We start from the raw sequence: 124,391 nt of genomic DNA, 5'->3' as shown, positions 1-124,391 counted from the left end.
AAGGTGGGAGGCAAGCCCCGCCCACTGTACTAGAACACGGGGAAAGGGGAGAGGATGTGTGGATGCAGGTGTTTGCAGGTGTGGAGCCAGGATGTGGGAGAAGTGCTCATCTGATGGCACCTGTTCCCTCTATCGGGGACAAGGTCATCTGCCCACAGTAAATGAGAGTGGAGTGGAAGTCTGAGCTTCTCAGGTGTGTGCACCATACAAGTCATGGTAAGTGAGTGGGGCAAGGGGCAGATGAAATGAGAAAGGGAACTTGTTATATAAAAACTGTTGGGCCGGGTGTGGCGGCTCATGCCTGTAATCCCAGCACTTTGGGAGGCCCAGGCAGGTGAATCACCTGAGCTCAGGAGTTTGAGACCAGCCTGACCAACATGGTGAAACCCTGTCTCTACTAAAAATACAAAAATTAGCCAGGCATAGTGGCACGTGCCTGTAATCCCAGCTACTCAGGAGGCTGAGGCACGAGAATCGTTTGAACCCAGAAGGCAGAGGTTGCAGTGAGCCGAGATCGCACCACTGCACTCCAGCCTGGGTGACAGGCGAGACTCTGTCTCCAAAACCAAAACAAATATCTAAAAAAACAAGCGGTTGAAGCTGAGAGCTACTTGGAGTTCAGTGATCACTGTGACACACACACATATTTTTGAGAACAAGTTTCACTTTTGTTGCCCAGGCTGGAGCGCAATGGCGAGATCTTGGCTTATCGCAACCTCCGCCTCCTGGGTTCAAGCGATTCTCCTCCCTCAGCCTCCCCAGTAGCTGGGATTACAGGCATGTGCCACCACGCCCAGCTAATTTTCGTATTTTTAGTAGAGACGGAGTTTCTCCATGTTGGTCAGGATGGTCTTGAACTCCCAACCTCAGGTGATCTGCCCACCTCGGCCTCCCAAAGTGCTGGGATTACAGGCGTAAGCCACCGCACCCGGCCGACATATATTTTTAAATTTATTTAGTAAAAAGAAAAAATAAATCCTCCAGAGCCCCTATTACTCCAATGACACCCAAACTTGCAGAGCACAGCCATTCCTGGTCACATCAAGCTACTTGCCCTCCCCCTCCAGGGGCCAACTACTTGCTGTGGGGGTGTGAGTCTGTACGGATGCATGCTCCTCCGTCAGCCTTGGGGACACCCCCCATCACCCCAATCATCACAGCTGTTGGTTGCCTTGTGCTTGCCCCTCCTCCCGGAGGACAGGAGCACACCCCTGGAAGCCTTCCTGTCTGGGCACCCACATTAATCACAGCCAACCCACCATGCCTTGAATGTAGCTTCCATCCCCCTGGGTGTCCTCTCCTCTGGCCGACCCTTCTGTAATGCTCCCCAGTGTGGCTACCTCACCTGCCTGAAGCCGCCTGACTCAAGCTGGACAGGTGCAGCCTTGTCCTGGCACTTCCCAGGCCTCTCATCTCTCGTGAGCCTGCAGTTCTGCTCAGCCCTGGAACTGCACCATCCTGCTGAGGGTCTCCGCATGTCTGAGGGGCTTGGGAAACTATGCTGCATAATTTGAGTGTAGTCCAACAGGCTGCCTTCGCCTCACATTTAGCTGCTGTCTTGATTTTTTCCTTTTTGTTCCCTGCTTCTGGAGATTCCAGTTGAGCAAACCAAGCCAGGGTTTAGAGTGAGAAAGTTGGGGGATGAAAGCGAGGACCCCTCCACCGCCGGGTCAGAGGCTCTTCTTTCCAGGAACCCAGGGCAGAGGCCACCTGGGTCCCCTGTAGGCCGTGAGCACACATCTTCATGTGCACCCAGCCACTGTGAAAATCAAATTTCATCTCAGCTCTGGGCGTTTCTCTGTAGTGGTTCTCAACACAAGACCAATAAACCTGACACTTGCTGGGAGTGAAATCCAGTAGGAGAGAAGTGGTCTAAGACATAAGCCCGTTAAGTCAACCTCGTATTACTAAACTTCCTAATTTAGGAACTGCACTCTGGGCCCTAACACCACTTTTTGGAGGCAGGGTCGCTGTTTATGTTTCTCTCAAACCCAGGCTATTAGTGCAGAGGTCCCCCTAGGCCTGCCTGCTCCAGCCGCCCCCGTCCTGGTGTCACTGCCTGGGAATGAGCGGTGCCACCATCCAGCCCAGTCCTGAGGGACGCCCAGACAGGGCAGCAGACCCCTCCATGTGGTGATGCCTCAGGGGGCAGAAGGAGGTGCACCACCTGCTGTAAGCTGAGGAGGGAGGAAGTGGATCTGGAGCCTCGGAAGGAAGTCGGGGGGCAGGGGAGTGGGGGTGCTGGCTGTGCAGAAATGAACAGGGTGGGCCGCTGTGCTCAAGGGCATCCTTGCTCTGGACAGTGATATGTCTAGGAGATACTATGGTAGCAATCTCTACTTATGTGGCAAAATATGTTAGGAAAATGACCCAAATGCCAAAGGGGAGAAAGAAACCATGCCGGGGCCAACCTTTTGTTTGTGAGGGAAAACACTATTTTAATTAAGACTAGCTTTAAGGCCTTCCATTCATATACAGATCCAGTTAGATTCCAAACAGCAAAGAGGTCATCAATCAGCTCATTTGATCTGAAACTGTAACAAGACTTTGCTAAATATTGTAGAAAAATAACCCAGCATGGTGTCCTCGGCACTGTGCGTCCATGGCGGCTGAAAGCTGGGCCTCCTGTGGTCTGCCTGCCCTAAGCAGCCGTGCACGCACGCACACCTGCCTACCCCCCCTGGCTGGGGCACGTGTGGCCACAGGCGCCCTTCCCAGAACCGCAGCTCATGTCGGGTTTGGCACATACATTTTATTTTACTTTCACATTGACACATTCAGGAAACCATTCTGAGAAAAGGTAGAGGCCTCCTTGAAGCAAAGCCTGACTCCCTCCTCTACCCCGGGCTCGGCAGCACCATGCAGGCTCAGGCTGGCACTCACCCCAGGAAACTGTCCCAGGTCACGGCGGCCCTGGCTGTGGATGGTATCTGAGATGGTCGCCGTGGCTTGCCCTGCACCAGGGCCTACCTCGCTGCCAGGAAGTCACGCTGCTGGAGGCTACCTGGGCCATGGGTTTTATTGCTGGTGAACTTGGTTACCCACCTTCCAGTCACATGGTCCAGGATGGTGGCATGATGAGAAATGGCTCTGGCGGTGCCCATTTTGCTGAGATGAAAGGAATCGAAATATGTAAACAACACTGAATCCTGTGATGCTGGCACGTGGCCCCTGCTAGTCTTCAGCTCCAAGGTGGGAGCTCCCTGGAGGAGACAGGTGGAGATGGACCCCCACACACCCACCACACCACCCTCTGGCCATCGCTGACCACGGGAACAAAACAGTCACAGAAAGAATGCTTTGCCTCCACAATCGTAGCAGCACCCAGATGAAGGCCAGAGGTGCCGTTTTATTCCTCAGATCTGATGCTGCAAGAGCCTCTGTGGTTTCAGCAGTCCCCTTGCTTCTCTGTCCCTCCTCAGAGTGCTGGGTGCTGTTCCTGCAACCAACCAGTGACCCAGTGATGGGTGAGGCCACCCCAACTAGCCAGGAGAACCTCAGGGCCATCCCCTTCCTTGACACCTGAGGGAAATGGCTCCTAATGCTGTGTGATGTGTCCTCCCTGCTGGGCTGTCAAACTGCAAATCTTAAGTCTTCTCTCCCGTCTGAGGTAAGCAAAGGCCAGCGACATCCTAACGACAATGGCAGGGGTGGGGGCAGGGTCCTCAGAGCATCTTACATCTGAACTAAGTTGTAATAGCCGGGGTCCTGAGTCATATGTTGAGGCAACTCACAGCCCTGTGGGAGACCCCAGGCATCCTAAAAGGAGGGGTGTGGTGGAGAAAGGGTCATTTCTGGGCTCCGACCTCCACCTGGTTAGCCCCAGGTCTAACAAAGATATTTGAATTCATAGGTCCTATGCATTAGTTTAGCAAAAAATCTGGTTTCTGGTACCCAAAGAGCTTAAAGTCCCCTTCGAAACGTGCATACAGGCGTCGGATGTCTCGTTTGCTGATGCCCAGGAAATAGTGCTCCACCTTGGTTCTGTTATACACGGTGATGCCCGGAGGGATGGTCGGGTATGACACCAGGTGGTCAATGCCAGCCTCTTTTAAGATGTAGGGGGCATCGTCCTCCAGGGTCTCGTGGTGTCCAATCACACTGTACATTATCTCACAGGGCGCACAGAGCTCCACATACGTCACCCAGTGAATGATGTGGTCCCCAAACTGAAGGTCTAGCCATCTGTGGTTCGGATCGCCCAGGTAGCGCACGAAATCTTCAAACTGGATCCCCCGGGTCTCCGTCCGGTTCCTCCTGTATTTTCTGATGATGCCAGGGGCAATCTCATGCCTGTACCAAGGCTCAAACCGGGGATTGTGCACAAATTTATCCTTAAATGCAGAAATAAGTCTTTCGAAGGGATCTCTTACAATAAAAAACTTGAAGTATGTTTTCAATCTAAGGAAAAAAATGAACAAGAGGTTAACTTGACACCCCAGGAGGTCACAGCCGAGGGGGCGGGAGAGGGAGGAGTGAGCAGAGCGCAGCACTGTGCATGGGACCCTCACCTGCCGAGGCTGCCGTGAACGCATTCCACACGTCTCTTACTTAATCTACTCCAAGATCCTGTGGATTAATCCTGTTATTACCCCACTTGGCAGGTGAGGAAACGGAGGCTTGGAAAACCTCACCTGTCCAAGACCACGGCACTCATCGTAGGCAGTCACTGTGAAGACATCTATTTAATCTACATTCTGTTTTACCTGAATGATTCAAAATCATTGATTCAATGATTCAAGAATGTTTACAAATGTTGTTCCTGGGCAGAAAATCCTAAGGGCAGGAACTATGAGTGAGTCAGGAATAGATGAGGCCAGGGAAAGTTACTTTAAGGGCATATTTTAAAAAATTCAATTCCAATTGCCAGGGGAAGGGGGGCAAGAGAAAATGGAGAGTCAGGCTTCACACTCCAGCGGGCAGAAGCGGGTCTGGGTGAGCTGCCAGCAGGCGGCAGCAGAGCAGGGCCCTGGGGAGGAGGGCCGGCAGCAGTGACGATGACAACAGTGACACCACGGAACACGGCGTGCTTACGACGGGCCAGAAACTGCTCTCTGTGCTTTGCACGCCTTCACTCACTGAGTCTCACAAAAGCCCCACGAGTGCTCAAGGCGACAGCAGCACAGTCCTCACCAGGAGCATTTCTGGTAAGGGTTGTAAGGGTGGACGGGCGCCATGCAAGGCAGGTGGCTGCAGACCCAGGAGGCAAAATCCAGCTGGTGACCTGACGTGAGCTGCTGCTTCTGTATCCTCACTCCTTTTCAGCTTTGCTGTCCCGGGCCACCTGAGAGCTACTGCATGAGAACTTTCTCACTTATTAGCTAAGGACTCCATCTTTTTTTTTTTTTTTTTTTTTTGAGACGGTCTTGCTCTGTCACCCAGGCTAGAGTGAAGTGGCCAGATCTCGGCTCACTGCAACCTTTGCCTCCAAGGTTTAAGCAATTCTCCTGTCTTAGCCTCCCAAGTAGCTGGGACTACATGTGTGTGCCACCATGGCTTTTTTTTTTTTTTTTTTTTTTTTTAAGTAGAGACGGGGTTTCTGTCAGTCACACTCGTCTTGAATTCCTGACTTCAAATGATCCGCCCACCTTGGCCTCCCAAAGTGCTGGTATTACAGGCGTGAGCCACTGTGCCCAGCCTGGACTCCATCCCTGCCGCGATCAGGGGTTCTGTCTCTCTACCCTGCCCATGCTGGATGTAGCCCACACAACCACTCCAGGGGCAGCTCCCACAGCAGTGGGCACAATGCCTCCGGGAGAATCAAATACTCAGTGAGGTCTCTGCAATCCAAATCCCTTTGTTGTAAAGAAAAGATCATATTCAGCAAGCAATCTATAAAACTTTACCAAAGGAGAACAAAGTTGTCTGCTCATTTCTATCAATAAAATTATGTAACCTTCATGTTAATGGACTGTGTGAACGTGAGGCTGGAAATTCTCAGAAGGAACTGAGAGTTGAGAGGAGCTGAATGGGGGGTGAAGTTAGCTGCCTCTCACTGATGCAAACCGACAGCCCTCTGTGGTCCTCCAATCAACCTGGCAAGTACAGAACTGAGCCTGGGGTTTTTCCCAAATTTCTTTCCAGGTTTACAAAAACTCCCCCCTCCCCTTTGAGGAAGCTGCTCTCACCGCTTCTGAATTTCTGCATCACTGAAGGAAGAGAGCCGAGGAAGGCCGTTCTTCTCGTGGTCGTGCACCACGTTTTCGGGGATCTCCTCAATGGAAGGAAAGGCTCCTGGGAAGTAAACAGAAGGGAAGGCGGGTTGGCTGCTCCAGTGCGCCCCTTAGAGAAGGGCATGTCCTTACCTCGGGCCCCATGTTCCCCACGTGTGCATGACACGCCCACCCCCAATATCCAAGTTTAGGTCTTTGAATTCCAACTGCTTGTGCCAGCAGGATGAGAGAGTGAAGAAAAGCTTCTGGTGAATCCATAAGCCAACTAGAGGAAACTGACGCTTTCAGGGAGGAGGGGGAGGGAGCAGGAGTGGAAATGCTGGCAGTGCCTACCCCTGGCAATGGACCTAACTGGGCTAAATCTGCCATTAGAGGAAGATCGCTGCATGCAAACAGAATTCCTAACACCAGCAACACTTACTCTACTCTGAGACTGGGGGAAAATGCCGGAGAAGCAGGACTTTGGAACGTCGTGCTAACAGATGCCGGCGGCAGCTTCACAGCCCTATCCCATAGACAGGCTAAGCTCTCCAAGCACCACATGCCGCCCGGCCCACAGTGGCGCTCAGGTACCCCGGAGCATCCCAGGCTGGCAAGGAGCAAGGACCTTTTGATGCTGGAAAAATCTGACTAAGCTATGGGATACATTTGAGACAGGAGTCAAAAGAGGACAAGGCGTGTCGAGTAGGCAGGGCCGTGCCAACAGCCAGGGTCTGTCATCAGGGACCAGTGCAGGTCCAGGCTGCTGAATGGAACTTGGGCAGGGGCCATCCTCGGCCTGGGGGCCGAGCAGGTTTTTCACTCTTTTCTCAATGCAGACAAATGGAAATATACGTCAGTATGCTGAGGTTTTCTCCAAGCCTCTGCAAACCTTAATATCCATCTCTGTGTTAATCCTGTAGGGTTAAGATTGGAGACCTGGCAGGGAAGACTCTCCCTTGGCCATCTGAGCAGCGGACACAGTCTTGTCTGTTTTATTCATTCCTCCCCCGAGTGTTTAAAGCCTAGTCCAGAACTCTGCAGTATGTGCTATGGATGGTTGCAAATTAGGCGTGGGGAGCACTGCTCTCAAGGGCACAATGGCAGAACCAGCTCTGTGGGTCCATGTATGGACCCATTCACGTACCTGTCCCCATCCAGGTACACCAGTGGTCACCGAAGACAGCCACAAGGACCACCCGCTTCTGTATTACATGACACAGCAAGCCCACTCCGATTTCTACACTGCCCTTGTAAGTGGGTGTTTACTTCTTAAAGTATGCTGCTTCACACTGTGGTGGCTGATTTGTGAGTCTTTTGTATAGTTCTTGTTTTCAATTTGATTTGCAGCCTCCTTCTGCTTCTGAAAACCCAACATGCTATCCAATGACTACAGAAGCACATTAACTATATGTGACAACCAGAAGATGAGATGCCACCATTCGCTCTCCCAGCCAACCCGTGTGAAGGCCAAACAGCGGCCAGGAGTGACCACGGACTCTGTGGGCAGCATCAGGAGTGGCAAGCAGGACATGGAGCCCCAGGACCACCCACCCATGGTGCCCCAAAATCTGATTCCTGATCCAGGAGTCCCACTGCTGCTGACAGGAACTAACTTCTGTCTGAAGCTAAATTTCATAAGCAGAGCCCATAATTATGAGGATAGGTTTAGACTAATTGCAATTAAAATAAACAAACATCTCTTTTTAAAAAGAGTAGTGAGTAATCAAAACTGCCGTGTATGAGGTCACTTTGTGATGATCTAATCTGTTCCTTAGCAAACATCAGGTTTCCTGAAGCAAGCTGACTCAATCCTCTGAACGCAGATGCTTAGTGTGAAATGGGGTACAATTTCTTCCTGCTCGCTGACAAAGAACACTTGGTCTGCAGGTAAAGAGGCCCCAGGCCCCGGGCCAGGCCTCCCCTCCCAGGATCTATGGTGTGAGCCCTTCTCATTGCAGAGAGGGTAACCGTGAGGCTACCTGGCGGCTCAGCGAGTGTGGGGCTCTGGGGACGTGGGACACAGTGGGTGACCATAACCATCAGTGCAGGGAACCTGAAGAGACAAAGGAGGGGGGCCTGGGGGTGGGCGAGCCACCAAAAGTGAGGATCCGCTGTGACAGGTGAGGAGAGCCGGACTGTGGCTGTGCCCCTTTGAAAAGAATCGGTGTCTAAACGAGCCCCCCTAACTTTTAAGGCACAACACTAACAGGAAACAACAAAAGCAGGCCTGACTGGAAGGCCACCAGTCCTTTCAGGAGAAACCAGCCCCTGTGTGACTCCTCCTGGCCGTCCTCCCCAGCCTCCTCAGCCACGGCCGCCGAGACCCTTCCCAGAGGGACACTCCGCGAACCCACACACACCGTTCAGAACAATCAGTACTTTCTTCCACTGGGTGTTCCCCACTTTGGGAGTCTGGCAGAAAAGAATCCTGTGCTTGTCACAGACAAATATTCGGTCCAGGACAAACTTGGAGACGGGAGTGTGCGAGAGATTCTTCAGGGCGTCATCCCTGCAGACGTTTCTGATGAGTTCCAGGCGCTCCATGTAGACCAGGGGTTGAACGAGCCGGCTGTCTGGAAGCTCCTTCCCAGTTGGCTGCAGGTGACACGGAGCAGAAGAGGCCCAGCGACCATTAAAAGAGGCAGGACCGGGTCAAGCAGAGCTGCTCCTGCTGGCCTATCCCCTCCTTTCCATCTGGGGCCCTCTTTTCTTCCCTTCCTTGCCTTTCTACAGAGTGACACCCACTACCCCCAGCCCCCTCCCGAGGCCTTCCTCAGAGCCTCTCCACCAGTCCGATCGGCAGGCTGGGCAAGGAAAATGCATGTGAGCTTGGTTCCTTGGACGTCTTTGGAGAGAAGTTTGACTTTAAGAAACAAAATAAGGCCGGGCACAGTGGCTCATGTCTGTAATCCCAGCACTTTGGGAGGCCAAGGTGGGCAGATCCCAAGGTCAGGAGTTCAAGATCAGCCTGGCCAACATACTGAAACCCCATCTCTACTAAAAATACAAAAATTAGCTGGGTGTGGTGGTGCATGCCTGTAATCCCAGCTACCTGGGAGGCTCAAGCAGGAGAATCACCTGAACCTGCGAGGTGGAGGTTACAGCGAGCCTGAGATCGCACCACTGCACTCCAGTGTGGGCATCAGAGCAAGACTCCGTCTTGGGGGAAAAAAAAAAAGAAAATTAAAAACCAAAGTAAGAGGTTTGGAATCCTCTGGCTAGGGGGAAAGAAAATGGAAAAGCTCAAATTCTACATGCTGGTCCTTTCTTTTCAGGGCTGTTTTAGAACCTAAGAGAATACCTGTAACGTGAGAGGCCTTGTGTGTGCGTGGGTTGGAGGGGGCACAGGGAGATGTACCAGTACACACAGAAGTTGCTCAGAGGCCCCCTGTCCTCGGTGAGTTGAAGTCCCCTTGCTGCTCACACCTCCTTGTCCCCCGGGGGTATCCCGAGGGCACTCCTGAATAGCAGGGCTGCTTCCGCCAACACCACTCCGTCCGCCTCCTCTAGCTGTGGCCCTGTTTCTCAGCATTTTGAAGGCTTCTGCTGCTACATCTATCTCTTAAAGCTACACAGAACTTCCCAAGATTTCAAAGCAGGCGATCCTTCCAAATAATTGTATTGAATGGACCCAAATGTCCTTGTTATATCTTTTAAAATGCGCTAGGCTTGCCAGGAAATCCATTTATAGGGTAGTTTTAACAACCTGTCCTCCCAGGGGACAATGTCAGTTAGAAAATGGGAAGGATGTAAGCCTTCTAGAACACACTAGAATGCAGACGCTGGAACTATCAGGATGACAGAGGGCGCCCCTCAATGCCCCCTACCCAGCTCTTCCTTTGTGGATCTACTGTAACCAAACTCCCTTACACTCATGACCTCTGGCCAGGATGCTTTCTCCCTCGTGTGTTTAAGTGAATTTCCTGGGACTCCCTGGTGGTGGGAAGGGCGTCCTGGGGGCTCCTGACTGCCTGCTTTCCGAGATGAAGACACTGGAAGCGAGAGGCTCCTTTGCAGAGTGGCCTCCGTTCCTCCCCACAGGGCATCAGCGGCTGCCCGGGGCCCTCCGCCCACCACAGAAAATTAGGAGCCACGCCAGGCACTCTCCTTGCTCTTCGAAGAACGGGTCTCATTTAACCGCACTTCCTCATCCATCCCGCCTCTTGCTCACTTATCCCAAAAACGCCTCTGTCTTCTCCTCCCTCTGTTCCAAACCTAACCCCGATCACGGATGGCACTCAAGAGCAGCGCGTCAGGGGAGAGCACGTCCCAGCAAGTTCCCTTTAGAAAATGCAGAAAACGCTGCCCTTTTAAATACTGCTTTCCTTTGAACAACAAGAAAAAAGATATTAGATACTGCTTTTCTTTGAGCAAAACATTAAAGACAAAGACAAAAATTCTTCTCTTAAGGGACGAGGTCTCGTTCTGTCACCCAGGCTGGAGTGCAGTGGCACAATCATGGCTCACTATAGCCTCCAACTCCTGGGCTCAAGTGATTCTCCCACCTCAGCCTCCCAAGTAGCTGGGGTTATAGACACACACCACCATAACCACCTAATTTTTGTATCTTTTGTAGAGATGAGGTGTTAGTATATTGCCCAGGCTGGTCTCGAACTCCTGGGTTCAATCGATTCTTCTGCCTTAGCCTCCCAAAGTGCTGGGATTACAGGCATAATAAGCCACCATGCCCAGCTAAAGAAAAAAGATTTCCTGTTCAATTGTGTCTACAAATGTGTGCTGTTTTCTTTTTTCCTTTTGGAAATATACAAAACCAATTTAAAGATAGATATCATTTTCTATTTTCCATTCAAACATTTGGCTACATCATGCACAAAATAAAGTTTTTTTTTCTTTTGAGACCAAGTTTTGCTCTTGTTGCCCAAATGGGAGTGCAATGGCACGATCTCAGCTCACTGCAACCTCTGCTTCCTGGGTTCAAGTGATTCTCCTACCTCAGCCTCCCAAGTAGCTGGGATTACAGGCGCATGGCACCACACCTGGCTAATTGTTTTGTATTTTTAGTAGAAATGGGGTTTCACCATGTTAGCCAGGCTGGTCTCGAACCCCTGACCTCAGGTGATCTGCCCGCCTCGGCCTCCCAAAGTGCTGGGATCACAGGAGTGAGCCACTGCGCCCGGCCAAAATAAACTTTTAAAGGCGAGCTACGGAACCCGATCACGTTGATAAATCCCCTTCTTTGTGAGAAGACCCATGCTGGGTCAAGGAAACGTGGCCTCAGCAGACATCACCCCTGACATCCCCCACTTCCCTCACCTCCCATCTGAGTCTCACGAGAATGAATGCAGCAAGGGGTAAGAGAAGGACACAGAGGACACTGAGTTCAAAGCCCAGGCTCACAACTGGCTGTCCAGGGGATACTGACCCAGTGAGCACAGTTCCTTGAGCCTCATGTTTCCCAAATGCAAACTGAGAATAAAAATATACCTCAGAGGGCGGCTCAGAAGACCAATGAGATTGAAACCCAGTAAAGTACACTGCAAACTGTGAAGCACATTCAGGCGCAGTCTTTTTATTTGCAACGACTCCTGCAGGCTGGCAATCTCTCCGGGAGCACCCTCCACCCGGAGAGAGGGAGAGGGAGCACCAACATGACCGCCCTCTTCCTCACAGGATGTGGCATCCTCGAGGGAACCTTGTTGTGACACTTTGCTGAAGGCTTACCCTGCATTTGTTTTCACCCATGTAACTGATTTCCTTTTAAATCCATCCTATTAAAGTCACTCTCCTATTTTCCATAGGATTTTCTGGTCTTGTTTCTGTAGCCCATCCAAATTATTTTCTTACCCTGGGATGCCTCAACCTAAAAGCAACACCTAGGCTGTCTCAGAGTTCTGTAGACTTGACTTCCATTCCCTCAATGTCGTACGAGAAGTAACCTCCAGCAGCACTCTACTCTGACTGGTGTGTGTGTTCTATGTTTACAGAGTTCTAATTTATTGTCCTTACACTGTGAACCATGGCTAGGAGCTGTCCCCATCTCTATGGCTTGATTCTGGGCTTAAAAATATTTTCAGAGGCCGGGCGCGGTGGCTCAAGCCTGTAATCCCAGCACTTTGGGAGGCCGAGGCGGGCGGATCACAAGGTCAGGAGATCGAGACCACAGTGAAACCCCGTCTCTACTAAAAATACAAAAAATTAGCCGGGCGCGGTGGCGGGCGCCTGTAGTCCCAGCTACTCAGGAGGCTGAGGCAGGAGAATGGCGGGAACCCGGGAGGCGGAGCTTGCAGTGAGCCGAGATCGCGCCACTGCACTCCAGCCTGGGCAACAACGTGAGACTCTGTCTCAAAAAAAAAAAAAAAAAAAAAAAAAATATTTTCAGGGCTTGCTGTACCCATTTCATCCCTTCTGGCACAATTGCAACTTCGACCCTCTAGCTCCAGAATGGGGGTTAGGAAGTGAGAGGCCTTCCAGAGTGCACCCCTCATCCCAGCCAGGGAATGATTAGGAATTTAGGTGCACAGGAAGCCTGCAGAGAAAGACACGGAGCCAGAACGTCAAGCCAGGCAAGGGCTGGGTGGAAGTCAGCAGCCTTGAGCTCCGCCAGGAACTCCATGAGACTGTGGAGGATCTGCCTTTTTCCTAGGCTCAGTTCTCTCATCCACAGAATTTGGAGGCTGAATTAGTTGCTCTACTGTCCAGGGCCCCCTTTTGCTCTAAAATCCCATGACTTGGTGAGACAACGTCTTCTTCCACTCCTGGTTTCCTCCTGACCCTGCCCAATACTCTCGGCTACCCGGGCGAGGCTCATGTTCACCTGGTCAGGAATGCCACCCAACCAACAGTGACAGAGCAGCCCTGATGCACCGAGCTCTGTGAGGAGCACAAAAATAGACCTGACCTCTGCCTCCCCCAAATGGAAATTAACACAGTGAACTAAACATGGAGAAGTAACACAGGAAAAGGCTCTAACGCAGATGTGATGACAAGTGGAACCGGCCACAGGGGAAGGCCAGCTCCCCGCAACAGGGGTGCCGTGTTCGAGGGGACAAGGACCACGGCCTGGCTGTGCCCACCTTCAGTTCCTCAGGAATGTGCTTCTCTTCTGGCAACTTCCTCACTTCCGGCATGGTTGTCAGGAACAGAAACTCCTGTCTGGCACTGTACACTGGAAGACAGAGAAGTTGAATGTCTTCTCTAAAAGGAAAAGGCGCACAGGTGGATGGCACAGAACAGAGGCCCCAGAAATAGAAGCTCTCAAAGACGCTGGAATGCCTTTTGACAAAGCCACAAAAGCCATTCGGCGGAGGAGGGCGGTCTGTTCAACAAATGGTGCTGGAGCACCTGGACATCACACATGGAACAAACCTCGATCCAAACCTCACCCCTTATTCAACAGTGAACTCAAAGTGGATCACAGACCTGAATGTGAAACATAAAACCAACAATCTTTTTAAAAAAACAACCAAGGAGAAAATCTGCACTGTGAAAGCCCATTTGAAGAGGAGGAAAAGACAAGCTCCAGACAGGGAAAAAATATTTACGAACTACTTATCTGACCAAGGACTCCTAACTAAAATATATAAAGAACCCTCAAAACTCAACAATTAAAAAACCAACCAATCCAATTAGAAAACAGGTACGACACACCCAGACATCTCACTGGGGAGTATCCACAGATGGCAAATAAACACATGCAAAGATGGTCAAGGCTGCAGAGACCTTCACATCACAGGCTCTGCCCTCCAGAGGCTCAGAACGGATGAGGAGGTCAACCAGGAGAGAGGAAAAGCCAGCGCCTACACACACAAACCAGGTCCACAAGGGCGTCATTTTGAGTCTCACCATATGATTCCATCACATTCCCTTCACTGAGAGGGATTTATTTTCCTACGAGAAAATCTAGTTACAACACCTGATCCTAGTTCAATACGATACTGAAATTTGCTAACGGAGGATAAATCATTGCCACAAATATCACTGGCTCCACTGCTGAGCTGAACAGAAACTGTAACACTAAAAAAAGTGTTGCTTTAAACAGCAACTCAAGACAGCCATGCTCTTCCTAGGGGCTCCAGTGGCAGGAGAAACCGGGAAAGGCAGGTAGGTGAGAAGAACACGCACACCACTGACCAGGGTTCTGAGGCCGGCCCTGTCCCAGAGGACAGGGCAGCCCGGGAGCACTGAGGCCAAGGCTTCTCCACGCACTTTCCAGGAAATGGAACTCCCCGCTGAGGACACTGCTGCGTCTGTTATTTCCTTGTCGTGACACTTCACAATGGGCTTCCGGTTCATAACCAAAAACACCGTGAACGTGTGTGAAATAAACTCCAACACGTGAAAAACCCTTTATGGCCACAAGTTTACAAACCCTTTGGGTTTGGGTTTGGGTTACACAACCCTTTGGGTTTCCTGTGCCGCCCAAGATCCAGGCTCCGGGGCACACTCTCTAAACACAGTGCTGGAGGGGCGGGCTCCAGGGAAGAGGCCTACACCACCCCAGCCCAGGGCCTCTCTGACGCCTGTAGGGCAGGCTCTAAGTGTAAATGCTCTTGATGCTTCAGCCCAGCGTCCTTGTGCACTGGCAAGATGCTGCATGTCAGCTCGCATCCTGCATTCAGAACTCGGCCAGCGGACATCCGCCTTCAGGATCCTAACCAGGTACTTTGGGACAATTAGGTAACATCCCACGTGAGTGACGCAGGATGGGTAGTGCCGTGGCGGCCACCCCGCAACTGGAGTGAGCCCACGACAGGATTCTCGCTGAGTTCACTGGACACTGTGCAGCCAACAGCATCCTCAGCACCAGCACCCCCTGCCTCGGGGTCCGGGGCAGCTCTCCCATCTCAGTGACCCAGCACCCACACACCACACCCCAGATCTCACAGGGCAGGGGAAACACCCCCTTCCACTCGCCTTCAGGCAGCCGGCTGGAAGGATCTCATGGGCAGGATTAAGGACCGCTGGCTGCGGTGCCCCTCTCCAGGTAAAAAATCCGAAAGCCCTTCATCTTTCTTCATAGGTTTTATCTTCTAACACGCCCTACCACTCCTTTTCTCCTCTTCACAAAACCCTGCTCCACGCCTACACTTGCTTTTTTTCTAACGGGCCCACCCCTGCTTAGCTTCCAGGATCAGTGTCTACACTGAAAACACTCAGCACGAAACTCGATACATCAAAGGAGAATGAGACCTCATCTACCAGACGCCACTGGGAAGCACGGCATTCTTTTTTTTTTTTTTTTGAGACGGAGTCTGGCTCTGTCGCCCAGGCTGGGGTGCAGTGGCCGGATCTCAGCTCACTGCAAGCTCCGCCTCCCGGGTTTACGCCATTCTCCTGCCTCAGCCTCCCGAGTAGCTGGGCCCGCCAACCCGCCCCGCTAGTTTTTTTGCATTTTTTAGTAGAGACGGGGTTTCACTGTGTTAGCCAGGATGGTCTCGATCTCCTGACCTTGTGATCCACCCGTCTCGGCCTCCGAAAGTGCTGGGATTACAGGCTTGAGCCACCGCGCACGGCATTCTTTAGAGGCCATTCTGCCAGGTAACAGTAACACACAAAGGCACATGTCTTATTTAACTATTACCGATAGAAGTATCACTAAAATGTATCACATCTACTCCTACTTTTTTAAGCAAAATAAACCATAAACAATTTAACCTCATGACCTGGCTTTTGAGTGCCTTCCACACCAGGAGGCGACATTTAGGAGCATCCCGAGTAACACCTATTTCTTATTCTCAGAGCTCTGCTTCTCTTCCGTGCTCCAGCTAGCATCTCCACTTGTGCTTCTCAACTGGCCGCACCCCTGGAGATTCTCCTCCACTGGGTCTCACGCACAGCAGGTTTGTAAAATCCCACAGGTGACTCTGAAGTGCTGCGGGGATGAGAACCACGGTGCTAGGGCTTCAGGAGGGATCTCTCAGTGGCATGTCACTGGGCTGAAGCTGCCATGGAAATGTCCAAACTGTCAAACTGAGATCATCGTCTCACATTCCAGCAACCTTCCAAGCATCCACCCTTGCTCTGCTGACGGAAACCCGAGTCCTGGGTGTGAGCTGTCATGCTCCGTGACACCTGCCCAGATACTTGTAGGTGTAATACCACCTCCCGAGGCTGTGCACACCTCACAGGTTTCTCTCGAGGGCTCCTGGGGGATGAGGTGGGACATGCAATGACAGCCAATCAGGGCCCAACAACTGTCACGGGGAGAACCACCATGTGGGCTAATTTCAGGGTGTCCCTCTTTTCCCTGCAGACCTCCTTTCTGACCTTGCTGTCCCTCTGCAGACAGGGTGGGGCAGAGAGAGGATGGGGCAGGAGGTGTAGGACATTGGGCAGCCCTTGACACAGCCAGGGACGTGCCTGGGAGCTCTGTGGGGTGGAGCAGGGGCCGTTCCCCACAGTCACACAGACAACACAGGTCAGTGCAGCCTCCAGGAAAAACTGCTGGCATGGAGGCATTCCTAGCTGCCACTTCCCAAGGCCACCATCGGCAGGAGGACACACAAAGCGCAGTGCAGAGGAAAGATGCTGTGCTCACCTACGTTCCCCAGTATCTCCCCATCAGCCTGAAGGAATGGGCCAATCCACGGCGAGAATGAGGACTTCAATGACTACATGTGTGTCTGGCCTCCTCGTGCTCGCCTGCTTGGCCACTGAATGAAGTGGCCTCGGGGCTGGAGAGCACCTCACACACCTCTTTGGACATATCCAGCACTCCACAGACCACAGAGCGCCTCACCCTGCTCAGGGCAATCACGGGCGGTGCCGGAGCAGGCAGGGTGTCCATGCGGTGGGAGAAACACTGTGATGCAGACAAGCCGATGACAAGAGCACGAAGTAGAATCAGCAATTCTGAGACCCAGTTTGGCGCTCTTTATCCGTCCTCATCTGAATGCCTATGTTCAGTAGAGCTAAAAAAGCCTCCGAGACAACCTGAAGACATACATTTAAATGACCCCCCTCCACTGCACGGAGGGTGACCTTCACTCATGTGGCCACGCCGAGCAGTTGAGGCTGCACCTCTCATGATGACATGAGGCAGAGAGAATTTCTAACTGCGAGCCTGAGAGGCACCCGGCTGCAAGGCATATGGCCACTGCGCTGCTGGGAGGAGGCCCTGCTCCTTGCTCCTCAGGCACCACCCAGGCCTCAGCCACAGAGAGCACCTTCCTTCCTCCAGAGGAGATGCTTGAAAAAACCCTCCAGCCCCTCCCTCTCACCTCCCCTCGCACCTCTGTAACATGACGGAACGGAGGCCATGACCTCCAAGGTCCCTGCTGGCATGAGAGTCCTCTGACTCTGTGACAGACGTCATCTGTACATGTACCTAGGAACAGTGTTGCAGCAAGGTCTGAATTAGCCAAAATTCATTCCGCCACGAGGCATACCTACCATCTGGGTCTTTAAAGGTCAACGTGATGAACTTGCTAGCCACCATGAACATGAAGATCACCCAAAAGCACGCGGCCAGCAGCAGCCACTGGTGGTGCATGTTGTCACACTGCAGCCATTCACTGACTCTTCCTGGAAAACACAAGCGAGACGCCCCTGCTGCTTACAAATGCATCAGGTCAACAAAGAGGAGTGAAGATGGCAGGTGATTTCCGTCAGTAAGTGTCAGCACAAATATTTCCGTTTTTTCCCACTGCTACAATAAGGTAGCTTCACTTGGCATTTAACTTAACATTCCACATTGAATTAATGATATAAATGATGGATTCAATAATAAAATCAAATTTAGAACACCCTAATGGAGAGACATGATCATCAGAGAAGACCATCTCTGTGTGTTTTTGGAACACAGAATAAGACTCATTTGCCCCCGACTCCTGTTGGGCCCAGGCTAAGGTCCCAGTGAGCTCCCACGACGGCCTGGAAGCAGGTGGCAGGAAGAGGCCTGCCAAGGACTAGGCCGTAGCTGAGGGTTGTTCACAGTGGGCAGAAGCCATGCTGGGGCAATTATGAGCTGGCTGTGTTTAAAATTCTGACTGGCTGACAAGATGTAGCCACACCTAGAGAAGCTCTAAAAAAGCAAAGGAATGAACACTGATGCTTCTCGCCTCTGCCCACTCGCCAGCAACGGACTGGGTAGAACACTGAGGTGGGTGTTTTTCATGCTGTCACAGCCAGGGAGCAACACGGGGCATGTTGGTCCTCAGCCTGGCACAGAAGCCACACTCTGCTGCAGGAGGCACATAAAGAACTGGAAAGTCACTGTCAGTTCTTGGCAGGTGACACAAGAAAGTGTGTTTCATTACACCTTTAACGCAGTGCTTCTTCAAGCCAAAGCTCTCCACATACAGATATGACCCTGGGCTGAGCTGGCTTCCACCAACTGACTGAGGCCATCCATCACTTCTGCATGGCAAGGAGAAGCGGTCCCCTCAACACGGTGCTGACGGCAAGTAATTTCAGAGAGAGCTTCCTAACCCTGCGTGGCTCAGAGCTCCAGGAAGACCCAGGTACATCACTCTCCTCCTGGTCTCAACATATACATCCTAGAATCTCACTGGAACCAGGCATCTGGAATGCAAATACGCTCCGTGACACACCCACCACGTGTTTATCCGGCCACACCTGAATACAGCCTGCAGTGGGGAGCTCACCACCCACCAAGCTGCCTGGGTTTTCTCCGAATGGCTCATGAGCCATGCTCAGGTGCCCGTGTATAAGGCTTTGTGTGTCTCCTGGGGTCACCAATAGGGTTGCCTGATTAGACAAATAAAAATACAGGACACCACCCCCCCAAGTTAAGATTAAATTTCAGATAAACAACATAAAATTTTAGTGTAAGTATAACCTAAATATTGCATGAGACACACTTATACCCCCCGCTCCCAAACCAGTATTTTTTGTGCCCAGATATTAGGCCCAGCATCCTTCCTGGGTTCCCCAAGTCGGGTTGAACAAATAAAAACACAGGATACCCAGTTAGGTTTAATTTCAGGGTTTTTTCTAGTATAAAGTCCTAAATATTGCATATACTTATACTAAAAAAAAAAAAAAAAAAAAAAAAAAAACCTATGTGTTGTTTTCTGAACTTCGGATTTAACTGAGCATACTGTAGTTTATCAGCAACACCACCCAGCAGGGGACATGCCAAATTCCTTGGAAGCCAGCTGTCCTGTCTCCTGTCTCCATCCCATAATCCCCTCCTCCTTCCACCACTCTTTGTCAGAGGCGGTGAGGCACAAAGTGAAGAGCCCCAGACTTGGTTCAAATCCCTGCTCACACGTGTGAGCTCTGTGACTCCGTAAGTCACTCAACCTCTCTAAGCCTCAACGTCCCATTTCTAACAGAAGGCCCTCCTCCTCCCAGAGTGGCCATGAGGATTAAATGAGACAATGAAGACAAAAAACCAGCACCCACCTGGCCTGGTGCAGACCCCCAGTAAAAACTGACCAATCCCTTGGCACTCTTCATGATTTTCCAGCTTAATCTACAACCTTCTCAGTGTGGTTGCCAGAAATTAATGCCACAGTATGGTCTGCCCCAGGAAGAGAGAAAAAACAACACACACTCTTATTCCAGCAACTTCCCTTCTAGAAACTGAGGCTTAGACCGTGGCCAGAGGATGCAGGGCCCAGCAGTACCGAGTCCACTGAGCTCATCCCTGTAAGACAGTGCACTCAGGGGGATCCACCCTCATCGGTCACAGTGAGAGCACCCCCTGAAAAATGCCAGCTGCAGACTGTTTCTAACCGGGCAGCAGAGGCACCAGAGTGGGTTCAGGAGGGAGTAAAAAGAACAGGATGTACCAAGCAGGTTGCATGCAATTCTGAACAGAGAGGTCCTGGCTCTGAGTATCCTGGGACTTACAACCCACCCTCTCCTAGGCTCAGGGCTATGAAAGAGGGAAGAGTGATAAGAGGCACTGCCTCCGTCCTGCACATGATGCCTGACTGCAGAGTACGTGGTGGGAGGACCCGGGAACTGCGCACTCCATTGCCTGCCCTGTTCATTGCCTCTGGGCTTCCAACCCCCAGCACCCTTGCCCTGCCTTGGGGCAGCACTTGGGAGATTTTCATAGTTTAAGAATCAAATCTTTCCAATGGGAACTAGTCTTCTGAGGGGATCTAATACGATTTCGCCCACTGAGCTCATATCTGCAGGTAAAGTGGGAAGATGATGAGGCCTCACCTGAAAACGAAGAGCCCCTCTGCTGCTCTCCAGGAAGCCGGCTGGCCTAGGGATAGGATTTCACCACCTATGCGAGCTGAAAACGGAGAGGCGCGCTATCCTGAAGCCATGTTTGCCTTCCTAAGTACTGGATTTTCATTTAAAGTCAGGAGCTCTTAGCTTCTTTCACCCAGGCTGGGGGCCAGGGACTGGTCTGCACTCACCCTCTCCCTAGCTAGATGGCTGTGGGTGTGTCACCGAAGAGCTCTTCGGGCTCCCATTTTTCATCCATGAGAATAAACAGCTACCTGCACACCCATTAGTCAGGAGACCTTCTCAACAATCATGCGACTTACAACGTATCATCCAATGTGTTCTTTCAGATGGGTATTTCATTTTCAAAAAATCCATTTTTAACTTGACTTCTGCAAACTCTTACCAAACTAAGATATACAGAGAGTCTCCCCTTCCCTGGCCACTCCATTAGGACAGGAGAAGGGTGGACTGCAGGGTTCCCACCTCCTTCCCCTGCTTATTCCCTGCTTCTTGTCCCCGGGATGGTGCCAGGACATGTGGAGACTCCAGTGGGGGCTGTGGATTTGCAAAGCTTCAGGAGCAAAACCCTAGCCCTGCCAAAGCCACTCTCTTGAGAAGAGCATTACACCCCAGACCCCTATCAGCATTTCAAGCACATCTGCCTGCCAGCATTCCCATATCGGGCTGTAGGGCCCCTTGCAGGCCATAGAGCCTGTGGGCAGTCACTGTGGAGTCCAGGAGGGAGCTCTTTGAGGAGCCGCTCTCAGTCACTGGGCTTCTTGTACACTCGGGGTGAGCAGGGCCTGCTCCCTTTCCCGTGGGCAGCAGAGGAAGAGTCAGCTCTGCCTCATCACCACCCAGGTGGCACCCCCAGCACTGCTCTGCGCCGCCTGACCTGGCTCCACTTCCTCCACTGCACCTAGCACAGCCCACATGCTCTCGCTGTGTGCCATTTGCTCTCCTTGCAAAACGTGGGCTCATGTTGGTACGGACAGCAGTGCCTGGCATACCACGAGCCAACAATCACTATTTGCTAAATGACTGTGTCAACTGAGCAACTTGCTAGAATTCAGGAACGTGGAAAGGTACTTCAGAAGGCAGCCGGCCCAACCCTCTCCCTGAGGGTCTCCGGGCTTTTCCAAGAATGAGGCCCCCTTTCAACCTCAAAATATTTCTCCAGTCTCCACAGAGCAGTTCCATGTTTAATATCCATTAACCGAGACTAGAAAACAACCAAATGCTATGAGGACTTCAGTATTACTTGGAAAGAAAATGATCTAAGCCACAGCATGTATATGCATTCAAATACACTTACTACTTAAAACACATTGGTTGGGGGGGTTAGGAAATCATGCCAAAGTCCAAAAATGTTTTCATTTTAAATAAAACTCTATGCTGAAAGGCAAGCCAATGACATAGATCCATATCTAAAGTGTCAAGATATACCAGTAAACAAAAAAGACAAGTTGCAGGATGGAATGTATGATCCCACTTGTTAAAAAAAATCATGTGGCCGGGCGCAGGGGCTCAAGCCTGTAATCCCAGCACTTGGGGAGGCCGAGACGGGCGGATCACGAGGTCAGGAGATCGAGACCATCCTGGCTAACACAGTGAAACCCCGTCTCTACCAAAAAAATACAAAAAACTAGCCCGGCGAGGTGGCAGGCGCCTGTAGTCCCAGCTACTCGGGAGGCTGAGGCAGGAGAATGGTGTAAGCCCGGGAGGCGGAGCTTGCAGTGAGCTGAGATCTGGCCCCTGCACTCCAGCCTGGGCGACAGACCAAGACTCCGTCTCAAGAAAAAAAAAAAAAATCACGTGTGAGATACGATTACACACATATACAAACATACATACATATACGTAATACATAGAATAAAATCATGAGAGGACAGTAAGAGGTCTTTTTGTACTTTATACAATTCATACTTAAAATATTTGTAATAAGTTTTTTTTTTGTTTCTTGTTTTTTGTTTTGAGGCCGGGTGTCTCTCTGTTGCCCCGGCTGGGGTGCAGTGGGGCGATCTTGGCTCACTGCATCCTCCACATCCTGGGTTCAAGCGATTCTCCTGCCTCAGCCTCCTGAGTGGCTGTGATTACAATCATGCCACGCTAGGCAAGTTTTTGTATTTTCAGTAGAGATGGGGTTTCACCATGTTGGCCAGGCTGGTCTTGAACTCCTGACTTCAAGTGATGCACCTGCCTTGGTCTCTTAAAGCGCTGGGATTATAGGTGTGAGCCACTGCACACGGACTAGTTAAAAATTTAGAAAACTGGGACTTGTTCTACAAGTCACATGCCACATGAGCCAATCAGAACCAGTGAGACTACAGCCCGGTCCTCTCTCAAAATACCTCAGGTCCAGTATCTCTACAGTTTACAAAATCCAGTGCTCAAACATGAACAGGTATGTATGTGCATACAAGTTTAAGGACAAAATAGCCTAAAACTAATGACTTCAAGCCATTATTCATTATCCAGTATCCAGTTTATTCATTCATCCAGTAAAACAGCTGCCAAGGATATGACCCTGAGTCCCTAACCAAACACACACACAGGTCTTGTCCTTATGGAGCCTGTCATCTAACAGGCCCACACGAAGGAAAGAATCTATCTGAGGAGTGGTACTTGATGGTGTGAGAGGCACATGGTGCTGTGGGGAGAAAATACAAGGGGATGTGCCTTGGGCAGAGTGGTTGGGGCCAGCACAGTCACCTAAGGTGAAGGGCAGGGTTCCAGGCCAAGGGAAGGGGCCTCTGAGTAACTAAAAGCAGGCCCATGTGGCTGGAGTTCCGGGGCACAGGCTGAGGCAGATGCAGGCCAGACAACATGGGGCCTTCCAGAGCTATTACGGTGTTTTCCTTGCAAGCAATGGGAGCCCCTGAAGAGAGTTTTACCTGAAAAGAGGGGTGGTGATGTCATGATCTGATTTAAATTTTGAAACAATTTCTTCGGCAGCACAATGAAAGGTGCAAAAAGCAAATGTCCACTCAGCAACGGCCCGGTCTCAAGGTCATTTCCATTCATGGAGGAGGGAGAATTATAACGGGACACGAGCAACCCCGGCTGGGTGCTCCACATCCCATCATCTCTGGCTGTGGCTCTGGAAGCCAGCGGATGAGCTAGGAGGATCCACATTATCTGACGTGGTGGGTTTTGATCAATCCTAAAGAGCGGTGTGTCCAGCTAAGCGTGGTGTCATTTGCTTCGGGATTATGTGCCTTCCGAATCTCGACATCTGAAGGTGTCTGGCTTTATGTCTGGGGTGGTGGATCACAGCCCTGGCTGGACACCTGGGAAACTTTCAAGAAACACAGTGACACCCCGGGCCCCCAGAATACCCCAGCCAAGACAACACAGATCTCTGGAGGCAGTACCTAGGCATTCTTTTAAAGCTCTGTTCGTGACTCTAATGAGCAGCTGGGGCTGAGAATTGCTGGTCCAGGACCTCAGCCCTTCTTAAATTTTAATGCCGACATGAATGCCCCTGGGGATCTTGTTAAAATGCAGACTCTAGGCATTCTGGCATAAATGCCATTCTCCCACCACCTCCTTCCATCTTAAGAAGGAAAATTGGCAGCAAAAAAGCGTCTCGTCAACGAGAGTCTATTGATGCTCTGAATTACAAACGTTCCAAATACACAGCTAAAAGAGGTTTAATTAGAATCTAAGACCTTCCACCACTGCCTTCATCTTACTCTCCTTTCCAGCCCTCCCATCTATGGGTAACTAGACTCTGTAGAATTAGGCTTTGTCTGACTTTGGAAAACAACACAAAACTCTGCCCCATTTTTTTTTTTTAGAAGAGAGGCATTCCAAATTCACTTCACCCCAGCTCCTCTAAGGCCGTCCTATTCTCTCTGCATTGTTTCCTTGAATAAAGAATTGCATCATGGGGTTTGCATCCTACCTGGGGATGACACCACCAAGGCTCATTATTTCGTCTACAAGGGGCCTGGGGCCTGCCATGAGGAGTCCTTCCTCAGGGCTCTGCCCAGGGCTGCTGCTCTCCCTACAGCCAGGTGACAAATGGCCTTTAAAAAGCCTGGCATTTTCTGTAATTAACTCCCCTTTGTTCAAGGAGCCAAGACAACTCCCAAAGTGCCTCTGGAGCTAATGGTGGGAGCAGAAGCTGAGCCCCTGCACGCCCTCCAGTCATGGTAACTGTGCAGGCCCTGAAGAGAGCCTCCCTGATCCCTAGAATCTGCATATCCATCTTCAGAGCTTTCCTACTTCCAGTCATTAAATGGGATCTTCACTAGTAAAGATGTCAGGATCTGAAACGCAGCCAGAGGATTTGGTTCCTCAATTCATCCCACAAGGCTGAACTGGCAGCTGAGGAACTTAAGGCCTTATGGGCAAAGCAGGGTCAGGGAAGGAAGAATCCATAAGAAGCCCTCATCTTCCCCCTTCCTCACCTTAAAGAAAAGAAAAACAGCACACATTGTACATGTTTGTAATTACTAACAATGGAAATGTTACTATTACCATCTCTTGATGCAAATCCTTCCTCCCCTGCATTTCGAAAAGGAAACTTGTAAATTCATTTTGCTCAGCTGCCAATACCATTCCTGCCAGCAGCTTTTCCCCACGTCTGAGTTGTCATGAAGAAGCACAGTGGCTTTCTTACTCCGCTGATGAGTTTGCCTCCCACCTGCCAGGCCCCACTTCTAATCTGCGCGTTCACTTAGTAAAGGTTCTGAAAAGTCCCATGGTAAATAAGCCCACTTCACTCTGCTTAACCAGCCTTTTTCCAGACATTCTTTCATTCAGCAATATTTACCAAAGCCCTCCTCTGAGCTGGGGCTGTGCTAGGCTCTGGGGATACAGCCACACACATTCCCTGGTCTCACAGTGCTTCCTTCTAACAGACATAGACGGGCCATAGACAAATCAAGTGATCCATGTATATGATCAAGCCAGGTGGCAGGTGCAGTGGCTAATAAACAAGGGCATGGGCAGGACATGTTGAGAAAAGGCAGGACAGAGTGTGGGAGCAAGCCACGCAGACCCCGGGGCAAAGACTGTGGTCTGGGTCCCAGAATTCCAAAAGTGGCAAGGCAGCCAGTGTTCCTCAGGCAGAGTGGGCAAGCAGGGACGGGGTGGGTCAGATGAGGAGGCCCTTGACTGACAACCTCACCTCATACACACACCAGGGATCACATATCCAGGGCTCAACTTTTAAAACACAGCTAGACTCTAAAAGGAACTTCACACACACACACACACACACACACACACACACACACACAAAAAAAAAAAACCCTGGTAATGTACAAGGAGCTGGTAACCCCAGGAGGATGACGGGAGATGAGAACTAGACAGACCAGGGCTGCAGAAATGGGGACATTTCACCGTCAACCCTGGGCATGTTCTGAACTACAATGCATCACCCTATCATTAGAATCATTAAATTACAACTTCATAATGAAAACTGTGGCATATGAGTTTATACTATAAAGTTCTATTGCATGTCACTGAAACTTTCAAATTCACAGTAAAGGTTTCTCTCAATCTGCGTTCAGAAATTTCCTTTGTCTTCTCTGTTGTCATCCTTACAATTTACCGCCTTGGAACGATTAACTACCCTTAGGAGAATGAAAACATATTCTTAACTGTCGAATGAGAAATATACCTGTAGTTAAGACAGGCTTTCATGAACAATAATAACAATATACAGTAAACACCTGTACGGGGTTCACTCCGTGCCAGGCACAGGTCTCAGCAGGTACTAACTCACATAATCCCAGACTCAGAGCACACTCCTATTATTACATTTAAGGAAACATTTCTAAGCATACATTTAAATACTCCTAATCAAAAGTTTAAAATCTGCACAGGCAAGAAAAAAGGCAGTAACAATACTGAACAGCATGCTCAAATAACTGATGAGCTCACATTCTCCTTCGCATACCTTCTGCAGCCTGGGGCTCACATTTCCTTGCTGTGTTTCCCCTGAACTGAGGTTCTTGGTTCCTCTTGTCACTGGATAGGAAAATTTAAAAAAAAAAAAAAAAAAAAAAAAAGCATCATTAAAAGTTACAAGATCAACTTACTTAATACAACTTGGTTTATACTTAGGAAGGAAATAGTTAACCATTTTGATGATTCAAATATATTTGGCAGAATGGGTCTCTTACAAAGGCAGGCTATATTTGGATTTCTTGGTAAATGAATATTCTAAATGTACCAAAACCACTAGCTTTTTAAAAGACTCTTCCATGTAACTCAGGTTGAAAAATGAAACATTTTTTTGTAGCAAAAATAATCAAATCCAATTATGCCCATTTCACATGTTTGAACTAGGTAAAGGATTCCTATACAAGATGATCAATTCTTCCAATGCAAAATGTTCTCTGGATTTTTATACTCCTTACACCTTTAGCACCTGGAAAATTCTAGCCAAATGTCATATCATAAATAACCAGAAACAAGCCAAATTCATGGAATTAGAGAGACCAAAGATTTAGGTGATCTACCAAAATAAACATACAACTCATTTAACATACAATAAAGCCCAAGCTGACTGGGACACATGCAGCATGGTCTCTCTCTGCCTCCCTTTACTCTAAGAACTCAACGCTAAAATTAAAAGCAATTTCCTATTACGCCGATTGAAAGATCAAGCTTTATATACAGTCATTCATCACTTAACAATAGGGATACGTTCACGTGTCGGTAGGCGATGTTCTTCTGCAAACATCAGAGTGTTCTTACACAAACCTAGATCGCACAGCTGATCACAAAGCTAGGTTATATGGAATCATCTATTGCTCCCGGGCTACTAACCTGTACTGCTGTTACTGTACTGAATACTGTAAGCATCTGTAATACAATGGTAAGTATTCGTGTATCTAAAATTGGAACAGGTAGAGTAGCAATAAGGTAGTATAGTCTTATGGGACCACTGTTGTATATGTAGACCATCATTGTCAGAAACAACATGTACGGCATTTGCTGGTCCTCACATCCACGTTATCCAGACGTGTATGAAAAGAAAATGAACTCCTGGGCTTCTGCAGTCTCTAAGGTCCTGCAATCACCTCTCCCCCCTGTTTCCATTCCTGGCTCTCTCCCACCTTTTTATTGTATGAACTCCTCAAACACTGAAAAATGATCCGAATATAACTGCAAGTTGCCTGTGATGTTTACAAATTCTTTCCTTTCTTTGTTCAGTTTTGCAAACACCCCAATTTTCATTTCAGCGAAGGAAAGAATTTTCCGCTCAGGTATTTCTTTGAGATTCTATTCTTCAGGGTCAAGAGCAATTCTGAATTCTGAATTCCAATTCTGAGCCAAGATGGAATAAGCTCTAATTATAACGGGGAGGGAAGGGGAAAGACCACTTCTCCTTTTGTGTCTTTTCTTTTTAACCCAGTCACTGAAAAGAGTGAAGGAGGAGGTGGTTGGTGATCAGAGAGCCAGAGCTAAACTGAGCTGCCTAATTTTAACAGCGTCTGAGACATGTCTCACTCTGGCACTCCAAGCAATGCAATAACCCAACTCCTCATGGCCCAAAGCCCCAGACTCCGGTTTTCAGACCAAAAAAAAAAAAAACAAAAAAACAAAAAAAACCACAAATCTTTATGACAGTCCTGCCGCTGAGCTAACCAGAACCTGGCCGCACTGCTTTCCATTCACTGCCCAACCCTTTCCTGCCTTGCAGACTTGGAAAGCAAAAATGACAGTTTTTGGAAAACCTGGTTCACCTTCCCAGCCAGAAGTGCAGAACTGCATGCCTCAACCTCCAACTTGGGACAGGCCTCCTGACAGCGAAGATCAGAGGCTCTGGGCACCCCGAGGCCCGTCATGCAGGGAACGTGCATCCCCACCCCTGCCTCCCCTCGCACTGAGGCTGCACATGCTCCTTCTTCCCTGCCCTCCTCAGCATGCTCCTTGGACCCGAGCGGAACCCTTTCTTCCTCTCTCCATCGACAATTACAAACGCAAATTCTCAGCCAAGGATGAAAGAAGTAAATCGTAGGCTCGCACAAGTATCAATAATTCCGCGGGTCACAGTATCCCGTACAAGGACGCCTTCTTATTGCATAATTAACGCAAGGAAGGCTCTTCCCGCTACTCCCGCGAACTAGGGAGGTCTTCAAGTCGCCAAAACACACCAGGATGTGGCTCGCCAGGACAAAACCCGCAGGTTCTCCGGTTTTTCCGTGCGCCCCGCGGCGGGGCCAGGGGCCCGGGCGCTGAAACCCACCCGCCTGCGCGTCCCCGGGCTCACCCTACTGGAGCGGCGCTCGTCCGGGTCCTTAGGCTCCTCCCCCGGCCCTGGGGGCGCAGCGCGGGTCGGGCCTCGCCGGGCCTGTGGGCGAAGCGCGCGGGGTCCCGGGAGCGCGGGAGACCCGCCCCACCCTGCCCCGAGGCCTCTGCGCCGCCACTGGCGGCCTCCGCGCCGCGGCCCGTAGGGTCCCGGGATGTGGCGGCGGCGGCGGCGGCGGAAGGAAGACTCCCAGCGCGCGAGACCGGCTCTGGGGGCCAGGACGCCGCCACCCCACGCGGCCCCCGCGCGCCTACCCGGCCGTGCGCGCCGCCTGCCTCGCGCGCGTACCCGCCACCGTCCCCGGCCGTGCGCGTTCCAGCGGGCCGCGGGGAGTGGGGAGGGGCGCGGCCGCGGAACCCCAGGCCCGGATCCCGAGCCTCCCTTCCTGCCGCTGCAGAAGCGTTCCTTCTGACCGAGACGTGCGGCCGGAACAAGTTCCGCTGGGCCTCCATCCAGAAAACAGGTTTGCTTTATGAGAGAAAAAAAAAAAAAAAAGAAATCCCAAACTTGGAAAAAGGCAAAAACCCAAACCAAAACAACAACAACGACAACAACAAACCCACACGCACACGAAAAAAAAAAAAAAACCACCTTGGAAAAATGCAAAAAATAGGTAAGTAAATTTCTTAAATCCCCGGACTTGGAAAAAGGCCACTTGCTTGCGTTAAGGGTAACTTCTAGCATTTTCTAATAAGCCTGCTTAATAAAAGGGGGACGTTCTGTTCGTTAAAGAACCCCCTTGGCTGCCTGTCTTAGAGATGTCACTGTTGTCCAGGTATAGTGGACTAACGAAGGACAATGATAACGGCCTCAACAGTTTACAGACCTGAAGACTTGTAACTTCTTAACCTGCAGAAATGGGTAAGGCCTGAGTCAATCTCAAAGGTATTGGGATTCTATTGCCCAAAAGAAGGTAAACTAGTTTTATTTTTATACAACCTACATGTTTGTTAACTACCCGAGTATATCTGTGTCTATTTAGCAAACAAGTAAAATAGATACGTGTATGTATACAGACACACCACACACACACACACACACACACACACACAATTTTCATCAAAGTTTTTAAGGAACAAGCCTTTTTTTTATTTTCTGTTGGTTCCCTCCTTAATGAGTTAATAATATTGAAGAGCTGGCTGTTTGAGTATTTCACTTCTAGCACCATTACTAATCGTGGTTTAAATGTTCTGTCCCTCATGGCGAAGATGTTTACTGAGCCCTTTTTTTGGGCCCTGTGGTTGAGATGAGACATTAGGTTTCCCTTTGAGGATTTGAACCAATGCACATGCATGGCAGAAAAGAAGTAAGTAAATGTGAAGCTTAGATGTGATGCAGCATATTATGCAGGATTTAGGGATCGAGGCTCTGAGAATCAGACCACATGGATTCAGAGCCTTAATCACCACATATGGCTGTGACCTTGTCACACTCTCATCTCTCTATGTCCCAGTCTTCTCATCTATAAAGGGTGTGGTACTAGGCTGGGCGTGGTGGCCCATGCCTGTAATCCCAGCATTTTGAGACGCGGAGGTAGGTGGATCACCTGAGGTTGGGAGTTCGAGACCAGCCTGACCAACATGGAGAAACCCTGTCTCTACTAAAACTACAAAAAAAATTAGCCAGGCATGGTGGCACGTGCCTATGATCCCAGCTACTCAGGAGACTGAGGCAGGAGAATCGCTTGAACCCGGGAAGTGGAGGTTGCAATGAGTTGAGATCTCACTGCTGCATTCCAGCCTGGGCAACAAGAGCAAAACTCCAAAAAAAGACAACAACAACAACAAAAAAGTGTGGTACTAAAGAATATTGGAGAGGATGCATTTAAAGTACAAAGTACAGTTGTCCCCCAGTAGTAAACATTGCAACAAACACACACTATTGTCACCGTTGTTACTGCATTCCTAAGATACTGTTCAAAACTTTAAAAGATGGAGTCTGTTCTAGAAGCTTACACATTGACAACTAAGGTAACTGAGGGTTTTTTGGGGGAGTTTTTCCAAATTATTCTAGTTCCTCTTTTTTTCCTATAAATGAACTTCTAGGAAAATATTAGTATTTAGTCTTTTTTTTTTTTTTTTTGAGACAGAATCTCACTCTGTCTCCCAGGTTGGAGTGCAATGATGCCATCCTAGCTCTCTGCAACCTCTGCCTCCTGGGTTCAAGTGATTCTCCTGTCTCAGTCTCTCAAGCAGCTGGAATTACAGGTGCATGCCACCACGCCTGGCTAATTTTTGTATTTTTAGTAGAGACGGGGTTTCACCGTGTCAGCCAAGCTGGTCTCAAACTCCTGACCTCAAGTGATCTGCCCACCTTGGCCTCCCAAAGTGCTGGGATTACACGTGTGAGCCAAATATTTAGTCTTTATAGCAGGAGGATTGTTTCTAAAATAGCAGTTCTCAAAGAGTGATCTCCAAAAAGTGGATCTTTAGGCGTCTCCAACATCCTTTTGGAGGATCTGCAGTGACAAAACTGTTTTCATGGTTGTATTGGGACATTATTTGTCCTCTTTACAATGTAGACATTTGCTCTGATTGTTCAAAAGTAAGCACAAATCCCAGCAGCGGAACACCACCAAATCAGTTGTAACTGCATCCTTCAGCACCGTGCTGTTGCAATAAAAGCAAACACAAAGTGTCAGTGAAGAATGTCCCCCGTGAAGCAGTCATGCCCCTCGGGACAGGGTGGGAAATGCACAGAAACACTTCTGCTGCATTCCAAGGATGATGGTTGCTGAAGGCCATGCCCTTGTGCAATGGCCTGCAATGCACAAGCTACAGCTCTTTTTTATGGACCACCATTTTTACTTGAAAGCAGAACTGACAGACAAACTGCAGTGAGTCAGATTTGGGCATTTGGCAGACATGTCCTCCAAAATGAATGACATGAGCTTGTCACTTCAAGAAAAACATTGCCAGTGATAACATTCAAGCTTTCAAGTGAGCTTTCAGATTTTGCAAAACCCAGATCCATCACTGTAAGTTTGACAGCTTCCCAATATTTAAAGATTTTTCTGATGAGATCAGAAGTAGTACTAACAACTAGTTGTAAAAGAATATTGTATAGTGATCAGCCAATTGTAGTGTAATAAGAAATACATATTTGGCCTTTGATCCTGGTTCCTGACTGATATAGTTTGGCTGTGTCCCCACCTAAATCTCAACTGTAGTTCCCATCATCCCCACGTGTCATGGGAGGGACCCCGTGGGAGGTAATTGGATCCTAGGGGCAGTTACCTCCGTGCTGCTGTTCTCCTGATAGTGAGTGAGTTCTCATAAGATCTGATGGTTTTATAAAGGGCTTCCCCCTTGGCTCAGCACTCATTCTCTCTCCTGCCGCCCTGTGAGGAGGTGCCTTCCACAAGATTGTAAGTTTCCTGAGACCTCCCCAGCCATGCAGCACTGTGAGTCAATTAAACCTTTTTTCTTTATGAATTACCCAGTCTTGGGCATTTTTTCATAGCAGTGTGAGAACAGACTAATACACTGACATAAAGCACCTAAATCCCTTGGGAGTTTCCTGAGTGATAGGAATGTCTTTTGTTCTAATGAAGCAACTCTTGCTGGGCCCCTAAATATTTTCAGATGGGGACTGGTCATTGGAAAAACCAGGCCTTGTATAGAAGCCTGCAATTTTCAGCCCTATACCCGGTCCTCTGGAGAAACGAGAGGGGCTGGAGATGAAGTCAATAATGGATCATGTCTGCGTGATACAGCCTCCACGGAAACCCCTAGACCACAGAATTCAGGGAGTTTCCAGATTGGCGAACACATTCAGGTGCTGGGAGAATGGTGTGCCCAGTGAGAGCATGGAAGCTCTGCACCCTTTCTACTTACTTTGCCCCATGCATCTCTGCCATCTGACTGTACCTGAATTGTATCCTTTATAACAGGACATAAACCGGACATAGTAGGACATAAACTGCCTTCCCAAATTCTGTGAGCTGTTCTATCAAATTACCAAACAAGAGGGAGGGAGTCATGGAACCCCCGATTGATAGCCAGGCTGGAAAGAAGTGGGGTAATCTGGGGACCCACTTCTTGCAACTTTCATCTGAAGTGAGGGAAGTCTGTGAGACTGAGCCCTGAACCTGTGAGGTCTGACTGTAACTCCAGGTAGTTAGTGTCAGGATTAAACTGAATTGTAGGACAGCCAACTGGTGTGTAGAGAATCAGAGAAAGGGTTGTTGGTGTTGGAAAACATGCCAAACTGATGAATTTTAATGTCACCGAATATAAAATATTCACTGATAGGGTTTTGGATTCTACATTGTACTAACCTTTAAACATACCACTTGTTGAGTTTGGGTGTAGAAACTCAAAATACCCCCAAATTATCTTAAAAGATGAAAATATTTCTTCCTTTTTCTACTTATCTGTGTGAGGAAGGAGTTTCTTCATATTCTTTGACCAAAATATTGCAACAGATTGAGTGCAGAGAGAAGTGTATGATTCCAGCTGTCTTCTATTAAGCCAGACATTAAAGAGATTTGCAAAAAGGTAAACAATGCCATATTTTTGTTTTGAAAAATATAGCTATTTTTCCTTAAAGTATGCTATCTAAAGTAACATATAATGGGAATATTCATTTTCTAAAATGGATTAATAAAGGTTTTTAATTTTGCAGTTTTAATTCTCATGTTATAAGTATAGATGGATGTAGCCCAGATTAACAAAAGCTCTTTGGGTTCCTTGATAATTTTTAAGAGTGTAAATGGGGTCTCAGGCCAAAATGATTGAGAACTTCTGTTCTCAAAGAAACCCAAATTCTTAATAATAAAAGGAAAATATACTAGGTTCTTTAAGAACCCCCTACTCCTATCCCACCTACTACGAACTGAATATTTCTGTTTTGAACCAAACCAAGGCCCTTCCTGAAAGTGGAATAATAGAACAGATGCATCTAGAAAAACCAAAATATCTCTTACAGGGATTGGGTCATGTGGAGAACCATCTCCTACACAGGTAGGGATTTGCCAGTTCCCCTCAGCATTCTATGACAATTTGATAAATTTCTCCCCTATTCTTCATTTTGGGTTCAACATGTATGAACTCAGGGTCCTATAGTGCTGGGTGCTAGAATCTGACATTGTTTTCCCTCCGGCCTCTTCCCCAGCTCCTAGCTGTGCCACAGAGAAGCTCCTGCAGTTTCCGTGTCAGCTAGAGGAGGGGACAATTCCTAGAATCCTGGCCCTCTTAGTCCTGAACTCTCCTCTCAGTATACAGAGTGGCTACCAGTCACTCAGGCTTTCTTGGGGTTCCTTTAAGAAATGGGTTTGGAAATGACTTCTTGGCCACTCTTGGCAGTAAATGTAATCGAAAATTGCGGAGAATACATATCTCGGTTCCTTTCTCTGAGCACACTGAAAAGTTCCATTTGGCTCCCTTGGTGGGTATATGAGAAGCTTACCAGAGTTGAAATGAGACTCTGTCCAGGGTAAAGTTGCAGGAGAACTGTAGTGTCCACAGCCAGGCATCTCTGTGTTATACCATAACTGAGAAATGTTCAGCCAGAGGGCCCTTTTCAGTAGACGTAGAGTTGGAGGCAGGGATTACAAACCCACACAAGCTGATTTCCCCTTCCTATTTATAGATGGCAATGCAGTTCAAAGACTTTTTGTTTTTAAGTAGGAGATGGCTGAATGAAACAAGTTCGATTCTGTACTCTAGCCCTTGGAAACCTTTGGTGTGTTTATTACAGTCTTAATGGGGAGCAGTTTTGCCTTGTTAAGAACTTCTAAATTATCTAAAACATAATAGGGCTGCACATTTGGAAAAAATCAACAAGAGAAATTATTTCATATTTTAAGCCCAAGAGACATTTTCAATATCTACATTTAATTTTTATTTTCACTAGAGGTGATGTTTTGCTATGCTGCCCAGGCTAACCTTGAACTCCTGGCCTCCAGCCATCCTCCTGCCTCGGCCTCCCAAGGGCTTAGATTACAGGAGTGAGCCACCATGCCCTGCTAAGGCCTGCATTTTGAATTCCTGAAAATATATTTTAAAACTTAACCAAAATGGGAAAATTTTTAAAAGTGCTGAATTCTTGAGGTGAGATCACAGACACCTCCCACTGTCAAGTCAGACTGCATTTCCAATGGAATTGGCTAAGGATATAAAATTATGCTGTAAGTGACGTGACCCCACAGAGTTGGTTTGGGCCCCATGACTAGGTTCTGGCTAATGAGATGTGCGTGGATGTGATCTAAGCCACCCCTAGGGCTCACACTTAAGGACATGCCTGTGATCCTGAAGTTTTCTTCCCCTGATGTGTGCCACGTGTTCTAGAAGGCGGACACACAAGATGAAAGCAGGTGTGATCCCTGCATCACCATTTGGAGGAAAGTTGCATTATCCTCATGGAATGTGATGAGCAAGTAGTTGATACCTATTGTTTTAAGCCAAGGATAGTTCAGGACATATGATTTACACAGCACAGCCTGCCCTAATACAGGATACCAGTTCAGTGATGAAAACACTGGACTCAAAGTCAGGAGGCGTGGATTCTTTGATGTTGAACTATAAGAATTTGTTGGTTTTTAACAGTTTTTGATACTCAAGTGGCAGTTTCACATGATTCACCACAGTAATTCATGTGACCCCTGACCAGCTTGATATGTGACATTGAATTAGTCCATTACTCCCATCTGGATCTCACTTTTCTCATCCGTAAAAATCAGATCTAATAAACATCTATAGAACACTCCACCCAGTAACAGTAGGATATACATTCTTCTCAAGGACACATAGAACATTTATCCTGATATTTATGCTATAGGCTAATCTGTAAAATAAGCCCCAGTACATTCTTAAAAATTAAAATCATACAAAGTATGTTCTTTAACCACAATGGAATTAAACTTGTTAATAAATTAACAACAGCAAGAAATCTAGGAAATTTACAAATAATGTGGAAATCAAATAACACACTTAAATAACCAATGGGTCAAATAAATCACAAGTAAAATAAGATGTATTAGTTCGTTTTCATGCTGCCGATAGAGACATACCTGAGACTGGGCAGTTTAACAAAAGAAAGAGGTTTAATGGACTTACAGTTCCACATGGCTGGGGAGGCCTCACAATCAAGGTGGAAGGCAAGGAGGAGCAAGTCACGTCATCAATGGATGGCAGCAGGCAAAGAGAAAATTATGCAGGGGAACTCCTCTTTGTAAAACCATGAGATAGGCAGAAGGTGGCTCCAGTGGCTGTGGTGGCAGCATGAGCATGAGGAGGTGGTGGCTGTGGCCGGGCACAGGCGTAATGGATAGGTAACAGAGAAGACCTCGTCCCTTCCTAGTCAGGACATCGCATGACCAAGTGCTTCCTGCCCCCCACCAGCAACCCCAGTGAACACCACGGGTTGGAGCATGGCAGTGGGCTTACCCAGACCCCCAGCTCTGAAGAGATCAGCCTTACTAAGTTTCCTGGATCGTACTGCACTGGCGAGCCCTCGCCTCCCCATGACATCCTCCACAAGCCTCCTGATACAGTGTCCGATGAAGAGAAAGACCATGGGAAGAAAAAAGGAGATTTTAAGAAAAAGGAAAAAGGAAAAGGAAAACAGGAGTGAAGGCTGTGCAGCCTTTCATGAAGATAGCTCTGGAGATGAGGCAGAAAGTCCTTCTAAAATGAAGAGGCCCAAGGGAATCCATGTGTTCAAGAATCCCAGCTTTTCTAAAAAGAAGGAGAAGGATTTTAAAATAAAAGAGAGACCCAAAGAAGAAAAGCATAAAGAAGAAAAGCACAAAGAAGAAAAACATAAAGAGAAGAAGTAAAAAAAAAAAAAAAAAAAGTCAAAAACTTGACAGCAACTGATGTTGTTAAAACAGTGGAAAGAAGGCCGGGCGCGGTGGCTCAAGCCTGTAATCCCAGCACTTTGGGAGGCCGAGACGGGCGGATCACGAGGTCAGGAGATCGAGACCATCCTGGCTAACACGGTGAAACCCCGTCTCTACTAAAAAATACAAAAAACTAGCCGGGCGAGGTGGCGGGCACCTGTAGTCCCAGCTACTCGGGAGGCTGAGGCAGGAGAATGGCGTGAACCCGGGAGGTGGAGCTTGCAGTGAGCTGAGATCCGGCCACTGCACTCCAGCCTGGGTGACAGAGTGAGACTCCGTCTCAAAAAAAAAAAAAAAAAAAAAAAAACAGTGGAAAGAAAAGAAAAAGAAAAAGCCAATTTAGGAGCCAGAGGTGCCTCAGATTGATGTTCCAAATCTCAAGCCCATTTTTGGAATTCCTTTGGCTGATGCAGTAGAGAGGACCATGGTACATGATGGCATTTGGCTGCCGGCCATTTTCCATGAATTACGTAGAGAAGTATGGCATGAAGTGCGAAGGCATCTATAGGGTATCAGGAATTAAATCAAAGGTGGATGAGCTAAAAGCAGCCTATGACCAGGAGGAGTCTACAAACTGGGAAGAATATGAGCCTCACACTGTAGCCAGTTTGCAGAGGCAGTATTTGCGAGACCTTCCAGAGAATTAGCTTACCAAAGAGCTTATGCCCAGATTTGAAGAGGCTTGTGGGAGGACCACGGAGACTGAGAAAGTGCAGGAATTCCAGCGTTTACTCAAAGAACTGCCAGAAGGTAACTGTCTTCTGATTTCTTGGCTCATTGTGCACAAGGGCCATCTCATCGCAAAGGAACTGGAAACAAAAATGAATATGCAGAACATTTCTGTAGTGCTCAGCCGAACTGTGCAGATCAGCAATCTAGTCCTGTATGTGTTTTTCACACATGTGCAAGAACTCTTTGGAAATGTGGTACTAAACAAGTGACAAAACCTTGGCAATGGTCTAACATGGCCATGATGCCCACACTGCCAGAGACCCAGACAGGCAACGAGGAGGAGATCAGGAGACAGGAGTTGCTTTTGAATTGTTTACATCAAGATCTGCAGGGTGGGATAAAGGATTTGTCTAAAGAAGAAAGATTATGGGAAGTACAAAGAATTTTGACAGCTCTCAAAAGACAACTGAGAGAAGCTGAAAGACAGGAGTGTGAAACCAAGATTGCACAAGAGATAGCCAGTCTTTCAAAAGAGGCTGTTTCCAAAAAAGAAATGAATGAAAATGAAGAAGTTATAAATATTCTCCTTGTTCAGGAGAAAGAGATCCTGACTGAACAGGAGGAGGTCCTGGCCATGGAGCAGTTTCTGTGCCAGCAGATTGCCTCAGAAAAAGAAGAGATTGCAGAAATTCAGAGTCGCCAGCAGCAGGGCTTAAGCAAGACTGAGGAGTACTCCTCCAAGAGCGACAGTGAGGATGAGGAGGAGCCGCAGATCACTCTGGAAGATTTACAGAGACAGAACGAAGAGGTGGAAATAAAGAACGATCATTTGAATCAAGCAATTCACAAGGAGCGTGAGGCCATCATCGAGCAGTTCCAGCTGCTCCAGATGCAGCCAGCCACGGCCGAGCAGCAGGCGCAGGAGGACGAGGAGCCCGAGTGGCGCACAGGTGCTGTCGAGCCGCCCAGAGACGGCGTCCTCGAGCCGATAGCAGCTAAAGAGTAGCCAAAGGCAGGCAAGGAGCCTGTGAAGCCATTGCCCAGCAGGGACAGTAAGGAGACGTCCGTCTGAGCAGCCTGTGCCACCGTCCAGAGTCCGCGAGACTGAAAGGACCCGTGCATCTTATTGTAACCCGGGGGCCAGGCCGGCTCTCTCGCTGTACATTCTGTAAAGGTGTCTTCTCTTCTCACACTCTTCCTCTGTCACACGTCTGACTCCTTCGCATCAGGCTTAAGTTCCATGGGAGGACAAAGCAGTGGATGCATTGTGGGCTTTAGGGACAGATGAGTTTTCCAGATAGTGTCAGCGTATTTATTTTCTTCCTTAACTTGAAATAACCATTTTAACCCTTGAGCGGCTTCTTTTTAAACCAAAAATCGTCTTTCTTTGCTTTTTTTATCGCAGCAGAATCAGGATCTCCTTTTCATTCAAAGGGGAACCACACCAGGTCAATGCTGCGCCCTCCGTGATCTCTGGTACCTTCACTCTTGCTTGTGCCTTCAACACCTTCTTGGTGCAGATCCCTATGGGGGAGCTGCCTCAGGTTCTCTGACTGGTCAGAGCGGCACCTGGTGGGTGTTCCCTGGCCCGCCCTCCTAACTCTCTCCTTCTGCAGTTCAGTTCTAAACCACAATCCATAAGCCCGAGTCACCAGGACGGCCTATCTGGCCACAGACGGGCTGCCTGTGGAGTCCGCCCACCTACCCCAGGCAGCGCAGGCCAGCCGAGAGGCCACCCATTCCCACTGGTTCCTCACTGGGGGGACCAGAAAAGGCCTTCCCACTGGGTTGGTCGAAGGTAGTCACCTTGGCCTGGTGCATCCACAGAGGATGTTGCTCAAACCAGAAATCTTTTAAACGACTGACCTTCCTTAAAAACAGAATGACTCCGATTGCTTGCTTGGGCTAGAATGTACACGTCTTCTTGCCTGAATAAGCCATATATGTGCTCTGAAACAAAAGTTTGAAATTACCCATATCATCTCAGTGAACCTACTGGTGGGTTCCCAATTGACAAGACTGAGCAATAATAAAAAAAATTCCTTTCCTTTGAATCATAGCTGTGATTCACCCCGCCCCATTTTCTTGTTTCTGGTCCATCCAATGAGACTGATGCTCTGATGCTCTGAAGCTTCTGGGAGGCCGGGCTCTGGAGGCAACGTGCTGCAGGTGCACTCTGTCAGAGTGAATAGCACCGCGAGACAGGCCAGGCTCGTGGCTCGGAAGACAAACCCCACACACACTCAAGGAAACGAAAACAAACCCCACCCGAGGGCACTCTCCTCCTGCTCCTAGGTAGTATTTATTTTCAGCACCTGTTTGATGCAGTTTTTAATCCTCTACCTATTGCACTGTTGTGAGTCATTGGCCATTATTTGATTTTTGTACGGAAAAAGAAAGCTTTCTTATAGAAATCGGCATACTATTTTTTAAATCTGGAGAGAAGATATTCTGGTGACTGAAAGTATGGTCAGGTGTCACATATCAATGTGCAAATGCCTTCTTGCTGTCCTGTCGATCTCAGTACATTCACTTTATAGCTGCTGGTATTACCGAAGCTTCCTTTTTTGTTTGTGTAAACTCTAATTTCTTTCAAGGTGTCATGGATTTTTAAAATTAGTATTTCATTACAAATGTCTCAGCATTGGTTAACTCGTTTTTGCCAGGACCATTATTGATCAAGCAAATAAGTTCAACAGCCATTTGGGAAAAGGAAAAAAAACCCATCAGATCTCGTGACACTTATTCACTATCGCGAGAACAACATGGGAAAGACTTGCCCCCATGATTCAATTGACTCCAACTGGTTCCCTCGCACAACATGTGGGAATTCAAGATGAGATTTGGGTGGGGACACAGCCAAGCCTTATCATTAGAAAATACTTTCAGGTGAATGAAAATGAAAGTACAACATACCAAATCTTATTGGGATGTACTGAAAGCAATGCTCAGAAATTTATAGCTGTCAGTGTCAACTTTTAAAAAGAAAAAAAAATCTGAAACCTAACCTAATCTTTCACCTTAAGAAACAGTACAAAGAATAGCAAACTAAACTCAAAGCACGATGAAGAAATAAAGAAGAGTAGAAACAAATGAAAGAGAAAATAGGAAAACAATAGAGAAAATCAACTAATGAAAAGTTTTTTTGGAAAAGATCAACAAAATTGATACACCTTTTCCTAGCCTGACCAAGCAAAAGAGGAATCAAATTACTAAAATCAAGATTGAAAGAAGGAACATTATTACAAACCTTACAGAAACCAAAAAGATCATATATCAATTGTATGCCAACAAATTAGAGGACCTAATGGAATATACACATTCCTAGCGAAACAAACTAGGTAAATTAACTCAAGATGAAATAGAAAATTCAGATCAAACCTTAAGAAGTGAGAGATTGAATTAGTAATTTAAAATTTTCCTACAAAGACACAGCCTACTTAACTTCACTGTTAAATTCTACCAAACATTTAAAAAAGAATACCAGCACTCCACAAACTCTTCCAAAAAAACAGAAGAGAATGGAATACATCCTGTATTCGTCTGTTTTCATGCTGCTGATAAAGACACACCTGAGACTGGGCAATTTACAAAAGAAAGAGGCTTAATGGACTCACAGTTTCATGTGGCTGAGGCGGCTTCACAATCACCTCGGAAGACAAAAGACACATCTCATATGGTCGCAGAGAAGAGAATGAGAGCCAGGCAAAAGGGGTTTCCCCTTATAAAACCATCAGATCGCATTAGACTTATTTGCTACCATGAGAACAGTGTCAGGGAAACTGCCCCCATGATTCAGTTATCTCCCACTGGGTCCCTCCCACAACATGAGGGAATTATGTAAGCTACAGTTCAAGATGAGATTTGGGTGGGGACACAGCCAAACCATATCACATCCCAACCCATTCTCTGAGGTCAATATTACCCTGATACCGAAACCAGACTTAGATATCACAAGAAAACAAGAAACCAATACTTTTTATGACTATAGACACAAAAACTCTCAACAGAATACAAGCAAACTGAATCCAGCAACATATTAAAGAATTATAAACTATAGCCAAGTGGATTGTATCCCAGGAATTAAAGGTTGCGTTAATACATATCAGGACAAAGGACAAAATCATATGACTAAATAGAATCAGAAAAGTCATTTGACAAAATTTAACTCCCCTTCATGATAAATACATGCAACAAACTGGGAATAGAAGGAAACTTCCTCAACCTGATAAACATTATCTACAAAAATCCACAAATAACATCAATGAGAAAAGACTAAAAGCTTTCCCTCTGAGATCAGGAACAAGACAGGGATGTCTGTTTTCATCATGTCTCTTCAACATTCTGCTTTCATCAGTTTTTTCCAACATTTTATTGGGGCTCTAGCTGGGACAGTTAGGCAAGAAAAAGAAAGCATCCGTGTTGGAAAAGAAGTTAAACTATATTTGCAAATGGCATAATCTTTCACATAGAAAATCCCAAAGTCTCCACCAGAAAACTATTAGAACTAATACGTGAGTTCAGGAAAATTACAGACTATAAGATCAAGATATAAAACAATTGTGTTTTTATAGACTAGCAAAGAACAACCTGAAAATGAAATTAGGAAATGATTGTATTGAAAAGAGCATATAAAGGAATAAAATTATTAGGGATAAATTTAACAAAAGAGGTTCAAACCATATACTCTAGAAATATTTTTGAAAGAAATGAAAGAACACCTAAATAAATGTAAATGCATCCCATGTTCATATATCAGAGGACTTAATACTGTTAAGATATACTCTGCATGTTGATCTACAACTTTATTGCAATCTTCATCAGAATTCCAGCTGGCTTCTTGGTAGAAATAGCCAATCTGAAGCTAAAATTCACATGAAAATGTAAGACACTTAGAGTGGCCAAAACAGTCTTCAAAAGGAAGAGCAAAGTCTGAGGAATCACACTTCTTGATCTTAAAATGTACTACAAAGCCACAGTAATCAAGATAGCATGGTAACAGCATAAGGACAGATATATAAATCAGTGGGATAGAATTGAGAGTTCAGAAATAAGCCCTCACATTTATGGCCAATTGGTTTCCAACAGGAGTGCTCAGACAATAAAATAAAAAAAGGAATAGCCTTTTCAATAGATGGTACTGAGACAACTGATTAGCCAAGTGCAAAAGAATTAATTTAGATGCCTCTCTCACACTTACACAAAAATTAACTCAAAATGGACCAAAGACCTAACAAGAGCTAAAACTAAAAATCTAGTAAAAACATAGGCATAAATCTTGTAACCTTGGGTGAGACAGTATCTTCTTAGATATGCCACCAAAAGCACAAGCAACAAAACAAAAAAATAGATAAATTTAAAAAAAAAATTGTGCTTCAAAGGATACTATCAGGAAAATGAAGAGAAAACCCACAGAAATTTTTTGCAAATCATTTATATGTGTATTAGTCCATTTTGCATTGGTATAAAGGAATACCTGAGGCTGGGTGATTTATAAAGAAAAGAGGTTTATTTTGGCTCACGGTTCTGCAGGCTGTGCAAGCATGGTGCTAGCAACTGCTTCTGGTCAGAACCTTAGGAAGCTTTTATTCATGGTAGAAGGTGATGGGGGAGCAGGTATGTCACATGGTGAGAAAAGGCGCAAGAGAGAGAGTGGGGAGATCCCCAATTCTTTTTAACCAGATCACACATGAACTCATAGAGTGAAAATTCACTCATTACCATGAGAAAGGCACCAAGCCATTCATGAGGGATCCACGACCATGACGCAAACATCTCCCACTAGGTCCCTCCTCCCACACTGGGGATGACATTCGCACTTGAGTTTTGGAGGGGACAAACATCCAAACTATAGCAATATGATAAAGGACTAACATCTAGCATATCTACAGAATTCTTACAGTGGAATAATAAAAAGACAAATAGCCCAATTTAGATATGGGTAGAGGATCTGCATATACATTTTCCAAAGAAGATATACACATGGCTGATAAGCACGCATAAAGATGCCGAACATCATTCATCAGTAGGGAAATGCAAATGAAAATCACAAATACCACTTCACCCCCACCAGGATGGCTATAATGAAAAAAGACGATAACAAGTGCTGGTGAGTTATGGGAAATGGAGCCCTTACACATTACTGGTGAGAATGTAAAATGGAGCAGTTGCTTTGGAAAACCTTTTGGCAGGCTGGGCGTGGTGGCTCACGCCTGTAATCCCAGCAGTTTGGGAGGCAAAGGCGGGCAGATCACCCAAGATCAGGAGTTCAAGACCAGCCTGACCAACATGGTGAAACCCTGTCTCTACTAAAAGTACAAAAATTAGCCGGGCATGATGGCACATCCCTGTAATCCCAGCTACCTGGGAGGCTGAGGAGGGAGAATCACTTGAACCAGGGAGGCAGTGGTTGCAGTGAGCCAAGATCACACCACTGCACTCCAGCCTGGGTAACACAGCAAGACTCCATTTCAAAAATAATAATAATAATAATAACTTTTGGCAGTTTTTAAAAATGTTAAATGTAGAGTTACCATATAACCCAGCAATTTCACTCCTAGGTATACACCCAAGAGAAATTAAAATATGTGTCTATGCAAAAACTTGTACATTAATGTTCAAGACATTGTTATTTGTAATAGCCAGAATAGAAAAAACACATATTTCCATCAAGTGGGGAATTAACTTTTATTTTTATTTATTATTATTTATTTGAGACAGGGTTTCACTCCTGTCACCTAGGCTAGAACGCAACGGTACGATCTTGGCTACCTGCAGCCTCTGCCTCCCAGGATCAAGTAATTCTCCTGCCTCAGCCTCCCGAGCATCTGGGACTATAGGTGTGCAGCACCATGTCTGGCTAATTTTTGTATTTTGTGTAGAGACAGGGTTTCACCATATTGGCCAAGCTGGTCTTGAACTCCTGGGCTCAAGTGATCTGCCCACCTTGGCCTCCCAAAGTGCTGGGATTACAGGTGTGAGCCACCATGCCTAGCCCAGTGGTGAATAAATTTTTTAAATGTGGTACATTCATGTACTGGAACATTATTTGTCAAGAAGAGGAGATGAAGTACTGACTCATGCTGCAACATGGAGAACTTGAAGACATTATGCTAAGTCAAGGAAGGTAGTCACCGAGGACCACAGTTTCTGTGACTCCACTTATATGAAATGTGCAAAAAAGGCAAATCTATAAACAGATCATAGGTTAGTGGTGATTGGGGGCTGGAAATTGAGAATGACTACTAATAGGTACAGGGTTTCTTTGGGGGGTGATGAAAATTCTGAAATGAGACTGTGATTGTTGCACAACTTTGTGAACATCCTAGAAACCTTGGAACTACATACTTTAAATGGGTGAGTTTTGTGATACGTGAAATTATATTTCAATAAAGGTGTTACCTAAAAACGCGGGTGTGGGCCAGATGCGGTGGCTCACGCCTGTAATCCCAGCACTTTGGGAGGCCAAGGTGGATGGATCACAAGGTCAGGCATTCAAGACCAGCCTGGCCAACATAGTGAAACCCTGTCTCTACTGAAAAAAAAATAAATAAAACTTAGCCAGGCATGGTGGCATGTGCCTGTAATCCCAGCTACTTGGAAGGCTAAGGCAGGAGAATTGCTTGAACCCAGAAGGTGGAGGTTGCAGTGAGCTGAGATCATGTCACTGTACTCCAGCCTGGGTGACAGGGTGAGACTCCGTCTCAAATAAATAAATAAATAGATAAATAAATAAAATGTGGATGTGTTGTGATTTTAAAAATACCCTAACTGTGATGGTTCATTGTGTGTGTCAGGTTGACTGGGCTAAGGGATGCCCACATAGTGGTGAAATTATTTCTGGGTGTACCTGTGAGGGCATTTCTGAAAGAGATTAGCATTTGCATCAGTAGACTGAGGAAAGAACATCTGAGCAGCCATCACTCCATCCACTGAGGACCCAAAAGAACAAAAAATGTGGGGGAAGGGTGAATTCTCTGTCTCTCTCCTTCAGCTGAGAATCCATCTTCTCCTGCCCTTCAACATTGGAGCTTCTGGTTCTTGGGCCTTTGAACTCAGAATAAATTACTTTACTGATTCTCCAGCTTGCAGAGGGCAGATGGTAGAACTTCTCAGCCTCCATGATTGTGTGAGCCATTTCCAATAATCTCTCGCTCTCTTCCCCTCTGCCTCCCCAACACACTCACACATCTATGTGTACTACTATATATATTGCATCTACTGTGTATGTATATATGTAAATAATATATACACACATATGCATATTATATATATATATGCACACTATGGTTCTGTTTCTCTGGAGAACTCTAATACCCTCACGCATACTCCAATTCACTTCGTTGTATGCATCAAATGAATGGAATCGTAGGTGGAAAGAATGCTCAGCTACTGTTCATTTCATTCTGGCTTTGTTGACTGGTAAATCACTTAACTTCTGGGCTTCCATCTTTTAATAAAAAATCAGTCTGTTATTTTGAATGACTGCTGGGTTCCCTTCCAGCTCTAATACCCTATTATTTGGTAGAAGCTCGGCCTGAATCCATGCAGTCACTGTAGGAAATATACATTTATATCTGGATCTAGGTCCTGTAACAAAACTAGCAAAATATGGAAGGAAAACTGTAGAAAAATGAGAAATAAGGAGAAAATGTAAGAAATGAGTAAGCTGATTTTTGTGTGTGGCATATAGCTAGATAATTACCCATCCAGCTGGTTGAAAATATAATCACTATTTTCTCTCCAATCATGGAAGGGTGAGACCTATTTTTATGTGTCTTATGGTAAGGAGAATGCTAATTAAAATAAAGTTAACTGTTTTCTTTTTTCATACAGGGTATGTTGCTCAGAATACAATTGTGGGACCATCTCTTATAGTAAAGTAATGTAGTGCTAGGTTGGCACTTGAAAAATTGGTCCCATCTCTCTTCTAATATAGAGCTCACATCGCATGAAAAAATGTATCCCTCTGAGAGAAGACCTATTAATAATAAAGCATGAATCGACCGCAAGTACAAAAGAGTAACAAACTCCTGCTTTCTCGTTACTGAATATCTTAGGGTTGATATCAGGAAATCTCTGCATCAATTGCAAAGTTGGAAACTCACCACACATGTGCTTTATTTTCTTTACCATCCAAATCTCTTCCTGATAATAATTTAGCTGCAAAGAAGGTGCATTGATTCTTCTGAGCAGTGGGCAACCACTTGGAGCATGTAAAAAAAAAATTGCGGATCTGTGGGCCAATGTTTCTCAAGTAGGTCCAGGTGAAACTGGGAGAACCTAATTTTTAAAAGCTCCCTAAACAATTCCAGTAAGCAGCCAGGTTTGGGAACACTGACCTAATCAAGGCCCCAAACTGATGGATATAGTCAGTACTCAGATGCCACTGACTGTAATAAGATTCTATGTTCATTTAGAAACAGTTTTTGTAGGAACAGGGCAAAGAAACACTACACTGATTGTACTAAAACTTTTTTTGCAAAGTAATCACATATCCCTGCAATTGCGTACTTTTTTTTTTCTTTCAGGACTACTTTCAAAGTTTTAGTCTAAGTCCTCTTTGTTTTTAGAGTCTGAAGACTGCCCTGCTTCCCTGGCAATAATACACAGCATTGTGGAAGCGAGCTGCCCTCCGTAATCCGAGTGTGTGATCTTGATCACTTGAGAGCTCTCAGAACTGAATGAGTGATTCTGAAGCACATCAAAGAATACTAGCATTTTATCTGCATTTTCTATTTGGTAAAAATAGTTCTATACACACCCTTACCTCCCCTTAATTGGACCACTCATTACTGGATGTTTAAAAGCTCTTTTTCCAACTTGACTAGAGGCTTTTGACAATGAGTAATCCAAAACACTGAAATAGACCATTGCAGTGTGTACATTGGTTACCATTGGTTACAATCACCTCTGCTAGCTTTGGGCATTCTGTGATAGGAGAGGCCTGAGAATTCCCCCAGCCTTTAAATTGCTTTGCTTTGTACACCCAAAGACACTGTTTCAATGCTGCATTGCAGTTGTAAGCCTTTTCTTTCTAAATGAAAATTAAGAATCCAAATTCAAGTTAAAATTTAGCCACACTCAATGCCTGTAATCCCAGCACCGTGGGAGGCCAAGTTGGGCAGATTGCTGAGCTCAGGAGTTCAAGACCAGCCTGAGCACTATGGTGAAACCCTGTCTCTACAAAAAATACAAAATTAGCTGAGTGTGGTGGCTCATGCTTGTAGTCCTATCTACTTGAGAGATTGAGGTGGGAGGATCGCTAGAGAGCAGGAGGTCGAGGCTGCAGTGAGCTGAGATCGTGCCACAGCATTCCAGCCTCGGTGACAGAGCAAGACCCTGTCTCTTAAAAAAAATAAAAAAATAAAAAAATCAACCACATATGGGTCCTCCAAAGTAATTTACCTAACTGAGGTGACAATGGGATGAACACTGCCTTCATGAATGAGTTTGTATATGTGCAGGCCATGCCAACTATGTTTTCTTCTTTATGGTGGCCAGCAAATTTCTTTGCTATCAGTTGTAAGAGGCCATCAAGGATCCAAGTGATACCCTAATTCCTAGTAAGAGTCAAAGTAAATAATATCTTAAAAGAAGTCACTACTCTTAACCTCTATTGAAGCCACTCCATTAAAAGCCACTGATAAACAAATTAACTCATTCATAGATGTTTTTCAAGTATTCACTGTATGCCAGGTACTGCACAAGGTTCTAGAGAGCCATAAATTATTAAGAACAATAGCAAACACTTATATAGTGCCTACTGTATGCAATCTATGTTTTTCAAACTGCACATAGCAACCCATCATTTAAAAGGATAGAAGATAATTGAATCAGAAATAGTGGAGTGCTTCCTTCTTATGAAGGGTAAGAATTATTTCATAAGGCTGGGTGTGGTGGCTCACAGCTGTAATTCCAGCACTTTGGGAGGCTGAGGTGGGAGGATCACTTGAGCCCAGGAATTCAAGACCAGCCTGGGCAACCTAGTGGGACCCCATCCCTACTAAAAATAAAAAATTAGCTAGGTGTGGTGGCATGTGCCTGTCATCCCAGCTACTTGGGAGGCAGAGGTGAGAGGATCGCTTAAGCCCAGGAGGTGGAAGCTGCAGTGAGCTGTGATTGCAGCACTACACTCCAGCCTGGGCAACAGAGTGAGACCCTATTTTTTAAAAAAAAGAATTGTTTTATAAAAGCTTTATTTTATACATATACTCACACACTTCACACACTCACAGATCTATGTGCACTGGTCACAATATAACGTTTTTTGTATTGTTTTGGTCAAAAGTTTTAAAATCAGTGATCTACAGAGTAATTACAGAGAAATGTGCATTTTTTCACATTTTTAGTCACATTACAAGAAAATAAAATTATAGGCCAATATTTCTCAGACAGAAAACTCTTAAGTAAAATAATAGCAAATTGAATTCAATTTGCTATTGAAAAGGGTTAATGCATCATGACCAAGTAGAGTTTATTCCAGGAATGCAAGGCAGGCTTAATATTTGAAAGATAACGAATATAATTTACCACATTAAAAGAATAAAGGCAAGAACAGTGTGATTATTTCAGTAGATGCAGAAGAAGGCATTTGATACAATTAAATACTCACTCTTGATAAAATTCTCAGCAAACTAGACACAGAGAAGAAAATGTTCATAATCTGATAAAAGGCACCTACAAACAAATAAAAATAAACAACCCCCCCAAATCTTATAGCTAACACTATATTTGTTGGGTTAACAAGACAAAGCAATACACTATCACCATTTCTATTCAACATTATCCTGGAGGGATCTTAGTTTAGAGAGAAAGAATAAAACTATCTTTACAAACAGATGAAATGGTTGAGTACAGAGAAAAACCAAACGATTAGATATATTAAGTCATTTAATCCTCACAACAACGCTATAGCTGGATAGAGATTTTCTGAGATTAATATTTTCCCTCCTTTAAATGTTTGGAAGACTTCACTAGGGAAGTTTGCTGCTAAAATTCTTTTGTGAGAAAGTACTTAATTATAGACTCAATTTTTAAAACAGACGTAAGGCTATTCCAAATTTTTATTTTTTATTTAAGTTTTAATACGTGGTGCTTTGGAGAAAATTTTTCCATTTATCCAAGTGATGTGGGTTGGCTCTGTGTCCCCACCCAAATCTCATCTTGAACTGTATTCCCATAATTCCCACGTGTTGTGGGAGGGACCCAGTGGGAGATCATTTGAATCATGGAGGTCGTTTCCCCCATACTGTTCTCATGGTAGTGAATAACTTCGTGAGATCTGATGGCTTTATCAGACGTTTCCGCTTTTGCATCTTTCTCATTTTCTGTTGCCGCCGACGTGTAAGAAGAGCCTTTTGCCTCCTTCCATGATTCTGAAGCCTCCCCAGCCATGTGGAACTGTAAGTTCAATTACACCTCTTTTTCTTCCCAATTTCCGGTATGTCTTTACCAGCAGCATGAAAACGGACTAATCCACCAAGTTTTCGAATTTATTTGCACAAAGTTATCCGTAATGTCTTATTATCTTTTAAATTATCTGTCGAATCTGAATTGAGGTTTCCCTTCTCATTCCTGACATTCATCATTTGTGTTTTCTCTTTTTTCTTGTCCAGTCTTGCTAAGATTTCTAATTTATTTAGAAAAATATTTTTTAAAATCCAACTTCTGGTTTTATTGATTTTCTCTGTTCCAGCCTATTTTATTAATTTCTGCTTTTATGTTTATTCCACCTCATCCTTTTATTGCCTATTCTTTTTGAATTAGAAGCTTAGATTATTTTCCAACCTTCTCTTTTCTGATATTTGCACTTAAAGCTCTAAATTTCCCTCTAAGTACTACTTTGGCTGTACCTCCTAACTTTTGATATGTAAGGTCATCATTCAGTGCTTGTTCTATTTAATTTGGCTCGCTTTTTCCGTCAATGTCCAGTTACTGTTTCTTTTCTTTTGTCTTAGGGAGTTCAGAAGTAGACAGCATAATTTTGCAAACATCAGAGCAATAAGCACATAGTTTCACAAATTGTTTTTCCTTATAATGTATCTAACAAAGTATCTTTTGGCATTGAGTCCTGAAATAGTTTTGATCAGGAGAGCATGTTCTCATTTTTCCCTGCTTCTATAAAGTATGTGAGAAAGAGCATCTCAGAGTCTTTAAAAATATAAACTATTAGGCTGGGTGCGGTGTCTCACGCCTGTGATTCCAGCACTTTGGGAGGCCGAGGGGGGTGGATCACTTGAGGTCAGGAGTTCGAGACCAGTCTGAGCAATGGCAAAACCCCACCTCTACTAAAATACAAAAATTAGCCGGGTGTGGTGGCATGCGCCTGTGGTCCCAGCTACTTGGGAATCTGAATGGGAGGATCACCTGAGCCCAGGGAGGTCAAGGGTGCAGTGAGCCATGATTGTGCCTGGGCAACAGTGTGAGACTCTGTCTCGTGTGTGTGTGTGTGTGTGTGTGTGTGTGTGTGTGTGTGTGTGTGTGTGCATGCGCGCATAAGAGGAAGGCGGGGGAGGGAGAGAGAGAGAGAACTAAGCTCTGAATTTTTTTAATATCCCCAAATTCCTACCTAAGGGGTCTGGGGAGTTACATCTTGTAAACCATAAAGTCTTATCAGAGGGGTTTTTATTTTAACCCTATAGAGCGAGGTCTGCTTTCTAACCTGACTCTGGCATAACATCACGTAACAAATAAGGCAAGAAGTCAAAATATTTTAACCCCAAATATATTTCCTTGCCAAATCTTGAAATTGCCCTGCAGAGTTTTCTCTTGTGGGAAAAAAATTCGCATTCTATAGACAATCCCCTTTCCCCCCACTTTTTTCCTTCCTCGCTTTCCAGATCTAGGAGATCAACTAAGAGCCAGGCACCCTTTTAGGTCCGATGAGAAACATTTAACAATCTACTCTCTCTGAGGCCTGCTATCTGAGAGCTTCCACTGCACGATAAAACTTGGTCTCCACAATCTTTTGTCTTAACCTAAACACTTCCTTTCTGTCGATCCCAGTCTTCAGAAAAACTCAACGAATTGTCACTTGGAAAATATTTAAGTCTACCTGTAACCTGGAATCTCCCCACCCACTTTGAGTTGTCCCCCTTTTCTGAACCAAACCAATGTACATCTTAAATGTATTTGATTGATGTCTCATGTACTCAATTGATGTCTCCTGTCTCCCAAAAATGTATAAAACCAGGCTGTGCCCTAACCACCTCCGGCATATGTTCTCAGGATCTCCTGAGGGCTGTGTCATGGGCCATGGTCACTTATATTTGGCTCAGAATAAATGTTTTCAAATATTTTACAGAGTTTTGACTCTTGGCTCTTTTTTCATCAAATTATATATATATATATATATATACACACACACACTGTTAAGTGTTATTGTTCTTAACTTCCTTGTATTTGGGCAAATAAGTAAGTGACAATGATCCTCTTTGTCTTAATAAATAAGACTCAGTGTATTCAAACTTTCCAGAGGATGGAGATGCTAAGTATTATAATCAGAGAAATACCTTATTAAGACAACTAATCAGAATTACAGACTTTGTACATATAAAAATTTACTTTCATAGTAACAGTATCTGAAATCCAGTTACATTTGCAAGAACAGCTTTATTATGCAAAACAAACTCTGTTTTCCCAGAGATGTGGAGGAAAGCAAGATGTTTTCGTCTTTTCTTCCTGAGGTATCTCTCACATATGGTTAGAAAGGCCTGCAGTCTAAGACTAACTACTAGAATTCTATTAGCACTGAGAGAAAAGTACAGGCCCAGGAGACTCAAATCTTATAATATGAAAATGGGGCAGAAAAGAATTATTAACAAATGGAAAATGTGGGGCTGCTAATGTTTTTCTTCTACAATTCTGAGTCATTTTATCATGTATGGAAGGCCCTTAAAGATTCATTTTAGCTCCTGATACAGACATTACTTGACTCATGGCACAGAGTGGGATGAAAACTGGCCTGGTTAATTGCAGTGCCAGGCTTTCCGGAAGGAAGTAGAAGTTATTTTGATTGTTGAAAATCAGAAAATGTGTTTCAAAAGCTTTCACATTTTGCATAGCCCTTGACTTAGCCCTTCACTTAGATTGTTCTGAGGAAATAACCATTTATATGCGTGAAGATTTAACTGTAAGAGCGTCCATTATAACATCACTTATAATTCTACAAAATCTGCAAAAAGCTTGGGTTCTCAGGCAAGATAAGTATATTATAGTAGAAAATAATGGAGCAAAACTGATGCTGCTGATGGATATTTCATAGTATAGAAGAACATTCATGCTGTATTTTTAAGTTAAAATATGTTTAATACAGTTTTCATATTTTTAAAAAGAGTATATATTTATGGTATATGATATAGTATATATTTATGCATTGATAAAAGACCAGAAGGATAAATACCAAATGTTGACAGTGGTTATCTCTTCAAGATTATAGGTGATTTTATTTTCTAAAATAGTTTCTAATATTTGCATTTAAAGAACTTTTAGCTTATCTGTGGTTTAAAAAACTTTTTAAAACATCCATGCCTTGTGTTTGTAATACTAAAAGTAGAACCAATTGGCCAGGCACGGTGGCTCATGCCTGTAATCCCAGCTCTCTGGGAGGTTGAGGCAGGCGGATCACTTGAGGTCAGGAGTTCGAAACCAGCCTGGCCAACATGATGAAACCCCATATCTACTAAAAATACAAAAATTAGCCGAGCGTGGTGGTGCACGCCTGTAATCCCAGCTATTTGAGAGGCTGGGGCAAGAGAATCTCTTGAACCCAGGAGGTGGAAGTTGCAGTGGGCTGAGATCATCGCACCACTGCACTCCAGCAGGCCGGGCAACAGAGTAAGACTCTATCTCAAAAAAAACCAATTGTTCTGTAAATTGCTTTCAGCAATTGAGATATGAATAAATATGGACACTGGCTGTGAAAACTTCCAGATATCTAACATTTGGGTGGTTTGTTTTTGTTTTCTCCTCTGCACCCTCTGGGGGTAAATCTTGTCCCCCAAATCCTCCCTGACCTGTTAGCTGGCCAAGGCCTGGGAAACAAGTCACAACAATAACCATGATAGAGATCCCAGGCCAAGGGACATTTATGATAATGGTGGCTGCCCAGCATCTTTTGACCAACCCTTTCAAGTTTGGAGAAAATTATTGTAAGCCCGAGGGGTTCTTCCTGTCTGCTGCAGAGACAAAACCAATTCGCTGAGACCATGGTATTGCAGTAGAGAAATCATTTAACTAGTGCAGAGCTAGCCAAGCAAGGGGACTGGAGTTGTTACTCAAGTCAGTCTCCCTGATAACTCAGAAGCTAGGGTTTTCATGGATAATTTGGTGGGCAGGTGGCTAGGGAATGGGTGCTCCTGATTGGTTGGGGGTGAACTCATAGGGGTATGGAAAACAGAACAGTCCTCACATGCTGAGTCAACCCCTGGGTGGGGGGGTCACAGGACCAGTTGAGTCATGAGTTCTGGATCCAGGTGGTCGGTTGCCGGAATGCAAAAAAATGAAAAATATCTCAAAAAACCAATCTTAGCTTCTACAATAGTGATGTTATCTATAGGAGCAATTGAGAAAGTCACAAATCTTGTGACTTTTAGCCGCATGACTCCTGAGCAGCAAGAAATTATAGAAAGGCAACCTAAGGGACAATGGCTGGTTACATTTAGCTACACCTACATTTTAGCAGAATTCAGGCCCCTCCCGTAATCCTAATCTTGTGGCCTTTCCTTAGTCTTACAAAGGCAGTTTTGTCCCTGAGCAAGGCAGGAGTTCATTTTAGGGAAGAACTATTAGCATCTTTGCTTCAAAGTTAAACTATAAACTAAATTCCTCCCATGGTTAACTTGGTCTATGCTCAAGACATGAGGACGGCCAGCCTGTGAGGCTAGGGGCAAGACGAAGTCAGCCTTGCTAGGCTTCTCTCACTGTCATAATCTTTGCAAAGGCAGTTCCACCTGTAATCTATTTCACAAATGAAGAAGTCAGAATTCCGGGCTTCCTCATTGATGGAAGCAGGGTTGGTAGCCACCAGATGTGCTATGCACAGCTTCAATCCACACATAAGCAACGTGAGGCCACAGGCTGCGTGTGATGCTTCTGTATGGCTGGTATGGGCCAGGCAGAGGTGTTGGATTACAAGGAGAAGTGGTTGCAAAGATAAGTGTGGGACACAAGTGACATGACAAAAGGAATTCTGGGAAATGTAGTTCAGCCAAGTAGAGCCATGCTGGGGGTAGTTGCAGGGGAGGGGGGTGTTGGGAGTCTTGGGGTGTTGGGGAGTTTGTTGGTCACAGGCCAGGAGCTGCAGAGGGTAGAAGGGAAGGGTTTCAGTGGGAAGTTACAGGGTTGGGGTACAGTTTGTACTTAGCAAAGTGGGGAAAAGAACTCCAGGGATGGAAGGATGGAGACAAAGATTGAGATCCTGAAGAGGACTGAGATCAGTCTTGATCAGTCGGTCTTGGTGGTCTCTAAGTAGAAAGTTCAATTTTCTGGTCCAGAGTACTTAGTTTGCTCTTACAGGGTGTGGGACAAGAACTCCCTCCTGCATTGAGGGAGGTAGCAGTAACCTGGCAGGGGTGGGGAAGGAGTGAGACACTTCTCTGAGGAGAGGTGGAGGTCTCAGAGTGCTCCCCCCGGAAAAGCACCTTGTGATTTAGGGGCAAGGTTTACCACCTTGTTGTGTATAATATAAGAGAATTAAAGGTAGCCTAAATATCCCACAAAGGGGGTCTCTGTAGAACACTCCAGTTGCCCCATAAAATGGAATCACCTGAAACCATTACTAGTGATACCATGTGAGAATATTTAAAAATAAAAGAAGGATCCCAGGAATATGAAGGCGGTAATGGCAGCATAGTTTTTCAGTCTTTCAAAATATCCACATAAAAAACAGAGTAACAAGCTAGTAAAGCCAAAACCCACAAACAACATTTGCAACAGAAGGTGAAAAGGTATTACCACAAACCTCAAAACACCAGTGGGCAGGGGCAAACCACAGACTTGTCTCTGGCAGCATCTGTACAGGAGGAAAAGAGGGAAGTGATAAGGCAGCATCTGAAAGACCAGAGAACAGAAGCCCAAAACAGCACAGCGGACGGGTTTCTTCAAAAAGACCAAAAAAAGACCGGGCGTGGTGGCTCACGCCTGTAATCCCAGCACTTTGGGAGGCAGAGGCAAGCAGATCACTTGAGGGCAGGAGTTCAAGACCAGCCTGGGCAACATGGTGAAACCCCGTCTCTGTATTTGCCTTAAAAATACAAAAATTAGCTGGGCATGGTAGCACATGCCTATAGTCTCAGCTACTCGGGAGGCTGAGGCAGGAGAATCGCTTGAACCTGGGAGGCGGAAGCTGCAGTGAGTGGAGATCGTGCCACTGCACTCCAGCGTAGGCGACAGAGCAAGACTCAGTCTCAAAAAAAAAAAAAAAAAAAAAAAAAAAAATCCAAAAGAAATGAAAAAACAAAAAGGATTTAAGAGAAAATGACAGATATTGAAGATAAATGAAGAACAGTGATGATGATAATAAGAACCCTTGAAGAAAACCAAGGCAAGGGAACAAAACCTATACTAAAATTTGTAATTCAAGATGACTTTTCTCAAATAAAGGAAACTTGAAACTACATATGAAACAGCCCATAATGTACACCATAATCATACCGGTATTATCAACACTGAGATGAATTCTAGTAAAGTTACTGGGCTTTAATGAAAAACAAATTATTTTAGCATCTAAAAAATAAAAAGAATTCATGACTTCTGAGGGAAATGTAATTAGATTATCATCAATCTTTTTGACAGCAATTATTATGCTAGAAGAAAATGGAGGAACATAAGTATAGTCTTGATATATATATATATATATATATATATATATTTTTTTTTTTTTTTTTTTTTAATGGACAGAGTCTTGCTCTGTTGCCCAGGCTGGAGTGCAGTGGTACAGTCTCGGCTCACTGCAACCTCTGCCTCCTGGATTCAAGTGGTTATTGTGCCTCAGTCTCCCAAGTAGCTGAGACTACAGGTGTGCGCCACCATGTTCGACTAATTTTTGTATTTTTAGTAGAGACAAGGTTTTGCCACGTTGACCAGGCTGGTCTTGAACTCCTGGCCTCAAGTGATCTACCTGCCTCAGCCTCCCAAAATGCTAGGATTACAGGCATGAGCCACCACACCCTGCCAGTGTTGATAATTTCTTTAAAATGTGATATCCCTTTTAAGTTTCTTTCAATTTATAGGTTCCCCCTCCATCCTTTCATTTCTTTACAATTTGTCTATTGAAGGACCTGGTCTCTGTGACCAGAAGAGTTTCTGACAGTCTGGATTTTGCTGATTACACATTCATGGTGCAGTTCACATGTTCTCTGTCCTTTGTGTTTCCTGCCAATTGGCAGCTCCATCCAGAGACTGGATTAGAATTAGATTCAATTCCTTTGGCAAGATTCTGGGCTGTGTTTGGCCACGGGAGGCATGAGGTTTCTGGTTATCTCTTTTGTAGTCTTATCAACCATTGATGCTTAGTGACTACCATTCTTTGCCAGTTGCACAATGTGATCTTCCAGTTCTAAAGTTTCTTTTTCATTTATCAGTTGTGAAACTTGTACAAATAGTCACTACCTTCACTACCTCCCATCTACTATTTGGTTGCTTGAGGGTCTAGTTCATATGGCAAAGGCAGGAAAAGTGCTTGATTCTTTCTCTTTACTTACTAGTTTGCCATATAATGAATTGATTTCTCATCATCCTCTGTAGGTTAATAAGTCTTTTTTAAAAATATCATCGTGAACTTATAGACTCAAACGTATTTCAAGGGTTTCAGTACATTGCAATGAACAGTATTAAAGCTTGTACTGGTTCATCTTTGATCAGTTGGAGTCTCCTTGGGCTGGCTCCTGAGTCCTTTTGACATGATCCTGGTAGTCTTTGAGTGTTTCCTAACCGTCTGGTATGATAAGATGTGCTAGGTTCATCCTGTACATTTCTTATGCCAGAGCTGGAGTCATTTCCCCAAGAATCTCTGGATTATTTTTGTAAGACATGGTAATTTAAGACTTAATTATTATTTAGGCTCCAGAGAAGTTCATTGTTAGTAGGTTTCACGTTGTCTTTCTGCCTTTTCATCCAAGCTAAGAAAATATAGAGAGAGAATATATATAGAAAATACATACATACGTACCTATAAGTATACTTCAAAAGTTCATACTGTTACTTCCAACTTTAATTTAAGACTAGAGCTTTTCAGTTTTTATCGATTGCATCTGCATTTCCTTTCTTCCATGTTGAGGGTCATGGTTGTGACCCTGAACTCGGAATACATATTTGGGTGAAGGAACTATGAAAAAACACAAAGATATGATTACCTTAAACGTCAGGATAGTGGTAAATGATAAAGAGTGAGAGGACTGACTGACAAAGTTCTTAACTTGGGTGGTGTTTACCTTATAATAATTCAATAAACTGTATGTTTTAATTGTGTGGTTTTCTATATAGTAGATCCCCCATCATCCTCAGGGCATTCATTTCAGGACCCCCAGTAGATACCTGAAACTGTGGTTAGTACCCACCCATATACTATGTTTTTTCGATCTGATAACCAAGATGGGCATGGAGTGAGTGAGGAGCAGGTAGTGTACACTGTGTGGACATACTGGACAAAGGGATGATTCACCTTCTGTATGGGGCAGAGTGGAATGGCATAAGATTTCATCATGCTGTTCAGAATGGCATGCAGTTTAAAAGGTATGCATTGTTTCTTTCTGGAATTTTCCATTTAATATATTTGGACCACAGTTGACCATGGGTAACTGAAACTTTGGAAAGATAAAGAGCAGATGTGGGGGACTATTGTGTCTATTTTTATTTTATAATAAAAACATTAGAAAACAATTCAGTGATCAAAGGATACAAAATTTCAGTTAGTAAGATGTGTAAATTCTGGATCATAATGACTACAGTTAAGAGTACCATATTGTATAACTGAAATTCACTGAGTGTGAATATGTGAAATGTGAAGTAATAGCAATGTTAAATAGCTTGATTGTAATGATCATTTTATAATGCATATGTATATCAAAGCATCAAGTTGTATACTTTAAATATATACAATTTCCTTTTTATTTTATTTTTTTTGAGACAGGGTCTCACTCAGTTGCCCAGGCTGGAGTGCAGTGGCACGATCATGGCTCACTGCAGCCTCAGCCTCTTGGGCTCAAGCAATCCTCCCACCTCAGCCTCTTAAGTAGCTGGGACTACAGGCACATGCCATCATGCCCGGCTCATTTTTTTATTTTTTTGTAGAGACAATGTAGAGACAATGTCACCCAGGCTAGTCTTGAACTCCTGAGCTCAAACAGTTGTCCTGTCTCAGCCTCCCAAAGTGCTGGGATTAGAGGCATGAGCCACTGCACCCAGCTAAATATATACAATTTCTATTTGTCAATTAAACCCCAATAAAGCTGATAAAGATGTAGTGAATCTATGTATTTTGATGTTAAAATGCTTATCTAAAAAAATAATAGATCATGAACATCTTTTCTTGTTTATGTAGAATACAAATACACAACAGTATATGCATAGTGTGTTCCCCTTTGTTTTAGGAAGATTCTTTTTTTTTTTTTTTTTTTTTTTTTTTTCCCGGATACAGTCTCCCTCTGTCGCCCTGGCTGGAGTGCAATGGCACGATCTCTGCTCACTGCAACCTCTGCCTCCAGGGTTCCAGCAATTCTCCTGCCTCAGCCTCCTAAAGTAGCTGAGATTACAGGCACCTGCCACCACACCCAGCAAATTTTTTTTTTTTTTTTTTTGTATTTTGTATTTTTTTTTTTTGTATTTTAGTAGAGATGGGGTTTCACCATGTTGGCCAGGCTGGTCTCAAACTCCTGACCTCAGGTGATCCACCCCTCTTTGGCCTCCCAAAGTGCTGGGATTATAGGCATGAGCCACTGCACCCGGCTGATATGTGGTAATTTAAAAAGAATTGAACTTTCAAAATTATGTCACTCAGAGACTAGATGATACACAAACTGGAGACTTCCTGGGAGATAACCAAAGATCTCTCCCTTTACTTCCTCTTGCAGAAATGAAGGAGTACATCGAGGAGGCCATTTCAACCCTTGACAGAGATATGCTACAGATAGTCTGTGCTTAACCATCAGGTGACATGGGAGGCGTAAAGGGGACAATTGTAAGTAAGATTAGAGAAATAGCTGTGACAGTTCCTTTATAAACTGCTTTTGACTATGTATTCTGACATTTTACTGAATATTACATTTTTTAAAGTGTTTAATTCTTTTTGAATGACCTTGTCTGTAGGCATAGCATATGTCAGGAAGATAATGAACAGAGTGCTAACCACGGTTATACGTGAGTGATGGGATTAAGTTTTTGCTTTAATTGTTTTCTTTTTACTTAGCTGAATTTCTAAAAGTTTCATCATGGCATTGAGAGAAAAAACCAAAAGCCATAAAAGAAGCAAAAGAATCACAGTACCAAAATTCTATATTTAAAATGTTGTGTTTTGTTGTTCTGGTGAATTTTTCCCCGTTTTGTTTGCTTGTTTTTTGTGGTATACCTATATCTCCCCCGTTGGATGATCTCTGGATCCCTCAAAGTTTGAGTTTCTCAGTTCTAGTGAGTTAGCATTGATGACAACGTTTAGAAAAAAATGGAAAATCAGCCAGGTGTGGTGGCTCACACCTGTAATCTCAGCACTTTGGGAGGCCGAGGTGGGCAGATCACGAGGTCAGGAGATAGAGACCATCCTGGCTAACACGGTGAAACCCCATTTCTACTAAAAATACAAAAAACTAGCCAGGTGTGGTGGCAGGCACCTGTAGTCCCAGCTACTTGGGAGGCTGAGGCAGGAGAATGGCGGGAACCTGGGAGGCGGAGCTTGCAGTGAGCCGAGATTGCACCACTGCACTCCAGGCTGGGCGACAGAGTGAGATTCTGTCTCAAAAAAAAAAAAGGAAAATATTGATTTTGCTCATATATCCATCAGAGTTCAATAAAAGAAGCACATGGCCACTAGGAGTGATATGGAGTATGAGACCTATTATGGGGCTTTGGCCTGTAATAAATCTCAAGAAAGAAAAGAAGAATGTAACATGAGGGCAGGCAGGGACAGGCTGGGATCCACAAGGAGGGACTCCCACCAGCATCTACCTCCTCTCTGCCTCCACATCGCAGACTTGGATGATGCGTTCAACCAGCGGGAAAGGCTGGTGCCCTTTGCCACAGAGCTAAATATGTACCTGGCCCAGGAGGCAGAGAATCCGGAGGAGAAATTCAGCAGGACTGGAAGAGCTGTGGGTCAGCTGCTGCCGCACCCCAAGGTGTGCCCGCAGAGCCGCAGCACCGTTCATGGGCTGCACCCGCGCCTGACACCTCACCACCGCCTTCCTACTACTTCACTTCCAGCCTCACACACGTGCCTCCAGCGGCCACAAAGAAAGGGGAATTACAGCCATACGGCTTAACTACTTTGCCCTGGTAAAAGCCACTGCAGTGCCTATTTACTACTGACCTGCTGGAGGATCATGGACAAAGTGACCTATCCTCTGCGGCTCCCCAAACCTCTCCACTGTAATCAGAAGACAGCACTAGCCCCTTCTTGCTGTGTACATATAGAGTAAAACATGAGAAAGAAAAGAAAAAATTTTAGGCAACTGTTTGTATTCATTTTGTACCATCATTTTAAGTTGCTTTATGTTCATTGATTGTTCTCTGAAATAGCCCTGTGTGTGGATATGCTGCTTAATGTGAAGCCAACTATTAAAATACATAAAATGTTAAGATCCAACAAAAAGAAGCATGTGTATGTGAGCCAAGAATAGCCCTTAAGGGTATGTGGCCATCCCTGAAGAGCAAGTGAATACCTTGGGACTTCCCCCCATGGGAAAAGCGGGAAAACAATGATAATATTTTATCACTGATAAATGTCCCAAAAGGGAGAAAATAATGTCGTCTAGAGTTTCTAGCTGACATGCATCAGGAAAGACATTGTGTTGACATTTGACACTAAGAATGCATAGGATCTGGGCAACAGGAGATGTGAAGAGAAGACATTTCAGGTGTAGAGAAAGGCAGGAGCAAGTGTTGGAGTTGGGACTGTGTAGGGTTGATTGGGCTGGTGCTCTCAGGTAAGAAGGGGAACACTGAGCTGGGAAACAATGCTGAGAGAAAGCAAAGGGGGACAAGCCCCTTATAAAACCATCAGATCTCCTGAGAACTCACTCACTATCACGAGAACAGCCTGGGGGAAACCGCCACCATGATCCAATCACATGGGAAACTGATAATGTTTCTCTTTAACTATGTATGAAAACAGCAACTCACAACTCCCTCCTCTCTCAAGTTGTAAACACATGGCAAGCAGATTCTCTTTCGTAATGATCATGCCCACTCAACCCAAATGTGACCTGTTATCATGTGTTGAGTGTCTACTGTGTGTCAGGTCCTGGGCCAGAAGTTGTGGGATTTTTTGTTGTTGTTAATTTAGAGGGATATTTAAAAATTTGCCTTCTTTATTGATTTCTAATTGCATCCCATTGTAGCCAGAGAAGGTACTTTGTATGATATCTGTTTTTAAAATCTGTTGAAACTTAACTTGTTGCTTAAAATATGATCTGTCCTAGAAAATGTCCTGTGTGCATTTGAGAAGAAAGTGTGCTCTGTAATGGTAGGTGCTCTGGATATGTTTGTTTGGTCCAGTTGGTTTATTGTGTTGCTTATGTCCTCATGGGCCCCACTCAGACCTAATCTACAGGTTCAACAAGATCTGCAAGTAATTTGGGTGCACATTACATTTTGAGAAGCAATATTCTATGTATAATACTCTCCTATGCCATAACATAAGGTTGGAAGGTCAGATACTCTCCTATGCAAATTTGACACTGATTTTTTTCCTGGGCTTGATGAGAAGGTAATCTAATTGATAGTCCTTATTTAATTTAAGCTTTGCCTGATATAAGCTTCCAGGATCTAGTTCCCATGCATGCTTGGCATAGCATACCTGTTACGTAGTTTGAAGTTATGTGTTTGAAACTTCCAGTGGACATGCCAAAAACAGAGTGATTGTACCTTCCTTGAGAGACGTGTCTGATCTTTTTCTTACCCTCTAATCTGATGGATTTTCTAAAAGCTTGCAAATGAAACAGGGTACTATAGAAACATATGGTCAATTTTTTAAAAGCATAACTGTAAATTATTCAAACCACCTTCTCTCCAGTCCAATCTCAAACTGCTAAGAATGTCTGCGTTTTAAAAGAGAAGCTTGGAAATCAAATGATTGAAAGAGGCCTTCCTGTGGATATGCTGCTTGATGTGACTCTGTCTGTGGTAGGTGGATGATCTATTGGAGCAAATGTTTTTTGAGAAGATGGATACATATTCCTTTTGTCCTTAGCTTTCCTTCATTAGCTCCAATCTCCACATTTTATCAGCCATCAGAGTGATGGAATCAGCAACTGGCATCTTTCAAAGTTCACAGTGGCAGCCTAGGAATAGAAGGGCTTTCCGTTTATGGAATCATTACCTGAGGAAAGGCTTTTCATAGGTAATCAAAATAGATCATGCTGATTTTGACATAAGGAGCACATTTCAAACGAATATTTTCACAGTCCTCCTGGCTCTGACTCTAACTCACCTTTCCAGCCTCATTTCCCAGCTCAGTGTTACCTTTCTTATCTGAGGACACCAGCCCAACCAAACCCTACACTGTCCTAACTCCAACACTTGCTCCTGCCTCTCTCTACATCCGAAATGTCTTTTCATCATATTTTCTCTTGCCCAGATCCTACCCGTTCTTTGTGCCAAATGTCAACACGATGTCTTTCCTGATGCATGTCAGTTAGAAACTCTAGGCGACATTATTTTCTCCCAGTTGGGACACTTATCACTGTCTTGACATCATATTTGTCTTAGAACTTCCCTCCCCTAGTAGACTGTGAATTACTTGAGGGCAAGATCCTTGTCTAATTCATCTCTATATCCCCACAAATGCCTAATACAATACCTGCCATGCCAGCCCTCAATAAATAGCTTCATCCTTCCTTCATGGCTAATGATATCCAATACTTTTCATGTGCTTAATTGGCATCTGTAGTAGTCTTTTCCTTTTTCTCATGTTCTAATTGGAATTTCTGTTTATTATTGGGCTTTGAGAGTTCTTTATATATTCTAAATATTAGTCCTTGATATGGTTTGGCTCTATGTCCCCATACAAATCTCATCTCAAACTGTAATCACCATGTGTGGTGGGAAGGAGGTGGTTGGATCATGGGGGCGGTTTCCCCATGCTGTTCTTATAGTAGTGAATGAGTTATCATGAGATCTGATGGTTTTATAAGGGGCTCTTCCCCGTTCGCTCCTCACTCTTCTCTCTCCTGCCACCATGTGAAGAAGGTCCTTGCTTCCCCTTTGTCTTCGGCCATGATTGTAAGTTTCCTGAGGCCTCCCCAGCCATGTGGAACTGTGAGTCAATTAAACCTCTTTTCTTTATAAATTACCCAGTCTCAGGTATTTTTTATAGCAGTGTGAAAATGGACTAATACAGTCCTTTATCTAATATGTGGTTTTCAAATATTTTCCTCTAGTCTGTTGACTTGCCTTTTTGTCCCTTTGTAAGGTGTTTAGCAAAAGTCTTTACTTTTGATGAAATCCAATTTATCAGTTTTTTATTTTAGGACTCATGGTTTCAGTTTCAAGTATAAGAATTCTTTGCCTAGCTTTAGCCCTTGAATATTTTCTCTGATTTTTTTTCTCCTAAATGTTTTATAGGTTTACATTTTACATTTAGATCCAGTACCTAATTTGAGTTAGCTTTTGGGTAAGGCATGAGACTTAGACTGATGGTCACTTTTTTGCCTATAGGTACTCAATTGCTCCAGCATCCTTTGTTGAAAAGGCTATTTTTTGCTGGCAATGTTGCAGAGAAAAGGGAACGTTTATACACTGTTGGTGGGAATGTAAATTAGTTCAAACATTGTAGAAAGCAGTGTGGCATTTCCTCAAAGAACTAAAAACAGAACTTATATTCAAGCCAGCAATACCATTATTGGGTATATACCCAAAGGAATAGAAATTGTTCTACCATAAAGACACATGCACATGTATATTCATTGCAGCACTATTTACAAAGGCAAAGACATGGAATCAACCTAAATGCCCATCAATGGCAAACAAGATAAAGAAAATGTGGTACATATACACCATGGAATACTATGCAGCCATAAAAAAGAATGAGGGCATGTTCTTTGCAGAAATATGGATGGAGCTGGAGGCCATTATCCTTAGCAAACTAATGCAGGAACGAAAAAACAAATACTGAGTGTTCCCACTTCTAAGTGGGAGTTAAATGATGAGAACACATGGACACAAAGAAGGGAACAACAGACATTGGGGCCTACCTGAGGGTGGAGGGTGGGAGGAGAGAGAAGATCTGAAAAAATGACTAACGGGTACTAAGCTTAGTACCTGGGTGACAAAATAATCTATATAATAAATCCCCGTAGCTTGAGTTTACTTGTATAACAAACCTGCACATGTACTCTTAAACCTAAAATAAAAGTAAAAAAAGAAAAAAAAGAAAAGGCCATCTTTCCTCCATAGAATTGCTTTTGCATCTTTGTCAAAAAATAGTTGGGCATATTTATGTAGACCTCTTTCTGGGTTCTCTATTCTGTTCCCTTGACCTCTGTGTTTATCTCTCTGTTGATGCCACACATTCTAGATTGCCGTAGCTAAATAAGAAGTCTAGAGATTGGTTAAATGCATTCTTCCTGCTTTATTCTTCTTTATCTAAGTCATTTTAGCAGTTCTAGTTTCTTTACATTGCAATATAAACTTGTCTATACAAAAATTCTTGCTGGAACTTTGATATCAATTTGAAGAGAATTGACATCTTTACTATGCTGAGTCTTTTAACCCATGAACATGATGTGTCTCCACTTATTTAGAATTTCTTTGGTTTCTCTCATCAGCACTTTGTACTTGTCAGCCTCCAAATCCTGTATCTGTTTTGTTAGATTTACACCTTGGTGTTTTGTTTTTTCAGCAGTTGTAAATGGTATTGTATTCTTAATTCTGGTGTCCACTTGTTTATTGCAAGCATATAGAAAAACTTTTTCATGTTTACCTTGCATTCTGTCACTTTCCTGAACTTGCTTGTTAGTTTTTGTTTGTTTGTTTGTTTTTGAGATGGAGTCTTGCTCTTGTTGCCCAGGCTGGAGTGCAGTGGCACAATCTCGGCTCACCACAACCTCTGCCTCCTGGGTTCAAGCGATTCTTCTGCCTCAGCCTCCCAAGTAGCTGGGATTACAGGCATGCACTACCACGCCTGGCTAGTTTTGTTTGTGTTTTGTTTTTTTTTGTTTTTTTTTTTTTAGTAAAGACGGGGTTTGTCAGGCTGGTCTTGAACTCCCGACTTTGGCCTCCCAAAGTGCTGGGATTACAGGCATGAGCCACTGCTTCTGGCCTTGCTTGTTAGTTTTAAGAGCCTTTGTTTTTTTATTCCTTGAGATATTCTGAACAGACAACCATGTCCTCTGAAAACAAGGACAGTTTTCTTTCTTTCTTTCCAATCTATATGATGTCTTTTATTTCTTATTCTTGCCTTATTGCACTGGCTAGATTTTGTAACACTATGTTGAATAAGAGTGGTAAAAACAGACATGCTTGGCTTGTTCTTGATTTTAGAAGGAACTTTCAGCCTTTCATCATTAAATATAATGTTAGCTGTAAGTTTTTCTTTGATACCTTTCATGAATTGAGGAAGCTCCCCACTTTTCCTATTTTTCTAGGGTTTTTTGTTTTTGTCATGAATGAGTGTTGAATTTTGTCAAGTGTTTTAATGCATTGATTGATATAATCATGTGGTTTCTTTCTTCCTAGACCTTTTTACATGGTAGATTACAATGAATAAATTTCAAATGTTGAACCATCCTTACATCCTTGCATACTTAGAATAAATTAGACTTTTTTTTTTTTTTTGAGACAGAGTCTCACTCTGTTGCCCAGGCTGGAGAGCAGTGGCATGATCTCAGCTCACTGCAAGCTCCGCCTCCCGGGTTAATGCCATCCTCCTGCCTCAGCCTCCCGAGTAGCTGGGACTACAGGGGCCCACCACCACACCCGGCTAATTTTTTTGTATTTTTAGTAGAGACGAGGTTTCACCATGTTAGCCAGGATGGTCTCGATCTCCTGACCTCGTGATCCACCCGCCTCGGCCTCCCAAGCTTTTCTTTTTTGATCAGAAATTTGTTGACATTTGGCTGGGCACAGGGCTTCACATCTGTAATCCCAACACTTTGGGAGGCTGAGGTAGGCAGATCACTTGGGGCCAGGAGTTTGAGTCCAGCCTGGCCAACATGGCGAAACCCCATCTCTACTAAAAATACAAAAGTTAGCCAGGCATGGTGGCACACAGCTGTAATCCCAGCTACTCGGAGGCTGAGACATGAGAATCGCCTGAACCCAGGAGGCAAAGGTTACAGTGAGCCAAGATTGTGCCACTGCGTTCCAACCTAGGCAACAGAGTGAGAACCTGTCTCAAAAAAATAAAAATAAAAATAGAAAAGAAAAAAAACGAAAAGAAAAGAAAGAAAAGAAGAAACTTGTTGACATTTCTGGGTCACTGACTTCTCCAGTACCTGGTCAAAAGCCCAAGGAACTCACCACCATGTCAATCTTTGGGTCTCAAGGTTCCCCGTTGGTGTGCCTTCTTCTACCTGCTTTTCAGCGACCAGGCCTTCACAGTGATTGGTTTTGTCTCCTAGACCAAAGAACCTAAAGCTGGGGTCTCTTTATGAATAAAATAACTAATGTAATCATGCATATAAAATAGACAACTTCAAATATTGGCGATCTTGATTTTGGTTTGTGGATTCCAAATGTCCAAAGGAAGTAATAGACTGAATGTTTCAGGGCTGCTGTGAAAGAAAAATAAATCCTAATTTTCCTTTTGTTGATCCATTTCAAGATAACCCAGAATCTTTTCATAAAGATGCTTGATGGCATGGTGTGGACTTAAGACTTGGATTTGTGCTTTCTGATAAATATAGTGGTGTCAGATATTATAGCTGGGTAGTTATAATTGCAAGAATCGTGTAGTCTTCACACAGTAAGAAACTGAGTCAGCCCATGAATTCATCTGCAGACTCTCCGAATAGAAAATAACTAATTTTCTATTTGTATGGAGGAATAAATGTGTTGTCATAGTTCAGCTTTATTTCCTGCGAACTGATGCCTTCCTCCATAGTGAGTCATATGTATGCTTCAGTGCGTTCTGGAAAACATGCTCCTGTGGTATCATGATGGGCAATAAAAACACAGGATCCCAAGGAAGATCGTTGCTAAATGGCATTAAAGTATAGAACTGGGATGAAAAAGTGAGCTGGTGACATCTGACTAACAGGGAGTTGGAGCACCGTGCAAGTTATTCTTGGTGGATCATAAAACGAAAAGGCCAGGATGCCCACAGAGCAGAGGAGCCAGCAAAGCTTGGTTTGCATTCTGCCTCTCTAAATGAGACATTCTGGTCATAAAAGGCTCCTTGAAACTTCCCATCCACCAGGGCTGCTTAAACAGGCGCACGAATGGTATTTAAAGTGCTCGGATAACTGCACATAGATAGCATGGATCACAGCAGCAGAGATGGAGCTGGGCTGTGGCTCGGGTCACCCAAGATGTTTCACTTGCCTTCATGGAAGTTGTCAGTTATTTATCTATTTTTGGCATAAGACTTCTCTTTGTGTTTTTTCAGAACCAGTATGAAAAATACCTTTTCATGTCCTGAGCATCCCTATAGGGATGGTGAGAGGAGAGCCCAGGATCATGCCGGCTACAGGCAGAAGGCAGAAGGCAGAAGGGATCCAAAGCAGGCTGAGAATGAGCCGTTGAGCAAACATAAGAAATTGCCTAGTTCTACTCGAACTGAGATTCTCACCTATAAGCAGGGATTCTCAAACTCCGATTGTAGCAGAATCTTCTAAAAAGTTTACCATTCAGATTCCTGTGCACAGCACCGGGCAATACTGATTGAGAGTGTGGAATGAGGCCCAGGAACCTGCGTTTTTCATTCATTCCCCCAGATGTTTCTGAAGCAGGTGATCTGGGGACTACATCCCGAGAAACCTTCTCCTGAGAGTAGGTGGTTGTTTGTGATGGAGGTTCACGGAAAGAACTGTAGAAAAAAATCATGTGTCTGAATTCCTGAAATGGTACCAAAGCTAATGATTGCATCTCAGTTTCCAATGGAGCTGTTTAACTAATTCTCCCACTTCCAGCTTCAGATTGCTCCTTGAGATCCATCCAGCATCTCAAAGAGACATGTTCGTGGCACCAAGAGAAGGTTTTGGTCAGAGAGAATGGCTGAGTCTCTGTGACTTTATCTTCACTATTGAAAAAATGACTCAAAGGGGCCATCCTGCTGAGGTGGATAAGCAGCTTGTCTCTGCAAACAGAGAGAGCCGTGCAGTCATTAGCGAGCCAGCTCCCTAACGGCTTCCAAAGAGCAAGAGTAGGAAGAAGCTCCCCTTGGTGCTGGTTTTCCTTCGTCATGACTCGTGGAGGTGGCCCAAGACTCTCTATCAAAGATCCGACTGGAAAGAAGAGGTCCTCTAGCCCTTTGACTTCAGTTTCAGAGCCCCTTTTATGCCTCCTTGGGCCCCCAGAATCTTCTTCACCTGCCCCTGCAGCTGTGCAAAACTGTAAAGCATGGTCCACAGTTACGCAGGGCGTCTCCGTTGACATGACCTCAACCCCCAGCTTAGTCATGTTTTCATTTCTCACGTGTCTTCTCAAACATTTAATTATAAAATACTTAAACATTAATTTAGACGAGTTATTCTTTCAAACTCTTTGTTTAAATAAGAGACCCCAAAGAGTCATAGGTTTTAGTTTATTATTATAATAATTTTACCTTTGTGCAAATAAGATATGATGAAAGTGCTCATCATCATCCTCTGACTTAGTGGAGAAGATGCACAGGTACCCATACCTTCCGGAAAACAGATCTCAAATGGAATTTTACCAGAGCAACACATTTTAAAGCAAGATCAGTGAGAATTACAGCCTTCACAGAAGCTACAGATTACTTCCACAAGCCATAGCAACAGTCTCGGAAGTTCAGATCCATTGTAAAACTCTTGTATTAGAAATGTTAATAACATTGGCAACCAGAGTTAAATGATGTAGAAGAGCATTTTATGTTTTCATTTAGTTTTATTTGTTTCGGTTAGGGAAAGAGGGATATATTTCCTTCTCCTTAACTAGCTATGATTTTTTTCCCCAGCAATTGAAAGTGCCTGTTATTTCAAGGTCTGGATTTCCATTACCTAGCACTGAGAGAAATAAAAACAAGCCTGCTTTATTAAAGTATCAAAATATTTTTAAAATAAAATATGAAGAAGGAAAAAGTGAAAAGAGAATTTAATACATTGAATATGAGGTTTGTAAAGTTTTGCATCTAAATGATCCTTTCTAATGCCTGGTTTCTTCCTCCCTGCCTCTGACTGGGTGATTTAGCTGTCCATCTCCTGACCGGGCTCCAGTGCCTGCCCACCACCCCCAGACCTTTCTCTACCTTCCCTCCTGCTTGTCAGAGGCACTAGAAGACTCATCCCTCCCCTTGGCTTGTGACTTTCTCCCCTTATGTTACTACACTTGGTTCCTTCATTTCCCTTACGCTCGAGTCTACGCCACCCTTCAGCCGATACCAGCCTTTTTCTTGTGCCAGGACCTGCCTTCTGTCCTTGCAAGACTGGCCTGCATCTGCGTCCTCTGCTGTCACGTTTTCTGCCACCCATGCCAGCCCCTGCTCACCCATGACATCCTGAATGCCAAACCCAAAGCCTTCCCTCCAGCCCCCACCCAGCTTCGATGCTGAGCCCGCTTCTCCTGGAATGCTCCTTTGCAGGGTTTTCTCCCTGACAAATCCTTCTGCAACCCCTTATTGGCTTCTGTTCCTACCATGTCGTTGAGCACTGATATTCTCCTGGGTCTCATCCATCCCTTGTCTCATGTTCCTTCACTCACTCATTCTCCTAAAGCAATCTCACCCTTTCCAGTGTTCAGCCACCATGCATGTGCTTCTGGTGATTAAATCTACATGTTACTTATGTCTCTTTCCTAAGTGCAAGGCACTTGTTTCCAGCGACATCCTAACACCTCCATTTGCCTTCTCCACAGGCAGGGATCCAACCTATCAACCCATGGCTTCCCTCCAGCCCTCCATTCCCAGTCTCCGTCAAGACCACCACCCTCTGCTCTGCCTTGCAGGCCTGACCCCTTCCTGTCATTCGGCCTCCACACCATCACTTCCAATTTCTGCCAGTTCTTCTGCTAAAATATCTGTTGTATCCACCTCCTCCTTTTCCATTTGTGGCAAAACTACTGTGCGTCTGGCCCTCACACTTTTTCCCCCTGCACACGCCTCCCAACTGATTTCTCATTGCAGCTCCTATGTCTACCATAAGCTTCTCTGTGTAGTCACAGCTGGGTCAGATCCCAAGATTTCAAACACCAGTGTCTTCCTGACACTTACACAGCATGTCCCTTCTGCCCCATCAGGCTCTTTCAATACAATGTTCAGTGCCAGCCTCATCTGTAACTATCGTATTCCCCTTCCTTTTTACTTCCCTTCTCAATCAGAGGTGAGGTCAAGTTCTAACATCAGAGGATACCCAGCTGATGGTGGGCAGTGCAACTTGCAAATACAGAGAGTAATCATAGAAAAAGAACACCGCTTGTTTACCACTGCCTCTACAATCTGCAACCTGAAAACCTGTTTCCCTTGGGCCCTTCCTGCTGTTCCCCTAGCATCCTCTGGCCCAGTTCGAGCAACTTGCTGGAAGGTGCTGCAACTCTTCTTCTCCCTCCACTCTAGCTGTCAGCCATGCTTCAGTCCCCGCACGCCAGGAACCTGAAACTTCACTTTTCTCTGGAGCTTTCCGACCTCCCTACCTCTCCTGTTGTTCCCCCTCCCTGTCTTCCCTGTTCCCCCTCCCCTGCCTTCTCTGCTTGGCAAACCCCCACTTGTTCTTAAGCCCCCTGCCAAAGCCAGCTCCAGCTCAGCTGTAGAGCTTTGCCTACTTCCTTGCCTCTTGATGAATACCTCTTTTATAGCACTTCTCGCACGCTTTTGTAGGGAACTACTGATGTGTCCATCTTTCCTGCTGTGCTGTGACCTCCTTGAGCTCAGGAATTATGTCTTCATCTTCCTACCCCTGGAGCCTGACACAGAGTAGGAGCTCCATAAATGTTTAAAGAAAAGAACGAATTACTGTCATTGTTCCTAGTGCTGTGGAAGAGCAATGGAGCTAGAAAACACAGCCCCCATCCTCCCGAGGGTAAAGGTGGTAGGGGCTGCAGTGTGAATATACAGGAAACCTCATAAGACAAGGCAGGGTAAGCAACAAATACATGGCGAAGTTGCGAGGAGGAAGCATTGTGTCCAGCTTCTCCACACACCAAGCAACAGTCCTCCTTTCCTTCCAAAGCCAATAGTCCCCCCTTCTCCTCCAGCTCCCTCCCTAGTCAGCAGGATAGAAGGACTTGTGCATCTGCCTACAGCAAACTGACTCATACCACCCACCCAACCCAGTCACCTACCCAGAAGAAACAGGCTGGACAGGCACAGAACCAGTGCCTGTGTCACTATCAAATCCATTTCTGAATCTGCCCAAGGTCATGTGGGCTGCTCGTCCCTGTTCACAGCCTTTGTTTCCCTATAATCTGCATACTTTGTAATACACTCTTCAGAGTTTATTGCAAGCCACTTGTATTTTCTCGCCTTCAGTTAAACTTTTAGGCTAATTGGTCCCCATTAAACTCCCCCTTCATCACACTTGCTCTTGGAAACTCTTTCCAATCTTTGTAAGCCATTATCTTTTCTATTGATTGCCATTCCTATTCACTCTTTCTTGTTAAATTACCTGACTTTCATCTGTACTCTCCCATTACTTAGCCTCTCTTTTCAAACGCTAGCTACTTACTATTCTTTCCTCCTCTTAAATGGTTCCCATTCCAAGCCTCTGAACCTTCCCCTGTGTATTTGTTAGAGATTCTTTTATTGCTGCCTTTCTGTGTCTATGTTTAAAATAGAGTTTTTGCAGTGTCATTTCATCATAGTCTCTGACCGCCTGGACATGACTCTTACTTTTTCAACCTTTTATATCCCTGAGAGCTTTCCTGTAAATAACTCATTCATTCATTTATCTAACAGGTAGTGAGTGTTGAGTCACCTAATACTTGTATTGAGTCATCACCCAACTAGGAAGAAAGACATCACTGCAGGTGTTTTAAACAGAGGTACTTTAATTTAGGGAACTGGTTACAAAAATATTGGAAAGAGTAGAGCAGCTAACATTAAAAACATTAGTTTTTGACAAGGATTTGGACAAGGATTTGGACAAGTGTTGACAAGGATTTGGAACAACTGGAATTCTTATACACTGCTGGTGGGAATGTAAAATAATATAATTTTGGTTGTTCCTTAAAAAGTTAGATATATGACTACCATATGATTCAGCCAACCCAAACTTAGGTATTTACCTAAATGAAATGAAAGCAGATACTCATACAAAGACTTGTACAAAAATGCTCAGAAGCTTTATTTATAATGGCTCAAAACTGGAAACAATCCAAATGTTTATCAACAGAGCTACAGATAAATTGCAGTATATTCACATAATAGAGTACTACTTAGCAATAAAAAGGAATAAACAATTGAAATATACAACAGCAGGAATTAGTTTAATTATGCTAAGTAAAAATTCAAAAAAATTAAAAGAAGTCTATACTATATAATATACAATTCCATTTATATAAAATTCTATAAAATGCAAGCTGTAATCACAGAAAGCCAATCAGCAGGCAGGAAAGGGGAGGAACAGATTGTCAAGAAGCACAATAAACTTTTGGAGGTGATGGACATGTTCTTTATTTTTATTGCGATGATGATATCACAGTCTGTACTTATGTTAAAGGTTATCAAATTATACACTTTAAATATATATAGTTTATTGTATGTCCATTGTGAAAGGTAAATAAATCTTGCCCTAAAATCACTAAGCTAAAGGGAAAAATCAAGCTGAGAATTCCTTAGGGCCAACCTGCCCCCCATTCTATTCAAAGTCAACCCCTCTGCTCGCTGAGATAAATGCATATCTGATTCCTCCTTTGGAGAAGCTAATCAGAAACTCAAAAGAATGCAACTATTTGTCTCATATCTACCTATGACCTTGAAGGCCCCTCCCCACTTCAAGTCTGCCCAGCTGTGCTTTGAGTTGTCCTGCCTTTCCAGACTGAACCAATGTTTATATTGCGTGTGTTGATTGTCTCCCTAGAATGTATAAAACCAAACTGTGCTCTGACCACTTTGGGCACATGTCGTCAGGACCTCTTGAGGCTGTGTCACGGGTGTGTGACCTCAACTTGGCAAAATAAACTTTCCAGATTAACTGAGATGTGTCTCAGATCTTCAGGTTCACATTTTAGTAACTACAAGGGGGTTCTGAGTGGCAATGTGTCCCTGATCTTTGACAATTCTCCTATTGGTGCTTGGTACCAGCATGAGCTAACTTTATGGCTCAAACCAATAGGACAATTTGCTGAGGTCTGAGAGCACCCCCTCCAGAGAGTCCCTGATCTTCCAAAATTTGGTTGAAATCTAAAGTTTATTTTGCTGTACCACTCCTCTTTTTTTGAAGTTTTACTTGCTTCCAACAAGGAAGGCAAGATTTCCTGTTTCCGATGGAAGGCGAGTAACTCCTTTATGGAGTTTGAACTTGCTTCCAAAAAAGAAGCTGAGTTTTTGTTTTTGGTTTTTTTTTTTCCTGCTTTTAGGATGGTAGAGAGCAGTCTACAGCCTGAGGCCCATCCCTAAGTAAGTTACTGAATTGGGTTTTTTCTTGGCTAAAGTTAATATAAGTTGTGTCATTGTTTGTTTTGCTTAATTGTTTGTTGTTGTTTGTTTCTGTTTTTGTTGTTTCAGTCTTTTCCCGTTGGGTTTGATCAACTCTATCTGACTTGATCAAATCCAAAGGAAAGTTCCAAATTATGGGGAACAAGCCTTCTGAAGTGGCTAAATTACCTCCACCACACACACAAAGGTGGTGTGGTGGGAGAGAAATGGCCAGCAAAAGGGAAAAAAAAAAGAGGAAATATTTTTAAAATTTTAACTGCTAGAGAGTCTTTATTTACATAACAAGACCACCTTTTTGTTAGCCAGGTCAAACTGAAAGCAATGGCTGTCATCCCACGCTGCACTTCCACAGCTAAGGTTCTGCCTCCTTTTTTTTCCACCACGGCAGCCTGAGTTTAGTTCCTAAAACAAGCCCTTTCAGGTTTGATACCTGGTGCTTCTGAAATAGCAACAATTTGTCCTAGCTGAAGTATAGTAATGAGAATTTTAAAAAGTTTTTTTACTGAGAGCTCAATGGTTAAAAGTCAGCTTAATTAAAAGCTCACATCCAAGATGTGTGTGTATATGTGTGCATGTGTGTATGTTTGTATTTAAAAGGCCTTAATGTTTTGGGTTTTTTTGTTTTTTCTCTCCTAGGACCTTGCCCTTCCCCCTCTGCACCCAGTTGACTGGGTTCTGTTTTATTCATTTACTTCTGCTGTCTCTCCTTTCTCTTACACCTTCTGCTGCATGAGGGACTTAATCATTTCCAGTAGTCTGGGGTTCCTTAAAGAAAATGGCAAATGTACCAGACTCCCTTTGGAAGAGAAACCTGTTTTTCCTTATGGAATGCCAAGAGTGTAAACAGACAAGTTCATGTCAGCTCTTAAACTGCTTGCTTTTGTATTGCATTACATGGTTTATTGACTAAAATTATTATTACAACAGAAGCTACTCTTGGGTTTTTTATTTTTTAAGAAGAGTGTAGTTTAGACACTTAGAAATGTGTTTGTTTAAAAAAAATTTTTTAAGTGCACTGTAAAAATATCACATGGTCTAGCCTCATAATAATTCTCCCTTTTTGGAAACCCAGGATTCAGTGTAGGCTCTGCCCAGAGCTTAGAGATCCAGTTAAAAGATAGGTAGCCGGCCAGGTGCAGTGGCTGATGCCTGTAGTCTCAGCACTTTGGGAGGCTCAGGTGGGTGGATCACGAGGTCAGGAGATTGAGACCATCCTGGCTAACACGGTGAAACCCCATCTCTACTAAAAATACAAAAAATTAGCTGAGCATGATGGGTGGCGCCCATAGTCTCAGCTACTCGGGAGGCTGAAGCAGGAGAATGGCATGAACCTGGGAGGTGGAGCTTGCACTCAGCCGAGATCACACCATTGTACTCCAGCCTAGGCGACATAGCGAGACTCCGTCTCAAAAAAAAAAGTTAGGTAGTCCATATCTAAATAAAATTGGTCTCTTTATACAATCTGATGATAGATTTTTATGATTTTATGTTTGATTTGTTCATCTTTAATCTCCATCTAGCACACCACACTCTTTCTCTCCATACCTTATGATGTAAATTTTGCTATTTGATCTTCATCTGAGTTGTTTCCTTTAATATGCAAATTTAAGGCTATTTAGCTGACAGCTGCCTAGGGTTGTGAAACAGATTATCAAGAATCTGAAAGTCTAAGATAGGGGAAAAAAAGAATCTATAAGATGTACTTCTGTTGGTATGCCTAATATGTCTATGCATTTGTGTGTTGTGTACTGAAGTTTTCAGTAGTTTCACTACTGGAAAATATATAGTGGAGCTCTAATTAGCTTAAAGAGAAATAAAAGCACTTAAATACTTCATCAGAAAAAGGAAAGACTAGTCAAATGCTTTTTCAAGTTTACATGACTTAAGTAAAATCTTTAATAAATAAACTAGCTTTAAAATTATTGGTAAAGTAACATTAGAAATGTCTTAAGAATTGCCAGCATACATTTTTGTTTGCATTTATCAATCAAGTAATTTCATACCTATCCCTGCCAAATACTATAAGGTGTTAAAATTTGGCATAGGAGTTACAAAACTATAAACACAGCCCAAGACAGAATGATCTTTGCTTGTGTAATCTTTAACAAATAAGACATTGATCTTGGTTTAATGAAAATAGCTACATCTTGAATTATTTAGTAAAATTACCATAACTTCTAATCTTGTGGTTTTTGGCAGTTGAGTCCACAGGCAGTAAGGAGGTTTGTTTTGGGAAAGGACTGTTATCATCTTTGTTTCAAAGCTAAACTAAGTTTCTCCCAAAGTCCAAGAATGAACAAGGACACCTTGGAAGTTAGAAGCAAGATGGAGTAAGTTAGGTCATATCTTTTTCACTGTCTCAGTTAGAATTTTGCAATGGTGAGTTTTATAACTTTACATCATGACTATTGCAATTTTCATAAACAATCTAGGTAAACCAATAAAATAAAATATATAGGCAAATGTAATGGGATAAATACTTGTAGAGAAACTTGTCATAATTTCGACTCTAAAGTTATATTAAATTAAATAATATATATTTCATTATTTGGGTATTTTTATATAAAAATGTATTGTAGAAAAATATTCTTTCTAAAAAAAGTGTCCTTTTAAAAAAGGTTAACAATTTTTGTCTAATTCAAAGGTTACGTATAAAACTAGATAAAAGAAACCAGGAAATAAGAGAAATGTAAAGGATGTTATAGAAATAAAGAGGTATTTTTTGGAAAGAAAGCTTAAAGAGAAATTATTTTATATAAGAAAGAACCTTATATGATAAATTTAGACCTGGAAGAAAATGACTGGTTTTTTAAGAAAGAGGGATATTCAGGACAAACCAGAAAGTCCAAGCATGTCATGAATGGTCTGTGTAAGTCACAATATAAAAGGATTTATTTTAAAAAAAAACAAAAACTTTTATATGATCAAGTTGTCTGTAATTAAAGGGAAATTATAATGGTCTTTCTAGAGATTGGGTTTAATGTAGAACAACACTTATACACTAAATAATTAAATAGAACAACAAAATTTCCTTAAGGGATTGATTTACTCTTAATAAATTGTTAGAGATTTTAATTTTTTGTTAATCCACAGTTTAACTTTTATTGCATCTCACCATTTTCAGTTTTCTCTCCCCTTTTAAAAGGCATGAAATAACGCTCTCCTTCAACTCATTTTCGGCTCGTATAAGTTTTTTTCTCAAGTTCTTTTTGTTGTGATCCGATGCTAATATTTTCTTAAAGATCTAAAGGAAATGTTTTCTTCCAACATAATATTCTATATACTGCAGAAGTTCTTTTCTTTTGCCTTTTGGTCACTGGCCTAACAGATTTTATGTTTTATTGAAATAATTCCTATGCCATTATTATTATGTTTGGGTTTGCTTAGTTAAAAAAAAAATAAGATTAAAAAACATTTTTTTCAAATTAAGGTTATTACTTCCATGTATCTTTCTATATGTGTTTTTTTAAAGTACTTGTGACATTAAGTTACAGAGTTTTGACTCCTGGGCATAAAAAGGACACCAAGTCCAAATCTTAAACACTGACAGCAGTGAAAGCCTCATCTTCAGGTCCCATAGAAGATGCCAATCAAAATAAATTGCATTCCCCAGGCACAAGGCCAGAAATTAAAGCCATTCAACTCCTCAAGGCCCAGGGACTATCGTGGAAGAGGTGGGCATATGAGATCGTAAGGGACGATTTTAAGAGATAAAATAAGTTATATTTCTTTATAAATTAACCATTGGTGTGAAAAGCACACTGATGCAAGACCAGGATATAGACCCCTGTGTCAGATTAACAAGGTTTTCTTGAAGCATTAACCCACTCATTAATGAAGGTTATATAGGTTATAAAGGTTTGTGGAAGTTATATCCTATGATCAAGATTAAAATTTTGTAGATTGTAAAATTTTAAAAGATGTAATTGGCTTCATGCTGTTTCTTTTTTTATATACTTTAAGTTCTAGGGTACGTGTGCACAACGTGCAGGTTTGTTACATATGTATACATATGCCATGTTGGTGTGCTGCACCCATTAACTCGTCATTTACATTAAGTATATCTCCTAATGCTATCCCTCTCCTCTCCCCCCACCCCACCACAGGCCCTGGTGTGTGATGTTCCCCACCCTATGTCCAAGTGTTCTCATTGTTCAATTCCTCCCTATGAGTGAGAACATGTGGTGTTTGGTTTTCTGTCCTTGTGATAGTTTGCTCAGAATGATGGTTTCCAGCTTCATCCATGTCCCTACAAAGGACATGAACTCATCCTTTTTTATGGCTGCATAGTATTCCATGATGTATACGTACCACATTTTCTTAATTCAGTCTATCATTGATGGACATTTGGGTTGGTTCCAAGTCTTTGCTATTGTGAATAGTGCCATAATAAACATATGTGTGCATGTGTCTTTATAGCAGGGCTTCATGCTGTTTCTATTAGGGCTTATTGTTTGGAAAATTAAGTGTCCTCTCTCAAAGAATAAATGTTTTCATCTGTTTTTGGAAATCTTTATCACTTTGGTTAAATGAATGACTTATTTTACAATGACCTGTGATCCTATTTTGTGATATCAAGTGTTTTAAACCTTTGATATTTGACAAACTTTCCAAATCAAATTATAAACTATGTCTTTTTCTGGCCTAATTAATTCTTTAAGATATTAGGGTCCCTAAAGTCCAAAAATGACATATTTGGCTATAATTTGGTATAAAAATTATACAGCAAGCCTTGTCAAATATGAAACAGTGTTTGGTTTTCTTTGGGCTTTATTTGTATAAATATGTTATTGGTATATATTCCAAAATTATGAGAAACTCCTATAGTTCTGATATGACTTAATGTACTTTATAAGTAATAATTATAATTATTATATTAAATTATTGTGTGCCACAGAGGTAACAAATTTCCTTGTCAATTGTGTCTTTGACTATGGCTGTCCTGAAACTTTTTGTCATCCATGGACAATTGTTGTCTTGTTTAGGTCCTCTTTAGAAGGTGGTTTTGTAATCAACTATAAAACTCTAACAGGTGCTCTCGAATGCAAGTTTCTGATAACTTTGGAGATTGTAACATCAGAATAGAGGAAAAACTTTCAGGATTCACAGAGAGCTAAATGTTCATAAATATCAAGCAGAACAAGCTACATGAACTAAACTAATAGAAGTCTGAAGTAATCTTTTTAACTTTTTGTGTAAAACATTGCTGATCCTTTGTTTTGCTTTTCAGAACTTTTCTTTTGAGCTACTGACAGCTTTTGACAATTTAGTATACTCCTGTGAACAGAATTTGGAGCATACTTGTTTCTCTCTACCTGATTTCTCTAGAATTTGGAAACTCTTTATGAGTATTCTTAACTTATGGGAATAGAGTTATTTGCGTAAGTGCAATAAGAATCTGTTTTCATTTGTAACAGTACACAATTGGAGAAACTGGTTATTTCACCAAGGCTTTGAGTGGAATGGTGTGCTTTCCTTTAAGGAATCAAACTTGACTTATGTACACAATAAAATCCCCTTTGGGAAAACTAGCCTCATACCTTGTCTACACAGTATCTGTACAGGATTTCTGATCTGTGGTAAGTAAAGAATGTCACTTTCTGACATGCCCAGGAGCCCCAAGTTTATCTTGGGACCTCAAGAAGAGAGGAATTCACTCAACTCATAGGTATTTGGTGGTAAAAATCCATGCCTGGGCTCAGCTTTACAAAAGTCTCATCTGAGATTCCTTCTATGGAACAAAGTTCCATCAAAGCCAATTTAAAAGACTATGTAAATATATATTTATATATATTCTTGCTGCAGTGTATACAAATAATCAGGCCAACTATAATAAAGGAAATTAGTCCTACCATGATTTGTCTTTAGTAAATATGGGAAACTGAAGAGAAAAATTATGTTTCAAAAATTATAGTACACCTGTTGTTAGATTCTAGTCTTGCCTAATGTTTTTTAACGTTTATTATTTTCTACAGTTTGGACTAAATTCTACTTTGTTTTGGCTACAAGTCTTCAAAATAATGTTTTCATTTTTTTCTTCTTTTTTTCCCCTCATTTTTTCTAATTTGGAGTCACTGAAAACTAAGCTGTGCTTCTTTTAAGCCCTGTGAAATGAAGCCAGACAACTTAAACTTCAGAAGAAAATAACAGCAACCTGTTTACATATAGGCCTCTTTCATACCTGTCTACTGATATATAGGCTTCAGAGTAATATGGCCTATGTCAGTTTTCCAGGATTGTTCTTTTGTTTGTTGTTGTTTTTCTCTCTTCCACTCCCTTTTTTCTCTTCACAGGATATGAGAATTCAAAACATGCTAAAAATGAGCTTTCCTAATAACTTGAGACCTATCTGTCTAGGAAAAAACCATCCTAGCCATGAGAGATCAGACAAAACCTGAGACCAGAGACCCATTTTCTTCTAAAATGCTTTCTCCAAAAGATTTTTATAAAGAAAAGGGGGGAGGCCGGGTGCGGTGGCTCAAGCCTGTAATCCCAGCACTTTGGGAGGCCAAGACGGGTGGATCACGAGGTCAGGAGATCGAGACCATCCTGGCTAACATGGTGAAACCCCGTCTCTACTAAAAAATACAAAAAACTAGCCGGGCGAGATGGCGGGCGCCTGTAGTCCCAGCTACTCGGGAGGCTGAGGCAGGAGAATGGCGTAAACCCCGGAGGCGGAGCTTGCAGTGAGCTGAGATCCGGCCACTGCACTCCAGCCCGGGCGACACAGCGAGACTCCGTCTCAAAAAAAAAAAAAAAAAGAAAAAAAAAAAAAAGAAAAGGGGGGAAAAGTGAAAGGAAAATAAATCTTGGTGCCCCAAAATCACTAAGCTAAAGGGAAAAGTCAAGCTGGGAACTGCTTAGGGCCAGCCTGCCTCCCATTTTATTCAAAGTCACCCCTCTGCTCACTGAGATAAATGTATATCTAATTGCCTCCTTTGGAGAAGCTAATCAGAAGCTCCAAAGAATGCAACAATTTGTCTCTTATCCACCTATGACCTTAAAGTCCCCTCCCCACTTTGAGTCTTCCTGCCTTTGCTTCGAGTTGTCCTGCCTTTCCAGATCGAACCAATGTTCTTGCATATGTTGCTTGATGTCTCGTGTCTCCTTAGAATTTGTAAAGCCAAACTGTGCTCTGACCACCTTGGGCACATGTCATCAGGACCTACTGAGTCTTTGTTATGGGTATTTGTCCTCAATCTTGGCAAAATACACTTTCTAAATTAATTGAGTCCTGTCTCAGATATTTGGGGTTCACACAGTTGTATCTCAACAAAATCATAACGAAATCATCCTGGATGGGGGCTAGAATTACAAAGTATGGTAAAAAGAAACATTACCCAGGGATTAGCAACCACAGAAAGCCTCATTCTTGCCTAGGGTTTGAGGAACTTAAGGAAAAATGGTGTGTTTGCAAAGCCAGTGTTTACTTGGCCGCTAAGACTGATGGGACCCCACTGGTGCTGCTGTTTTAACTATCATCTCTACTTATCTTCAGGAAGCTGGGAGCACACACTCTCATTACCCCGCAGGGCCTGGGGAGCCTGAAGTCATGCATAGGTGTTGTTTTAGGTGCTGGAGCCAGAACCCATGAATACTTCCTCTGCTGGAGGCATAACCCCAAGCAGAAAAAAAAGACTTCTTTCTTGTTTTTGTTTTCCAGCTTCTTTCCAGCCTTCTCTCCCATTGACAGAAACAAACGGCAAGCCAGCTAGGAAGGGAGTTTATTTTGCATGTTTACAGCTCTGTATGATGCGGTGGCAGCAGGATAAGTAAAGAAAGATGTTTATGGAGTCAAAGTCCAATGGGCAAGTAGCTGGCACAGCTCTCTGATACATTACTTTCGACAAGGAAAATATAAAACAGGGAAGGGTATGTGGTTCTTACTTTGAGGGGTCTTTGTCAGAACACCCTGGTTCTTCCAACATTTCATAGCTCTCTAATCCCCTGCCATTACTAAATAGCCCAGTATAAAAGCAGATATAAAGCCCAGGAGAAAGTGCAGGACTCAGGCACAGAAGGTGGGAGGAAATGAGAGAGTGTATTCATGTGGGTGGGGACAGTATCAGCTAATGGGGGAAGCTGGCCTTTTCTGCCACCAAACAGCTTTGGGGGATTTGACAGGCAGGCTCTAAATAGACTTTTCTACAAATGCTTGCTGTGTAGATAAAACTGCTGGGGCTCAGAATATGCCACCCCAAAATATGACATAGGAGACCAGAATATGCCACTCCAAAGTGTGATGTTAGAGGACCAGGAAATGCCACCCCAAAATATGTCATTTTGGCATAAAGTTTCTTTTCAGCTGATTATTTTTGGAAGCAGCAGACACAGGAGAAGCTCTAAAAACAGAGACATTATCCCCTTTTAAGAAAAATGTACTTTTGGCCTGGCGCAGTGGCTCAAGCCTGTAATCCCAGCACTTTGGGAGGCCGAGACGGGCGGATCACGAGGTCAGGAGATGGAGACCATCCTGGCTAACACGGTGAAACCCCGTCTCTACTAAAAATACAAAAAACTAGCCAGGGGAGGTGGCGGGCGCCTGTAGTCCCAGCTACGCGGGAGGCTGAGGCAGGAGAATGGCGTGAACCCGGGAGGCGGAGCTTGCAGTGAGCTGAGATCCGGCTACTGCACTCCAGCCTGGGCGACAGAGCGAGACTCCGTCTCAAAAAAAAAAAAAAGAAAAGAAAAGAAAAATGTACTTTTATAAAGGAAATCTCCGGTTGTAAGAGTGTTTCTCTGCAGCAGGATGAGAAGGATGACTCTAAATCACTAGAAATCCTTACCAATGGGGAAGGCACTGACTTAGATCTGCATAACAAACCTCACCTACCTTTATGGCCCTTTCCCTGGCCCTTCCTCATTCCCTTCTTTCTTTGTTTCAGCTGAGGATGGTATTTGAGCCACTTCTTTGAGATGTACTTTTTCCCTGGCTATCTCCCATACACACAGGCAGTATCTATGTGTCTTAGTCTACTTGTATTGCTCTAATAAAATACCTTAGACTGGGTAATTTATAAGGGACGAGTGTATTTCTTACAATTCTGGAGGCTGGGAAGTCCAAGATCAAGGTGCTGGCATTGTCTGGTAAGGATGGCTCTTTGCTTCCAAGATGGTGCCTTATTGCTATATCCTCTAGAGGGCAAGAATGTGAGATATTCACATTGTGGAAAGAATGGAAGGGCAAGAGAGTATGCCCTTCACGCTGGAGCCCTTTCATAGGGATACTAATCCCATTCATGATGGCTCTGCCCTTTTGGGAGATAATCACCTTCCAAAGACCATGTGTCTCAGTACTGCTACCTTGGGGATTAAGTTTCAACATGAACTTTGGAGGAAACACCATTATTCAAACCATAGCACCATGGTTAAACTTCTGCTTGTTCTTCTCCTGTTAATCTGTCTTTCTTTCTAGGGGTCGATCCCAATTAAGATCTCAGAAAGGGTAGAGGAAGAATTATCGTTTTCCTCCCTTACGGTGCTCTCAAATATTATCGTATCTACATCTTAATTTACTTTAGACTTTTAAAAGAGTTCTTGAAGGACATTGGGTATCACTGAGGCACTCAGAAAGTTGTGCTTTGAATACAGAAACTTATAATCGATTTAGAAATTCCATTTTCTTGTATTTTACAAATTAAAATTGAGTTCCCCGAAAGCCTGCTGAGTTTTATCATAGTAACAATTCACAAAGCGGAAGCTAATTTAAAGTGGAAAGGAGGAGGCATTTTTAGTGTCGTTCTCTGACATTTGCTTGTTTCAAATGGTCTGGGAACTCTACATGGTGAGTTCATTTATTCAAAAAAGTTATATCTTATTAAATTGGCTTGGCACTGACAAATCCACTGGTTATAGCCTTTTAAATAGTGCCTAACAAATGAAACACTTTGGAAAAAAATTAATGGAATAAAATAAAGAAAGGAGTTGATCTTTTTTTCCCTTCAACTTTTATTTTAAATTCTGGGGTACATGTGCAGGATATTCAGGTTTGTTACATAGGTAAATATGTGCCATGGTGATTTGCTGCACAGATCATCCCATTACCTAGGTATTAAGCCCAGCATCCATGAACTATTCTTCCCAACGTTTTCTCTCACCCCACCCACCCCGCAACAGACCCCAGTGTGTATTGTTCACCCCCATATGTCCATGTGTTCTCATCATTCTGCTCCCACTTATAAGTGAGAATATGTGGTGTTTGGTTTTCTGTTCCTGCGTTAGTTTCCTGAGGATAATGGCTTCTAGCTCCATCCATGTCCCTGCAAAGGATATGAAAGCAGTTGATCTTTTATATATGGAAGTTTAGATCTTTGAATATTAATCCATATGCTTGTGAGTGTTTCAGACTTCATTAAATTTTTTAAATTTAGTTTTACTTATACAAGTAATTCATAAATAATCAATGCAAGAATTCAAAAATATGAAATGCAAGAATTTAAAAGCTTTTTTTTTTTGAGACAGAGTCTCGCTCTGTGGCCCAGGCTGGAGTGCAGTGGCACAATCTCAGCTCACTGCAACCTCTGCCCCCTAGTTCAAGTGAGTCTCCTGCCTCAGCCTCCAGAGTAGCTGGGACTACAGGCACCCACCACCAAGCCCAGCTAATTTTTTGCATTTTTGGTAGAGATGGGGTTTCACTGTGTTAGCCAGGATGGTCTCGATCTCCTGACCTCGTGATCCACCCGCCTCTGCCTCCCAAAGTGCTGGGATTACAGGCGTGAGCCACTGCGCCCGGCCAAGAATTCAAAAGCTGTTAATGACTCCTCACAATCTCACTGCATGAGAATCTCTGCTATTATTTTTGAGTGTGTGTAGCATCCCATTCTTTTACTTTGCATTTACCTACATCTGTACATACATAACTACGTGTTCTATTTTTTAAAACTTTTACATAAGTGGAGGTTGGTAGATTGCAAAATTGGCCATAACACTTTGTGGCTTATCTCATCGTTGGGAGGTGAAATTTATTTTCCCACCCCTTGAATCTGGGCTAGCTTTGTGACTGGCTTTGTCCATTATAATGCAGAAGTGATGTAGTGCCTGTTGCAAACCTAGAACTCAAGAGGCTTTGTAGCTTCTCCTCTCACTATCTTAGAACTCTGAAATGAGTGTGAGATCAACCCTGGGCTAACCACCCTGAGAATGAGAGATTACATGGAGAAGGGTCTCAGGCACCCTGTCTATTCACCAGGTGATTACAGATGTGTAAGTGAGTCCACCTGAGAATAGCTGCCCTGTAGAACCAAAGGGTCTCAGGCACCCTGTCTACTCACTAGGTGGTTACAAATGTGTAAGTGAGTCCACCTGAGAATAGCTGCCCTGTAGAACCCAGCCCAAATTGCTGACCTTCAGAATTTTGAGCTAAATAAATGATTGTTTAAACAACTAAGTTTTGGAATGATTTGTTATGAGCAGAAGCTACCTGATACTTGTCTTACATGGTGGCAGGCAAGAGACAATGACATGAAATTTTGTAACATTTATTCTTTACTCGTGTTATAAAGAATTTTCCCTGTGAATACATGTAGGCCTATCTTATTCTTCTAAATAGTTACATAGGCTGGGCATGGTGGCTCACGCCTGTAATCCCAGCACTTTGGGAGGCTGAGTCGGGCAGATCCCAAGGTCAGGAGTTCAGACCAGCCTGGCCAACATGGTAAAACACCGTCTCTGCTAAAAATAAAAAAATTAGCTGGGCGTGGTGGCACGTGCCTGTAATCCCAGCTACTCGGGAGGCTGAAACAGGAGCATTGCTTGAACCCAGGAGGCAGAGGTTGCAGTGAGCTGAGATCACACCGCTGCCCTCCAGCCTGGGCAACAGAGCGACTCCATCTCAAGAAAAACAAAAAAAGCCACAGTTACATAAATTTCCATATTATGGATCCCTTAGTTTATTTAATAATCTATTCCATTGTACGTATGTATCAGCTTTTCTTCCCAATCACCTCTTGATGGACAGTTAGGTTTTTTCTTCCTTTTTTCCTTTCCTTGTTCCTTTTTGCCTTCCTTCCTTTCTTTCCCTCTCTTTTTATATTATCAGTAAGTACCCCTATAGCTTTTGGAAACACTTATCCTATGGTGTTTTTTCCTTGCTAATATTGATTACGGCATCTTTTTATACAGAATTATTTAAAATACTTTAAAATTTTTCAATCTTTTCCTTATTGTCATCCCTATTTTAAGTTTTGCTCTAGAGCAATTTTCCTATAAAAATTTTTGCTCAATTTTTTTCTAATACAGGATTTTATGTAAGTGTCTGTGTGTCTGTATATGTGTACTTTGTCTTCTTTTATGTGATGAAAAGCCAGGTGTGACCTCAAGAGGAGACACAGGAGTGGCACAGGGAAAAACAAAGTGTACTACACTCACAGGTCCTGGAGACAGGAGGACCATGTGGGAAAGGCACCAGGGTGGTCAGGAGGTGGAAGACAGGAGCAAAGAGAAGATCTAGTCCACCCCTTTTATGGGGTTTTATGGGGAAGGGCAAGGCAGAGCAGGGTGAACAGTTTAGGAGTGGCTAATGTGAATACTTGTGGAAGGTTTGGGGCTGTGGAGGTGGTTCCTAGTTGCCTGGCAGCTGGTCCTGGGATGTTTCAGGCAGAGGGATTTTGCCTCCTGGGGCTTAGGGGCCAGATAGAGGAGTTATGGCCCTGCGCTACTTAGTTTATCACGGCAGGCGTGCTCCAGGCTGAGACCTTGCTATCTCTAAGCATGACTAGCCCTGGGAGGAACGGTCTTTCTCCAGCCACAGAGATTTTTTTTAAGATCTCAAAACAGCATAATGTACACAGAATTTAAAAATATTTATAATACTCTGTGTGTGTGTGTGTGTGTGTGTGTGTGAGAATCAGGTTTGGTTTATTGATCTTCTGGAATTTATTTTAATTTACAGTAGTCCCCTGTTTTTTTGTTTTTGTTTTTTGTTTTTTTGTTTTTTTGGAGACAGAGTCTCACTACTCCTTTGCCCAGGCTGGAGTACAGTGGCGTGATCCCGGCTCACTTCAACCTCTGCACCTCCGCCTCCCGGGATCAAGCGATTCTCCTGCATCAGCCTCTAGAGTAGCTGGGATTACAGGCATGCGCCACCACGCCCAGCTAATTTTGTCTATTTAGTGGAGATGGGGTTTCACCATGTTAGCCAGGCTGATCTGCAACTCCCGACTTCAGGTGATCCACCCGCCTCGGTCTCCCAAAGTGCTGGGATTACAGGTGTGAGCCACCGCACCCAGCCTACAGTAGTCCCCTCTTGTCTGCGTTTTCACTTTCCACAGTTTCCGTTCCACTAGTCAACTGTGGTCTGAACATAGGACATATGGAAAATTCCAGAAATAAGAAATTAGGTTTTTCAATGGCCTGCCCGGGTGAGTAGCATGATGAAGTCTCTGGGTCCTGCCCCTCTCCCCTTGAATCCTCCCTCTGTCCAGCAACTCCGTGCTGTCTACGTGCTCGTTAGTCACTCTGCAGTAGCCTTGGTTAACAGATTGATGGTTGCGGCATCACAGTGCTTGTATTCAAGTCACCCTTAGCTGACTTCATTATGGCTCCAAAGCCACAAGAGTAATGACGCTGGCCATTGAAATATGCCAAAGAGAAGCCATAAAGTGCTTCCTGTAGGTGAAAAGGTGAAAGTTATTGGCATAATAAGGAAAGAAAAAAAAATCGTATGCAGAGGTGGCTAAGATCTACAATAAGAACAGTTTTCTAGCTGTGAAACTGTGAAGAAGGAACGAGAAATTCGTGCATACGGTCTATAGGGTTTGGCACTATCTTCAGCTTCAGGCATCCACTTGGGTTCTTGGAATATATCCTATTAGGATAAGGGGAGACTACTGTATAGTGTGGAATAGGGTATTTAATTTTCACCAAATAGCCAATGATCCTGAACACCATTCAATGAGTAATTTCACCTTTTTTCACTGATTTGAAATGTGCCTTTATTCTATATTAATCTAATCTGCTTCAACTCTCTCTATCCCATTCTATGGATTGGTTTGCCTGTTACTAGATCGGTAACAAAATGTCGACCACAATACCACAATTGCTACAGGTTCATGGTACATTTTGGCATTGGTAAAGTGTCAAGTTTTTTCCCCAAAATTTGTCAAATGTTCTTGAATATTTTCTCTCCCAAACTACTTTCAGAATATGTCTTAAAATTTCATGAAGGGTCATTTTGAATTTAATTAGGATTACACTGACTTTACACATGAATTTTGCCATCAATTGAATGTTTAACAACATTGAATCTTGCTGGTGAGGATAATGATATGCCTTTTCATTTATTCACACTTCTTCAGTACAGTTTTGTAGTTTTCTTTTTAAATGTGTTGCACATTTATTCTCCAGTTTTGCCCTCAGTATTTCATAGTTTTTTAAGCTATTTACATTTTGACACATTTCAAAATTTATTTTTGCTCTTGTCCTAAGAAAATTAGTACTGAAAATAGCTTCCCTGAAATTTGGCCAGTTTGGTAAACTTTTGTTAATTCTAATCATCCACCACTTGATTTCACTGAATTTTTAGTAGATAATCTGGGTAGATAATCGTATAATTTGAAATCAAGGAGAGTTTCCAATTTTTACTTTTCATTATTTCATTTTATTTTTGTATTGAATTGGCTAAAAATGCTTTCATGTTTGTATTGGTCTTCTTGGACTGCCATAGCAAAACCCACAGACTGGGTAGTTTAAACAACAGAAATGTATTTTCTCACGGCTCTGGAGGATGCAAGTCCAAAATCGAGGTGCCAGCAAGGTGGTTCCTGGTGAGGCTCTCTACTTCGCTTGCAGACAACCTCACACCACCTTTTTTCTGTGCATGCATGCAGAGAGAAAAAGATTTCTAGCATCTCTTCCTCTTCTCATAAAGACACCAGTCCTGTTGGATTAGGGCCCCATCCTAATGTCCTCGTTTACCCTTAATTACTTCCTTAAAAGCCCTGTTTCCAAATACAGTCACATTGGGGTCTAGGGCCTTAACATATGAATTATGCAGAAAACACAAATTAGTTTAGAACAATGTTGTTGAATAGTAACACCACGGGCTTTTAAAATCTTTTCCAATTTCTAAGTTAGTATTGAAAATAATATTTTTATGTTTTTCTCCTGAATATCTGAAAAATAGTGTAGGCAAAATACGCAGAAGAAACATAGAGTTGATATAAATCAGAGCTATCACAGAGGTTTCCTTGACACCTATGCATAAACACCAGTTCACCGGTGAGCAGATGTTGAAAAAGTACTTGTTGATCGACACTTATTAAAAATACCACAACTGTTTGCTATTATGTGTGTCATGTATCTAAAATGACCATAAGTGACAGTGTTTAACATCATGTAGATAAGTGGTTTATGTTGAAAAAGCATTTATTCATGTTTTCCCTTTCATTCAGTAAAGACTTGCTGTTAGGAAGTGGGTGGATTTTAATGTAAATGGCATAATCGCTGCCTGGTATTTAAAGACCTTGGGTTGGTCTCCTAGAACCAAAGTGGTAAATACTGTGGCAAATAGAAATCTCTATTTCTTACTGGCTCAAAGGCAAAATGTTATGGCTATAAGGTAGTTTATAATTATCAGCCTGTTATGAATTGAAAATTTTTTGACAAAATGCCACATTTTAAGTCAAAACTAAACAGCTCCTTCTGAGCAACTCCCACTCAAAATTATTCTTTAAAAGCTCATTCATTAAAACAATTATGTATTATGACTTAGGTAAAGTATTAACATGTTTGAGCCATGTGTAAACATCCAGCAGTTATTAGTAACCACCTAATCTCTAAAACAGCAAAAATTAAAGATATGCAGCCAGGTGCGATGGCTCACGCCTGTAATCCCAACACTTTGAGAGGCTGAGGTGGGCAGATCACGAGGTCAGGAGTTTGAGACCAGCCCGACCAGCATGGTGAGACCTGGTCTCTACTAAAAATAAAAAAATTAGCTGGACTAAGTAGCTGGTGGCGAGCACCTGTAATCCCCGCTACTCAGGAGGCTGAGGCAGGAGAATTGCTTGAACTCAGGAGGCAGAGGTTGCAGTGAGCCAAGATCTCACCACTGCACTCTAGCCTGAGCGACACAGTGAGAGTCCATCTCAGAAAAAAGAAAGAAAGAAAGAAAATTAAAGATATGCATAATGAAAAAAAACAAAAGATATTTGTTTCAGGTATACTATATATGTTGCCCTTTTTGCAAGAAATAGAAGACTTCAGTCTTTCTCCTGCTTCTTTCTATCTCATATCTAATCCCAAGGATGCACACTTAAAAAATTACTTATCAATTAGAATTCCATATTCTTACAGAAGTGACTGGGCTCAGGTACCTTTGAGTCCAAATTTCTTCTCTCATCCTTGATAGCTGGATGATCTTGGACAAGTTTCTTAATCTTTCCTAGCATCTGTTTCCTCATTCACAAAATTAGAGTAATAAGACATTCCTAATAGATTTTCTGTGAGAATTACATGAAATAACCTGTGTGAAATGCCTAAAACAGATCCCAACATGTAGAAGCTCGGTAGATGAAGTTATTTAGGATTATTAAACATTGTCATGTTTTCCTGAGTGCTGACAATTTGAAATCCTTAACTTGTTCCTTAAAATGAATCTGGAAAGACCTTAAAGAGGCTAATTTTCAGCCATGATCTAAAAAACAAACAGAGCCCCAATTGAACTTTAGATTTTTTAAAATATTATACCCAAGACTCCAAATTTTGTCCTTCTTAGATGCACCAAGATGACACAACATCCTTTGTTAGTGGTGGAAAATAAACAGCTTCATAGGAAACAAGACTTTATCACGCAATAATTTATAGATTTGTGTCCAATTTTTTATTAAAAAGAGAAAAAGCCCTTCTTGAGCCAGAAATATTTCTCAGATCGTTATAGAATAACAATCAGGACTCTCCACCTTTTATTTTCATTGCTGGGTTGTAAAAGAGGACTCTCTACAATGCCTACTCCAGAAGGATATTATTCTACAAATAAGGGCCCAGCGTGACATTTATGAGAAAACCGGGGTCCTCCTGTGCAAAGCTGATTGGTGATCAGCAAATGGGCTCCCGGGCACTGCAAATAAAGGCACTTTCTTCGCTGGGCTGATCAGATGCAGGACAGAGGGTTGCCTCTGCCTGTGGACCTTGGGGAAATGCGCAGCTCTTGTCCTAGCAGCATCCGTCTGTGGCCAGCAAGTAGAAACCAGACTCTAACAATGAAACCTCTTCGTCCCCAGTTCCCTCTCATCTTGATCATCTACTGCTTCTGCATGCTACAGATTCCCTCCTCAGGTAAGGGGAGCTTCATCAGACTCCATCTGGCCTGAATTCTGAGGATGACTGAGGCAGACCTTGATCCCCCAGGGCAGTTCTGGAAGGAGTCAAGCTTTATTCTCCCCCGCCAGCCCTCATTACTACCTTCTTGATTTCTGGCTGCAATTTGTTTCGAACCTTTAGGAGAGGATGGACAGAGCGAGATGCTGCAGCCTTTTACCAAAGGAGACTTTTCCCTGTGGGACTGTCTTTAAGCTGCTCCTGCCCCAGGGATGTCCTGAGCATATGCCGCTAAAACTGAAGGGTGAGGCACGTCCTGGTAGGAGTTAGGGGAAGACACCTCTTGTAGCCATTTCTGCTCCCTGGATTCTGAAGAGACGAGGACAGAGTTGGTAAAAGTGAGCTTACAGCCCCAAAGAATGGGAATTGATGGGCAGTTCGAGACGGGCGCGGGAGGAGCGCACGGTGGAAAAAGGAGTCTTTTTCCAAGCCTTTCCCTTGGGTTTTAGAGAGGCAGGGGTCCAAAGTGTGGTGGAAGCAGCTACTCCCGGGGCCGGTGAGCTGTCCGCGGTGCTGACCGGGCGCTGGCATCGCCTCACCAACTCTTGAGAACCAGCTTCTAGGGAACAGGGCTGGAGTGAGGGTCTGTGGTTGGAATCTTACCACCATCTTCATAGGATGCAGGGAAGTGGGTGGTAGCAGAACAACTAAGGTTGGAAACACATACAATTTTAGATTTTTCCATTAGAATTTTGACTTAGGGGAGTAGAACATCTTTGGAAATATATTAACAGAGAAAATATATTTCAAACAGTATGTTTGCTTTGTCATGTCCTACAATGTAATCACAAAACTGGGCCTTGCACAGGACCATGAAGGTCATCTGGTTTAACCTGTGACAGGGTGCAGGGATCCCTTCTGTAACTTCCCGATTCTATTTAAGTACTTTCAATGACCCCAACTCACTGCCAGCTAAGACAGCTAGGTGCTGCCTCTTTGCTCCAGTAGAGTCCTGTTTATATTATACTTTTGTAAATCTGTTATTACCTTTTATTTATCTTTCTCTATGTTTATACTCACCTCCCTATTTTTTCCTATTTGACTTTATGTTTCCTGAGGGCAGGTCTTTACGTTTTATTAACAAAGAACCTCTCCATAAATCCTTTTAGGGTTCGTTTGCATTACTTTGCATTGTTGAATGATTCCAATTGTCAAAAACTTCTTTACGCTAAGCTTAAGTGTGATCACATGTAACTTTCTAACCATCAGCCTTTATTCTGTTATTTGGGGGAAGCACAGGATAAGACTAGTATCTCTTACTTATTGCAGTTCTCAAAATAGTTGAAAGCAGTTAACATATACTTCCTAATATTCCTGTTTCCAGAGAAAACCATGCTCCGTGACTTTACCTTGTATCTTACCATTTCAAGTCCGACTATTACCTTTTATGGTTTAGGCCCTGTTATTTGAATATAACATAACATTGCCTTAGCTTTATCTTGCCTCAGAGAGAATGAAGGGGACAAAATATCACTCAGTTTTCTTTTGTCTTGTTTTTACACATAAACTGCTCTTGAGTCATACATTCCCTGTTCCACACATTAAAAATCTAAGTGCCAGGTTTTATATTTATCCACCTAATTTCATCTTGTTAGTTTTGACCTATCCAATTGATTCTTTCAACTGCACTATAGTTATCCCACCAAGTGTTGTATCACAAGCAAATGAGAAGAGGAGTTCATTGAAGTTAGACAAAAGGTTGACAGGGTCTAGCTGCATGCCAGCAGCCTTCCCCAGAGCCCATCCCTAGAGAGTCTGTAGCAGCAGAGGGATGGGTATCCATGTGTCTTCAAAGTTCAAGGGTGATTCTGATGTCCATCCTTCGTTGACACCATTTTCTTTTTTTTTTTTTTTTTTTTTTTTTTTTTTTTTTGAGACGGAGTCTCGCTGTGTCTCCCAGGCTGGAGTGCAGTGGCGTGATCTCGGCTCACTGCAAGCTCCGCCTCCCGGGTTCACGCCATTCTCCCGCCTCAGCCTCCCAAGTAGCTGAGACTACAGGTGCCCGCCACCACGCCTGGCTGGTTTTTTGTATTTTTAGTAGAGACGGGGTTTCACCATGTTAGCCAGGATAGTCTCGATCTCCTGACCTCGTGATCCACCCGCCTCGGCCTCCCAAAGTGCTGGGATTACAGGCTTGAGCCACCGCGCCCGGCCGACACCATTTTCTAATATGCCATCCTTATGAATTCTGTCAAAATACAAACTAAGTTGTTACCTTGGGATTTTTTTCCTCCTCTTTGCCGAGTTGCTAACAGTTGTACCAAACACTCATGGTAAATTAACAACCATGCTATTTTAAATTAATCTTTGTATATTCTAGTGGCAAGTAGAAGTGTATTTTCTTTGTAAATCCTTTTAACAACATCAGATCAAATCTTACTTTCCCACTGACCTCTTTTGTATGGTTCTTTGGTGGCTTATTACTTTAATAGAGACTGTCTGTTTCTCATGGTAAAGACTTTGAAGTAAATGTTATGACCTCTTTTCTCTAATTAATAATTTTATGATTTCTCACAATAGGATTTCCCCAACCTTTAGCTGATCCTCCAGATGGCTTGGATATTGTGCAGCTTGAGGTACCCAATTATTCAGTAATGTGAGATTTTTATTTAGTCTGGACCTTGAATACATCATGTGTATAATGTTCACTTAAAACTATTTTGAGATCAGATTTTTGGCTGCAGCAGAAACTCACTGTTGCCATTTTTCACGGCCTCATTTAGGGCATCCTGAGGGTTGTGTTGAAATTCACTGCCACTGTGTGAGAAGATAATGTGAGGTTCAGAAATAGGACAATTTTAGTATTTTAAATCTGTTGTAATAAAATTCTGCTGACTGAAGAATTTATACTTGTCTTTGATTCATTGTTTAAATTTTAAATGCATAATCAATGTACACATTTTCAAGGTACATGTGATATTCTAATACTTTCATATAGTATGTTATAACCAAGTTGGGGGAATTGGAATATCAATGGATATCAAACATTTACCTTAAACATTTACATTTTCTTTATGCTGGGAGCATTCAAATTATTCTCTATTAGCTATTTTGAGATATCCAATAGATTATGGTTTACTATAGTTACTCTACTGAATTATCAAACACCAGGCCTTGTTTCTTCTATCTAATTGTATTTGATTACCCATTAATCAATCTGTCTTCATCCTCCTCATCCCTTTGATTTGTATTCTTCATTTTATTTTTTAGCAACTGGCATATTGTCTGAGTCAGTGGGCATCTCTTTCTCGCCAACCTAAGGTAAAAAAACTGTGTGTGTGTGTGTGAGTATATATATATATAAAAAATATATAATATACATATATAATATATAATATATATCTGCAACAAACACACTCTTTTGCTACCTACAGGAAAATGCTGTATGTATCTGTAACTGTGCATTTGTATGTGTGTTCAAGAATATAATTTTATACAAAATCAAGCAAATATCTTAAATATAAATTACTATAAAATATGGGTAGTTCATTTATATTCTTACAATTATTATAATCATATATAGTTAAGCTAATTATATGTTATGATATATTGCATATTATAAATTGATATACTATGATATAGTAGGTCTCCAAAACAACAGTTATCATGTAAAAGACTTTACAGTAACTAGCCGGGCGTGGTGGCTCACACCTGTAATCCCAGCACTTTGGGAGGCCAAAGTGGGCTGATCACTTGGGGCCAGGAGTTTGAGTCCAGCCTGGCCAACAAGGTGAAACTCCATCTCTACTAAAAATACAAAAATTAGCTAGGCATGGTGGCACACCTGTAATCCCAGCTACTCGGGAGGCTGAGGCAGGAGAATAGCTTGAACCCGGGAGGCAGAGGTTGCAGTGAGCCAAGATTGGGCCACTACACTCCGGCCTGGGTGACAGAGCAAGACTCTGCTTCAATTTAAAAAAAAAAAAAAGTTTCATTTAAAAGACTCTACAGTAACTGGCCAGGTGTGGTGGCTCACACCTGTAATCCCAGCACTCTGGGAGGCTGAGGTGGGCGGATCACGAGCTCAGGAGTTCATGACCAGCCTGGCCAACATGGTGAAACCCTGTCTCTACTAAAAATACAAAAAGTAGCTGGGCGCGGTGGTGCACGCCTGCAATCCCAGCTACTCAGGAGAATCGCTTGAACCTGGGAGGCGGAGGTTGCAGTGAGCCGAGATCGTGCCACCGCACTCCAGCCTGGGTGACAGAGCAAGACTCTGTATCACCAAAAAAAAAACAAAAATAAAAAACTTTACAGTAACTGTAGTAACCACACAGATATAAAGTAAGTTGATTTACTTGAAAGAACAAAAGGGTGGTAGGATAGTCCACGATGCCTAGGATAGCCTCTGCATTTTCACCTTGAGAGATGTGTCTCTTTACCCCTCACCTCCCCTAACCCACAGCACTGTGCTCCAGCCACAGTGAACCTCTCAGTGTTCCCCAAATGCACCAGGCCCTTGAGGTCCTTGCACAGTCTTTTCCTCAATCAGAAATGGCTTTGCCTTCTTCACAGGCTGCAGTTAACAGTCCAGACTCTAAAACAAAAATACCTGGTTTCAAAATCCAGCTCTGTTTAAACTTGGTAGTTTCTCAGTTGCTCTGTGCCTCGGTTTTGTCATCTGTAGCATACGGGTAATTGTCATAGTACCCTAGAATGCTGTTGTAAGGATTCAATGCTTCATATTTGTGAAGCACTTTCAACAGCATCCAGAACGTGGCAAACAACAGCACTTAAGTGCTAGTTGTTGCCATTGCCTGTTGATGCAACCAATTCTCATTCTTCAAGACGCAAACATCACTTTCTCAAATTTCATGAATATATCATTCCCATTTCTTATTTTCAGTTTACTATGCATATGTTTGAAGGCAATCGTTAGCGCTCATTTTCAGGAATAATCTTTACAGCCTTGGTCTTGGAGCAAAAATTCAGGCTGGAAACTCAGAGTTCTTCAACCCTTTGTTACTTCCTCCCCATGCTGCACAGACGGGACTTCCCTGTCCCTCAGGTGAAGACTGTGGGGGTGTCCTCTGCATCCGCAGAGGCAGTGGAAGTGTGGCTGTCCCAAGGGCAACCTGCAGTATTAAATTGGGTTAAGGATCCTCAAGAGCAAGGGCCCACTAAGAATGAATTTCCTTCCACCTTCTCCATTTTTCCAAGCCTCTCCTTGTTTCCAACTGCAGAAGAGCAAGGGGTTGCACAGTGAACAAAACTGCCAATATTTTAAAGGTATTAATATAGAAACGGGCTCTTCCTGGCTTGCTGCTTCCCTGAAATATGACTGTTGGCATGTCACTTCGTCTCTTGGGGCTTTGGTATCCTCAACTGCCCAAAGTCTGGATGTGTCGCCAGAGCTCTAAGTTCACTCCTGTTCTGATTTCCAGAATAGGCCAAGTCTGTGACTCTAGGGGACCTTTACCTCAAGGCAATTCAGAAAGCAGTCACATTCTGCAAATAATGACAGCCACAAAACTCTTCACGCTTCATGTTTCTGGTCACCACATGGGATTAGAAGACGTTTCAATTGGGAAAATTGCAATAAGTTCTTGTGAAGCTCTTATTGCTCTACTATTCATTCATTCAAAAGATATATTTATTGAGAGCATGCCACGAGCCGGGTGCTAGGGATGCCATAGTAAAACAAACTGAACACCTGCTCTCATGGCATTTGTATTCTAGTTGGGGTAATGAATCATAAACAACATTGATCAGTACAATTAGAAATAATTTCTTCTCTAAAAAGAAAAAAGTAGGCCAGGCATGATGGCTCCTGCCTGTAATCCCAGAATTTTGGGAAGCTGAAGCCGGCAGATCACTTGAGGTCAGGAGTTTGAGACCAGCCTGGGCAACATGGTAAAACCCTATCTCTACTAAAAATACAAAAGTTAGCCAGGCGTGGTGCTTGTAATCCCAGCTACTCAGGAGGCTGAGGTAGGAGAATCGCTTGAACCTGGGAGGTGGAGGCTGCAGTGAGCCAAGATGGCACCACTGCACTCCAGGCTGGGTGATGGAGTGAGACCCTGTCTCAAAAAAAAAAAAAAGAAAAGACAAAAGAAAAAAGTAAAGTAAGGAAGGGGCATATGAAACGTTGAGCAGGGTAATTACCACCAGGAAAAGCATCATCACGTTCCTCATCAATTTTTGCCCTGAAAAGTAAACATAATAGTATACAGCCAATGAATGTGGTACAAAAACCAATTGTTTGTCCAATAAGTGTCCATAAACACACACACACACACACACACAGTTGTGAACAGATGCTGACAAGAAGACCAGGAGCTGTAAAAATAGCAAGTACTTTCTGCTAGCTAAAAATGGTGATCATAAGGAAATAGAGTTAAGTTTCACAGAGCCTCCACTGTTGGTAAAGTTGGTGGATTGCAGTGTGTGTCTGTGTGTGTGCGCCCATGTTTGTGCATCCACACATATGTACATGCTAGAGAGAGAGAGAGAGAGGATGCATAGGTATTGCTCTCTTCCACTGAAGAATTTCTCCACAAAGTTTGCAGGAAGATGTAACTGTATTCATAGCAATAAAATTAGAAGTATTATTAACAGCTTTAATTTTTGTCTTGATTGAGGTTTCAGCTGATTCAAAAATCTTTAAGCATGGATGAGATGTGAATGATCAGTACTAGCCAGATCAGAAGATTTAAATGATTGTTCACAGTAATCATCTCTAGTGACTTTACAAAACACGGACATGAACATTCACTCTATGGTTTTGTAAGAAGCCTTCTTCCCGGCATCTCCTTGAGTGAGATAAGCCCACATGCAGCCATCATCTACGCAAGCCAGGGCTGAGGTGTGTGCACGGGCAAGGTGAGCAAAATTCATGTAGAAAGCTTTTGGAGAAAAAGCAGCTCGGTCAATATGAACTATAAAAACTGAATACCAGGATACACTCTGCAGCAAATCAAAAACTGTAATAGTTAGTTTATTCCACCCATAGTCAGATGGTTATTTTCTTCTATGCATCAGAGAGTAGGTCTCTCCTCCCCACCCCCTGCAAACTGAAAAGATGAAATGAGATATTTTCACATGATGATGTATTGCTGGCAATTTTCTTTATTGTAAGATCCTGCATCAACTATAGTCTCATTGAATTTGCGTAATAGGGGAATTTCTTTTTAGATTGCCAATTCATCATAATATTCAGGTAAATCCAGTAAGGTTCATGGTGTACCTGACACAGAAAACGTTATCAGTTGCCTGCCCCTGTAAAATTTCACCTAACTTACCCTCACAATTCTCTTTCCAGGATAATCAAGACATATACAAAAGGGTGAGTACCGCCCAGCCCAGTACAAGCGCATGCAGCTTCCATGTTTAGAGCAAGTGACACTCACTACTAATATCACTTTCTTTTCTTATTTAGTTTTTGTTTCACTACTCCAGAACTCAGGAAGTAACACATCCAGTTAAAAGTAAGGTCAGTATTTTATCATAATCCTCTGTCTGTAAAAGTGGCTCTCCCCTGCATGTCGTCCGTCTCTTCTTAATATGTGCAGGCAAGTAGAAAAGCTGGGGCCTCTGGACATCCTCTGCATAGTAGCTTCCCAGGGGCTTTTTCCTGGGACTGCAGGGATTCTCTTTCTCCCTCTGGGGTGGGGGGTGGTAGGTGGCCAACTTATCTGAGAAGGTAGAGAATAAATTATAGAAAAGGAAAAATAAGTAGGAAATAACTTTTTAGTATGCACTTAAACAGAGGCACAGGAAGAGCCTGGTAAACACTGTGTTCTGTTATATATGTTTGTTCTTACCATCTGTTTTTAAATTTGTGCTTTGTGATGTGTGTGGTACCATCCCCCAGTAGTGATACATGGATGAACATCTTCCGTGGCTGTCGCGATGTGTATGTGCAATGGGAATAGTAACCATCACCTCTAACTTTCTTCCTACAGATTTGAGTTACCCTTGGGAGCAGCTTGTGTAGGTGAATTTCTATGGGGTATGATTTGAGGAATATTGGAGAGGCCATAGAATATATATAGATATAGGCATATGTGTGTGTGTGTGTATGTATGTGTGTATATATATATTTGAGACAGAGTCTTGATCTGTCACCCAGGCTGGAGTACAGTGGTGCAATCTCAGGTTACTGTAACCTCCACCTCTGGGGTTCAAGCGATTCTCCTGTCTCAGCCTCCCAAGTAGCTGGGATTACAGGCATGTACCACCATGCCTAGCTAATGTTTGTATTTTTAGTAGAGACGGGGTTTCACCATGTTGGCCAGGCTGGTCTCAAACTCCTGACCTCAGGTGATCCGCCCGCCTCAGCCTCCCAAAGTGCTGGGATTACAGGGGTGAGCCACCGTGCCCAGCCGGAATATAACTTTTAAATGCAGTCATAGCAAGTAAAACTCTACCACTAGAAAGTCTCTTAGTTATATATTCAAGGCTCTTCACGTCTTAAGAGGATCCTTAAAAAAGCAAATAACCAGGAAAAAAATGTTTCCCCTAAGAATCAATCAGTATTACAGATGTAGGAATAGTGCTCAGGTAAGGAGGGGGATTTTTTTAGACGGAGTTTCGCTCCTGTTGCCCAGGCTGGAGTGCAATGACATGATCTCGGCTCACTGCAATCTCCGTCTCCCGGCTTCAAGCCATGATCTCTTGCCTTAGCCTCCCAAGTAGCTGGGACTACAAGCACGCGCCACCACGTCTGGCTAATTTTGTATTTTTAGTAAAGATGGGGTTTCACTATGTTGGCCAGGTTGGTCTCGAACTCCTGACCTCAGGTGATCCACCCACCTTGGCCTCCCAAAGTGCTTGGCCTCCCACTGCACCCGGCCAAGGAGGTGGATATTATCAAAACCAACAAGGGCACCATGAAAGGAGGAAGAACAATGGAAGGGAAAAAAAAAAAACAAAAAAAAACTGTAACGCAAATCAAGTTTTACTCTAAACCAAAGCACACAGGGAGGATTCATGAGGACTAGATGAGGACAGGTGTGTATCCCTGGGTGTGCACGGCAGTCACAGACAAGATCAGGAAACCAGGGTTACAGGGGCTGCCCTCCACCTTTTCTCTTGGATGAGGAGGGCACCCCTGGGGAGGGAGTAAGAATACATGTGGAGTTGCTTCTAGGACAAGGCGCTCCGCTCCAGGAGCACAGAGTGCTGAGGGTTAATACAGAGAAAAGTCCGATTTACCTTAAGGGAATATTTTTAAGGGTTGTGTTGGAATTGAAACCTGTTCTCAAGGCAAGCGGCTCTTTATTGAAACCATAAAATTCCAGGCTTCGGCTCAAAAATGGATTTTACTCTGAAAATTAAACCCATTTGTAAGGGAACTGAGGAGAAAGGAATGCGCATCGCCCTGGGCTCTCAAAATACCCCTCTGTGGATGTCCCCCGGTCTGACCCTCTCTGCGTCTCTCTGTTGCAGTTTCCTCCAGTGCATCCTCTTATGCATCTGGCTGCCAAGCTCGCCAACAGACGGATGAAGAGATTTCTGCAGCGAGTACGTGCTTTTATTCTTCCACCATAGTTTTATGCCACTCACAGTTCCCTGAATCATGGTGAAAGCGTGCTGTCACCTTGGGGCTCGCTGTCATTCTCTCCTCAAATTTCAATCTCCACCTTGGCAGGGAGTGCTGAGCAGAACTGCTGATCCTTTGACCTCCCTGGGCCTCAGTTTCCTCCACTGAAACCCCATGAGGTGGCTTGAAGGACCCGGGGAGAGATCCCATGGCCCAGCCTGCTTCCATCCCTCTCCTCTTCGGCTCCTTTCATCCCGAAGTTGTGTCTCGGTTTTGTACTTTTTTCAGTTCCCGTCTCTTTCCCCTGACACGAAACTTGCCCTGGGGATATCTTCTGCTTCCCAAGGCCCTACCTGCCCATTGTCCATTTCTCAGAGTTTTCTTCTTTAGTTTTTATTTTTTAATTTAGAAATTACCAGCTGAGCCGGGCGCGGTGGCTCACGCCTGTAATCCCAGCACTTTGGGAGGCCGAGGCGGGCGGATCACAAGGTCAGGAGATCGAGACCACGGTGAAACCCCGTCTCTACTAAAAATACAAAAAAATTAGCCGGGCGCGGTTGTGGGCGCCTGTAGTCCCAGCTACTCGGGAGGCTGAGGCAGGAGAATGGCGTGAACCTGGGAGGCGGAGCTTGCAGTGAGCCGAGATCGCGCCACTGCACTCCAGCCTGGGCGACAGAGCCAGACTCCGTCTCAAAAAAAAAAAAAAAAAAAAAAAAAAAAAAAAAAAAAAAAGAAATTACCAGCTGAACCTGTTCAATGGTAATCAAAGTTTTGTTTCATGGTAGCAAAAATAAATAAACAAATAGCAAGAGAGAAAATTTATGTTGAACACCCTGCCCAGATGGGGCGATCAGCTCATCCCAGTTTGTCCAGGACTCTCCTAGTTTTAGCTCTGAAAATCCCAGGGCCCCAAGTGCCTGGAAAACTGGTTGGCCATCCTGGGCACCAGCAGCAGTTTGTCCGACCCCCTGCTAATCGCAAGCCTCCAGGTCCAATCTGATTCCATTCTTACACCAGGTTCACAGGCAATGAACAAGGTGAAGAAGCCAAAATGGCTAATCCTTTAAAAGTGTCCTAAGGGCTCACGCCTGTAATCCCAGCACTTTGGGAGGCCGAGGCGGGCGGATCACGAGGTCAGGAGATCGAGACCATCCTGGCTAACATGGTGAAACCCCGTCTCTACCAAAAATACAAAAAACTAGCCGGGCGTGGTGGCGGGCGCCTGTAGTCCCAGCTACTCAGAGGCTGAGGCGGGAGAATGGCGTAAACCCGGGGGGCGGAGCTTGCAGTGAGCCGAGATCGCGCCACTGCACCCCAGCCTGGGCGACACAGCGAGACTCCGTCTCAAAAAAAAAAAAAAAAAAAAGTGTGCTAAGCTTTGCAATGTGCCCGTTTCAAAGTTGGCGCTGTTAGGAGGAGCAAGCAAACTTAACGTACTTGGATACAGATGGTAACTCAGCCAAGACGACAAGCTTGCCTTCCTGAGCAGGAGCTTGCTAGAGAAGATCACGGCAGTGATCCCACCATTTGCCATGCTCTCCACCTCCTCTTTTGCGCCAGACTTCTGACTACGTTAGAGGGAAGCCAGGGACGGCAGGATCACTGCAAGACCACTGCAAGGTCATGATGTGGTTCCTGTTGGATTTACCCGCGCCTCATTTCCTTGCAGGGTTCGGGGACTACTGCAGTGGACTTCACCAAGAAGGTACACAAGAGCCTTGGAGACTGTAACCCCCCAAGAAAGCCCTACCTGAGAAGGGTGGGGAAGTCCTTGGAGCCAGCCACCCTGCAGCCCCTCCAGACCACTTCTGGGCAGAGCTAGTCTCAAAAGGACCCTGAGAATCTTTTGTGGCTGAGCAATTAAGTTCAGGTCTCCCTGAGGGCAGACGGGAACCATGGGGCAATGCCTCTGGCTGTTCAGATTTCACCTCCAGCCCCACAGATGAGTCCCCTGGAGCCAGCTGCTCCTGAGGTCTTGCTTTCTCTCGCTCAGGAGACCACATGCCATTGTACAGACTCCAACAGAGGCACTGCCAGAGCACAAACCCCAAACACTGGGGGTTCTCAAACGTGGCCATGCATCAGAGTCACCTGGCTAAAATTCAGATTGCCCCCAAAGATTCAGTGGGTCTGGATTGGGGCAAAGAGTTTGTGTTTCTTACAAGTTCCCAGAGGTTGTTGGTGCCACTGGTCTGGGACCACCCTTTTTTGAAAACTGTCCCTATAGACATTTTTTGAAGAACTTGTAATGCAACATGGTTGCATAATGGCTTATGTTTTTATGTTGCAGGATCACACTGCCACCTGGGGACGACCCTTTTTCCTTTTCAGGGTATAGCATGTTTTCTCACTTTTGCTTTCTCACCTCGATTCACTGCAGCCATCCCAATCATGGAGTGACTGCAAACAGCAGAGCCAGGACCCCTTGGTGAACTGGTGGATAATTATGGGGACTCTCTCACCCTTCACTGGGTATCACTCCAATCAAAATCTCCTCCTACAAGCTTGTAAAGGCAAGGGTCCAACAGGAGAGAGGCTGAGAGCACCAGAGTAGGCGTAAGGGAGTTCTGATGACAGACAGACACAGGCTAGACCAGAATCTGAGCCTATGTTTTAGAGCGTTAGGGTCCAGCATTCATGGCCCCAAAAACACATGGCAGGAGGAGCTTAGGCACCATCCTCTCCTCCTTCCTGGGTAACAGAAACTCTTGCAAGGGTCACAGGGTCGAAGAGTTATCTTTTAGATTTTAATCGGCCATTCACTAGCTGTGCGCCACCCTTGAGATTCTCAGTATCTGCACAGAAAAATGAGCAAATCAGACTAGATCCATGCCCCCAGAAACTGCATTCTGTGAATCACTGGCGCCAAAAGGTACTCTGCAAAAGTCAGAAAAGATTGGAAAACACTGCACCTGACATTCACAAAGACTCACAATACACACTGGCCCATCAAAGGCTGTAGAAAGTCCTACAGAACACAACCTGTGTCTCTTGGCTTAAGCATTTGTTTCCCGAACATAGGGACTGTGGAGCTGTTTCCCACCCCTGTCTCACTCCCATGGGTCTGTAGGACCTACTCGTTTCCTGGAAAGTGCTTTGAGAACAGTCCATCTCCATGACGTCTCCAGACTGGGCAGTCCTGTGCTGGATGGTTTGTGGAACCTCCCACCACCTAAGCAAAGGCTAAAGGGTGGGATGATGGGTAAGTGACAGTGTTGGGATCCTAGGAGCAGCAAGGTTCCTGGAGCACTGTCCCAGAGGACCTCCAGACTGGTGCTAGCCCAGGGCGAGAGCTTCCCAGGTGAGTCCCCATGGAAGGCAGTGAAATCCCTGTTAGAAGAATGAGGCCTTAGGGTTCAATAGAGAGAAGAGCCAAATCAAGATAAGGCTGCAGAAAGTTGTGTCTCAGTATCCATAAGTTGCTCCTTTTTTTCCAGCCCAGGAATGGAAGAAACACTGAAGATGAGGCTCAGTAGGTAGTCCAAGGTCAGCTTCATCACAGTTTTTCTCTTTCAAGCAAATTTTATGTGTCTGACTGGAGAGAGTGAGAGGCAGCCATCGGCGGGGGGGTGGCGGGTACCATTGTTTAAGAAAGGAGGACCCTGCATAACCCCCAAGGACTCTGCCCCTTCCCTTTTCCTGCACACAGGACCACAGAGATCCCCACCCCAGCCTAGCAGATGCAGGCTGTCTGGGCAATATTGCAGCCTTCACTTCCATGCCCAGCTCTTCGGAGGCATGTGGTCTCCAGCTGTCACTGTGATGGGGATGTAGGCTCATTGTAGCCCAGCTGGGCCCTCCGTGACTCCTCACCTGGCCCCCTTGATAAGGAAACACCACCCTGTCATGCTTGGGTGGTGCACCAAGGAGTTCTGGAAGCTACCAAGCTCCCTACACTGAGAGCATTTCTAAGTATGGCCAGGCAAGGCTGTTTCCCCCTTCCAATGGTGCTCTGAGATCCAGAGTTTTAATTTGGAGTGATTCCTTGGCCTTCAGCCCTGTGGAAGAGGAAGTGAATGCTCAAGGGCAGCTCCGGGCCTCCTCTGTCTCTCATGAGGATGTGGTCCCAAGGATATGAGGCCGCTGTCCTATGGGTGCTGCCAGCAGGGGCCAGCGGTCAGAGTCCCAGCAATCCAAGGTGTCTGAGAAAGCTGTCGCCCTGCTGGGAAATGGCACTACCCAGCAAACACAAGGCGAAGATGTTCCCTGAGGCCATAGTGCTTACACCAACCTAATGGCCTGATGAGATACAGCAAAAACAAATCTTATAAGTACTGATTGTGGGAAAAGCAACCTGGGCCTTTATGACATGTCAAACTGAGGTCTAATTGTGAAATATGTTACATAATAACCTGCCCATGGGCTTTGTCTTGATTCTGAGAATGATTTCACCTGAGCGGTACATTTTTCTTTTCTGTTTTAGGATTCAGTGGTGAAAGAAAGCTGGATCTGATGAGGCCATCCAGGGATTATGTTGAACAAATATCAAATTTCTTTCCACGAACAGTATTTAAAGATATTTCTCTTGCTCTATATTCACTAGATATTCAGCTTCATAAAAGTAAAGTAGCATTGTGTGATATTGTGAAATGTATGTTTGGTCTTTGTCCATATTTCTTGACATACAAGTTCTAAAATTCTTGAAAATTTCAAAACGTTCAGTGTCTCTTTGTATACTGATGATTGGCAGTGGCTGGCAGCCTCTAGGTAGCTTTGGGGTGGGGCTGGTCACCAGGAAGACCAAGGCAGGACTAGAGGATTGGGACTTTCAGCCCAACTCCAGTCTCCAGGGAGAAGAGGCACTGAAAGTTGAGTTGGTCACTAGTGGCCAATGTTTTAATCAGTCGTGCCTATTGTGAAATTAAACAATTCAGACTTAAGGCTACTGGAACGTTAAATGATTTGAACCTTGAGAGAGATGTGACTGTGTGGCCTCAGTCGTGTAACATGCAGCTGCCACTATGGCTTCTCCAACTATAAATGAACTCTCTTCCTTATTTTTTGTTCTGTAATCTGTAAAATGACTAAGAAAGACTGAATGGCACCAGAGATAAGACCCCTCCGCTCTTAATTACTGACCTTTGTTAGATATTAACTTCTTCCTTTATTGTCTTGCACTCAACTCAGACCAGATGACACAGAAGACCCCATGACTATTACACCCACAATGTGGAATGTTAAATACCCATCCCGAAAAAGAACACAGCCTATAACCCGTCCAGTTGCCTTAACTATGCACTAACCTTGTACGGACAGTGTTAAAATCCTATTGAACGTCCTGAAACCTTGCCGATATCAACAACCCTCAAACCTCTCCACTTCAGAATGCTGATTCTATTAGCTTGGTGTTGGCATTTCCAGGTGTCTATTCTCAAGCTTTGAGCTCAAACAGAATAAACTCTGTATTTAATCATATTTTCTGAATCTCATTATTTAAGGAGGACACTATGTAACCCTAAGCTTCCATAGAAACCCAAAAGGACAGGGTTTTAGATGGCTTTTAGATGGCTGGACACATGGAGGTTGCTGCAGGGTGGTATTTCTTCATCTGTATCCTTAGTAATACCTTTTATAATAAACTAGAAAATGTGTTTCCCTGAGTTCTATGAACCACTCTAGCAAATTAGTTGAACTTGAGGAGGTGGTCATGGGAGCCCCAATTCATAGCCTGTTGGCCAGAAGCACAGGTAAAATAACCTGGGGCTTGTGACTGACATTGGAAATGGGGCACAGTCTTGGGGACTGAGCCCTGAACCTGTGGGATCTGATGCTATCTCCAGGTAGATGGTGTTGGAATTGAATTGGAGGGCACCAGCTGATATCTGCTGCAGAATTGATTGCTTGCTTGGGGGAAAACCCCACAGGCACTGGGTATGAGGGCAGAGGAAACACTGTGTTTTCCACTCATACTGACACTTTATTTTCCTTTCCTATTGGAAAGTCTTGGGGGGTGGGAGGACTGGGTATATGTGTTTTTAATAATAGGACATATTTTTAAAATTCACCATCTTTGGCATTGGTTTAGCATAGCTTAGCTATCTTGTTATTATTGAAGATTGAGGGATGGGATTGGGATAGGTGGGATGGCTTCAGATACTGACTCCTCTACTTTTAGCTGGGTGACCTTGGACAGGTCACTTCCCATTCCTGTGCCTCAGTTTCCTCCATGGTAAAATGGTGTTGGTATGGTAATCATAGTAACTTCTTGGCCAGGTGCGGTGGCTCAAGCCTGTAATCCCAGCACTTTGGGAGGCTGAGACGGGCGGATCACGAGGTCAGGAGATCGAGACCATCCTGGCTAACACGGTGAAACCCCGTCTCTACTAAAAAATACAAAAAAACTAGCCGGGCGAGGTGACGGGCGCCTGTAGTCCCAGCTACTCGGGAGGCTGAGGCAGGAGAATGGCGTAAACCCGGGAGGCGGAGCTTGCAGTGAGCTGAGATCTGGCCACTGCACTCCAGCCTGGGCGACAGAGCGAGACTCCATCTCAAAAATAAATAAATAAATAAATAAATAAATAAATAAATAAATAATCATAGTAACTTCTTCACATAGACTTTGTGAGGACTAGTTTGTTTAAAAGCCTAGTTGCTTTTTCCACTATAATATTACTATCCTGTATTATTTAATAGTTTTATAATACTGTCATAACAAATAAACAAGACTTGGTAGCCTAAAATAAAAGCGATTTATTCTCTTACAGTTCTGGAGCCCAGGAGTCCAAAATCAAGGTGTTGGCAGGGCCACACTTCCTCAAAAACATTGAGGGGAAGTCTGTCCTTGCCTCATCCACCTCTGGTGGTTCCAGGTGCTCCTCTTGACTCGTGGCAGCATCACTCCAGTCTCTGCCTTGCCCTCCCGTGGCCTTCCCTCTGTGTCTGTTGTCTGTGTCTTCTCCCTTTCACATCTCTTATAAAGACCCTCTTCATTATAAAGATACTCATCATTGGATTTAGGCTCTGGCCTGATCTAGGATGTTATCATCTTCAGGTCTCTCACTTAATCACCTTTGTAAAGATGTTTTTCTCACATAAGGTCCATTCACAGATTCCATGGATTAGGTTGTGGACATATCTTTTGGGGGCCACAGCTCAAGCTGCATCCTTAGGATTACTCTTCGTTGTTCCTCTCTGGAGCTCAGAGCCCTTTTGCTGGCCCCTGTTCCAAGTGTCCTCTGCAGTCCCTCACATCCTGGGCCCATTCTTCCACTCTCTCTTTTCAAATAGGTCCACTCAGTATCTCACTTGTGCAAACACTTATTCATTCATTCATTCTTTCAATATTTGAATGCCTGCCAGATACAAAGTGTATTAATCACTTATTTTTACTCTGTATTTTTGATGCTTTGCTATCTTAGGGACTTGCTGACCCTGGAGAGACTGCCTCTCCCATGCTAATCCCTGGAAATGGCGAGCACCTTGCTTATAAATGTGCCTTTCAAATGCACACCAACCAATCCAGAGCCCATACCCCCAACCACCTTCTCTGTAAGGCTCTCACCCAGGGCCAGGTGCCAGACAACTAGGGATGGCCTCTATGGCCCTGAATTTGCTGAAGTTATTTAAACTAGTCAATGCCAAGCCCTCTTAAACTGGCCAGCTTGCTCCTTCCCATGAAAACTGCAATAAAGGCTCTTGGCCATGTTTTCCTCTCACTACTTCTGCCTCCCAACTGACCCCAGGACTTCCCCTCGTCCCCTCTACCCCCCTGCATGGCTTGGTGGGCCCCTTCCTCTTGGGAATTGTGAGTATAACAATCTTTTCAATGGCAATTGTCTCCTGATGTGTTAGCCTCACCATATCTGAATACTAATAAAACCTATATTTTAAACCACAAATCCCTGCCTGGGATAACGGAACTGCATAAGGTGTAGGCTGTGTTCTCACCCAAGCTAGTCCCGAGTAAAGCCCAATAGCTTATCGCAGGTGAGTGGGTACTCTTCTCCCTGTTATCCCCAGAATCAGAAGAAGAGATCTTGGAGACATTGGAGGACTTTGTAAATCCAAACCCATGGCCAGAGCAGATGGGGCCCCCTGTTCTGGTGGGGGTTATCCGTATTCTTCTTCAGCATCTCTGGGGCAGGAGCTCACAGCTTCATGGGGCCTTCGCTTTGTCTTCAGACAGAAAAAAACAGTGGGACTGTTCCCAGGAACCAAATTGACCTCTAGTGATCAATTTTCTTATTTCTATTTATTCAAAAATGTATTGTTTAATACTTCATTCTAGAAATTGTATTTTAACAGGGTACCCCTGGGCTCTTAAGTACATCAAAGCAACGTTTCTTGACTTTACGGAATGTAGGCATATCTCTTGGAAGAGATGTTTTGAGGTATAGGCCTTGGCCACTCCTTGCCCCAAATATCACACCCCAGAGAACCTCTCTCATTCCAAAACTAAGACTGGCCTTGAACCAGCCTTAACATGAATTTTCAGAGGCACCTTGTTTGGGGGCAGTTTCTACCTCCTCTGAATCTCCCTATAGACTGAGGATCCCTTCTGAAAGCAGCTCAAAGACAATGTATAGAATTATATTCATACCAATGCAGTTAATACACAATTTTTCAGGAGCTGTGTGGCACAGGGAACAAGAGTGGACCTTTTGCTCCCTCCCATTCCTGCTGTGCAACTCATCTGTATGTGACCTAAGGCTCTGGAGTCGGAATGCCTGGGTTTAATCCTGGCTGACATGCTTTAAGCCAACCCCTTTGGAGAGTTGGGAAAATTCCACTTGTGGACAATTTTATTTGTACTCAATTCTCTGATTCCTTTGCTAACCCTTGGTATTTCAGTTTAATATTAAGCCCATCAACTTGCCTCAAGAGATTAAGTCACAATCAATAGGAACTGAAGGAAAAGATGGCAGGCGTTATTTTATTTAGATAGTTCATCTCTGTCTTCTTGATGTTGGTGAAATGGAACTTAGGAAATTGTTCTAATAAAGCAAAGCTCAGGGGAGGAAGATTTCAGCACATGGCAGCAACGCAGATGCTGGGGCACCGGGCAGCCAGCTGGTAGACCATGTGGCTGCAGTCTCAGAAGGGGAGGTGACTGAGGGAAGCACTCCCATTTGTAACCAGGACCTTAAGCAGGTGAAGAAGAGTGAAAAGTGTTTGTGAGAAGGAGAGCTACAGGACAGTAATTTTACCTTTGATTGGCACTTACATGATGGACAGGATTGTAAAGTGTACCTTTTTATCAGGGGATAGGGTCCCCTCTTGTAACTGAACCCAGGTCTGGCCACTCGCCACTCAAAAGGCAAACTCAGGAGTCAAGAGTTGGTGAGAGGAAAAGCAGGTTTATTCGGGAGCTGACAACCTAAAGAGATGGTAGGCTAGTATCACAAAGACCATCTCAAGTTTCTCAAGCTGGCCAGAGGGCTTTTCTGGGAGGGAGGATATGGAGAAGCTCTGTGCATGGGTTGACTATATGTGGGTCAGTATATCTAGTCTTGATGACCATCTTGAGCGATGAACCATCTGCTGGTCTGGGTGGCACCAGCTTGATTGCAACAGCAATACATATTAACTGCTTGGCATTCTTCCCAAGGTGCGACAGTCTGCAACCTTAATTCTGTGCTTAGTTTTTCAAGGCCAGTTTTTAGAGTTCTTTAAGCAGAGCATATTCATAGCTTTGCTATTCATAAAATGAAGTGAAAAAAAAAAAAGAAAAACAAAGAAGAATAATTGTTTCTCAAGATGGGGTGGTAGTTTCTGTTACACTCTCACTCCACTAGAAAACAGAGACATTTTGGTAATGAGATTTGTATTATCCAGAACAAAAGATCCAATAATATTGTGGGTTAACAAGCAAATAACTGTTTCTCTCTAGCTTACAGTCTGTATGTAGATGACCCAGATCGGTGGAGCAGCTCTATTCTTTAAGCCATTCAGAAGAGCAGGGCCCTGGAAACCATTGCCCCACTCTGCCCCTGTATCATGAAGGCTGGGTCTCCACCAATCTATGCTCCAGCTTGGTGACATGCATGCAGAATGACTGAAGGCCCAGGCCTGGAAAGGGCAAACATTACTTCCCTCCCATGGAGATAAATCAGCAATAGGGCCACACTAAGGAAGTGTCTGAACTGGGTGGCCATATCCAACTACAACCCTGTTGCCTTAGATTTGGAAGAAGAGAAACGGTCTTGGTGGGTTTCCAGGTGGCTAACATGGATCTCAACATTGAAGAGGGGAAAGGATCCTTTTAGCATAGAAACAATCTTGTGATATGCTGGGAGGAGCATGTGGATAGTACAAAAGCTTGTCAAGGGGCTGGTGGGTGCTCTACCAGCAAGATGCACAGTGCTCCCCTCCCCACCTCATCTGAGTAGAATCTGATGGAACCGAATGACTGTCTATTAAAACCACAGAATAGGGAGAGGACCAGGATTCTGCAGACCAGGCTGCTCAGAAGAGGAAGAGAGAGGGTCTAAAGGAGATGGGTTCATGGCCCGGTGACTGTAAGAAGAGTTGGAGATGTGGAGCTGCCCTGGGAAGCTGAAGTGAAGTGCTGTGTCTGCTGAAGAGGTCCTAGGAGAGGGAAGACAAGCTGAGCAGTCAAGAGATTCCATTTCTGAACATTCTTGTGACTATGCTCCGAAAGGGTGAGAAGGGGTGACTGCAACCTTCAGTAAAGAACTGTTTTGAAATTATTTGGGGGCTGGGCATGGTGGCTCCCACCTGTAATCCCAGCACTTTGGGAGGCCGAGGCAGGTGGATCACCTGAGATCAGGAGTTCAAGACCAACCTGGCCAACATGGTGAAACCTGTCTCTACTAAAAATACAAAAATTAGCCAGGCATGGTGGCGCATACCTGTCATCCCAGCTACTTGGGAGGCTGAGACAGGAGAATTGCTTGAACTTAGGAGGTGGAGGTTGCAATGAGCCGAGATCATGCCACTGCACTCCAGACTGGGTGACAGAGTGAGACTCTGTCTCAAAAAAAAAAAAAAAAAAGAAAAGAAATTATTTTTTATCCCAAATATGTGAGTGACTCAATTACGAATGAACTGTTCTTCCCCCTTCCACCATGGGGAGGGGGGCCATGGTGCTGGGGCTGTGCTTCTCTACTCTAGCTTAGTGAGGAGGAGATTCTCAGCAAGGGCTCTGTGGACCCACACAAGGTTGATTTCCCTGGACGTTCTCCTCTGGTAACCTGGAATTTACTCTTGCCCCCCTACTACTCTTACAATTTCTGATCTAATGTTTGTCTTCATTTCCACACATTTCAACACCATGAGGGCAGGAATCCCAACATTCTAGGTCAGTGCAGTGCACAGAGTTCTTAACACATGCTCAACACATAGTAGGTACTCAATTAATAACTACAAATTGAATTTCTATGAGGCCCTCTGAATTGCTGCCAAACAGGAGAATGGCTTGGATGGACACTAAGGAAGAGGCTAAGGCCTTATACAGGTCACATCCCTGTCAGGGCAGCTGGAACACTCCAGGGTTTCAGGGCCACCTCAGGGCTTCAGGCAGAGCATCTGATCTTCCAAGGCCTTGCCTGTGGCAGACTCAGCACTCCACCCAGCCAAGCACTACTGCGAGCTCAGGTTGACAGCACAGCCTAGCACCTGAGTCACTGGGATTCCTCGAAACAGACCCACCCCATGGACCTGTGCACTGCCCATGTACATGGTCATTGCACACGCTGCCAGCTGCTGTGGCCTGCACTGAAGAGAAGATTAGCACTGTACTGCCCTGGAATCCCCTATCCACTCTCCCACTGCCTCCCTCTCCCCCACCACCCTCAGACCAGGAGGAAGTCTCTCTTCATCGGCAGTCTCATCTCTGGACACTGCATCTCATTTCCTTTCTATTCCCTGAGAACTTCCCCGGGAAGGAGATGGGGTTGGAGAGGCTGCCCAGTCTCCAGCACACCTTGAAGGGAGATCTTCCTCACTGCCTTACATATTTCCAGACTAAGTGTCCTTCATCCTCCCCTAAATGTCCACTTCTTGAGGGCTCATTTCTTCTGGTTAATCCATCCTACATCCTCTCAGTTCTGTCATCTACAGCCATCCTGGCTGTACTCCCTCTTCTCTTAAGTGATGTGGCAATTTGTTCATGGTCTGCCTCTCTTCATGGCCTGTGCCATCCAGGTTAGTCTCCATGACCTGGGGATACACCTCTGACACTATGGCCTTGGACTTCTTGATTTCCGCAACAGAGCTTTTCCCCGCTTCATTCTGGTACCCACTGGTTGTCTTCCCAACCTCAGGGTAAGCCTTGAAGACAGGGGTTGCATCTAATTCATCTTTAAGTTCTGAGGACTTAGAACAGTGTTCACCTGAGAGAAAGTTCTTGATAAATGTTTGAGTGAATGGATGAATAGATGAACATGTGAAAATGAGTGCCTAGTCCACATTCAAATACTGAAGTAATATACTAGCTTAATAATTCAGACAGATGGATTAATCAAGTCACAAAGCTCTTAACAATAGTTTGCCTTAAGTATCTGTGTAAGTTCCTCAGGTGGAGAATATTAGTATTATTAATAATTTTGGAGATGGTAATTTGATTAAATGAAAGATTAGTATCTTTGATTCATGGCAGAGAATATCTGGTCTTTGTTGGGATTGTTACAAGAAAATACCTAATGACGTGGGGAGGTGGAGGTAGGACTTATTTGAAATGAAATAAGAACCAATCATTGAAAATTTAGGCTTTAGAACAGAGCTGAGAGTCATCTGCCACAGTTAGAAATGGTTTGACAAATGCCGGGCACGGTGGCTCACGCCTGTAATCCCAGCACTTTGGGAGGCCGAGGCGGGCGGATCACAAGGTCAGGAGATCGATACCACGGTGAAACCCCGTTTCTACTAAAAATACAAAAAATTAGCCGGGCGCGGTGGCGGGCGCCTGTAGTCCCAGCTACTCAGGAGGCTGAGGCAGGAGAATGGCGTGAACCCGGGAGGCGGAGCTTGCAGTGAGCCGAGATTGCGCCACTGCACTCCAGCCTGGGCGACAGAGCGAGACTCTGTCTCAAAAAAAAAAAAAAAAAAAGAAATGGTTTGACGATATGCTTCCATAGCTCACAAATGGCTGCACCAAGAATCAAGTCCTGTGGGTTCCTTTCTGTGACCTGGGACCTAAAATTGGTAATCAAGTCAAATAAATATATTAAAAACAAACATACTAACAAAAAACATCACCACTAATCCCTTCTTCAAATACAGGACAAAGGGGTCATTTTCCTTCTGCTAAAGTTTAAGCAGACAAAGGCCATTTAAGGATGAGCCTGCAGTCCAAAAAAACAGTATTTTTCAGTTTAATGCAGTGAGAGTGGGCACTCTGGAGGAGCCAGAAAATTGCTGCTTGGTAAGAGAGAGAAGATTTGTTTGTTTGCTTTTTCCTACTTTTATTTTCAATTCAGGGATATATGTGCAAGTTTGTTACATGGGTACATTGCATGATGCTGAGGTTTAGGGTACAAATGATTCACTCACCCAGTTATTGAGCACTGTTCCCAACAGTTAGTTTTTTCAACCCTTGTCCCCACTTCCCTCTTCTAGTAGTCCTCGGTTTCTATTGTTACCATCTTTATATCCACGTATACCCGATGTTTATCTCCCACTTATAAGTGAGAACATGTGACATTTGGTTTCTGTTCCTGCATTAAATTGCTTAGGATAATGGTGTCCAACTACATCCATGTTGCTGCAAAGGACATGATTTCATTCTTTTTTATGGCTGCATAGTATTCCATGGGGCATACATACATTTTCTTTTTATCCAGTCCACCCTTAATGGACACCTAGGTTGATTTCACGTTTTTGTTATTGTGAATAGCACAGCAATGAACATGTGAGTGCATGTGTCTTTTCGGTAGAATGATTTGTTTTCTTTAGGATATATACCCAGTAATGAGATTGCTGGGCTGAATGATAGCTGATTTTAGTTCTTTAAAAAATCTCCAAACTGCTTTCCACAGTTGCTGTCCTAATGTACATTCTCATCAACAATTTGTAAGTGTTCCCTTTTCTCCACAGCTTCACTAGCATCTGTTGTTTTTTGACTTTTTATAATAGCCATTCTGACTGGTGTGAGATGGTGTCTCATTGTGGTTTTAATTTGCATTTTTCTGATTCAGATGTTGAGCATTTTCTCAGATGTTTATTGGCCACTTGTATGTCTTCTTTTGAGAACTGTCTGTTCATGTCTTTTGCCCAGTTCTTAATGGAGTTATTTGTTTTTTGCTCATTCCATTAAGTTCCTTATAGATTCTGGATATTAGACCTTCATTGGATGCATAGTTTTTGAATATTTTCTCCCATTTTGTGGGTTGTCTGTTTACGCCCAATAGTTTCTTTCGCTGTGCAGAAACTCTTTAGTTTAATTAGGTTGAGAGGGAGGAGATTTGTAAAGTCTAAGCTCCCACTGTAGACTCTGATTGAGGGTCTGAAGAAGCAGGATCAGTCCTGTGCCAGCTGCTGTTTCTTGTCACTCAAGAGGGAGTTGTTATGGCATTTTCCAGCTGCAGCATGACCTTGGGAGAAAATCGCATTATCTGTGATCACTGCAACTCACTTTATCTGAGCCTATTCTCCCAGCTGGATTAACAGCTGAGTTGCTTTTACTTCTTTCAGTTCAAACTTCTTTTTACTCTTTAAGTCCTGCACAGTTTTAACTGTTTCAGTTAATTGGATTTAGTCAAATGTTAAATATTCCCTTTTAAATCGTGTTAAAGCTAAATATCCACACCTCCCTCTGCCACTGATCATGAACTACACACAGGATCAAAGGCCCTGCATATCCTGATTAGGCCATATGCAGAGTAACTGTAGGGTGGTTCATGAAAACCATTGGAACTAATAAAATTCAGACTAAAATCAGAGGTGACTTATTCCCTGCAAAAGTGGAACATCTACCTGCTGCAGCATGACCAGCTTCTCATGGCTGATTTTCTCCAATAAGGCCCTAAAGCATTCACTAGGAGAAAGTACTTATGTGTTCTTTATCTCTCATTTCTTAAAAAAGAAACTAGAAAATCACTTAGAAGTTGGGCATATTAGAAGCCCAACTATTATAGCTGATTTAAAAAAACACTCTACTTCAGTGGTTCTCCAATGTTAACCTGCTTCTGAAACACCTACAGAGGTTGCTACAACCCAGAGTGCTACATTCCACCCATAGAGATTCTGATTCATTAGGTCTGGAGTGGGGCTCAAGAATCTGTATTATGAAGAAGTTCCCAGGTAATGCTGATGATGCTCTTGCAAGCACCACACTCTCAGAATCACTTCTCTAACTCAGATCCTCCTCTGTACTTCTACCTTCCACACTTTTGCACTTTCTGTTTTTCCTGCTTGAAATGCCCTCGCTGCTGTCCACTTAACTGATTGCTTGCTTTAATTTAAATCACACATGACACATCCTTCCTTGGCCATTGTATTAGTTATTTATTGCTGCATAACAAAAGGCCCCAGGGAAGGACCTCCAGAATGGTAGTGTGAGGTATGCAGGAAAGCCACTCCTTGAGAAACATCTACTTATCTGGTCAAAATTAGCAAACGCAAACATTTAAAATCTCTGGAGATTGAGCAAAAAGTTTATAATAAATTGAGAAGGATTAATTCTATAAAATCTGTGGAAACTCAGTAAGAACAGTGGAAGCTGATGGTATTCAAGCTAGGGACTGTATCCATCTCCCTACAGTGCTGTCTCCTGGGAAAACTGTTCCAGTGGGCCCAGCAACCAAGTGGCAGTTCACATAATCCTAGCTCCCTGGGTAGGAAGAGCTCTTCAAGAAGGTTTTGGTAGATAGTGAACTTCGGCAGATCACATTTTTTAAAAATCGTGCTGCAGAAGGCCTGTCTCAAGTGGGTGGTGGTCGCTGGGTGGCACCTACTTCTTTACCCTCAGTTCCCACTATGTAGAGAGGATTCTGGCAGGGCAGCTGTTGAAAAGAGTAACCTCATTTCCAACTGAGCTCTCTAATGTGGCAGAGCTGCTCTGGTGGGCTCAGCAGATGAATGGCAACTGCTATCACTCCCAGATTCCCAGGGCTGGAGATCTATTGTGAGCAGATGTGGAACAACCTTTGAATTCCAGCACATCTCATTCTCCAGGACTCTGTGCAGCAGCAGATCTATACTGAGGAATAGCAACAGCATGGGCCCTAGTTTTCAGCATTCTCTCCTCAACCCCTGACACACATCTCCTTCTCCACAGGGAGGACCCAGATGGGACAGGCAGAGTTCTCCACCCCTCTCTCTAGCTCCTGCTTTATAACATATATAGCACAGAGGGAAATCAGAGAAAGCCTCAAAAACAGGCAACATCTTGCCTTTTCTAAAGGGACTTACTTCAATTGGATCAGACTATGAAGCAATTTATGTTCCAGGGTGTTGTCAAAACCAGCAATCACATAGTCAGTTTAATGAGATCCACCAGAAACTTAATGAGAAGATCAGGAAAGGAGACAGTAAAACATATTACATTTGAAACCACAGTAATCCCCAGTGGACAGAACGACTATATTGCATGCCCAAGCTGGCATCACCTGAGGAATTACATCAGACTCTGTAGATTGTGGAAAAACTGGACTTCATTAAACTAGTCCAGCCAAGTTGCCAAATAAGTAAGCAAGAACAATTTGGGTTGGGGGAGAGATCAATATCCAGAGTGGCTACAACGTAACATCTGAACTGTCCCATTTTCAACAAAAATTATAAGAAATGCAAAGAAAGAGAAAAACATGACACATACACAGGAGGAAAGAAAACAGGAAATAAAAACTCTCTTTGAGAAGGTCCAGATGCTAGTGGCAGATAAAGAACTTCAAAACAACTATTATAAATATGTTCAAAGATATAAAGGAAAGCATGCTTAAAGATTAAAGGAAGGTATGAGAGGCCAATGTCTCACTAAATAGAAAATATCACCCAGGTGTGGTGGGTCATGTCTGTAATCCCAGCACTTTGAGAGGCTGAGGTGGGCGGATCACAAGGTCAAGAGATCAAGACCATCCTGGCCAACGTGGTAAAACCCCATCTCTGTTAAAAATACAAAAATTAGCTGGGCATGGTGGTGTATGCCTGTAGTCCCAGCTACTAGGGAGTCTGAGGAAGGATAAGTGCTTGAACCTGGGAGATGAAGGTTGCAATGAGCCGAGATTGCACCACTGCACTCCTGCCTGGCAACAGAGCAAGACTCTGTCTAATATATATATATATATGCCAATATAAATTATTTCTTGAAACCCAAATAGAAATTCTGGAGTTCAAAAATACAATAACTGAAATGAAAAAATCATCAGAGGGGCTCAATGATAGATTTACACTGACAGAAAATAGAATCAGTGCACTTTAAGATTGATTGATATAAATTATGTGATTTGGTGAATAAAGGCAATAAAATCATGACAAAAAATAAAAAGACTAAAAGAAATATGGGAGACTATTAAACACATCAACATATGTGAAATGGAAGTACTAAAAGCGGGGGGGAAAGGAGGGGAAAAAATTTTCACAAAAATATTTCCAAAAATTTCCAAAATTTAATGGAAAGCATTAACCTACACAGCTAAGCAGCTCAATGAACTCCAAGTAAGATAAAGTCAAGGATCTCCATCAACACTGTTAATCATAGTCACAATGTTAAAATACAAAGACAAAGAAGAAAATCTTGAAATTAGCAAGAAAAAAAATGAATCATCACGTACAAAGAAAACCCAAGATTGTCAACTGATTTATTGTCAGAAACAATGAAGGCAGGAGGCAATGGGATGGCATAGTCAAAGAGCTGAAAGAAAAATCATGTCTAAGGGAACTACAAAACACTGCTGAAAGAAATCATCAATGACACAAATGGAAACACATCCCATGCTCATGGATGGGTAGAATCAATATTGTGAAGGTGACCACACTGTCAAAAGCAATCTACAGACTGAATACAATTCCCATCAAAATACCATCATCATTCATCACAGAACTAGAAAAAACAACTCTAAAATTCATATGGAAACAAAAAAGAGAGCCTGCCATAGCCAAAGCAAGACTAAGCAAAAAGAACAAATCTGGAGGTAGCACATTATCTGACTTCAAACTATACTACAAAGCTATAGTTACCAAAACAGCATGATACTGGTATAAAAATAGGCATGTAGACTGATGGAACAGAATAGAGAACCCAGAAATAAAGCCAAATATGTACAGCCAACTGATATTTGACAAAGCAAACAAAAACATAAAGCGAGGAAAAGACACCCCATTCAACAAACGGTACTGGGATAATTTGCAAGCCACATGTAGAAGAATAAAACTGGATCCTTAATTCTCATTTTATACAAAAATAAGCTCAAGATGGATCAAAGAATTAAACCTGAGACCTGAAACCATAAAAATTCTAGATGATAACATTGGAAAACCTATTCTAGACATTGGCTTAGGCAAAGAGTTCATGACCAAGAATCCAAAAGCAAATGCAACAAAAACAAAAATAAATAGATGGGGTCTAATTAAATTAAAAAGCTTCTGCACAGCAAAATAAATAATCAGCAGAATAAACAGACAACCCACAGAGTGGGGAAAATATTCACAAACTATGCATCCAACGAAAGACTAATATCCAGAATCTACAAGAAACTCAAACAAATCAGCAAGAAAAAAAAAAATAATAATCCCATCAAAAAGTGGGCAATAGACAATTCTCAAAGGAAGATATATATATGGCCAACAACCATATGAAAAAATGCCCAACATCACCAATTACCAGGGAAATGCGAATTAAAACATTTTTAATTAGATAGAATGAGATACCACCTTGCTCCTGCAAAAATGGCCATAATTTAAAAATCAAAAAATAATAGATATTGACATGGATGTGGTGAAAAGGGAACACTTTTACACTGCTGGTGGGAATGTAAACTACAACCACCATGGAAAACAGTATGGAGAGTGCTTCGAGAACTAAAAGTGGAACTACCATTCGACCCAGCAATCCCCCTATTGGGCATCTATCTAAAGGAAAATAAGTCATTATTATAGGAAAAAGTCATTTACACACACATGTTTATAGCAGCACTAATTTGCAATTGTAAAAATATGAAACCAGCCTAAACGCCCATCAATAAATGAGTGGATAATGAAAGGTGGTGTATATACATACCATGGAATACTACTCAGCCATAAAAACAAACAAAATAATGGCATTCACAGCAACCTGAATGGAGCTGGAGATCATTATTCTAAGAGAAGTACCTCAGAAATGAAAAACTAAATATTGTATGCTTTCACTTGTAAATGGGAGCTAAGGTATGAGGACGCAAAGGCATAAGAATGATATAATGGACTTTGCAGACTTGAGGGGAAGAATGGGAGTGGGGTGAGGGATAAAAGATTACACATTGGGTATAGCATATACTGCTCAGATGACAGGTGCACCAATATCTTAGAAATCACCACTAAAGAACTTATCCATGTAACTAAAATAACAATAATGATGATGATGATGATGATGATGATGATGATGATGTCAGCAAGGAGTCCTATGTCTAGAAAAACTATTTTTCAAACATAGATAAAAATAGGCAGAACACAGAGGATTTTTAGGGCAGTGAAACTATTCTGGATGCTATTACGATTGTGAATACATGTCATTATACATTTATCGAAACCCATAGAATGTACAACACCAAGAGTGAACTGTAATGCAAACTATGGACTTTGGGTGATAATGATGTGTTAATGTAGGTTCACCAGTTGTAACAAATGTACCACTCTGGTTGTAACAAATGTACCACTCAAAACCCCATCTCTACTAAAATTGCAGAATGTCAATAGTGAGGGAATTTGTGCATTTGGGGACACAGGAGTATATGAGAACTATCTCTAATGTCCATTCAATTTTGCTGTGAACCTAAAACTGCCTAGAAAATAACGTTTATTAATTTTTTAAATGGAGGTAAAATAAAGACATTCTAAAATAAACAAAAACTGAGAGAATTTCTTTTGATCAGACCCATCTTACAAGATACATTGATATGATTTGGATTTGTGTCCCTGCCCAAATTTAATGACAAATTGCAATCCCAAATGTTGGAGGTGGGGCCTGGTGGGAGGTAATTGGATCATGGGGGTGGTTTCTCATGAATGGTTTAGCACCATCCGCTCGGTGCTCTTCCAGGGAGAGTGCGTGAGTTCTTATGAGACCTGGTTGTTTAAAAGTGTGTAGCACCTTCCCACCTTCTCTTGCTCCTGCTCCTGCTATGTAAGACATATCATATGTTCCCCCTTCCCATATCACATGTTCCCCCTTCCCCTTTTGCCATCACTGTAAGTTTCCTGAGGCCTTCCCAGAAGTTGAGCAGATACCTGCCCAGCATCATACTTCCTATACAACTTGTGGAACATAAGCCAATTAAATCTCTTTATCAATAACCCAGTCTCAGTATTTCTTTATAGCAATGCAAGAACAGACTAATACATACATTACAGTACATTCTTCAGGCTGAAAGCAAGGGAAACAGACTGAAATTCAAACTCAGACTGAAAAACAGAGTACTGTTAAAGGTAACTATGTAGGTAGTTACAAAATAGAGTGTGTTAGAATAGTTCTTCTCCTTTATTCTTTTAACTTATTTAAAAACAATTACATCAAATAATATTATATAATAGTATCAACAAGCCTATAGCATATTGAAACATAATATATTTAACAATAATAGCACAAAGGAGATTAATGGGAACAAAGCTGTATTATTATAAGGAATGTATTATTATAAGGAATGACATTAGATGCTAACTGGAATCCACAGGAAGAAATTAAGAGAATAAGAAATGCTAAATAAGAAGTTAGATATAATGAGCTCCATATACACATTCTCATTCTCCTTTCTACTCCTTTCTATTTAGTTTTTTAAAAGGCATTAAATTACACAGGGAAATCATTGTAAAAATGTATGGCTGAGTCTATAACATACATAGATTCAATATGTTTTAAAATAATAGTACAAAAGGGAAAAAGAAGAAATAGAAATATACAGAAGCAAATTTTCTAAATGTCACTGAAATAAAGTTGTCAGAAATCTGAGGTAGGTCTGGTAAGATATATACTGTAAACACTTACCTAGAGACACTTACCTAGAGTGATCACAAAGAAAACAACTAAAATCACTAAAGGAATTAAAATGGTTACTATAAAATATTCTCTTGGCTGGGCATGGTGGCTCACACCTGTAATCCCAACACTTCGGGAGGTCAAGGCAGGTGGATCGTTTGAGGTCAGGAGTTCGGGAGGGACCCGCCTGCCCAACATGGCAAAACCCCATCTCTACTAAAATTACAAAAATTAGCTGGGCACGGTGGTGCATGCCTGTAACCCAACTACTCGGGAGGCTGAGGCAGGAGAATCATTTGAATCCAGGAGGCAAAGGCTGCAGTAAGCCAAGATCTTGCCAGTGCATTCCACCCCACCCTGGGCAACAGAGCAAGACTATGTCTCAAAAAAAAAATTACATATGTACACAAACACATATCCTCTTAATTCAAAAGAAAGCAATAGAGGGAGACCAGAAAAACTGAAAAGACATTAGACATATAGAAACAAAAAGCAAAATGGTAGAGGTAAATCTAACCATATTAATAGTGATATTCAATTCAGATAGATTAAACAATTTCATCCAACACAGAGGTTGTCAAATAGTGTTTTTAAAAATTCAACTATATGCTAGCTATAGGAGACACACACTAGACTGAAAGATACACGTAGCTTAAAAGTAAGAGGTTAGAAAACGGTATATCATGCAAACAGCCACTACAAGAGAGCTGGGATGATTACACTAATTATCAGACAAAACAGACTTTAAGAAAAAAATTATTACTAGAGAAAATGTGGCTGTTTTATAATGAAAAGTGTTAATCCATCAGGAAGGTATAGCAAATGTAAAGATACATGCATCTAACACCACAGTTCCAAAATACAGGAAGCAAAAATGGACAAAATTGAAAGGATAGACATTTCAACAGCAATAGAAATTTTAATATTCCACTTTCAATAATGAATAAAGCAACTAAGCAGAATATCAACAAGGATATAGAAGACTTGAATAACACTATAAACAAAATAGACATAAAAGAGATCCATAGACTTTCCACCCTCTAACAGTAAAATCACATTCTTCATAAGCACACATGGAACAGTCTTCAGGGTAGACCATATGTTAGTTCAAAAAACAAGTCTCAGTAACTTTAAAGGAATTTCTATTATACAAGGTATGTTTTCTGACCATAATGGAATTAAACTAAAAAATCATAATAGGGCCGGGCGCGGTGGCTCACGCCTGTAATCCCAGCACTTTGGGAGGCCGAGGCGGGCGGATCACAAGGTCAGGAGATCGAGACCATTCTGGCTAACACGGTGAAACCCTGTCTCTACTAAAAATACAAAAAATTAGCCGGGTGTGGTGGCGGGCACCTGTAGTCCCAGCTACTCGGGAGGCTGAGGCGGGAGAATGGCGTGAACCCGGGAGGCGGAGCTTGCAGTGAGCCCAGACTGCGCCACTGCACTCCAGCCTGGGTGACAGAGCGAGACTCCATCTCCAAAAAAAAAAAAAAAAAAAAAAAAATCATAATAGAAGGAAATTTAGCATACTCCTAAGTAACTGATGATTCAAAGAAGAAATCTAAATAGACATAATGAATAAAGAGATTGCATTAATAAATTTAAAATTTGACCAGGTGCAGTGGCTCATGCCTGTAATCCCAGCACTTTGGGAGGCCGAGGCAGGTGGATCACGAGGTCAGGAGTTTGAGACCATCCTGGCCAACATGGTGAAACTCCATCTCTACTAAAAATACAAAAAACATTAGCTGGGTGTGGTGGCGCGTGACTGTAATCTCAGTTACTCGGTAGGCTGAGGCAGGAAAATCACTTGAACCAGGGAGTCAGAGGTTGCAGTGAGTCGAGTTCACGCCACTGCACTCCAGCCTGGTGATTGAGTGAGACTCAGTCTCAAAATAAAATAAATTTAAAACTTCCCCCCCAAAAAAAGCATAAGTCCAGATGGCTTCACTGGGGAATTCTATCAAACATCTAAATAAGAATAAAAGTTATTCACAGACTCTTCCAAAAAATATAAGAAGAGAGAACACCTCCTAATTCATTCTATGACACCACTATTACCCCAAAACCCAAACCAGACAAAGATATCACAAGAAAAGAAAACTACAGACTAATATCCTTTATGATTACAGATTTTTAAAATTTCCATAAGATGCTAGAAAACCAAATCCAGTTCTATCTAAATAAGATTATATACCATGATCAACGAATTTTATCCCTGGACTGCAAGGTTGGTTTACCATCACAAAGTCAATCAGTATCAGCTATCCTATTAATAAAGGACAAAAGTCACATGATCAACTTCATCAATGCAGGAAAATAACATTTAACAAAATCCAATACCCTCCTATGATTAAAAACTATCAGCAATATAAGCAATTGAAAGAAATTTCCTCAAAAAAAGAAATCTACAAAAAACTCACAGCTGTGCAACGGGGAAATAATGAATTACTTCTCTTTAAAGTGAAGAACAACAAAATAATATCTATCCTCAACAATTCTATTCAACATCGAGGTGGAAGATCTAGCCAGGGCAAGTGAGCAAGAAAAA

The 124,391-nt window shown here is 43.5% G+C and overlaps 2 protein-coding genes and 1 pseudogene across 8 annotated transcripts; 2 read left to right on the top strand and 1 right to left on the bottom strand.

Moving 5' to 3' along the window:
* Positions 1 to 2,732: 2,732 nt before the first annotated feature.
* LOC105490097 (carbohydrate sulfotransferase 10) lies at positions 2,733 to 28,763 on the bottom strand. Of its 4 annotated transcripts, none has more exons than XM_011755407.3 (7): positions 28,504 to 28,763; positions 26,182 to 26,252; positions 17,508 to 17,639; positions 13,190 to 13,281; positions 8,516 to 8,750; positions 6,129 to 6,234; positions 2,733 to 4,401 (listed from the first exon to the last, which is right to left on the bottom strand). In XM_011755407.3, the coding sequence occupies exons 3-7, from the start codon at positions 17,605 to 17,607 to the stop codon at positions 3,864 to 3,866; spliced, it is 1,071 nt and encodes a 356-aa protein (XP_011753709.1). In that variant the 5' UTR covers positions 17,608 to 17,639; positions 26,182 to 26,252; positions 28,504 to 28,763; the 3' UTR covers positions 2,733 to 3,863. The 4 variants fall into 4 exon arrangements, with proteins under 4 accessions (XP_011753709.1, XP_011753710.1, XP_070933359.1 ...); XM_011755408.3 differs by having other exon boundaries at positions 28,388 to 28,683; XM_071077258.1 differs by lacking the exon at positions 28,504 to 28,763 and adding an exon at positions 18,376 to 18,638.
* A 25-nt stretch (positions 28,764 to 28,788) lies between these two features.
* On the top strand, positions 28,789 to 106,221 carry LOC105490098 (neuromedin S). Of its 4 annotated transcripts, none has more exons than XM_071077262.1 (12): positions 28,789 to 29,155; positions 59,128 to 59,234; positions 91,193 to 91,247; positions 93,810 to 93,865; positions 94,500 to 94,550; positions 98,551 to 98,574; positions 98,668 to 98,721; positions 100,680 to 100,754; positions 102,443 to 102,478; positions 103,064 to 103,105; positions 104,211 to 104,259; positions 105,197 to 106,221. In XM_071077262.1, the coding sequence occupies exons 2-11, from the start codon at positions 59,211 to 59,213 to the stop codon at positions 104,247 to 104,249; spliced, it is 456 nt and encodes a 151-aa protein (XP_070933363.1). In that variant the 5' UTR covers positions 28,789 to 29,155; positions 59,128 to 59,210; the 3' UTR covers positions 104,250 to 104,259; positions 105,197 to 106,221. The 4 variants fall into 4 exon arrangements, with proteins under 4 accessions (XP_070933363.1, XP_070933362.1, XP_070933361.1 ...); XM_071077261.1 differs by having other exon boundaries at positions 28,789 to 29,455; XM_011755413.3 differs by lacking the exons at positions 28,789 to 29,155; positions 59,128 to 59,234 and having other exon boundaries at positions 87,050 to 91,247.
* LOC105490099 (ralA-binding protein 1-like) lies at positions 29,449 to 38,925 on the top strand (annotated as a pseudogene).
* Positions 106,222 to 124,391: the final 18,170 nt, after the last annotated feature.

This window comes from Macaca nemestrina, chromosome 13, assembly GCF_043159975.1.
Source record: "Macaca nemestrina isolate mMacNem1 chromosome 13, mMacNem.hap1, whole genome shotgun sequence".
In the NCBI taxonomy this organism is placed as follows: domain Eukaryota; kingdom Metazoa; phylum Chordata; class Mammalia; order Primates; family Cercopithecidae; genus Macaca; species Macaca nemestrina.
Note: the sequence above shows the minus strand (reverse complement) of the source record. Positions and strands in the feature narration are given on the sequence as shown.

What these genes read in the sequence shown, in the direction of transcription:
- LOC105490097 (XM_011755407.3), bottom strand. Translation starts at nt 17,607, where the DNA reads ATGCACCACCAGTGGCTGCTGCTGGCCGCGTGCTTTTGGGTGATCTTC. An exon ending in GACCTTTAAAGACCCAGATG is followed by an intron (nt 13,282 to 17,507) that starts GTAGGTATGCCT and finishes TCTGTCTTCCAG; the next exon opens with TGTACAGTGCCAGACAGGAG. An exon ending in GATGCAGAAATTCAGAAGCG is followed by an intron (nt 4,402 to 6,128) that starts GTGAGAGCAGCT and finishes TTTTTTCCTTAG; the next exon opens with ATTGAAAACATACTTCAAGT.
- LOC105490098 (XM_011755413.3), top strand. Translation starts at nt 91,067, where the DNA reads ATGCAGGACAGAGGGTTGCCTCTGCCTGTGGACCTTGGGGAAATGCGC. An exon ending in GCTACAGATTCCCTCCTCAG is followed by an intron (nt 91,248 to 93,809) that starts GTAAGGGGAGCT and finishes TTCTCACAATAG; the next exon opens with GATTTCCCCAACCTTTAGCT. An exon ending in CAGTGGACTTCACCAAGAAG is followed by an intron (nt 102,479 to 103,063) that starts GTACACAAGAGC and finishes TTTATGTTGCAG; the next exon opens with GATCACACTGCCACCTGGGG.